General features: G+C 44.1%; 1 protein-coding gene across 1 annotated transcript; it reads left to right on the top strand.

The window, feature by feature from the left end:
• The first annotated feature begins 23,376 nt into the window (after window positions 1–23,376).
• Window positions 23,377–125,354, top strand: LOC147893432 (uncharacterized). The gene is made up of 10 exons (XM_087386203.1): window positions 23,377–23,543; window positions 23,759–23,789; window positions 24,644–24,792; window positions 24,903–24,994; window positions 56,417–56,424; window positions 56,608–56,679; window positions 56,774–56,941; window positions 97,001–97,096; window positions 112,841–112,963; window positions 125,050–125,354. The coding sequence occupies exons 1-10, from the start codon at window positions 23,524–23,526 to the stop codon at window positions 125,251–125,253; spliced, it is 963 nt and encodes a 320-aa protein (XP_087242329.1). The 5' UTR covers window positions 23,377–23,523; the 3' UTR covers window positions 125,254–125,354.
• Window positions 125,355–144,179: the final 18,825 nt, after the last annotated feature.

The following is a 144,179-nucleotide window of genomic DNA, read 5'->3' as shown; positions in this document are numbered from 1 at the left end:
GTCCTACTTGCAAGCTACACACCTGCAAACCCCTGCTTGTAGGCTACTCATTTGCAAACCCTTCTGACCAACTAGGGTTTCTCTAGCAGGCTAATCATCTGCAAACCCCAATCAATCAATTAATGTTACAGCTTAATAGAAATGGTGACATCAACCTGGCTTCTAATTAGTTCACTGCAACTGCAAGGCTTCAAGGTAGCTCTTGAGGATGTTTGGACAATCTCAGAAGAATGCTTCATCCATCCATTTTGCATCCATCTTTGAATAGTTATTGAACATATGCAAGTAACGGCAACTCACGTCACCACTACCAAGTTCCCATTACTTCTGAAAAAGGGTATGTTCTGGCTGCAACACCTCCTCCTGCTCAACCACTTCGGGGTGGATCTTCTTGAAGAGGCTCATCAAAAGGGGTGCCCACATATGGCTTAAGCAAGCTCACATGAACAGCTTTATGGATTCTCCACTGATCGGGAAGTGACAATCGAAAACAAACTTCATTGACACATTCAATGCTTTGGAAGGAAACATATTCTGGGAAAGACTTACAAGAAGGTAAAACAGAGTTTCAATATGGAAGCAAGACTTGATGCTATTGATAGGAATCACACTTGGGATCTGGTCCCTTGTCCACCTCATTGCTCTGTTATTGGTGTCAAGAGGATCTTCAAAACCAAGTAAGCTGCAGATGGGTCCATCGAGAAACATAAGGCTCCCTTAGTCGCTAAAGGTTACGCCGGCATCGACTATGATGATACTTTCACACCCACTGCTCAGATGAGCATGATCCGCACTGTTCTTGCCCTTGCTGCCCATCACCAGTGGCCCATCTTCCAGATGGACGTGAAGTCAACATTCCTCAGCGGCCACCTTGAGGAAGAAGTATATGTAGATCAGCCCCCTTGCTTTGTTGATCCTTGCTCCCCCAATATGGTCTGCAGATTGCAAAAGGCCCTCTATGTGTCTCAAGCAAGCTCTTCGGGCCTGGAATCAACGTATAGATACCTTCTTCCTTTGTACTGATTTCACCCGCTCGATCGCTAATCCAAACCTCTATTTCTTTCGTGATTCAAGGCTGATTGGTTCAAACTTAAACTAGCGGATGGCACAACTGTACTCTCATTGGTGTCATAAGAGACTTACGAACCGAGGCCTTCGGCCTTTCCTTCCACATCTCTCTAGCAATCATGGATTTCAATAAGCATAAAGTTAGATGTTTATAGTATATGCACATAGACATACACACGCATGATTTGTCAGAAGGTGAAGAATGACACCACGATTGATTCATCCTTTACCTATTTCCACATAGACCTTTGGAGAGCATTGCCTTGGACTTTACCTTTGATGTTCCTAGGTCGAGAACAGGCAATGATGGCATCTGGGACTATTGTATCTAGATTCAGCAAGCATGCCCATTTCATTCCTGTATAAAGAAGATTACAGTAGAGCATATGGTTAGATCATTCATGGTGAACATCTTTAAGTACCCTGGGATGCCGACGTCTATTGTTAGTGACCGTGATCCACAGACGACAAGTTTGTTCTGGAGAGGCTTGTTTGAAAACATGGGAACTACGTTGAAGTTTTCATCTTCTTTCATCCTCAAACGAATGTACAGTCGGAGAATGCTAACTCATCGGTATTGGATCTTCTAAAGTGTTATGTGTCAGATCACAAGGACAAGTGGGAGCAGTACCTTCCTTTGGTAGAGTTTACTTACAACAACACTGTTCACTCCTCATCTGACAAGGCACCTTTTAAGATTGTGGAAGGAGGGAAGAAGGTACCACTATTCTGTACACAAAGGACAAGATCTTTGAGGCCGATAAGTATGCGGAAAATATGGAAGAGTCCTATAAGAAGGTCATGCAAGCGTTTCAAAAAACTCAAGAGAAACATAAGAAAGCAACTGATAAGCACAGGCGCCCATTAGAGTTTTAATCGGGTGACTGGGTGTTGCTTCGTTTTGAGAAGGCAAGGCTCAAAAAGATGAAGGGAAAAGAGCGCTTATACCCTCAGTTGAGCATGAGATACTATGAGCCTTTTCAAGTATTGGAAAAGATCACGCTTATACCCTAAGTTGAGCATGAGATACTATGAGCCTTTTCAAGTATTGGAAAAGATCAGTACATCGTCTGGAAGCGTGGTATTGGGCAGGGAAGCAAGCAAGAGTTCTGGGCAGGGAAGAAAGAAAGCAATGAGCATAAGCAAACATAAGCAAAACCCTGAGATTGCGAGACGAGCAAGGAGACAGAAAGCTTTAGGCTGGAATGGAGTGAGTAGCAAACGGAGTATTAAGAAAGAAGCAGGTGTCGAGGTGAGCTGTTTGTGGTTTCATTTAAACCTTTCGTTAAGTGCCACGGGCCACATTCATCCAAAATCTCACGAACGATTGGTCGGAATCATGGTAGCCAACATGCAAATGCATGTGCATTCTGGAGCATGCTGCAAACGTTGGAAGGAGCAAACCAGCAAGCCTGGGTCAGGAAGTTACGCAGTACATTCCACTTAACCTCTGAAACTAGGGTTGCCCCTCGCATGCCAGTAAACTGGCAAACCCCTATCATGACAAAGAAAACGATGAGCTCCTACCTGCACTTGGCTTCCTCCTCCGCACATGAAGCACGAACTCGGGCGGCAGAGACTGCCCAGCATCAGGAGATGGAATCTCCATCCATCCACCCTTCGTCAGGACGTCCACGGCATCTTGCGTTGTCTTCAGCCAATGTGCTAAATCCCGATCCTCAGTGATCTCCACCAGCACTCCCTTGAAAGCCACTTTGTACTTCAACTCCTCCGTTTCCACAGAGACCTCTTCCGCGGGATGAACATACACTGTGCGCGACGGCTGACCGAAGACTTCCATGACCGCTGAAACATCGTAGGAGATTAGAGGAAATATTCAAGTGGATTGGCTGCTCTCAATATTGGCCAAATTCTCTTTAGAATCCATGCTCAAAATTGTTCCACTGCCCTTCATAAAATGCTAATCCGTTATTCTTTCTATCCTAAAGCGGAATCGACTCTGTTCTAGTTCAATGCCCGGATGGTTCTAAACGTCGGGCACGAAGTTGAAAATTTTGCACCCGAATAGAGTTCTATCAAAGCTGCAAATCTCTATTGCTCGGAGAACAATTTGGGGAGGGAGCAACCTGCACATGTAAAGAAACCAAGCATAGAGATATACAAGACAAAGAGAAGAAGCCGCGAAGACAAGAGCATCGGATTTGGAAGTCACACAGAGAAGAACCAGAATAGCCACGTCATATTAAGGTTTTTGAAACCTTTTGGGGAAAAACTATCATTTCAATAGGCCTCCATGAGAGGAGGAACAAAGAGAGAGAAAAGAAGGAGAGAGAGAGCGCAAGAGAGAGGAGGGGGCTAAAAATGTGGGATCAAACAAAACTGGGAACTACCAAGTATCCGCGATTGGACGCCCACTTGGCTCTGATCCCGCAAAAAAATGAGCTTCTTCAAAAGCCCATCGGCTTTACTTAGGCTACCACATATGACAGGCCAAAAAGGCATGCCATCAATGCTTTAAGGCCCCCCCTCTCTTCCCTGAGGTTTTAAAGCTCTTTCTCTCCAAGGTTTCAAGGATTCCCTCTTTCTCTCCAAGGTTCCCTACCCATAACTTTTCCAGCATTTAGCCTCATCGGATTTTGGAGATTATGATTGAAGAAAGCGTAATTACAAGCAGCATTAAAGGAGTGGGATAAAAGTTTGAGAGCGCTCAGGACCCCCTCAAAGAAGGAAATGCACATAGCTTAGTAGGCTCCCAGAGAGTGAGCTCCCCAACAAATCATTACAGTAGTAGCAATTTGACATATATGGAAAATTAGTAAAATAGCTTAGTTTTCGATGGGCTTGGCCCTCATGTAGTGTGGTTCACTTGCATCGGCTTGCTTCTTTCAAATGATTCTTGGCATAAACTCTATTTTTTGCAAATCACTTCAAGCAGAAAAGATGTAGTGGTTACATTGATATCTCGAATGGGGTAGGAGCAAATCTATGGAGTTGAGGATATTGGACCCAAATGATACTTTATAGCAGGGAGAGCTTTCTCATCACAAAAGCTTATGCATAAGATCTCCCTTAATGATAAATTGCCCTTGAAGAGACGATTTCGAAGATAAATCCAAAGCCTTGAGCAAATACCAGGGAAGTGGCATCGTATTTTTTTCTCGATAAAGCCTTTTGCTTTATATTGCTTCCTATGTCTTTGATTGGTTTGTCCCTTGTGTGGAATGTTGGTATGTAATTGTATGTTTGCATATTTGGGAGTCTCCATTGGGGTTGTCTGTTCGCATTACTCTATGCTTTGTGCTTTTCTAGTTTCATGGCTAGGTGTGGGTTTATTGATGATGCTAATTGTTGTCTATTTTGCTATGAGTTAGGCAATGCCATGGTAGTTTAAAAATTAGATATGAATTAGTGTTGATGTACACTCAAGGTTTTACCTTCAGCCCCTTTACCCCCCCATTTTTTGTCCCGCTCCCTTTGCTTTCCTCCTCCCTCTTTTCCATTCCCCCCCCCTCTCTTTTCCATCCCTCTCCCCCTCTTTTCCATTCCCCCTTAGTTTCCATCGACCTCCCCCTTTTTCGTCTCTCTTCCCTCCCTCCTCTCTATCTTCTATTCCCTCTCATCCCCATTTTGTTCTCCCTCTCCCACTTTTCATTCCCTATCTCCCACTTTTTCATTCCTTCCCCTTTCCTCCCTCTCATTTTAGCCACCTCCCCCACTTTTCATGCCCAATGCATGGCTTGTATCCAATGAATGCCGCATAAGGTGTCATACCCTGAATTATTTTGGTTGGAACCTAATTAACGAAGTAGTTTCCAATGGCAATTTCTTCTACCCAATATTGATTCGGAAGATGCTTCTTAATGAGCATTTCTCTAGCATTGTTAAAGTCCCATTCTTTCTTTCAGCTATTGCATTCTACTGAGGAGTATTTGCACATGTGAATTGTCTTTGAATGCCATTACTCCTACAAAAGTTCATGAATGCTGAAGACATGTATTCACCTCCTCCATCTAATCTCATGACTTTGATCTTTTTGCCTGTCTGGTTCTCTACCATGGCTTTTAATTCTTGAAATCTAGAAAGACTTCAGATTTCTAGTTCTCTACCATGGCTTTTAATTCTTGAAATCTAGAAAAGACTTCAGATTTCTCCTTCAAAAAATAGACCTAACAATATCTTCTATAGTCATCAATGAAAGTAAAGTAGTACAATGAACCATTGATGCTGCAGGTCTATGCATAACCCATACATATTCCAAAGCAACATGCTTCACAAAATTTTCCTAGAAACTGTAGTTTTGGAATGCCAAGTGCCATATTTTGATTTCTCAATTGCATAAAGCTTTTGAAATTGACATGTCCATATCTCTTGTGCCATACTGCAGAAAGTGGCATTGGCTACTGTTGAGCTAACATGGCACGCAAGTCTAGTACTGACGATAGCATTCTAACAAGCACCCTTCCTTGACTGGTTTTCCCACTAGCTGATATCCTTTGGATTTATCCCTGATTGTGCATTCATCCCCATCAAAGATGGCTCAATAGTTGTGTTCTGTCGTTTGTCCAATTGACAAAAGGTTCTTGCTAAGCTTTGGAACATAGAGTACAACTTTCACCAATTCTTTTGTACCAATGAAATTGTTCATAGGGACAATGCCTACTAGATTTGGTGTGTTATTTGCAGTGTAGATGACATTTTTTGGACCTTTTAATGGTTTCATCTCTATAAACTATTCCTAATTCTTTGTCATGTGAGATGACACACCACTATCTATGTACTAAGGATCTTGATCAGCATGATCGACTCGATAACTACATTCTCCTTTGGTTTCATAGTCAATGTCAATGTACACTGTGTCAGTCTTTTGCATATCCTCACTTGTTGCGAGATACATTGTCTGAGATTTATTTCCTAGCTCGTTGGATGGAGCCATTGGTTGAGGTCCATTGGCTGTGAGGCCATTTGGAGCTTAGTTTCTCATGAGTTGGCTACCAACTCATTGTCACTATATTGGAGTCATGTGGGCATACTTATGTCATGGAAGCAAGTTGCTTTGAAGGCTGATGAAAGAGTTGCTGAAAAGAATCACTGGTGCTGCTAGTTAATTCTCTCTCTAACCAAAAATATTTGGTTGCATAGCATACGCCCATATACATGAAGATCATTGCAGAAAGTTGGATGTCAAGTTAGGTAAATGCATCATGGTTGGCTACATTGAAGAGAGCAAAGCTGTATGGTCCCATCAACCAAAAGATCATAATCTCCAAAGATGTAAATTTTCATGAAGAATTAGAATGGAAAACATCACCTACCGAAAAAGGTTGATCATGAAGAGCAAGAATTGACAGAGAATCCTCCAAAAGAGCAGCAGCTAGACGGTCTACCAGAGAAAGGAAACCACTAGCAAGGTTGACATATGCTTAGAAAGGCAAAGAAATTTAGATTGAAACCACCAATTATGCTCTTATGACTACCATCATGGCCACAGATGAGCCATTGTACTTTGAACGTGCAATTGACAAGCCAGAATAGCAAACCGCTATGAATGAAGAAATGGAAGCTTTGTATAAAAACACCACTTGGGATTTATGCGACCTTCCTAGGAAAGAACGCCATGGCAAACAAATGGGTTTACAAAGTGAAGTACAATCTAGATGGAAGCATTAAAAGATACAAAGCCAAACTAGTTGCAAAAGGTTTTACATAGCAATATGGTCAGGATTATGATGAGACTTATGCTCCAATAGTAAAGATGGATTCCATGAGATTTTTGATATCACTAGTGACACTCAGCAGATAGAATGTATACTAGCTAGATGTCAAAAATGATGTTCTCAATGGTTACCTAGATGAGGAAGTCTACATGCAGGAACCACCAGGGTATGTTGAACCATAGAAAGAGCATTAGGTTTTCCATCTCAAGAAAAGTCTCCATGGCTTAAAGCAAGCACCCAGAAGTTGGTATAGTAGAATCGACAAGTATTTTGCTAATCTGGAATACATAAAGTTCAATGCAGATTATACTCTCTATTACAAATCTCAAGGGGAAGACATTACTATTGCAATTTTGTATGTAAATGACTTGATTGTGGCAAGAAATAATGAGAGCTTCATCAGCAAGCTAAAACAAAACTTATCTCTGTAGAGTTCAACATGAAAGATCTTTGACTTATGCACTATTGTCTTGGAATTAAGTTATGGAGAGACTCAAAAAGCACCTTCATGAGCCAACAAAAATATGTGGATAGTCTTCTAAAGAATTTCATATGACGTATTGCAAGATTGCAGCCACTTCCATGGAGCAAAGTTTAAAACTCACAAAAAAACTAGAAAACCGTAGATCAATGACAAGTACTATCCACCATAACTCATTGGATCTCTTTTATATCTGACTATCACAATGCCAGATATTTGTTATGTAGTAAGCTCACTTGCATAGTTTATGAAAAATCCAAAATAGTCTCACTGGAATGCAGCCAAGAGATTCTTAAGGTACATCAGAGGTACAAGACAATTTGGAATAGAATACAAAGGAAGTCATCCAAGGTTGCATGGATATTATGACAGTGACTATGCAGGAGATCCACACAACGATATGCATTTTTTCTTAGTAAAGGTGCTATATCATGGTTGTCAAAGAAGCGGCCAAGCAGAATATAGGGCACTCACAACAGGTGCATGTGAGGCTATGTGGCTCAAAAGTCTATTGTTAAAAATAGATTACTTTGATGAGGTCACGGATGGTGGGCCTAGGATGTATTTACTATTATTCATAATAAATAGAATATTTTTTTGTATGAGAGCCTTAATTGTTGGAATTGATATGAATTTTGCTGCCACACTTGATGAGATTGGATGACCATTGAAGCTCGAATGTGAACCTTGGGATCTTGGCTTAGGTATAGGGAGTGGATGGTGAAGCTTTAGTAAAGACCTCCAAGGGTAATAATCTCTAAAGGGAGTCTTAGTAGTAGTGAAAGAATGGTGTAAGGGAACAAGGAAATGTGGTCACTCAGGAACCATAGATAGGCTAGTGCTTTTCTATTAAGCCACAATTAATGAATGGCATAAAGTCCTCTTTACAATGTGGTTTGCATGCCCTCTAATAGGGGATGGATATCTTTTTCCTTCGCAAATGAGGGACTCCATGGGATAGTGAAAAGAGGAATCAAAAACATAAAACTGTGATTGGATAAAACAAAAGAGTGATGGTGAAATAAATAGACTACATGGGCAAGTAAAAAGGAAGAGTTTTGATTGATGGATGTAAAAAGTGAATCAAAAGGTAAACAATTACATGGATTTGCAAAAAGGAGATTGCATGAGCAATGGAGGCATATACAAAACAAGCAAGGCTGCATTGAATCGACAAGGAGCAAGTGCGAATAAATTGTAACTCGTGTGTATTCATATGTTTTTTCTGCCATAGAGAGTAGATGGCATTGCTTACTGGTAGTAGCCAACCCTTGTGATTGTTGCTATATGATCCAAAAGAAGTTCACTAGATAGGGGTCGTTGAGATATGATTGGTTAGTTACGTGCCACATACTTGTGGCGATGGTGTTGTTGACAAACAACCACATCCAACTGAATTAAAGAGGAGACATGCAAGGTCTTAGAGGAGACATGCAAGGTTGTGTGTGATATGAAAGGTGTTTCAGTGAGGTGATAACATAGGAGAAGGATTGGCTCTACTCATGGGTCACGAGGGAGAATTGTTGTAACAATTGCAATAGGCTATAGTCCAAAGGTAGGTTGGAGAAGAGAGAATCAAACTAGAGGAAACACATAATAATATAGATTAGCAAAAGTATAGGAGACATGCAAGGTTTGAGAGACACATATTAAATAGGTGTGACCTCTTGTGTATACACACATGATTCTATTGCAGATGGCTCACAACTCCACTTGTTGGCTACAAAGGAATATTGGTGTTGGTTGTGTGTGATATGAAAGGTGTTTCAGCGAGGTGATAACATAGGAGAAGGATCGGCTCTACTCACGGGTCACAAGGGAGAATTGTTGCAACAATTGCAATAGGCTATAGTCCAAAGGTAGCTTGGAGAAGAGAGAATCAGAGTAGAGGTAACACATAATAATATAGATCGGCAAAAGTGTTACATCATTATTCCCTTTGTAGTGTGTGTTATGGCTGCCTATATAAACCACAAACTAGGATTTGTTAGTATTTTGAAGAGGCATCTCTAGTGAGGAACTTGTGATCCTACAAGAGCATATATTTGAAGAGTAAATGTAATTAGTGTGGTGTGGAAAATAGATACTTGGTGAAGAAATTGCCTCCATTTCGATTTTTGCTGGTGGGGGCAGTTCTTTTTGCCATAGTAAAGGAGAGTACTGCTATAGTTTTTAGAGTGTTGATAGATCTAAGATGAGGTGCCAGTGATTGAACATTGCAATATACATAAAGCTAGCTCATGGTAGTAGTATAAATGATAGTGGTACGGAAGGAGGACTTTTCAACAGCGGAGGTGGTTTCTAACTATCTTCAATCCTTCTAATCTTTGAAGATAGTCGCAAGGGCAAGTAAGGATTTGTTGCAAAGTCCAAGAGTCCATCTGAGCTCCTTCACATCTAGTCGATCCAATTGGTAGCATTGTTATACTTCAAGACAAATGGGAGTATGTTGATGGGTCTACACCTAAACCATCTGACAGTCCATCAACAACTCCCATCATTATTGCAACACAAGTAGAAGGTTCTACACCTACACCAACAGTGTCCACATCTATATAGATCTTGCCACTCAGGATGATTTGAACCATACGGGATTCATAGTCTCTCTGGCTATTGCTGCTACGAGTTGATTGTTGTAATCGTTGATCTTGAGTACGTAAGGTTGACCAGTTTCATTGCTATTGTGGAAACTCTGGTTGACCTAGTTTCTTAGTGTGAGAATCTTGGATGTGTTCTTAGACTCATAAAGAGCTACAAACATATCTCATGCTTCTTTGGATGTCTTCATTGTGTTGAGCTATCCAAGCATACCATCTTGCACATTCTATTTGATCAAATGATATGCATATTTGTCTTTCTTGTCCCATTCTGCCTGTGCTGGAGCAATGGTAGGATCTATTGAAGATGTGGACACCATTGGCATGGGTGTAGAACCTTTTGTGGTTGTGGCAATGGTGGGAGTTGTTGCTAGAACATCAATTGGTTTAGGTGTAGACCCATCGACATACTCGCATTTGTCTTCAAGTAAAAGAATGGTCTCCATTCGATATCTTGAAGTACAAGAATCGTCTCCATTCAACATTTTCATGTGCCGTAATTTGAGTTATCCAATGTAGCATATGCCTCCAAATTGAGGTTGCTAATGGTAGACATGGTGCAAGAAATGTGCTTACAGTGCTGTGAAAGTCACTATGTGAATCGAGTGCAAAACACTGTCTGTATAAAGTAAAATTTGAACTGTGAGTGAAGAGAAAATTGCAAAATATTTTGATCTGTGACAAGGCTTGTGGCAAATGATGCCAAGAATAGTTGTCTTCAAGTACAAGAATGGTCTCCATTCGGTATCCTGAAGTACAAGAATCATCTCCATTCTCAGTATTTCCATGTGCCGTAATTTGAGTCATCCAACTTAGCATATGCCTCCAAATTGAGGTTGCTAATGGTAGACATGGTGCAAGAAATGTACTTGCATTGCTGTGAAAGTCACTATCTGAATTAAGTGCAAAACGTTGTCTGTATAAAGTGAAATTTGAACTGTCAGTGAAGATAAGTTGCAAAATATTCCGATCTATGACAAGGCTTGTGGAAAATGATGCTGGGAATAGCTAAGAGGCTTTACAAGGATCAAATGATGTGCAAAAATGCAAGAAAAATAATTGATTGGTCTTTACAATGTTGTTATGTGAGTGCAAAATGAAAAGATGTGAAATCCAAGTAGGAACTATTTGAAAATTTTTGGGCATGGCTTCGATTGGCTACTTTGCAGGTCTCTCCTCTATGGATGATCTACTCTACTCTGACCTAGATCTAGACCAACCATCGAGGGATGAAAAGCAATAAATAATTCCTTTTTTTTTGTTCTTTTTAGGTGTTGGGTCAGATGCGTCGATGTAAAGCCTGAAACATGTGCAAGAAGTGGATTTAATGCTGAGGCTAAAAAGTGTGTTATACATGTGCCAAAATGTACACATAATGTAACGAGCATATAGAGCACAAGAAATCAAGCAATTTTCCTTTTTGGAGAACCCTCAAATTCTTCTAGGATCAAGAGATATGGCTTGATCTAGGTGGAGGGGCAAAAAAGGAGAAATGATAATGTGGCAGCCTGTGAATACATGCAAAAATTGTGCCTAGCAAGGGGTGTGCCAATGGTGCACTGTGTGCATGGTGGCATCTATGTGCACATGCAGCATGCAGACTGCTCATGTAGAGGGTGACGCGCCTAGCAGGATGCTATTGCAAGTGGCAGTGCTAAGGTGGTTTGTTGACATGGCATGGGTGAGATGGTAGGTGATGTGGTAGTCGAGTGAGGCAGCACTATTGAGGAGCAACTCGGACGGGGAGCTCAGTAGCTCTCGACCGCTATGGCCTTCTTTCCTAGTGGAAGGTTGCATTTTTCCCAAGTATTATTCTTATACAAAGCATACAATTCTTCATTCATAGTAGCAGTTTGCCATTATGGCTTTTCTACTGCATCTTCGAAGTACACTGGCTCTTCTGTAGCCATGATGGTAGTCATAAGAGCAGAGTTGGTTGTTTCAACCTGAATTACTTTGCCTTTCTAAGCATATGTCAATCTGGCTACTACTGGAGGTCTGCTTTCCCTAGTAGACTATCTGAGCTGTTGTGGATCTGCTTGGGGTGTTTCTGGCAATTCTTGCTCTTCTTCATCAACCTTTTCTAAAGATGACTGAGTAATCGGTGAGTCTATCTCCTGTGTGTTTGAGGTTTTTCATTTTGATTCCTCATCAAAGATTACATCTCTAGAGATAATGACCTTGCGGTTGATGGGATCATACAACTTGTATGCTTTGCTTTCTTCACTATAGCCAACCATGATGCATTTACATAACTTCGCATCCAATTTCGCATATTCTATACAACCACCTTCCATATTTTGTTAAAAAGTATGGATGTTCTGTAATATGGTCCACACAAGGAATGGAAAAGTCTTATTACACAGTAAGAAATGCTTTTTTCTGACATACACAGCATTTTGCAGAAGCACATAAGGCAAATAATCTCAAAGAAGTATTTCACTGGTTTTTTAGAGGTATACTTCAAAGGTTGTAAATCTAGAAAAAAGTTTCATTGTTAAAAGTTAAACTTGCCTTTAATATGGCACAAAAGAAAACAAGAAGGCAGATCCTTGATAATTCAACAGCTACACAGAAACACGCAGAGTGGAGGCAGTCAAAGGTCTATATCCCAAACAACCACCGTGCTGGTTTTATTAAATTGTTTTTGTAAATCCCAAATGGTAAAACCCATGCTTTTTTTTAGTATATCCCAACAACAACAACGTTGGTTTTCCATAGTGAATCCACACATCCTACAAATCCATTCATCTTGTAATAATAGAAGCAAACCACCGTGCTGGTGGTTGTTAATATCCTAGTGCAAAATAACCACCGTGCTAGTGATAACTTATCCTGCAACTGTGGTATCCCTACACTACTGCCATGCTATCCTAAAATTTGTTGCACAGTGCTATACTAAAACAATGCCCTTTAGACTATTTATCATTTCATTAACCATCAGATTTCATCCCATGCTTGCTTTTAGTATATCCCAACAACCACCAAGCTAGTTTCCCATAACGAATCCATTCATTTTGTAATAATAGAAGTAAGCCACCGCGCTGGTGGATCCTAGTGCAACCAACCACCGCGCTAGCGATAACTTATCCTGCACTACTACCCTGCTATCCCTTGAGTCAGATTTCAACCACCGGGCTACTTAAAACATTTAAGTACTAACATGGAAGCAGGTCGATACAAAATCGGGTATTACGAGCACCATGAGAATATCGACAAGTTCAAGAAATGTCTGCAAGATTTTTAGTATTTCAAAACACGACGACATTTTGCTTTTTCAAGGAAATTCTAGACTCCCAACTATCTTATCAACCTCTCTATCATATAAAAAACCATCCTTGCTATTGGTGCATAAGTCTTATCATAATCTTACCCATGTTCTTGTAAAAATCACTCACCAACAAGTTTGGATCTGTCTTTTTCAGTGATGCCATTTGGATTGTTTCTAATTTTGGAAAACCACTTGTTTGCAATTGACTCATTTCTTGGTGGCAAGTCACATAAATCTCTGGTGTTTTTTTTGTATAAAGCATCCAATTCTTCATTCATAGTAGTTTTCCATTCTTGTTTTTTAACTACATCCTCAAAGTGCACTGGCTCTTCTATATCCATGATGGTAGTCATAAGAACAAAACCGGTGCTTTCAACTTCAATTGCTTTGCCTTTCTAAGCATATGTCAACTTTGACGGTGGTCTCCATCCTCTTGTAGACCATCTAAGTTGTTGCTCTTCTAGGGAATCTTCTAGCAATCCTTGCTCTTCTTCATCAACCTTCTTTAGATGTGACTTAGTAGTGGATAAGACTATTTCTTGTGTATTTGATGACTTCCATTGTGATTCTTCATCAAATACTACATCTTTGGAGATAATCAAACAACTTGTATGATTTTTTGTCAACAACCATAACACATTTACATGATTTTACATCTAATTTTTATGCAATGTGACCGTCATGTATGTGGGCATATGCTATGCTATGCTAATGAATGCCTCATAAGGTGTCATACAATCAAAAGTTGATCAAATGATTACTTAGCAATGTGGATTGCTTCTACCTAGTACTGATTTGGAAGATGCTTCTCATTGAGCATTGCTCTAGCATTTTCTGCTAAAGTCCTATTCTTATTTTCAACTACGGCATTCTATTCGAGAGTATTTGCACATATGAATTGTCTTCAGATTCCATTACTCTTGAAAATTTTCATGAATTAGGAAAGGGAGACATAAATTCACCTCCTCAATCTGATAAGAGAACTTTAATCTCCCTATATCTGCATCTCTACCATGAATTTGAGCTCTTGAAATCTAGGAAAAACTTTAGGTTTCTCCTAAAGGAGAAATACCCAAAAATATTTGCTATGTTCATTGATATAAGTAAAGTAGCATAGTGAACCATTAATGATATGGGTTTTTGCATAACCCCAAACATGTTTTTGAAACAAATCAAGAGTATCTCTTGCTCTAGAGGTGCTTCTTCCAAACTAGCTCTTGATTGTTTATTGAAGCAACATGCTTCACAAACTTTTCCAAGAAAAGAGTTTCAAATGCCAATTGCCATACTTTTATTTCTCAATTGCATCAAACTTGTGAGATCTTGATTGTTTATTGAAGCAACATGCTTCACAAACTTTTTCAAGAAAATAGAGTTTCAAAATGCCAACTGCCATACTTTTATTTTGCAATTGCATCAAACTTTTGAACTTGACATGACATATTTTTTGTGCCATATTGCAGAAAGTGGCATTGACTGATGTTCAACTAACATGGCATGCAAGTAAATGATTTGCTTTAGAATCACTATCATTCTTTTTCAATCCTTCAATCATAAGATAAAGTGTCAGGTTGATGGCATATTGACTATAATGATTTCCTCCTCCACAACAATTTCTAAATAAAGATGTTGGAGTGAACATCATGGTCGAATTGTTTCATGCAGTAATCTCTTTCAAAATGTCCAAAATGATGATAATAGTTGCATTGTGTGTTTGATATGTTACTAGATGCCTTTCCTCTTCCCCTATTTTAATGATTTCCTCTTAGATGTTGATGCTAATGATTGCCAAGATTATTTTTTTGATGTTGGTATTGCTTTACTAATGTTGATGTTCTACCTCTATCTCTATTTGAAGCTACAAATGCTTATTAGATTGTCCTTTCCTTGCTTGAATGTACTAGGTCTCAAATTCCTTAACAAGTAACATTGATTGTATTTCTTTAATTGATGGAATAAGAAATAACTAGACCAAAACACTTCATCAATGCAACCTTTATTGGCATAGGGTTTCCCATGCATAACATCTAATGATCAAGATCCTTGCTCCACATCTTAGAACATTTGAAATCTATGAAAGGTTCTAGCCTTGATTTTGATCATCAATTTAATTTATTCTAGGTTGTTTCATGTTTTTATAATCATCGAGCATCAATTCCCAAACCTTTGTAGCTAGGTCTTGTACATATGCCATTTCATTCACTATATGGACAATAGATGTACTTGAATATCCATAATGCTTGTTTGAAATGCCTTCTCAATCAAGCTATTGTATTCAACGGTTTGAATTCTCATTGGCTCAATTGACGACTTTGAAATCTCTTTTGACTATATCAACCTACAATATCCTCAAGATATTCAAAAATGCAATTATATATGTGGAAGAAATCAGATGCTTTTCAATGGTGGATCATGATTTTGGGATGTGCAATTCACAAAAGAGCATAACTTGTTGATGGCACTCCTAACCTCCTATGTTAAGAAACCCTAAATTGCTATTGGAAGTACATATTGCTTTGCAAAGGCAATGTATTAATATGTGTGCAATGGATATAAATAGATGTACTTATGCATCAAAATATGAAACACGCCAAATAGATTATAATTACCTATAACATCTTGTGCTACTCATGTGACTTTAAACCACTTAGTCTATTGTCAATTGAGAATACATGTACCCCGTTCAAGTTTTCATGCTTGCAATCAAAATTTTGACATATCTATCTTTTATTGGAGTAAAAATCTATGGTGACTTTGGCATTACATTTCCATTCACCCACATGCTCCTCTTTATTCCATTGACCATCAAGTCCTCTAATTACTTCCAACTATCTTATTCTCCTATCATATGATTCCATAGACTTTTGCAAACATTTTTGAGTTTGTGCATCAAATATAAAAGATAATTGACTTTTAAATGTTTCCAATAAGGAAGGGTGTAAAAATTAGGAATCCTTTCCATGCCATGCAGAGTTGTTGATGTCTTAAGATCTAACGATTCCACCAATCGATCCCTATCTTCATCATTGGAGGTGCTTTTGTCATATCATACTCACCAAATGAAGCATGGATGTGGTACGGATGATCCATAGGAAAAAAAGTTTGATAGTTTACATAGACCACTTTTCCAAGATGCACAAAGTGGCGATGACTCTCCAAACTATCTCCACACAATGGAAAACATAATATCCTTGCACTTTTATACCTGTAAAATCATGGGCAAGCATCATATCCTTGCATTTTTAGACCTACAAAATCATGTAACTTGGGATAATCATGCATGGTTCACAATAAAATCCTCTGTAACATTAGATCTCTTTCATTGATGGGTCATGAGATATCATATACCTGAACACTATGCCACAAAATTTGAAGCTCATTCACCCATGGTGCAAGATACATGTCCATGTGATTTACCTTATGATTGAAAGTATGAGTATTAGCATAAGATCTCCCTTCTTTATAATAAGCCACAGAAGTGTTCTAGATTGTGCATATCAAGAACACATTTGGCTATCCTACTACATGTTTGAGCTCATAAAGATGAAGAGCTAAAGCTAGAAGGTGACCGGACACAATGCAACACCTTTCCAACTCAAAGCCCAACACATCGACTCGGGGCAACAAATCACCTACACAAAGCCAAAAAAGACAACCAATGAAGAGCTCAATGTGAAGAAATAATAAACTGCAGATGTGACGAGCAATTAAGTACTCAGGTGACATACAAACATGAATGTTACAAAAGAAAAAAATGCGGACGTGGCAAGCAATTAGGCTACTACAACAATAAAATGTAATCTTCAACAATAGAGGAGGAGCTGATAATTGAGTACGATTCAACCCGCCCCTAAAGAACGACAAAGAATCACAAGAAGATTGCACCAACTGAACTTGTGGAGCCAAGAAGGAAGTCTGAAGTCAAAAAGACCGTGTAATAATCCAACAATGCTCTGACAATCATTTTCGACAGTAGTTGTGCATGACAAAAGACGTAAAGCTAGTAAAAGAAGCAAGATTGAAGCTTGAGAATGTTGCCACAACATACCCAATGCACAATGGACAAGTTGAAAGAGTTGCAAAGGTGCTAATGAGTACCTTGGGCCAATACCTCAACAAAGAAGCAAAAAATAAGGCGGAACAATGTCCGACTCGACAGTAATTAAAGCCAACAGTAAAGAAGCTATAAAGAAGATCAAGATAGCAACATCACCAAATATTGGTGGACAAAGTCGACAATAACACTCGCAAATCTTCTACTTCTACAATCCGACTATGCTATGCAACTAGCATCGGCATCTATGCTGCAAACTCAAGTCAAGAACATTCCAACACACTCAATCTATTTCATGGAGGCACTCCTAGTGAATGTTGGAAGAAATTGAGAACCCACCTTCACCAAAGCAAGTTGGCTCACTATACTTCACAAGAAATAGAGCAAGATCTAAAGTTGAAAGCCAGACAGATCTAGATGCTGATAGAATCTTCAAGGATTCTGACTACATACCAAGTGGAGAAAGTTCATCAACAAATTCGGTTCATAGCTCGAAAATCCAAGAACCATCAAATGAGCTCGGAGTGTTGAGTGCTTCAACACCTACTGAAACTTTCCTATGAACTACACTTAGCACATAATTTAGCTGCAAGCTTATACATTACTACTCAAAGACAATTGAACTTCAATCCCTTGCCACCCCAACCAAAAAGGAGAGCACCTGTTCCACCACCTGTCAAAATGTAGAACCCATTAGTCAAAGTAGCGAATTTGATGGGAAGAAAGGACAAGACCCAGATAGCCATGTCGGTAGTTCAAGACCCGTTAGATTGCTAGCAGATTTGGGACTCTACCTGATACAGTGAAGAAAGAACAATTTGCACCTTCCTTTGAGCATAAGGTAATGAGTTGGTTTATGCAATTTTGCCTTGCCCATTTTGCAGATTATGATGCCTTGAAAAATGAGCTGCAAAAGGTACCCTCCCTCTAAGGTAGTGTGATGTCTTTCTATTCCCTTTAATTTATAGAATTCAATGAATGAATTTTGTTGACAATGAATTCAATGGATTCAATTGACAATAGAGCACAATTGCTCTGCTTATCTTCTCTGATCTTATGGGTTGAAGTGCTTATGACACATAAGCATGAATTTAAGGCATCCAATAAAATGTTTCTAGAAAATTCTAAACATGAAGAAAACAAGATTGTTCTTTTGCAAGTTGATTTCATCAAATATTATTACTGATTCCTAACATGTAAAGGCAAGATATTCTTAAAGCTTTCATAATAAAACCTTTATATATGGAACCATGTAAAAATGTTGCAATTAAAAACAACATGTAAGTGAAAATCGGTTATCATAATGGATCATATCAATCCTTTTGTACTTCATTTGTAAAATGTTAGGTTGGATCATTTCAAAATGATGCTAATCCAACAATCAAACATCCACCCGCAATGATTATGGGTTCAATGAGCATTAGTGATCTTGACATACAATTCATTATTAAATGTTGAAAACAACTCAAAATGTTTTCAAGAAAATGTTATCCTTGCACTAAGAGGACAACATCAATGAAGCTACCATGTCTAATAAAAGTTGCCTTGTTGATAGCATATGAACCATTAGTGATAGTTTATACTCAATAAATTTATCAATACCTTGATACTTTGTGGATGTATTTTTGTTGACAACATTACTTTGTTATGCCTTTACACAACTAAAATACATCTTTAAGGTTATGCAATGGCGTAAAGACTTCACCGTATTTTCTTATTTTGCATCCGTATTTGCTATTTATTCCTATGATTCCTTAAAGTATTATTGTTTGTACCCCTATGATTTATTGTCACATTTGTATTTGCTATCTACTCCTCTTATTCCTTGAAGTCTTATTGTTTGTCCTTATGATTTATTTGGAGTAAGTGAAAATGTGACCTCTATTTGGAACTGGCTTCAATGCATTAAGGAAGGCAGTTTTGACTGTTTGAAAAGAGTGAAATGCAAAGAAGTAAATTCATTTTGTGTGGTCTTGTTAGAGTCTATGTGTCAATAATCCAACAATGAGAAACCTTGCATAGAAAGGCTATCTCATTGCATACACCTAAAAAAGGATTTAAATCTATTTTCAAAGTATGATTTTGAAGAGGGAAATTTCCACTAAATTTTAGGGGATTGAGAAACTGACTATGAGCTATCATCAATGGTTGATCTACTATCAACGAGGCAGTCTACTTTTTATGTGTATAATTGAGAATCTTAGACATCACAACCTCATCAATTGATGTTGTCCAATTCATCATTTCTTGGTGAAAGGATAGCCATTTCTTTGAAATATTTTGAGGGATTTCGAACATGTGATAATGAATCAATATCACTAATGTTCAATTGAATTTATAATGATTGACAGTGGAAGTTTGATTCTTGAACTATCCTCATTTTGAAGTGATCCATTACAACAGGTAACAATTGAGAACAAAAGGATTTGCATGAGCAATGATGATAACCCATTTGGACTCGCACATTGTTTTTTAATTGATATAGCTTTACATGATTCCATATATATGATTTTACCAAGAAATCCTGTACAATGTCCTACCTTGAACCTTTGGGAAACACTGCTAGTATTTGATAAAGTTCACCTCCCAAAATAACTCTTGTTTCCAAAACCTAATTCATTTTTAGAACATTCACAATGTTTGATCCCTATTGGTTCACATTTCTCTTATTCATATTAAAGAAAATTCAATAGTTTAGAAGCTAAATGAGAAATCAAAATAAAACTTTAGTATAACATAGAAAACTTGAACATGGAATGTTTAAATTATTAGATATATAGGTGATACATATAAATAAAATATAAATAATGTTATATATATATATATATATATTGATAAATGTGTTTAGAAATGGAGATAAGTGGATACATAGAGAGATATAAAGACAAATAAATGTAAATGGAAACATATATATATATATATATATATATATAGAACATCTTCATAAGTGTAGTGTTCATGATGGAGTTTGCATTAAAACTACAATGGTTATGACCATTGGACAAATACTAGCATTTTATTACATTATAGTTAATATGTGCCATTTTTTGCATAAGGCAATATGTACCTTTGAAGTGGTGCAATGAGGTTGCATATATTTAAAGTTGGGGTAGATGTGATGTAAATAAGGGTATGATAGGGATTGTGGGGAGCGGCCAAAGAGGATGCTAACCCTTCCCATCCTCCCATCCTTAGGCAATAGGATATGTGGGATGCCTCTCTTTAATGTATTTCTTACCCCTTTGCATTTATAGCTTCTACAAGATGATTTAGTATTATGGTATCCAAAGATTATGATTTCTAGACCATGCAATCCACTTGAGTTCTCTAGGTGGGAGTGTTGGCCTCACAAGGATTACAATTTTCTTGTCATTAAAAGTCCTATTTATTGATCAATGACCTAGGTTTTGGCACATGGTTTTAGAGAGCCTCATGTGGAATGATTCAAGCAATATGCAAGGCAGCATTATGATGAGAGACTACTATGTAAGGCTAATCTTTATTAGTTCAACTATCCTATGGTTCCATGTGATATACATCACTTTATTGTGACACATTTTCCATAGGGTAACCATATAGAGTGGACTAAGAATCCCCTCATGGGCTACTTTTCCAAAGGATAAGCATACAGAGTGGTGGACTAAGAAGTTTTCCATAGGGTAAGCATATAGAGTAGACTAAGAAGTACCTCATGGGCTACTTTTCAGCATAAACTAGATGCCACACACAAATAGTAGTATCTGCAATGTCCCACCACCATTGGAATTCATTCAACCATTCAAAACCTTTAGTACTCATGTCATATCACACATTAAGCAACAAAGTTTTTATAGATAAGTGTTTAGTCGAGATAAAACTTTACATGGACGAGGGTCAACACATCTTTCATGCATTGATACCCTTGGAGAGAATCTCATTCTTATTAACAAGTACTTTTAAAGTATTTTAAAATCTTATGCATTAATATAGCTATTGATAAAATAGTGGATATAGCATCGACATAACCATGGATATAAGTGTTGATTTGCCTAGAAGGTGCTGTTGATAAAACCATTGAAACACTTTTTGGAAAAAATTCAATGCTTATATTGACATTGGGGTCTGCTTGTGATGCTTATATCAATAGTCATTTTTCTTAATAGGTAACCTACCTATCGAGATGCCACACAATTTTTTATTCTCTTCTCTTCTTTGGGCAAACTACCTTCTCTTTGTCCTACCCTCCCTCTATCCACCTCCAATAGCTTGTCCCTCTTCTTTGCACTTTGAAGACAAGAGCTAGATGTGCACACTCAAGCTTGGATGACTCCACTCCAAAGACCACAAGAGGTAAGACTCCATTTCTTATTTTGTGTGAAGATTTTTCTCTAGTTTCCTTCCTTTCCTTCTCTTCCCTCTCCTTTCCTTCCTACTCACTTGTCCTTTCCCTCTTTTCCTTTCCTTCTCTTTACTTTTCTCTTATTTATATTGAATGGTTTCCCTCTTCCATCCTTCCTTCTCTTCCCTCTTCTCTTCTTTCGCCTTTCCTCCTCCTGTCAACCTCTTTCTCTCCTCTTTCTCTCTTCTTTCTTGCCTCTCCCCTCTTTCTCTCTTCTTTCTTCCCTCTTCCCTCTTTCCTCCTTCCTATCCTGTTCTCTTTCTTCCTTTTTCTCTCCTCTTTTCTTCTTCTATTTTTAACCTGTTGTTCCCTACCAAATGCTTTTCTCCTCTCTTTCTCTCTTACATCTCTCTTTCTCTCTTTCTCTCCCTTTCCCTCTTTGTTTTCTCCTTCTCTCTTTCTCTCCCCTTTCCTCTTTTTCTTTCTTTTACTCATTCTGTCCTTTTGTCTTTCTTTCCCCTACGTTTTTTGTCCTTTTATATCTCTCTTATGTTGCAATTAGAGGAAAAGAAGAAAACGGTTGCATGGCGAGTTTCCGATGTGAGCACCTCACCTTTGACTTGAGGTGGATGCTAATTGCTTGAAACATGGGAAGGAATTGATTCGGAAGGCTACAAAAGAGTTACAACTAGTCAAATCTACTCGTTGCCATAAGAATGGCTGGAAGAAGGCAGAGGATGAAGTGACGAAATCCTTGACCCAGTGTGCTCCGACCTCCCGCGTCGTATCGACTAGGTGCCAAACTTTTATAGGCAAAAGTGAAATTTATTTGTAAAAGCAAACTTGATCTACGAGGAAGCTTATGGTAATAAGATTGGTATTAGGTTATACATTGTCTCTTGGTTAATGTTAACTGTAACTTCTTGCACTTATTGGATTCAATATTTCTATTTTTGGTGTACTATTTGCATAAAAAAATGAGTTCAAAAGCTTATCCACACCTTTGCATTTGACGTGACCATTTTTGGGAATACTTAGGTGCCTCTTCTGTCCTATGTGGATAGCCAAGTATGAACATTGGAAAATAAACAAAACTTGACACCAATTAGAAGAGCACATGGAACTCATAAAGCAGTCTAGAATGCACAAATCAAAGGTCAAAATTGGTGTCGTTGTACGCATGACTAGCTTTAAAATATGAGCAAAATGATGCTCTTGGACTCGCCCTTGACTCAGCCAATAGTTTGCATGGCTCTTGAAATAGTTTTGCTTTTGGTGTATTGCATGAAGAGAGAGAGACGTACGAGTATAACACCCTCTATCGCAAACCTCAATATTATGAGGGGGAAAATACACCCGCCAATGTGGTTTCGTTAGCACTTGCATGCTAGGGGCAAGCTATAGAGATTTCACGTCGTGCAAAGCGGTAAGCCCATCTTTCATGATAGAAGCTCATCTCTCTCTCTCTATTTGACCCGGTGGTTGCTGGGTTGTTCTGGCAGTCGCTCGCATGCAACAACCATTCATCTCTTCTCTATCTCTTCTCTTCTCTGTCTCTTCTCTATCTCTATCTATCTCTATCTCTATATCTCTAATAGAGAAGGGTGCCATGTGGTGAGCAATGGCACCATCTTCCTTGCAAGTTGAGGCCCTCCACGTGGCATGCCCCCCCTCAGATTTCAAAATCACCAGCCTAAATTCTGGCGCATTTAATGCCAGTGCAAAGCATGGGTACAGAACTAGTCTTGCTAATCCCCTGGGTTTCTGGCACGTGTGGATCTTTTCCGTGACCCCATTCAGAATCCACGTGGCAAGAGACTCTTGGGCCCGTGGGCACGTGAGCGCTCATTTTTGTTGAAAGCCACTTGGCACCTTAGCCAAGTCAGCCAGCCGCGTGGACTAAGACCCCTTTCCACTGAAGACCAAACGTGCACGTAATAATTTTTGCCCGTGGAGACGACAAGTTACGGTGTCCTCTTCCCTCGCACAACGACAAGATTAACGCAAGAGCTAGAACCTGGCCTCGTTTCTGTGAATTTCAAACATTCGATCCTCAGTCATGGTGCAAATCACCGAGTTGTATCCTTTCCTCAACGATTTTATAGCTTTTCTCTTTGCCTCAATCGCACGAGATTTCCACCGCTGCTGCCCGATTTTGAGACGCTTTCGCTCTCTTCTGCATTGGCAAATCTTTTCTTTAATTTTTTAAATTTGGGTTTTGTCCTCCCTGGGAAATGCAAACGGCTTCAATCGCTCAACCTACCTTTAAATCCTTGACTTTACGCTTGTCGCAGTCGGGTGATGATGCCATTGTCCCTAGAAGAGGTACGTATATGAGCACAGTACTTTGAGGACCATAGAAGCGCCTGCATGAAAAAACTGAACTTGGAAATGTAAACAAGTTACCAAACCAATAATAGTAAGTTCGGCGGTGATCTGTGTTAGCTATCGCCAAGCCACGTACGAAAAGAGGGAAGAGATAGAAGTTTGAGGTCTATGCATACAATCCGTTCCCGCCTGTCCTCAAAGAAAGGAATAAAGTGAGAAGGCCTGAAGGGGAACTGCTGCTGCCAATAATCCAAAGTAAGATTTTATTTTGGGGTGGGGACGGGTCTGCCTGTTACAGGCAGACATGCAGTTATTGCAATTGCATGCTTCCCAATTTAAATGACAATACGGGGTCCATGTGGTTATAGCTGACATGGCTGGCAGTATGGGCGCTGCCTTGGATAACCGGGGTCCTTTTTCTAGTCGTTCAGGCCTTGTTTTCTACGATGCAATAGTATTCACCTGATAATACTTGCGGCCTACAGTGTCCTAGAGTGGTGTCTAAGAATTTTAGAATAATATGTTATGGACTGATGCATTGCATTTGATGTGTGCTTTCCTGGATGTATGATGATGGGCTATATGTTTTGTATGCTTGGTGGATCTCTTATGCGGCTTATAAAATGGATTTTTCCGTAGTGACTTCTGAGAAGAGAATTTTCTCTGTCTTTAAAATTTAGCGACTGTGTTTACGTGTTAAGAAGGCTTTTCTTTACATATGGGGATATCCTTGGAAGTCCAGGCTATGTGTGCTTTGAGAAACTAACTTGTGTGCAGACAACTCACTTGTTCTTCTTCAAGCTCTGATTATGTACATTCTGTTGTCCTCATGCTTGTGAACGAAACAACAGTATAGAGTTGCACAGATGTACATGGTGACCAAAATGCAGCAAGAAAATACATCTCATGACGAGGGAGTGGAGGTACTATCGAACAAGCCCTTCAAAGACGAGGAATTGGGTGAAGGCCAATATACGTTAAAAGTTTATCATTTGCGAAGGTATCATATTCCAGCGTCATTCTTTTCATAATTTACTCGGAACTGCAGTTCTATCTTAAATATCTCCACGTTTCTTCAAAATTTTCTTATTGGCAGTTTACTTTTTGCAGCAAATTTCCTTCCTGGCTAACTGCCATAGCACCTGCAAGCTCCCTCCAAATTGAGGAAGAAGCTTGGAATGCTTATCCCAAATGTAAAACAGGTTTCTTCTTAACTTGACCTTTTGTGACGTCCTTCTGTTTGGTGCAACAAACTAAGAAGTCACTTTCAAAAGCTTCTACAAACGAGATAATGTATCTGTGGCGTCCATGGTTGATTTACAAAGCATACCTTTTGCAAATCCCACAAGGTGGTCCTTGTAGGATACAATTCTTTGTCAACAGGTTACACGTTGTATGACGACATCAAGAGAGAGATTGTGGTCAGCAGGGATGTGATATTCGAGGAGTAGGTTTAGGTTTCCACGGGTGAGGAGCCATAGATTCTTGGAGAGCCTGGTGATCATGACGGCCGAGCTATTGTTCTTGACCCTAGCCCCCACAACAGGAGAAGGCTCAGGGTTCTCGTAATGTTCCTAAGTGGTTGATAGAGACACTTCGAGATTCTGGAGTGGCGGTTGAAAGGCAAACTCAAAGTCCAAAGCTGGGGACTAATAGCAAGTAGGAGCCACAAGACATAGCCAGGTGTCATGTTGGCTCTCTAGTGAGCTGCGAAAATGTCTTGTATCTTGGTCTATCTGGTCGTCTCACGCTGTGGTGGGGGGCATGGTTTCTGAGATCTCTGTATCCGATGGGCATATCAATAGTGACGCCTCTCGTCAGGCAGTCTCCTTCGAAAAGAGCTGTGATGGGCTGGACCTCCATTGTGTGTGCTCTGGTCCGTCGCTGCATCGTGTGTGGCTCGTGCATCTTTGGCTGCAACCCTCTTGGCTGCAACCCTCCTCGTCGTCGTCTCATCTCACTGGTCCATACTGTTCTCATGTTGTCGATCTCCTCCTCCTCTAATTCTACATTCCTAGGAGTGGACTCGAATGTGTAGAAATCTGTGACATGTCGCTGAGTGCAATCCACCCCTATCTCCTGCTGAGCAGCCCTCTTATGCTCTGTGATTTGACGCAGAAGGATCTCTCTATGACGCCTTATCTCTATCAAATAGAGGCCAATGCAGGCCTCGTCTTGGTAGTGAATCAATTGGGAGAGAGGCCCGAAGCCATGACCCTCTTGGAAGAGACAATGATAGCGCCGTCGGATCTCATAGTAAACCGGGCACTCCTAGAGTGCAAATCCACTACTCCCTAGATACTACCTGCAGCTTTCCGTATCTCAATCCTCAGCTGATGGGATAATAACCGCATCTGTCCAATGGCAATCCTAAGGGCATGTGAAACTCGCCTGTCCTCCATATATTGGGCTCTGATGATCACTCCATCCTCCGACACTCTTAGGAAATGGCTGCCATAGAAGGGAGTCTTGGTAGGGAACTCTTGGGCCCCTCCCCAAGTCCGTGATGTAGAAAGCTGGAGCGGGTCTAGTTGATCTCATCCCACGGAACCATGGAGGGAACGAGAGCGCGCACGAGAGAGAGAGAGAGAGAGAGAGAGAGAGAGAGAGAGAGAGAGAGAGAGAGAGAGAGAGGCCCCACATGCCTATAGTACAAAAAGCAATATGTCAAAATGACTTACAACATCTAGATAGACTAGAGTGCACATGGCATCTCATCTCGAGGTTATTATAGCACACATCTCAAATCAGGTTCTATCATAATTTATAAAATGGCCTCCATTACATCAGTTTAAGACTGAGGGTCTTTGGGTTTAGATTTGAAAGTCTCTAATTAATGCCAATCCATCCCGGTAGACTGCCCATTTTCCAGCTTTGCGTCCATCCTTCACTTTAGTGAGTTTAATATTCCTTTGTTTTGAGCTGAGTTAGAGTTAGCTCCTCAAATATCCATACCCTTTTACCCTTCAGCTCATTTGTCTGTTGGATAATCTTGTGAGAGAGAGAGAGAGAGAGAGAGATGTCCACGGGAGGCCTCACACGCCTATAGTACAAAAAGCAATATGTCAAAATGACTTACAACATCTGGATAGACTAGAGTGCACATGGCATCTCATCTCGAGGTTATTATAGCACACATCTCAAATCAGGTTCTATCATAATATTATAAAATGGCCTTCATTACATCAGTTTAAGATTGAGGGTCTTTGGGTTTAGATTTGAAAGTCTCTGATTAATGCCAATCCATCCTGGTAGACTGCCCATTTTCCAGCTTTGCGTGCATCCTTCACTTTAGTGAGTTTGTTTTGAGCTGAGTTGGAGTTAGCTCCTCAAATATCCATACCCTTGTACCCTTCAGCTTATTTGTCTGTCGGATAATCTTGTGTGTGTGTGTGTGTGTGAGAGAGAGAGAGAGAGATGTATTAATGTCTGCAAGAGGCCTTGCGGGCCTATGGGACAAAATGCACAAAAAGAGACTCATACAAGCTTCAATGGGCTGGAGCAAAGGGCGTGCTAGGGCCCTTGCTGAGTAGTAATCTATGCTGATCTACTGAGCTCAAGAGCTCAAGCAAAATCAAAATTAAATATGAACACACATAATTATAGCGTGTCCCTTAGAGTGTCGGATATTACTTACTTCATCATCACCCTCATCATCATTGTGCCATTCAATATCGGTCATGGCTGCTTTGACATGTGTGTTAGTCTCACTGAAAGAGCCTCTCTTTGTACCTGTCTTGAGGGAGCCCCCCTATTCTAATCTTTAGTGCATTCTCACGTCTGGCTTTGCGTTCCTTGATCTCTTCTTGAATATCAGCTTTACTTGCTTTTGTATCAACTTCCACGGTCACTTCCTTCGTAATTGTTTGTACTTTATATGACCTAGATCTTTAACTGTAGAGACTAGTTGAGGGGTAGGGGGAGAGGCCTTACAAGACCGCATAACCTGATCGATTACTGCCCACTTCCCGCTTCCCAGGTCCTTCAAGGGGCTGAAGTCTAGCATCATCTCTCTTATCTGTTGCTGTAGATAAAACATCTGCTCATGGTGCCCAAAAATGGGTTGATTCAGACCTCATAGAGGGATTTTTGCCCATAATGGGTCGATTCTGCATACGGAGAGGGGGTCATGGCTGCCACTGTAGCATATTGAGTCTTCTTGGTTGAGATTGCTAGGGTTGAGGGCGATTTCAAAGAAGAAGAAGAAGAAAGAGGCTTGGTCATTCCATGCTGACCATATCTATAGATACGCCTAACTGAGAATAACCCTCTGGTTGGGCTAGGGATTCAGCTGAGCTAGGGGTTACGAAAGGGAAAAGACCCCCCCTCTCCCCCCTTTGCTGCGACCTTAGAGCTATTGCTTGGAAGTGAGGCGAGTTGAACGCAAGTGTGGCCTAAGGGCCTGGGGCGGGGGGGGGGGAGAGAGAGAGAGAGAGATCTTGGGGATATCATAGCCAAAGAGTGTGTTGATGTGATGTATTGGGGTGTAGTACTAGGAGATCTAGTACTAGTCCTTGTGTGAGTCATGTGTGAGTGCCAGGTGTCACTATGGGACTCCCATATGCATTTGGTGCAAGTGTGTGAGTGTGTAGCCTATATAAGGCTTGTACTTCACTTGTCTCATTTAGTAGTGATGGTGATGAATGAATGAAAGCCTTCATGGATTCTAGATTTGTCTACCATTTCTTCACTCCCTAGCCTCTCTCTCTCGCTCCCTCACACCATGTTTCTAACATGTTATCAGAGCAGGTTAACCCTGCCATAGCTGCCTTGCCACATCATGATCTTCCTAACCCTAATTCGTCTCTGGCTGCCTTGTCCTTGCTCCTACCCGATTAGGGTTTCTGCACAGCCACCTCAGTTCGGCCTCCGTTTCCAGCCTGCCTACTACCTCCACAGCTCGCCTTCATTGCTGCCCTCATTTCGCCTCTCTTTTGCAGCTTCTTGCGCCCCTTTCTGCTTGCCTAACCTCTCAACAGCTTACCTTCATAGGCGCCTCAGATCGGGTCTCTTGGAGCAGCATCTAGGCTCTTGATAGCCTCTTAGAGCTGAAGTCGGTGCAGTTTCTCCTTCTTTGCCTGCTGGTCAGCACGCCTTCCAAGAGATGCCTGCACGTGTGGAAATTCGAGTAATTTTGGAGCTGTTTCAACTTTCATCCCCATTTTTAGGGTTTGCAGGCTGTTGCAGCAGAAGCCGACTTCAGTGAATGTTTATTGCAGATTTTCGTCACTTTTGGAGGCGTTTTCGACCAGTTTTGGAGCTGCTCTTGCATTTGCGAATTGTTTTGGAGTTGCTGCTCCGGAACCACCTTCAATAGAGTCATTTTCGGGGCTGCTCCTAGCCTCTAACTCATCTAGAATACCCGATTCTTGGATTGATGACCTGCTGGTGCATTTTGGTACACCTATACCTCTACTACAGCATCTCGGTATAGCTTGGAGCTGGTTTGCTGAAGCGCTTCACAAATTTCGAGCTATATCATTGCATTTGGCGCCCCTCCAACTAGCTTCTTGAGGATTTTGGACCTACTTCAGCACCTTGAGCACTCATCTTGCCCACAAGTGCTCTTTTATTGGTTAATTCTTGCACTTCAGGGTATGTACTTGCTGCTATTTGATTCAGGTTCACTCAGTTCTCTATTTTGAGGAGTATTCTTGCTGCATTTCCATTAGGGTTTGCATTTTGGAACCTCCAAGGTCATCGACCAGCAACTGGACACGTTTATTCATGTTGGAGATATCATAGCCAAAGAGTGGTGATGTGATGCGTTAGTGTGTAGTACTAGGTGATCTAGTACTAGTTCATGTGTGAGTCGTGTGAGTGCCACGTGTCATTATGGGACTTATCCTATATGCATTAGGTGCTAGTGTGTGAGTGAGTAGCCTATATGAGGCTTGTACTTCTCATGATTATGAATAAGATAGCCTTTCATTATGTTTTCATGAATGTATCATTTCCTCACACCCTAACCTTTTCTCCATCTCTCTCCACCATGTTTCTAACATGGTATCAGAGCAGGTTCACCTTGCCATAGCTGCCACGTCATCCTAGAACTAACCCTAATCCTAAACTCTAATTCTGCTCAAACCTTTCTTCCTGCAGCCACCTCAGCCCTGCACATTTCCGCCTCAGATTTAGCCTCGTTTCTGTCTCCTTTCAGCTGCTTTCTATCCTTTTAGGGTTTCTGCAAAGCTGCCATCTTTGTTGCCCATCCTGCCTCTGTTTTGCAGCCCGTTTGCCCTCCTTTCTGCACGCATAGCCTCTCCATTGCCTCCCCTTCATAGCTGCCTCTGTTCAGCTCTGTTAGGGGCAGCACGTGTGGAAATTTGAGCCATTTTAGAGCACCTTCATCCCCGTTTTTAGGGTTTCCAGGCCGCTACAGCAGAGCAGCGCATCCATGTGCATTGGTTGCAGATTTTCAACCTATTTGGAGGCATTTTCGACTAGTTTTGGAGCTCCTGCTTGCATTTTCCAGGTGTTCTAGGGTTGCTGTTGTAGAAGCGCTTACAACAGAAGCATTTTTGAGCAGTTCCTTGGCCTCCAGCACATCTAAATCAGCCGTTTTTTGCATCAGAGACCTGCTACAGCATTCAGAGCTGTTCTAGGGAGCCGCCTTTCACATTGTTGACCTGTTTTTGCACTTTAGAGTGTCCTAGTGAGCTGTTTTTAGGGTTATGGACCTGTTGCAGCACCTTGGGCAGATATCACGCCCACAAGTGCTCACATCGTGGTTTATTTCTGCTTTTCAGGGCATATACCTGCTGCTTTCTGATTTGGGTTCACATTTGGAGCACACTAGGCCTCTATTTCTATCCTCTTGCATACGTGGAGCCTCTAAGGTCATCGACTAGCTGCTGGCCACGCTTATTCAAGCCTTTCTTCAACTACCTTGCATTTGTGAAGGCTGCTGATCCATTTCAAAGCCCTAGACCAGCCTCTTCATTTGCTAGTTATCCATTTCAGCCTGCTGGTTTTGTTACCTCAGTTTGATACTATGGAGCCTTGTCCTCGTGGTCAAGACTCATCAGCAGTGAGCACCACTCTCAGCTAGGGATGAGCAGAATGACAAAGCAATGGCGTATATTAATGTGAAGCTGGCTAACAAACTACTTCATCACTTGACCTCACTAGGAGAACCTGGACAAGCTCAAGAATATTTATGCTACATCTATTGGACCTGAGTAGGAAGCTTCATCTACTGTGTTGCGCGATCTATTCCTCTCTGAGGAGGAAGATGATGCTTAGTTCTATGTGTGTTTGTGTTGAGTCAAATTTAGGTTCTCAGCCTTGAGTTGTCCCTCTAAATTGAATGTATTTGGAGTCAATAAGAGGTACTCTGCCCTAGGTTGTCCCCCAAAAATGAATGTATTGTCTTTCACTTTGGTTTGATGGGATTGACCACCCAATTCAGAGCAAGGGGGGGGTGATGAGTGATGGTTTGCCCGTGCCGGTCGCAAGCTGACTAAGAAGTCGCTATCACACGGGAGGTGTTGGATAGTTGGACTTGCTCTTTGTGTATTGCGGTGGAGGGGGGATTGGCCTACTCTTGCGTGTTGGGTCTCACACTCTTTGCTCTAAAGGGGGGTGTTGGAGATATCATAGCGAAAGAGTGTGGTGATGTATGCGTTAGTGTGTAGTACTAGGTGATCTAGTACTAGTTCATGTGTGTGCGTCATGTGTGAGTGCCGCGTGTCATTATGGGACTTATCCCTTATGCATTAGGTGCTAGTGTGTGAGTGAGTAGCCTATATAAGGCTTGTACTTCTCATGATTATGAATAAGATAGCCTTTCATTATGTTTTCATTCATGTATCATTTTCTCACACCCTAATCTTTTCTCCGTCTCTCTCCATCATGTTTCTAATAATTCACGCCTTTCTCAAGCTTTCAGAGCCCTAGACAAGCTCCTTTATTGGCTGGTTATCTATTTCAGCTTGCTGCCTTTGCTATCTCAGTTTGACACTATGGAGCTTCGTCCTCGTGGTGAAGACTCATCAACACCACTTTCAGCTAGGGATGAGCAGCATGACAAAGCACTGGTGTGAGGTTGGTCAACAAATTGCTTCATCAACTTGACCTTACTACTTCAACCAAGGAGAATCTGGATAGGCTAAAGAAGATTTATGCTACATCTACTGGACTTGAGCAGGAAGCTTCATCTTCTATGCTGCATGATCTATTCCTCTCTTAGGTGGTAGATGATGCTTAGCTCTATGTGGTTTTGTGTTTAGTCAATAAAGGTTCTCAGCCTTGAGTGGTTTGATGGTATTGACCACCCAGTACAGAGTAAGGGGAGGTGACAAGTGATGGTTTACCCTTGCCGGTCGCAAGTTGACTGAGAAGTCACTATCACACGGGAGGTGTTGGATAGTTGGACTTGCTCTTTGCAGTATTGCGGTGGAGGGGGGATTGGTCTACTCTTTGCGTGTTGGGTCTCACACTCTTTTCTCTAAAGGGGGGTGTTGGAGATATCATAGTCAAAGAGTGTGTTAATGTGATGTATTGGTGTGTAATACTAGGAGATCTAGTACTAGTCCTTGTGTGAGTCATGTGTGAGTGCCACGTGTCACTATGGGACTCATCCCATATGCACTTGGTGCAAGTGTGTGAGTGTGTAGCCTATATAAGGCTTATACTTCACTTGTCTCATTTAGTAGTGATGGTGATGAATGAATGAAGGCCTTCATGGATTCTACATTTGTCTACCATTTCTTCACTCCCTAGCCTGTCTCTCTCTCTCTCCCTCACATTATGTTTTTAACGAGAGAGAGAGAGAGAGAGAGAGAGAGAGAGAGAGAGGGGGAGAGAGAGAGAGAGAGAGAGAGAGAGAGAGAGAGAGATGTATCAATGTCGGCGAGAGGCCTCGCAGGCCTATGAGACAAAGTACACGCCAAAAAGGTATCTCATACAAGCCACCGAGGGCTGAAGCAAAGGGTTCACTAAGACCCTTGCTGAAAGCTAAAAAGCTAAAGTGCTAAAACTAATGAATCAAGTGTCGAAATGAGAGAGAGAGAGAGAGAGAGAGAGAGAGAGAGAGATGTGTTAACATCTTCAGGAGGCCTCGCAGGCCAATGAGAGACAAAGTACATTATCAGAGTGACATATGCTCATACAAGACGCTATGGGATGAGGCAAAGGGCTCACTAAGACCCTTTGCTGAGTAAGTCAAAAATACAAAACGCAAACTCAAAGTCCAAAAATAGGGACTAATAGCTAGATTCAATCTCAGAGTCGGAGTCAGAAGACATAGCCAGGTGCCATGGTGGCTCTCCTGTGAGCTGCGAAAATATCTCGTATTTATGTCTGTTTAGTCGTCTCACACTATGGCAAGGGGTGTGGTCTTTGTGATCTTTGTATCCGGTGGGCCATATCGATATTGATGCCTCTAGTCGGATGGCCTCCACTGAGTAGAGCTTCTCTCTTTGATGTGTGCATAGGCTTGACATCTTAGGAGCACGTGCTGTTCCTTTTCCACCTCGCCTATGGAGGAAATTTTGTAGATTCTTTTCTTTCTTGGGATCCTGGGTCTTGTCCACCTGCCCCTCTCCACCTTTGGGTCATGTGAGCTGGTCCTTATTTTGTAGATTAAATGCCCTTTGAACAATGATATATGTTCCCTGAGATATTTTTGCATTTCATAACTCTCCATTGGATTAATTTTCTGTTTGGAATACTGCATTTTTTACCTCCGAGTCTTGCCATAGTTTCTGTAGCTTTTTCTGCGTTATTGAATTTCTGATTTCACATGCACCTTCTGGTATATCAGCAGCCCTTATGCCCCATAATTCCACCCATTTCGTTCCTTCTCTGTGCCATCTAGTGGTCTTTGTAGCTTCCATTGCTTTGTGTGGTATCCTACTTGCATCCATCTTCTCAAGCTTATTGAGATAGATCATGTATTGGCATTAATGCTTCCCCTTTGAGAGTATCATACCAGTCTCAGCGAGTAGAATGGGGTAGGGTGTCTGTACCTTGATCTCAAAGAGTATCATAACAGTCTCAGCTTGAACGGGGCTGAATGTACATTGATCCCTGGTTGTCCTATGAGAAATCATTTATGTAGTGTTTCTATTCTTCTCCAATAAGTTCCAGAGCGCGGGTGCCCATGCTGGGCATCCGTAGAGGATCACTTTTTGCACAAGCACGGAAAATAAAAACTTTCTCATTTCCCAGCTCCATAGGTGTGCCTTCTTGCACTTATTTTGGAGGCTGCATATAGCTTTTAGTCCTCCCAAAGTTCTTTTTTCTATGCATGCATTTCACTTGTAGTTATCTTCAAATTCCAACCCAAATATTTGTATGTGGTGACAATGTCCAAAGGCTTGTTGTTATCTAACCCTAGGTAGTGACTATGTCCAAAGGCTCCCCTTCAAAAGTGAAGTCCATCTATTTATTTGGAGTCCTGATCACCATTACTTTTGTCTTGGCTATGTTGACTGCCTAAGTGTGCTTGCATGTCCTCCTTGTTTTTTGTGAAGAAGCCTATGTCATCCACGTAGATGAGCAATAGTAGGGCATACCTCACAACCTGGACTCCTTCTCTGCTATGTATTCTGATCTAGTCTTCCAATTCAATGAAAAGACCAAAAAGAGTAGGCAAGAGGGGACAACCTTGTTTGACTCCTATGTCGCTACTTATGGCGACCTTTCCTCTGGAGTAGGATCCATCTACTAGTGGTTGTGCTAACTCGGCTAATACTCTCTCTGAGTTATTGAGGGACTAGGAGCCTTTCTATTCTTTCCCGTAGCTTCTTACGTGGAACCATATCGAAGGTTTTTTTGAAGTCTACAAAGTAGCAGTAGATCGCTGCTTTCTTAATCTTGGCTCCCTTTGATGCTTCTCTAATGGTGACTAAATGATCCACTGTTGAGTGCTTGGGACGAAACCCCGCTTAGGATGGTGCCCAAATTCCTTGTGCCTCCGCCCACCTGCTGATATTATGTTCAGTGGTAGTTCCAGACAACTTGGCCATTTAGGCTGCTCACCATGATCGAAAGAGAGACAAAGACATCAAGCGTGTTTCTAGGTGAAACTCCTTTCGAAATCAAGAAATGTCTCTCGTTAAAACTCTTGAAATTGGTCAAGTTAAGTATAACTTGAAAAATAGGAAAAATCATCCAAGAAGGTCCAAATGTAACCTTTCCCTCGTAAAATACAGCAAGGATACTCCCATTTACTCTCCCTCTCTCCCTCTCTCAACAGAGACACTAGGGCCTAGGACAACAGTCGAGCTGGACCCCCCCGAAGGATTTTATTACTTGAGAGAAGATGGAGTACATAGTTCAGCGTAGAGCTGTTCATACATAATTCAAACGTGAATGAATATACATGAGCTCTTAGGCTCTCTTTCTTGGCAACAAGCCACTTGTCAAACTCTACATTACTTTCCTAATTACATGCCACTAAGGGCAACTCTGGAGTCTTTGAAGCACTTGGTCACGCGAACCGCCTCCTAGACTCTTGTTAGGCTCCCATAGCGCTTAGGAAAATAACTCTTCCTAGTACCTGCAAGAATTAATTAAAGCGTACCACCATGGCACCCATTAATTGTTAGCGCTTGCATGCAAACAATACACTGTGGACTAATTCTAGTCACGGTGGGCGTCCCCACTGAACACATGTGCACACATAACAAATATAAAAATATATTTATTTTTTGGTTGACCAAGTCAACGCTCTTGATCATAATTAAGGGGCTTTGACCAAGGGTCGAGGCGCCTTAATTATAGTCAAGTCTCTCCAACCGAAGTTGGCACAACTCTCCAACCGATGTTGGCACATCTTGGTTAACCGTAGTTAACCCTCTTGGCGCATGCCAAGTCTCGTTGACCGAAGTCAACACTCTCTGACCGTAGTCATCTCTGTGGTTCTCTGGTTAACCGTAGTTAACCCTCTTGGTAATATACCAAGTCTCCCCGACCGAAGTCAGGTTTACTTGACCAGAGTCAAGTATCTTTGACCGTAGTCAATTCTTTGACCATTAAAAGAACTCTTTGACCATAATTAACACATATGAAAACTATTTAACTATGATCAGATAAATGGTCAACTGTACTTTGACTTAGGATATTTACATTGTGGTGACATCCCCTTGGCTTCTATTCAGTTGACCTCAATTGAAAAGCTTCCTTGTAAACATCCAAAAGCTGTGGATGTTCGGATAACATGTCTTCATCCATCCACTTGGCATCTAATGCCGTATAATTCTTGAATTTTATAAGATATCTGTAAAATTCTTTGCCTTGGGGGCCTTTGCATATGGTATGGTACATAATCTGCTCTGGTTGAAGGACCTTCTCCAGCTCATCCACTTCTGGTGGATCTTCTGATACTGGCTCTGTAGACTTTGGCCCCTGGAATTTCTTTAGAAGACTCACATGGAAGGCATTGTGAATCCTCCAATGCTCTGGCAATGCTAACCTGTATGCAACCTCATTTATTCTTTCTGTAACCCTGAAAGGGCCATAGTACCTGGGAGATAACTTTGCATACACTTTCTGTTTGCCTTTAAACTTACGGAGCCTAGCTTTCTCGAACTTCAAAAGTACCCAATCCCCTTCCTTGAGATCTAGCTGTCTCCTATGCTTATCTGTAGCTCTTTTATGCTTATCTGCCTTTATGGTTTTGCGAACCAGAATGAAATGAGCTTGCTTGCTGAATCTATCAATGATAGTCCAAATCCCATCATTCCTTGACTTTGATCTTGGCAAATAAAAAATGAAGTCCATTGTATTACTTTCCCATGGTGCCTGAGGCACGGGAAGAGGCATAAGTAGGCCAGGTGCCTTCCGTCTATCATACTTCACTTTCTAACACGTAAGGCATTCAGTAACAAACTGATGTATATCTTTCCGCATTCTTGGCCAAAAGAAATACCTCTCTAAGTGCTAGAGTTGTTGCTGTAATTCCTCTATGTCCAGCATAGGGAGGTGCATGGCATTCCTCCAAAATCTTTTTCCTCATCTCCTGGGTGATGCATAGGCAGTCATCTTTCATTAGATACCCAGCTTTCAGGGAATAGTGACTGGTGGACTGCCCCTCTTGCATTTGCTGTAAAATCTCGCCAAAATCTGCATCATTAGCATATTGCTCCCTCATGCCTTCCAGGTCCTGATGATAAGCAATAGTCACATTGTTGACCTGGGGTCTTCGGGACAAGGCATCTGCCACTTTGTTCCGAATTCCTGGGGTATGGACAATCTGAAAATGATACATGGACAGCATATTTGCCCATTCATATGCTTCTCGGAAAGTTTTGTTTGAGTTAGAAAATATCTCAGACTTTGGTGATCTATTTTAACAGTAAAATCTGCACCGAAAAGATAATGCTTCCATGTATGGATGGCATGGATTACAGCCAATAACTCTTTCTCATAGATTCCCAGATATCTCTATGCATCCCGGAGTCTCCTACTCTCATAGGCCACTACATGACCATTCTGATGCAATGCAGCCCCAACACATTCCCCACAAGCATCACAATCCACATCAAATGGCTGATACAAATCTGGAATGATTAAGATTGGCTCTGTAGTCAGCCTCTCCTTGAGTGTGGTGAAGGCTGTCTTTTGAGAAATTCCCCATCTGAAAGTTGCATTTTTCTTAGTAAGATCGTGGAGTGGAGCGGCTATATCCGCAAAATGCCTGATAAATCTTCTGTAGTAAGAACATAGGCCTAGGAAACTTCGAACTTCATGGATAGTTTTCAGCTCTGGCCATTCGTGAATGGCACGAATCTTTGCCGGATCCATCCGTATCCCATCTTTGGATTTTATATGCCCCAAGTAATGGATTTCTTCTAGGAAGAAATCACTTTCTTGCTGTTTGCATAGAGCTGATGATTTCTCAGCTCTTGAAACACTATAGCAAGATGTTCCTTATGCTCTTCTTCGGACTTAGAAAAGACAATTATGTCATCGAAGAAGGTACCAGTGAACTGTTTGTAGGGTCGGAAGATACGATCCATCATCCTATTGAAAGTAGCTGGGGCATTTGTCAATCCAAAAGGCATCACCAGATATTCATACAACCCAAAAGTAGTGCGGAACGCTGTCTTGTGCACATCTTGAGGCTGTATCCTCACTTGGTGATAGCCACTCTTTAAGTCTATCCTGCTGAAAACTGAAGCTCCATTTAATTGATCCAGCACATCATCAATGCGCAGAATATGGAATCTATTCTTGATGGTCATTTTGTTCAGTGCGCGGTAATCAATGCACATACGGAATGAACCATCTTTCTTTTGTACTAGCAGTACAGGGGAACAAAAAGGAGAAGAACTGGGTTGAATCAACCCCTTGGACAACAGGTCCCCTGCACCTGAGTCATAATCTCCTCTCGCTGAGTTGCACTAACTCTGTATGGGGGTCTATTGGGTGGCTCGCTGCCATGAATGAGTTCTTTGCCATGATCCTCGGGTCTCTCAGGGGGTAGCTTTCCTGGCAAAGTGTCAAAAAAGCAATCTTGAAAATTTTCAAGAAACTAAAATTTATTCTGATTTGCCTCACTTATTTCAGCATGCATTTCCACATCTCTCTCTTTTACAAAAATCATGTAAGTTGAAACTATAGACTTTATTTCTTTTCCAACAGAACTATTTGATACAATGGGAATAGTGTTGAAAATGGGGAGAGGGTGAGAGACACATGATTGGAGACAAGAGCTGAGGCACGAACTGATGTTGATAGATAGATAGATGATATCTCATAGCAAGTACATTGCCTCTTTTCTAGGCTGGGCAGGCCTTATCTTCCCACACTGATACCTCATAGATGAGGTCACACACAAGAGAATCTAGATCCTATAATCTAGGGGAGGAATCACACCTACCACATGAGGTGGCACAAGTGGCTTCAAGACTCTTCACACTCACACAACTGTAGGACACTCCTAGGACTCTAGGACCACACACACTAGGACTCCGATTCCAACAAACCCCTCTTCGGAGCTAGGGTGAGAAACTATGACATCATCCAGACTGTGCATCCTAGGCAATCTCAGAGGCTAACAGCTGAGTATATTTCAGACGTTAAACCAAGCACTCTCATGGCTTAGGTGTCAACGTGATCAGAGACTCAAATCTGAGCATGGATGCATGACCAACTCATAGGTCTAGGGAGTACACCAACATCCTGGAACTCGGCCAGGCCTGATAAAGGAAAGACATAACAACCCCCCTGTCTCCTAACTGGGTACATGGAAATAAGTGGAGCCTTTTATAGGACAAGGCACACAAAAATGACAAATTATTACATCATTTTAGGGGGACTACCCAAGGCAGAGTACCTAACACACATGACTCTAGAAAGCCCACTCTTCATCTATCACCTCATGGAGGGATAGACCAGAAATAGCAGCAGTGTAGGCTTGTTCCTCAGGTCCAGAAGGTGTAGCTTCATCGTCTTCGTCCTCGCTCTGCTCCGCAACCATATTGGCATGTTCTTTGGCTTGTACCTTTGCCATTTTCTTGAAGCAACGAGCCTCTAGATGGCCAAGTTTCTGACAATAATTACATTTAAGAGGTTTTCCTTTCTTCGTGGGCTTATTCTTGAGAAAGAATGCTTTGCCAGATTCGAAGGAAGATTCTGCTTTCTCTGTAAGCCTACGGTCCTCATCAATGAGATGAGCTACCATATCCTTAAAGCTCATATTGCGGCTGACTCTTAGGATAGCAAGGATCTGATTGTACTTGGAAATGTCTTCAATACTTGAGAGAAGTACAGCAACTTGATCATCATCTTCAACAATGGCTCGGATGGCATATAATTGTTGGAGAATTGATCCAAGATTGCTCAAGTGTTCATTGATGGTTTCAGTTTCCTTCATCTTGAGCTTGAAGAGTTTTTGTTTGAGAAATACTTTGGAATTATTGATCTTATTTCCAAACAAATTCTCTAACTTTTCCCAAATGTCATTTGCTGTCTTATCAAAATCCACATGGTGGATAAGGTTGTCAGTTAAAGCTAGGCCAATGATAGCCATTGCTTTATCATTTTGGTTCTCCCACCAACTGATTCTAGCATCATCACCTTGGGGTTTTGGCTCCTTGCCATTGGTGATATTCCATATGCCTTCTCGCATAAGAAGAAGCCGGAGTTTTGTCTGCCAAGTTGGGAAATTGCTCCCTGAAAATTTCTTGATGAACGAGGAGTTTTTTATTGTATCCATTGGTGGGAAGGTCTTAGCTGTTATTACCGCCAGTGTCTAAATCCCTTACAATGTTTACTTAGATTTCAAAAAAGGCCCAAATTTTACATGGTAGAAGCTTCAATTATGCCAAAGGAAGACACAGGACAGAAAAGCCCTAAATTTTTGGGTTAGGGTTGCTGCAAAATTAGGGTTTGCAGAAAATTGGGGCTTTTCTAAATTTCTGACAGAAGAGTTCTCGTTCAACGGTTGGGAACCCTCACATCATGAAAACACCCAAAAAATTCGAGAAGTTGAGCATAAATTGTAAAGGGGCAAAAATTAGGGTTTCAGGCAGGAAATCGGTCACGAACAGGGCCTGTGGCAGTCAAAATGACGACTGAATTGCTGCAGCATCTGATCCATTCCGACTGAGGGAATTACAAAAGGGGAGCTGCAACGTGGGCAGAGAGGTGCAGCATAGAGTTGCGTTGACGTGCGAGTCGATGGCCACGGCCCTCAGATCGTCAGTCGCTAGTACATGCGAGACGCCGCCAAATCATTGACGGATTTTGACACCTTCATAGGAGCTGTCACAGGTCTAGCTTCGTGGGTAGTAGGAGAAGTTGCGTGGGCAACTAGAAGTAGCGTGGGCAACTAGAAGTAGCGTGGGTGTACGTGCACTCAACAGGCTCGAGCAGGTAGAAGATCCGCAGGATGGCGCACAAGCGCGCGTGGGTTCGGACCCCGCAACCAGCACCAGGGAAAATAGCGGAGAGGCGGCAACAGCAATGGGCAAGGCGTGAGCAAATTGTGAGGGAGGCCGACTGATTCAATCTGTTGCTGGTCGGCAGCTTCTCCAGATCTGGTGGTGCATGCAGCGTAAGTAGAGGCAGCAGAAGAGTGGCGCAAGTGTGGCAGCGAAGGATGGGCAGGACGCTTCCTCCATGACGAGTGCTTCCCCTTTGCTTTCGCTCCCCTTCACACGCAGCTATGGAAGGTAGGTGTGCAACTCCTCGTTGATGAAGCTCATCACCTCAAGGAGAGGCTAAGGAGAAGAGGAAATCACGAGTAGCTACAAGAGGAGCTCAGGAGGAGAGGAATGCCACCAGGCAGGAGCTTCAAGGTGGCTCTGATACCAACTGTTGAAAATGGGGAGAGGGTGAGAGACACATGATTGGAGACAAGAGCTGAGGCACGAACTGATGTTGATATATAGATAGATGATATCTCACAACAAGTACGTTGCCTCTTTTATAGGCTGGGCAGGCCTTATCTTCCCACACTGATACCTCATAGATGAGGTCACACACAAGAGAATCTAGATCCTATAATCTAGGGGAGGAATCACACCTACCACATGAGGTGGCACAAGTGGCCTCAAGATTCTTCACACTCACACAACTGTAGGACACTCCTAGGACTCTAGGACCACACACACTAGGACTCCGATTCCAACAAATAGTTCCCCTCTATTCCCAGCAACCACACTATATACTTTGCCCCTATGTACTAACTCCAGCACTCTTTCAGGAAGAGTCAACTGCACTGCCTTGCGATGAAACCAAGGCATACCCAAGACTACATCATGATGTTTGAGTGGAGAAATGAAGAAGTCTTTCTGATCCACATAACTTTGTACATGAAGACGGAGCTTCCCTATCAAGGGAGTGACTGGCACAGGGTTCCCATAGAACATCTGATTGGCATCCAAAGCCGTGCCTAACTCCTCCATCTTTATTTCTAGTCTCAGGGCTAGGTCCTCTGATATGAAATTATCAGTAGCCAGTGGATCAAATAAAATCAGCGCTTGCTGGTCTCTGACTTTGCTCCATGATAGCAGCAATTCTTGTTCTTCTGGGTTTGAAACATGACCCAATATGTCAGGGATTCTTCCTGCCATTGGCTTTTGCGGTCCCCGTGGCTTCTCTGCCTCTTTTCCCTTCGAAGTTGAAGGCTTTTCTGGGCATTGGGCAGCCACATGCCCCGCTTTGCCACACTTAAAGCATTTCCCATCTCTGCAAAACTCAGCTATCTGTTCAGGAGTGAATGGGGATTGCCTTTATATGTCTTTGAAAACTGAGTACCCCTCGGTTTCTGAGGCTGAAACCCTTTCTTGAAAAATCAGTTTTCTTTCTTTCAGCACGTCCTGCGTGCAAGGATAGTACCGTGGATGGATCTTGTAACGCCACAAGATTATCTACTGAAGCTGAATGCATAAGGTCTTGAATGTTCTTTGCGCCCAAAACATTCACTACTGCCTGAATTCTTGGACTGAGACCTGCTCTGATACCAATGTAACCTTTCCCTCGTAAAATACAGCAAGGATACTCCCATTTACTCTCCCTCTCTCCCTCTCTCAACAGAGACACTAGGGCCCAGGACAACAGTTGGGCTAGCCCCCCCCGAAGGATTTTATTACTTGAGAGAAGATGGAGTACATAGTTCAGCGTAGAGCTGTTCATACATAATTCAAACGTGAATGAATATACATGAGCTCTCAGGCTCTCTTTCTTGGCAACAAGCCACTTGTCAAACTCTACATTACTTTCCTAATTACATGCCACTAAGGGCAACTCTGGAGTCTTCGAAGCACTTGATCAGGCGAACCGCCTCCTAGACTCTTGTTAGGCTCTCGTAGCGCTTAGGAAAATAACTCTTCCTAGTACCTGCAACAATTAATTAAAGCGCACTACCATGGCACCCATTAATTGTTAGCGCTTGCATGCAAACAATACACTGTGGACTAATTCTAGTCACGGTGGGTGTCCCCACTGAACACATGTACACACATAACAAATATAAAAATATATTTATTTTCTGGTTGACCGAAGTCAACGCTCTTGATCATAATTAAGGGGCTTTGACCAAGGGTCGAGGCGCTATAGTCAAGTCTCTCCAACCGAAGTTGGCACAACTCTCCAACCGAAGTTGGCACATCTTGATTAACCGTAGTTAACCCTCTTGGCGCATGCTAAGTCTCGTTGATCGAAGTCAACACTCGCTGACCGCAGTCAACTCTATGGTTCTTTGGTTAACCGTAGTTAATCCTCTTGGTAATATACCAAGTCTCCCCGACCGAAGTCGGGTTTACTTGACCAGAGTCAAGTATCTATGACTATAGTCAATTTTCTGACCATTAAAAGAACTCTTTGACCATAATTAACACATGTGAAAACTCTTTAACTATGATCAGGTAAATGGTCAACTGTACTTTGACTTAGGATATTTACATTGTGGTGACACAAAAGGTAAGTAAAGTTACTCCTCATTTCTTGCGAAAGATGATTATAGATAACCCTAGACACTAAAATTGGTGTGGAACCCTTGTCCAAAATCTTTGGACCCACTTGGTAAATGCATGCCAATATACTTCAGCCATTTTGACTATAGATAACCTTGACACTATTGTTGTCATTGAATCCTTGCTCCAAAATTTTGGGACCCATGTGGTAAATGCTAATGAACACACATTAAACAAACTTATCGGGTCAAAAAAGGGCTCTTGCCTTGGCCCTTGATTTGAGGCTAGAGCAGGCTACATCGATGAAATGTTTCTTTGAGACCGGCTGCAATTATTATTGGGCTACCTAGTGGAAATCTCATTAACAAGAAAAGCATCCATATGACTTCCAAAAGTTGGAGACCAAGAGAAGCATGCAATGGAACTTGGTTTCTAAGTGTTTGGAAGGTTAGGAGCAATCGACAATTGGCTACAAGGCCAGGTCAATGTCATTGTTGTGAAGTGTCCATGTAAATTTCATAATAAGATTGTAATCACGTCAAACACTGTAGATTTACTACCGTGATTGTTGTGGGTCTTAGCGATAGGAAAATGTGCTTTAGTATGGACGAAAAACATTGGGAAAGCATCTAGAGATTATTTGTTCATCTTCTTGTTTATGTACCTAACTACTTAATCGTAGCAAAGGTGGATAGATGATCAATTGTGCAGATATGTATGTGTGAGGGCATATGTTTATACTATGTTCCACACTAGGGCACTGCTGACACCAGTGGGGATTTTAAATTGCCGTGTTTGTTTGTGTTTTTGGAAGATGAGTTTGGGCATGTGCTTGGACTCATCTAGATGTATATTAATATATCCACACCTTCAACCATTGGGGTCCATTTGCAAACCTCCATGGAAGATAAACAAGATCACTTGGAGTCTTCTCCTCTCTTGAATCAGCTTAAGAAATGATGTGATGAGGCTAGGTTTAGGGTTCCATTGCACCCTGGGCCAATGGACTCTCCCCCTAGTGCCATAGTCATCAAGATGGATCTATAATGCTGTCCCATGATTTTGGATCAACGACCTTATTATCTTACCCATACTCCAGGCATAAGGACATCTAGAATAGCTATCGCTAGAAAACCGAAAAGTTGACTGCTAGTCCCAAAGAAAAACTGATGTTTGGATAATCCTCATGGAGAAGATAACGAGGAGTGGGATGCCTATAGGCAAGAACTGGTCCCTTAATCCACATTTACCCTTTGCATGTGTGCATTGCATCAAGGATGCCTGGTTAATAACTATGTGAATGCTGCCAGAATGCATATCAAGGGAACTTAGATCACTATGACGTGCATAAACAAAGCACTATTGTATGCTGATATAAAGAATACCGATGAAAGGGGAGAGAAGGATAACACGACATGTTATTGGGTTGTAACACCCCCTCAACCTCATTCAAACACTATCTGCACACACAATGCTCTCACCACTACCATGTCCAAGCTTACTGGCGCACGAATTTTATAGCAATCCAGGCCCCAAAAAGCCTGAATGGCCAATGTGCCGTCCTTTCCTCCCATGCCTCCACTCTCCTCTTGATCTGTTCCTCATGGAAGCACAAGGGTAGAGTGCCAAGTTGCTGGGAGAAGTTAGGGTAGTGAAGGGATGCTTATGGCGAGGGCTAATGAGGGGGAGGGATTTAAGTTAAGTGTCTCTAGGAGGGAAGGTGGAGAGGGAGGGGGGTAGAGGGTGAGGATGCAGTTGAAGAGGGGCAGTTGGTTACTTTGGGATGAGAAGAGGTGACGGTCAGGTCAGGATGATGCAAAAGGAGAATTCTTCGCTTGAGTGGCTTGTAAACCCAAGGGGCTGCATCGTTTCTCGGAGGAAGAGATTGTGGAGCAGCTTTAAGTTAATGTGGAGGGACGTTAGAAGCAGGTTGAACATGTTGTTAGACATTTGATGTGGTTGTTGATTTGCTCTTTGATAGGGTAAAGGAGGATTTTGTTTAGCTGGCTGTAGGAGTTCTGCTTTTTTTTGGAGTGATTACGCCCTTTGAAGATGCTTGCTGTGAGTCTTATTGCTTGAAATTGTTCTTCTTGTTGGCTTTTGGTCTATTGAATCAGTTCGGGAATCATGTTTTGACCCTTCAGATTGAGATCTCCAACCTCTGCTCGTCATTTTTAAGTTTTGAGACAAGTTGAAGGAGTCTTCGTTCTTCTTGGGCTGGTAGCCCCCCAAATACACACCGTTTTTTGTGCCTTATAACTGTGCAAAACTATGTAAGCTTGCTCTTTTGTGGCTTTATAAGTGAATGGCAATCAAATGAGCCAAGTATCGTATTTCCCTGTCTGATATTGAGATTTTAGTCCTTCAACAGCTCAAGATAATGCAGTGGTAGGATTGGCTGCTTCATATTGTGGTGAGAATCATCCCATCTGAATATCACAATATCTTATTTTCTGGTGAGAACACGAGTGTGACCATTCTATGATTTAATGCAGCGAGTAGTTGTCTCTTTGGCCAGATACATGGCAGCTAACAAACATTTTTTACAATTGTTCTTTTACACCAGCTGGAAATAACTTTCAACGTGACACTTGCATCATGTGGGTATTGAGATAGGCTGTATCTTGCCATCATACCTCATGAAGGTCATCCTTTTAGGCGTACTTAATGAATTGCATGTGACTGACCTTTATCCGTCTTGACAATGGGAAAAGGTTTGTGTCTAATTGAGAAGCTTCTCCTTTTCTCCCATCAGATGATATTGTATATGCATTTGTAAACTGGATGAGTTGGTGATGGCCATGCGCAAGTCCTGTTAATACGCACACATGAATCATAAGCTGTGTAAAAGAACTAAATAGTAATGGAATAAAATGTATTACCAAAAAGACAAATAAATTAACATTGGGATTTTACTCCGCATGAATGCACAAGAGCGAAGTGGCATATTTGTGAGCAATGAGAGTGGTGTAGGGCTGCTTATATAGGCTTCCAGGCCCTCAGATACATTACTTGATTGAGTCAATGTAGGCATGATCGATAACTTGGACAATCTCGGGCTGACATGTGGCATCTAAATTGGTCTTTGGCAGGTAGTGGGCTCATAGGATATTGCATTAAAATTCTCCTGCATCAGGTGTCAGATTGATGTGTCCAAACAGTTTGGGGGTTGTCTTGAGCCCTCGGTTAAGGCAACCTACAAAGCACGAATACATAAAAAAGAATGCTAACTAATGAAAAGACTAAACGAAGATAAGGCTCACATGAAGATATGTCCCCCCCAAAGCAAAGGTTCCCTTCAAATAGAAGTATGGCCATTTCCCCAAGGCCTCTCCACAACTCATCATGTGGGATAACTCCTGCTATGCCACATGGCACTCTCCCACATGCATTGAGGATCTTGATTGGATAAATCCAGTTATCTTCATATAGGCTACAAGTTGAGACAGGGCGCATCCAATGTGAGATATAGATGTGGACTTTATGTGATACCCAGGAGACCGAGACAGAGGATCATTTTGCATTCAGATGCCCTCTGTACTATGGCATCCGTGGGCGGCATGATTGTCTTTCCAGCAATGGGTTTGGCCCACTCAGAGACTTTCTAGCACACCCTGATCAGAGATGCGTGGCTGTTTTCCCCTTGAGGCCCAGAGACATAGAGATCAGCTGGTACAAGAATAGAGGAGAGCATAGGAGGGACTGTCAAAGCCCCGCCAGATGACAATCAGGGACAATAGGTGGACTAGACGTAGCAGAGAGCCAGAGTGCACGACCCAACAGACTGGACCTTGGGTGGACACTCGTGACTCACATGAGTACTGCAAGTATCTCCTTTCTACTCATTGACAGGCCACAGGAGTGACGGTGGCACTTGTTAGACGCTACAGAGGAAGGAGGGACTGGGACAGTCTAGACAAGCTGATTAGCAGGAATGATTCATTATTGATTTGCTTCCTCAATGACACTACTCCTCACCAGATCCAGAGCCATTGTCAGACGTGTCTGGTCGATGTTCAGCTGACTGGTGGACTCAGTCCACAGACAACATACATAGGTCCAATCATCCAGATGGATAGCTGATTTGGCGGTTGACAGCAGTGTCATCTCATCATTTCCCTTTACGTTTTGGGTTCTCTCCCATTGATATTCAAGGTATTCATTTATTGTCTTGCTTTAGACACCAACCTTAGGATATGGCTGCGTGTTTTTAGTGGTGCCATCCATAACTTTCATTGTTTTTTTTCCCCCAGTCTCATAGACCCTTCGATTTTTCGTAAATGTTAATTAACTTTCTTCTTTTCCTTCTTTCTTTCTTTTTTTCTCCTCCTCAATCCTTATCCTCTCCTTACAAAGCATCAATGAAAAAAAAGAATGCGAACTAATGAAAAGACTCAACTAAGTTCCCCCAAAGCAAATGTCCCCTTCAAATGCTACAAGTGTGGCCACTTCCTGAAGCCCTCCCCACAACCCATCATATGTGGGATAACTCCTCCTATGCCACATGGCAGTCTCCTCCTCAATCCCTATTTAGGCCTCTCCTACTCCATTTTGCTCTGCAAGGCCTACAACATTTTCCCCCAACACTAAATCATTCGCCATCGCTGGTGAATGCAAAACAATATGATGAGGTAAGATGCCTCTGTATATGGCATAAATATATGAAATGTTGGGACATGCCCCTAAGCTAACATCATGAAAAATAAATATCTCCAACAGAAGCAGCATGATAGAGCTTCATAAGTTCTCCTACCATTCCAACAAAACTACTCATGATCAATTGTAACATCTTATATACATATAATCCTTTTGCACCAAGTAGATTATTGTTAGTATGAATGCTTGGAAGCCGAGAGACCATCTTGTTTCCTCGTTACGTAGAACCAAAAGTCTAAGGCTGCAAGTTCACATGCCAAAAGATTGATAGTGCTTACTAGTCTCTATATGAGCGATAGTCTACTAATGACTATGGCAAGTGGCAAGAAATCCACCATCTTTCCATCCAACTCCATTCTTCAAGGAGTATTGCCAACTTTGACGACTTGTCCGTTGTCATGGTGCGCCTTTGTCAAGCCTGCATATTGTCTAGGAAGGCATCCCTTCTTTCCTCCATGCCATAACACAGTATTGTAAAAAGAAACTAGTGCCAAGAGAGATCATGACATCAGAATTTGTCAACGATCTACCTCTCCTCAGCACAGGAGATTGGATAGGGGTCTGTAACCGGCCCCGAAGAGGCAGTAAAATAGCGACCTCTGATCTCATACAAAGGGCATTGGAAAGCAAAGTGCTCCTCTAACTCAATCTCTTGGCGGTTGCATAGGGTATAGATGCAACCCTCTCTAGGTATACCCTCTGCTTGTCCACTCTCAATGCAAAGTCGGTGCGATGAGACGTGGAACTGCCCGATAGATATCCTCAGGGAGTGGGAGAGGTAGATCCATGTGTACCCTGGTGGATCAATGAAACCCTATGCTGAAATCCGTAGGCAATGGTCTCTATGAAAACTGAGCTTCACAGGGAGCTCGTGGGGTGCCAGCTAGGTCCTGAATGTCTGTAAAATTTATTCTCAGATGACCTGCTTCACCTCGTGATATGTGAGTGGGATGGAGGGGCCTCAACGCTGTATTGGAAAGGAGTTAACCTATCTATGTGGAGCTTCAGGCTCGCAAACTGTTTGCCCGTATGTGCAGATTAACACCTCTGGTCACCCTCTGCCGCTAGTGCTATGGAGGAGGATAAAGCCAGCAAAGGAGGCCTACGTCGCCCTGTGGTGGAAGACCCATACTGTCTAATGTGGTAGAGATATGTGATAACCTGAAACTTTGCATCAAGTGATGCTCCGAACTCAGCCGGGGCTATCAAATGTGGGACTTAAAGCTTATTGCGAATCATCCGTCAGAGCATGAGAACCTGAAGCGTCTCAACTTGAGCCCAATCTGTCTCTGATAGGTCTGGCCCCCAACAAGGGCTGCCATACATACCTATTTGTTGGACCAAAGAATCAAAGAGAAGAGCCTTGGTCCGAGGGTCCTAAAAGTAAGAGTGAAAGCACTACCACTTGAGTCTGGGTAGTGCGGCATACCCCCTGCTCAATCAGGCGTGTAATGCTGGTCGTATCATGAAGATCGGCCCGGAGAAAAGGACCCCCAAGTATGTGTAGGATGCCACCTGCACTGGCAACCCATCCAAGGTGAAATGCTCTCTATGCATGGCTGCCCGGGACGAGTTGAAGATCATGACCTTTGTTTTACCAAGGTTGACCTTCAAGTCATGTGTGATGTGTCTCACAAAAGGTATGAAGTGCATCCGATCGTCGCTGGAGACCCTTTACTGAGGAAGAGAGTAAGACCACGTCATCTGTGTACAGGAGAATCTGGAGCAAGGTTCTTCGTAGAGAGCAACCAGCCCCTCCTAGGGTCCCAATAATCAAGCTCATCTATGTAGAGGGCGAACAAGGTTGACACCCGAGACTCTCTCATAAAGCGCCATGATTGCCCAGGTGATCTCCTATTTATATCCCAGCGCCTATGGACGTCTGATGAGTCGGTCTCTTGGCACTCCTTGTGGAAATCCACAAAGGAGCAATAGACTCTCCATCTCCGTGCCCTAGCCTCCTCGACGACCCCCCTAAGTGTAACTATCATCCATGGTCCCATGATCTATCTGGAAGCCTACCTATCCCACAGCTTTGTGTCCCTGACGCTTTGTGACCAGGTACTGATGCATAGATCTTGGACACGACATGTCCAATCATAATGCTCTTGTAGTTTTCTGGGCTCATGGCATCTCTTGCCTTGTGAATGGGGGTGATGGTGTTAAGGGTCCAAGTGTGTGGGAAGCATGTGCAAACCGCTTCATTGAAGAGCTTCGCTAAGATCGAGGCCAAGATATTTATTTCATGTGCAAGGATATAGTACGTAGGCCCTCATGATCTTCTGCTCGGTTGTTGCGAAGCTTTTGGGCTGCTTGTTTGACACCACTGAATGCATGAAGTGGGGCATGCTACATGTGAGAGATCGGGTGCTGGCTCGTTAGGAACATCATATAGTGTCAGTGCATAGGAGTGCCAAGTTTTTGTGCCAGTGAGAGGGGACGGGGCTCGCCACTCAAGGAAAACTCCACCGGAAGTCTTTAGAGTTGTTACTAAACAAAATGTTTATTAACTCCTCCTCGTTCCGGTGAACGAAAACCTACTTCTTCCGATGAACCAGACGATGGTACTTATGTATCGTCTTTGCCTCACTCGGAAGATGATGCTTAGTTTCAAGTTAGAGTTGTTGGCGTAAAGCGTTACACTCGTCATCATATCAACTATTGTAGGGTACCGAGCTGAGAGGTGGGGAGGTGTGGATCGAGTGGTGTGTGAGAAAGTGTGTAGGGTGGCCTCATGGAGAGAGCATGTGATCAGGGCGGATCGATCCTCTAAGAGCGGTATGTGGTCAATGTCTCTAAGTAAATCTGAGAGGTGTGCGGAGTACTTGGGTCTTAATTTGTGATCAAAGTGCATGCCATGGTAAGTAATGTATGTGAGTGGTGTTGTACTGTGTGATGTAGGCAGTGTGGATATACTAAAAAATAGATACGTGTGATCTTCTTTAGGGGGTGGTGGTGAGACAGAAAAGTTATTAATATGTGAAGTGAAGGCAAGAGATCATATGAGACAGTCAACTATGTTGGAGCCCCCCCAATGTGGGAAACAAGTGAACTTGCTTGAGGAGGCCCAATGATCTAGGTCATTATAGATGAAAGATCATGTATCCTAGCAATGTCTAGCAGTGCATGTTCAGAGGATGTGACTGGTGCCCTTTTGTTTGCGGAGACTCAAGACATCCGAGCCTCGTCTATATTAACATCTGCTATAGATTGAATCATTAGGAAAATCTAGAAGTGATACCTAGCATGTACCTGTCCTTGCGTTGAATGCCCCAATAAGGAGAACTTTCTCACGGCGCGAAAAATTCACGATGTCCTGGTAAAGGGCTGCGCACGGTGAGGTCTCAGCCTCCTCACGTAGGTCCCTGGCAAAATGTGAGGTCTCGGGAGGGAAGTAGTAGATTGTGACGAAGAGGTCCTCTAGGGGAGGCCATCATATCTGAACCCATAGGAACCTGGCATGTGTATCTCGTCTCTCGATGGAGATCATCTTGGTAAGGGATGATCGATATAGTATTGACACTCCCCCTGGTCCTCGGACTCCTCTTGTCTCCCTGGTCTCATCCTGGTATGCTGCCTCCCATGTGTATCCACTGACTATCGGCAAAGGGCACTTTGGATGGATGGAGAAAGAAAGAAAGAAAGTCTATTAACGTCCACGGGAGACCAAGAGGTCTATGGGACAGCATGAAAGCCATCTAGTACATCAGCTTAGGGAGGGCGCAGGGCAGCTCCCAAGGAGTGCAAAAGCAGCTCCATTTATTTAGAGAGTACCTATATTGTAGCCGAGAGAGAGAGAGAGAGAGAGAGAGAGAGAGAGTCATATTAACGTCCGCGGGAGACCTCACGGGTCTCCCGTGACTTACAAAGTACAAAATGTCAAAAAGACTTACAACATCTGGACAAGCCAAAGAGTCGAGGAGTGCACATGGCATCTCAGCTCGATTATTATATCACACCGATACATACTAAGACTATAAACAATAGAAGTGGCCTTCATAACATCAGTTTAAGACTGAGAGTCTTTAGGTTTAGATTTGAAATCTTTAATTAATGTTGTTCCATCTCGATATACAGCCCATTTTCGAGCTTTACGTGCATCCTTGATTTTGGTGAGCTCGACACTCCTCTGCTTGAGCTGAGTTAAGGTGAGTTCCTTGGAGATCCAAATCATTGTGCCCTTCAACTTGTTTGTTTGTCAAAGAATCTTATTTCTTCCTGCTCTCTCCTTGAAAAACACTTGTACTTGCATTCGTGTTTGGGAGAGAGCTAATATCATTATGATCCCACACTACTTGTGGTATTTCCTTCTCGAGACATGCAATCCTCTCGTCTGCTATGTAATCCTCTTCTTCATTGAAAAAGCCAAGGCAATCCTTGGGCAACCCTCCAATGCGTAGTATCTTCTTATTATGTGCTATATCCTGCTGCTCTTTTACTTCTGTGTATAGATATGCTTTGTTAAGTTTGCTGTCCGCAACAATGGCCATCTCTTCCTTGGCTGAACTAACCTGAGTGTTGATCATTTCCTTGACCTTGGAGACAAGAGTTGGTGCTAGTGGAAATGTGCTGAACTTCTCCATAGCTTCTGCAATAATTTCTTGCTTGCCTTTGTTCTCCATATCGTTCACCTTCCTGCTAGGAGCTGCAACTAGCAGCCTGAGCTCTCTGATTTCATTCTCCAAGTGGTAAATGTGCTCCTAAGGGTCTGAGCCAATCTTTTTCCTGTAGGTCAAAGCATAGATATTCTGTATTCTTTGTCTTTGAAGACCTCATAGACATTATCTTTTTTACTACATATCCAATCAAAATATGTTTTAGATAAGTAATTGCTATTCTTTCAAAATACCATTCTTTCGCATGAGAAGCATTCATTTGTTGGTGTGTCCTTTATACCTGACAAATATTTGGTAACATGTTTTGAACAATATTGAAACATAGAGATGTAAATAGACTCATTTACATTATCATCAATAGTGATGGAACGACCGCGTTTTATTTTTTTATGTCGGGCTAAACGTGATTTTTCACTAATTTCAGTGCTTTCCTGGAGCACTCGATTAGTGTCATTATTTTGTGCAAAAGTCTTTCTTAATTGGGTAACTTTTCTTCTGACGGAAGAAAAGTGTTCATCATTTCCTTGATTGAACTTTTCTTATCTTCTAACCAAATTCTTTTAAAGCTTTCTTCCATTTCAATACTCCAAAATTTCCTTTTATCAAAGTGTTGCTGCAATGTCAGAGTAAGAGGGCTTGCTGACGGGGGTCGTGGCAAAAATCTTCATCTTCGGGTAATCCATGGTGACCTTGCAGATTCTCCAAACCCTTCACTGATGCTAACCCCCCCTGCTGAGCCAAGGGCTCAGCTCAGCCAGGGGTGTTGTTCCTGTTGGGCTGTACGGAGGCGGTACGGGACCTATTGTACGGGTGAGGTACGGTACGACGACTTGCTGTACGGCAACCTACGAGCTGTATGGCCGATGGAGGGGGCTGTACGGGCGACGACATGCGAGCTGTACGGCCGGCGGGAGGGAGCTGTACGGGACCCTATAGGATCTATGGGATTGAGTGGTCACATCCAGTGATAGACAATTCTCACAAATGTTTCTATGTTGTGAGTATTTGCTGAGCTATTTTGTGTGCTAACCCGTGAACTTTGCTACGGTGCTCCAAGATTTTTTTAATGTAGCTTCCAAGTCTGTGGGCTGGATGTTCCAATAGACTCTTAAGATTATTGCTTCTTATCTCCATGTCTCTCCCTGATGTGTGCATATGCTTGGCATTCCAAGAAGCACGTGCTGCCCTGTGAAGGATAGATTTTGCATTATCTTTCCTCTCTTGGAATTCTGGGCCGCATCCATTTGCCTCTTTGCACTTCTAGCTCATGTGAGCTGGTCCTTAGTTTGCAGATTAAATGCCTTTCAAATTTTGAGATGTCTTCCCCAAGATATTTCTGCATTGCATAGCTGTCCATCCAGAAGAGAGAGAGAGAGAGAGAGAGAGAGAGAGAGAGGGAGAGAGAGAGAGAGAGAGGAAGAAGAAGGGTTAATAAGAAGCGGTGCGTACGATTAAGGCGAGGGTTCCATTGAAGGCGTGTCCACACCAATTGTCTGCTCACCAGCCCGAACGACAGTGCTTGTGCTTTTGCCAATGCCAAGCTTCATCCTCTACCTAGGACACAACTCAGTTAGCCACCATGGACAAAGCTCATGTGCTACCTCCGTCGTTTCGTAAGAAGGGGCGGAACACAAGTGTGAAAGCCAATGCTGATACACTTGTCTGCAATTTGTGGGAGTATCACAGAGGGAGGGAGGAATTGGATGAAAGGATGGGAAAGCTGCAATGAGGCAAAGAGGCGAAAGAGAGAGGTGAGAGGGGGCAATAGTGGCAAGATGGAGAGATCTGTTAATGTCTACGGCAGACCAATAGGTCTATGGGCAGCCAAAAACCAGTTCATACATCCGTAGCTGGGTCTGCTTGCTCATGCACTGTAGCTGAACACAGGGCGGGCAGCACAAACCCTCCCTCCCATTGCTCCATTGTCCGGCATCGCCGCCCACCCTGCCACTCCAACAGCATTGCCACAAGAGGGGGGGGGGAGGATGCTCCTGCCCCCACAGCCCTGCAATAAACCGAAGCACTACAATGAGCCTAACCCACATCCCCTCTGCATCAGCCGTAGCAAGGGGGGGGCTGCTCCTGCCCACCCTGCTCAGCATCAGAAAACAGGGTAGCCAAACGACCATTGCTAGCCTTTACCAAGGAAGCATAGAGAGCATGAAGTAGAGATGAAAGGGAGAGGAGAGAAAGGAGAACCAGCACTAGGAGAGGAGGATAAGGTAGGGATACAAGGATGTGGTGGAGAGGGAGAGGAGGAGGATAAGGTCAACCAGCAGAAGGGAGAGGGAAGTCAAAGAGGATAAGGGGATTTGGGGAGGGCACGTAAGAACTCCTCCCACCCCCCCCAATAAGTGATACCTGGCGTGTACTTGTCCTTGTGTTGAAGTCCCCAATAAGGAGAACTTCCCATGGCTTGAAAAATCCATGATGCCCGGGTAAAGGGCTGTGCACTGTGAGGTCTCAGCCTCCTCATGTAGGTCCCTGGGAAAATCAAGTCTCAGGAGGGAAGTAGCAGACTGCGACGAAGAGCCCCCCCCCACTACAGGATCACCAAACTATCTTGAGCCCCAGAGTAAGGCAACCTATAAAACACGAGTAATAAAAAAGAATGCTAACTAATGAAAAGACTTGACTAAAATAAGGCTCACATGAAGATGATATTCCCCAAAGCAAAGGTCCCCTTCAAATACAAGTATGACCACTTCCCCAAGGCTCTCTCCACAACCCATCATATGTGGGATAACTCCTCCTATGCCACATGATGCACTCTCCTTCTCAATTGCCATTTAGGCCTCTCCTACTCCACTTGCCACTAGGTGAGAGTGCGAGCTACACTTTGACATGAATGGGATCCTAACAGCCTTCACGAATCACCAAGCTGTCTTAGAGCCAAAAGAATGCTCCAATATGCTATCAACATGAACTAGATTATTGGCCTCTTTCATCAAAATAATAAACGGAGGGCTTAGAATATGGGCTGTCATGTATGTCTAGTCTACAATGCAATATACAATAAGTAGATAAGTGGCATGTCCACATTCGTTTAGGCATGTGATGTGACAGCATTGTAGAGATATCCTAATTCACTTTTGCATTTGTCGTATGCCCTTAGCTCATTATTACTCTAACCATTCTCTCTTTCCATAGTATTCTTCCTCTAAGAGATGATCTTCAAATCTATCCTCTGCTGTGAGTGCTTTGGATTTAGATTTTATAGAATGCTTTCCCTGTATCCTCCGCTCTTGGATAAACACCCTTATATATTATTGAATCTATGGTTAGATTTGGAAATATTATAATTATCTATCAATGAGAAGATGAGAACAAGCCATATTTGTTGTAAGCTTTCAGACGTAGAAGACAATTAAAATACAGGATTTCATTTTCGAATACAACTGCATAGTCATCTCATAGACAACATGCAAGTAACGTATTATAAATAAAAGCTTTCAAAATGCACGTGCCATGGACCAAGGTCAACAAATCAGGGTCTTTTGTAGATCATTAGAAAACAGCAAACCTCAGTCATTCTATACAAGTTACAGTTTGATTATCTATTTAGGCAAGCAACTTTAATACGTCTTTCAACATAACATATGCCGAAAACATTTGGTAGAACATAGGAGTAGCAGAAATCTGGAAGGATTATGTTGATGCCACATGTTCTCTTTTGTGGTGGATGTTTTACTTTTAGGAGGTCCCTAAAAAGAGTTTGATAACATGTTTTATTTAGACTGCAAAAACAAAATATTTTTGTCTTTCTGACAGCCTTCTTCAAAGTGAATAACTTTGTCCATAGATGTTTGATGGGGAGAAGACTATGTGAATGAGCTGAATTCAACGCTGTGGAAAAATTGGAGCCAAGCCTTCTACTTTAAAGTTACAATTCAGTTGATTCTTTGCAAACCATATGGATACCCTACTAATGCTTGTTTTGAAATGCTTTGATGACCTTTCACCGGATTGTTCGTTCTTCAAGTTCTCAAGGTATTACCATCATGTTGTCCTTTGCAGTCTTTTATGTATGGATTACATGGTTGCAAGCCATAAATTTTGTGATGATGCTTTTTTTCGTGTTTAGATTCCCTCATTTATAGGTGTGTGTAAAGGGGTGCTGTAACACTTTTTAAAATCTGTTCTGAACTTTGAACTGAAATGCTGTATGTTTAGTGTATGTATTTTACCAGGTTCAAGCTTACAATTGAGACCATTCATGTAGCTGATAATGGAAATTCTCCAAATGTAGGTACAGTTTGCAACAGAAGTACAGTTCTTTTCAAAGCCATTTTGAGAGCATAGATTGTTATATTTAAGAGCTCCAAATTCTTTTAACTAGGTACATAATTTGGATGCTGAATCTCTAGCCATTCGCAAAGTGGAAATGCTGGACATATCCTCAACTGTACGGGATTACTGGAGCTACATGCTTGGTGGATCTCTTGTTGACCTCACTACATTTCAATCAAAGAAGACAAAACGTGGGCCATTAGTCCCCGGGTGGCAGGTGAATCTTGGAGTCTGAAATTTTTGTTTTCTTTTTTCATCTTGCAGTAACATATGGCTCACACTTCTCTTTGTAAACATTCAACCATGAAAACTAAATGTCAATGCCATATTCACCATGGAACATTTGTGTAGACAGTGTGCTGAGCTGCTTGAGGGACTAAAAGAGAAGGCTAGCATGTGTGCACATTAGGTTGAGAACAAGAAAGTTTTTTAGGGAATTTGAACCTGGTTTTGTAGTCTGCTAATAAGAATATACACCATGAGATGGATTAAAGTACAGGTAAGTGTCACAGGATGATGGGAAATGAGTGAGAGGGTTTTTCCTTTCCAAAAACTTTCTCTACTGCAAACGGAAAAGAAACTCTCATGTTACTAGATTCTTATGTTCTGAATTATTCGAGTGCTGGCTAACAAAAGCTACAGTGTGGTTTTCTTGCCAAAAAAAACAAGCTACTGTGTTGACAATTGTTAGAGTAATCTGAGATATATTTTTCAAAGAAAAGGTTGTGAATTGCCTAGATATCTGCAAGAAAGTGGAAAAGAGATGGGAATGCTTTTGCAGAGTGATGTAAGACACCGTCAAATTTAAATTGTAATATGCATGCAACAGCTCGGACCCATCTGAAGATTCTATCATTTACTGTATACTCAGACATGGATGAAGCATGGGAGCGAAGTGAAGATGTCCGCAGGTAGTATTGCAATGTGAGGGTCTGCAGATTGGCAGGGAAAGTTTGCAGCTAGATGAAGATGTCCATACTTGTGATAGCTATCCAGGCGCTGAGAAATCAAATTCATCGTTTAAGACATTTGCCTTTATAGTTTCCTTTGAGATTCATTGAGAGCTCTTAAGAGGCCAAGTACAATCAAAGTACATTTGAAGTCCATATGATCTATTTCAGAAACTTCTCAAAGGTGCTATTTGGCTCGAAGAATTAATTTGTGAGCCTTGGCGTGTTGGGCAATCTGGAAGAGATGTAATCAGAAGGTGCTAGTGTGACTGTCAGCATGGGCTGCATCATCATGAACTAAGCCAAATGTACCAGACTAGAAATTTTTCATCTTCAATGCTTTTATATGAAGGAAAATCTTCACTTCGCTGTTCTGGAACTTATGTCACACTTGTCTTGCATTAGATGGTTTGTAGTTTTCATTCCCAATCCTCTCTCTGCATTTGAAATGCTCATACTCGTGCATCTGCTTACCCTGTAGTTATGCCATCCAAAAGCTGAATATTCTTGAGAGCATTTTCAAGAAGGTATGCCATTCCTAAGTACTGTCTTCTGCTTCCATGGTTTTGGATTTGCCTTACCTTTAGATGCAAAAACCTAACTTAAATTGTACTCTCTACAATATATAAAGGTTCTTGGTGACTAATAGGTAATGCTCAACTAGACGAAATCAGTACTTGTTGAAGGTGTATAAACATTTTGGAAACCTATTTTGTAAGGTTTTATACATCGATATGACTATCATTAGTTGTACATCTTTGTTTTCTTCTTCTCTCAAAGTATTCTCTATCTCTCTTTGCTTCTAGATGCACCGTTAGGGAGTGTTATTCAATAGATGAGGGCTGCCAGGAGGATTCGTCATCAGGAAGGTCTCTCCATTTGATGTCGTATTCCACATAGGATATTCCTGAGTACATGGTCCCTGAAACCAATAGTTCTCTCTGGAACGTATTGAATCTGACTTTCCTCATCCATGGTAGGTAACTCCTCAAATGCTTGTTTTAAAGGACCCAAAAACATCCTCAAGAGTGAGACATGGAGTACATCATGGATTTTGGAAGATGGGGGTAGTTCCAACTGATAGGTCACTTCACCAACTCTCCTTAGAACTTTGTATGGGCCATAATATCTATGAGCAAGCTTAGTATTACTGTTTCCCTTCAGAGAAGCATATCTGGTCTCGTGGCTTGAGAACACTTAATCCCCCTGCTCAAAGTAGAGTTCTCTTCAATGCTGATCTGCATATAGTCTCATATAGGCTTGGGCCTTAATCATATTATCCTTGTATTGCTGTAGTAAAGCAGTCATGTGGGCCAGATCATCCTTTGCTTGTTGGGTGGCCATTGCACTATCAACTGTGGAAGGCACATGAACTTTGTAGCCATACATAGCTCAAATGGGCTCATCCCAATGGAGGTATGTTTAGTAATAAGCCTCTTGTCCAACGTTGTTTTGAGTGTCAAAATAGAAATGTTTGAGGTATTCTTCTAGCCATCTATTTACTCTTTCTGTTTGGCCATCAGTTTGAGGATGATCAACAATACTAGAGGTGAGAAGTGTGCCCATAGACTTAAACAACTCCTGCCAAAAATGCCCCATGAATTTGGCATCATGGTCACTCATAATGGCGGCAATCCATATAATTTGAAGACATTTTTAATATATTGGGAAACAGTCATGGAGGCTGAATATTGAGTTTTGGTGGGTATGAAGTGTGCAGCCTTTACAACACAACATAAATGCTGTTTGGCCTCTAGGAGTCACAGGTAGACCCGTGATAAAGTCCATGGATGTGTGTGTCCATTTACCTAATGGAATAGGTAGAGTTTGGAGTAGACCAGCTGGGCTGGGGTTTAATTCTCTGTTGTGCTGGCATGGCTTATGGCACTGCTCATTTGTACACGTCCTTCCAAACACTGTTCCAATAAAAACTCTGATTCACTCTTTCATAGGTCTTGAATAATCCTGTGTGACTAGCCGATGGTGATGCATGCTGCTCCTGCAGCACCAGCAGCTCATACACTGAGTTTTCAGTAAGGAAAATCCTGTCATGGAACAAAATCAGCCCGTTATGTAGCTTGTGATGTGGATGATCAAGGCAGTTGGGGTCCTGAAATAAAGTTGCAGCTGCTGGATCTGGTAGGTATTTCTCTTGAATTCCATGGATCCAATCCTTGTATATTTCTACAATAGAGGATAAAGTACATGCCCACATCCTAGAGAGTGAATCAACCACTATATTCTCCTTCCCCACCTTGTACTCAATGTCAAAATCAATGGAAAGCCACCTTCTCTGTTTGGGAGATAAGTTGGACTGAGATAAGACATATCTGAGAGTTCTATGATCAGTCTTTACCTTAAAATGACTCCCATATATGTAGTGATAGTGCAATATGACTAGCATTTCCTGGTCATAAATGTTGTAGGGCAGCTCCTTGTCATCAAGCTTCTGGCTCTCATAGGCTATGACACCATGGCTTTGTTTTAGCACGTGCCCAAGGCCTCTATCACTAACATCATCTTGAATGATTTATGGTTGAGAGAAATCTGGGTACACAAGGATGGGAGTTGAAGTCAAAGCATCCTTCAGGTCTTGAAACCTTTCTCTGCAGTGGCTATCCAGAAAAAAGCCTCCTTCTGGAGCTGTTCAGTAAGGGGTGCTACTATTTTTGCAAAGTGCTTGATGAACCTCCTATAAAAAGAGGCAAGCCCGATGAATCCCTGTAACTGAGTGGTATTTTGAGGACATGGCCATTCTTTCACACACTTGACCTTGTTGGGGTCCACTCTTATTCCCTTGCTGCTGACTATATGACCAAGATAGTCTACTTCATTAGCCATGAAGGTACACTTGCTAGCCTTGGCAATACTTCAAGGACTTGCTTTACATGCATTAAATGTTCCTCCTTAGACTTGCTGTATAGGAGTATATCATCAAAGAAAACTAGGACAGATTTGTAGAGATGGGGCTGTAGGCTCTTGTTCATGAGTGCTTGGAAAGTTGCTGGAGCATTAATGTGGCCAAATGCCATCACTTTGAACTGATATAGACCACGTTCAGTTTTGAAGGCTGTTTTTGGCTCATCCACCTCCTTCATTCTTATTTGATGGTAGCCTGATCTTAGGTATATCTTTGTAATGTACTTGGCTCCTCTCAGCTCATCCAGTAAGTCATCAATTCTAGGGCTAGAAAAGCGGTTCTTCACAGTCATTTATTCAGGTCCCTTTTCATTGCACATCCTATATGAACCATTCTTCTTCTTAACCAAGAGAACAGGGGAAGCAAAAGGAGATTGACTGTGTGTGATGAAATCTCTGTCCAAAAACTCCTCCACTTGTCTTGCCACCTCGTCCCTTTCAGCCCGTGATAGCCTGTAGGGTGCTTTATTTACTGGTTTTGACACTGGCTCAAGGTGATTTGCGTGGTTTACATATCTCTTAGGTGGTAAATGGTGAAAACTGCTCGTTCCAAAAGCTTGTTGATTGTGTGGCGTTGGGTTCGCAAACTCCATAGCTCATTCAAGCCCACCTAGGAGAAAAAGGAGCACACATACATGGCAGGAGGTGGAGATTATATAGCTTGTTGCATGGAGAGTAAGGCCCCCATGGTAGGGAGAAGCCTTTCACTACCTGTGTTTGCGTAGAGTGTGACCGCTCGCCTGGGTTGGCTCGCCTAAACTGTGGCCGCTCGCCTAAAAATTTTACCCGATAGGAATAATCTCACCAGTTGGACAGCTTTGGAGTTGATGAAGTTAGGGGTACTTCCACTATCAACCAAAATGTTACCATTAATAATCCCCTTCAATCTAAGAGTTGCGCACCTCTAGAGCCCATGATAGCTTCTGAAGATGCTGTATGGAACAGATCGAGAGTCCCAAAACACTTCATTATCCTCTACACAAGAGCACCTTCTGAATCTCTGCCAACATCCACATATTCATTAACAATCTCAACATGCCACTGTTGGCATATTCTTGGGTAACTATTAACCGAAATGTGGACAGATCTACCATTAATAATCCCCTTCAATCTAAGAGTTTGGGCACCTCTAGAGCCCATGATAACTTCTGAAGAGATGCTGTACAGAACAGATTGAGTGTCCCAAAACAATTCATTCATCCTCTACACGAGTTATTTTTTGAATCTCTGCCAACATCCACATATTCATCAACAATTTCCACTTTTGGCGTATTCGTGGGCAATGGGACTGGTGGGCTCCACTGATCATGGAGCTCTCTTATGTAGAGCCACCTGGGTCAAATAGAGAGGTAGTCTCCTTTTTAGATCCTTGAATGACCTCATCATCATCTTTGACATCATTCTCACAATCATGAATTTCTGAATCTGGTACTAAATTATTAGAAGGTAGATCATCATCAATCGAGAGAGAGAGAGAGAGAGAGAGAGAGAGAGAGAGAGAGAGTTTTATTTTGCAAGCGACGATCATGGTGGTTTTGAAATAATAACAACCATTGTGTTGGTTGAAACCACTGTGCTGGTTGCAACTTGCAGACACCATGCTAGTTGTATCTATTGCACAGGTTTTCAATGTACCCAATGCCTTTTCTTGCTCAGCTTGTCGTAACGCATCCACGTTCAAGTGACAATACTTGAATGCCACATGACACCTAGAGGGGTTCCAATAATGGAAGAGGGAGCCGTCAACTGGTACAGGCCATTCTCCACTACATGGCCGGTTGATTTATCCCTAATGGCCACAAAATCTTCATCGAATTCTACACAGGTGCCAAGCTTAGACACCTCATGAACAGAGCAAATGAAAGCTCAAGGATGGAACAAATAATATCTGGGAGGATTGCTTCCCCCCTCTGCCATCCGGGATTATCTCAAGCCTCCCCTCTCCACAAACTTAAATTGTGGAACTGTCAATGCATACATCGCTTGCCTTGTTCTTGATTACTTGGAATCCTACCGGGGATGGAGAAATGTGCCAAGAGCCACCACTATCAAGAATCGACTCCCTGGAATTCGCCAACCTTCAGGGCTACCCCCTTTCTTGCGGAAGAAGTCAAAGAATCCAAAATTTGCAGATGTACAGAGGCTGGAGTGTTGTTGCAGCCAAGGAACTAGTACCCTTTCCATGTGATCTCTGAGGTCACTTCCTCCAATAGTGACCTTTTTGGCCACAATTGTTGAAAGTATGTTTTACCTTCAATGCTTCCTTCTTTGCATCAGACTTCTTTTCAGAGGAAGAGTCCCACTTTCCTTTACCTTTGCTCCGTCCTTGTCTCTGCGGGGCAGCCAACGCCTGCACATTTCCTCCTTGTGGAGGGCTGTGAAAACGTTCCTCCTGATCAAGCGCCATTGGCACGAGCTCTTCCCATGCGAGAGTGGTCAACCTCCCACTAGTGATAAGAGAAGAACAAAAAGTGGAATACTGGGCAGAAAGATGGGATAATAACTGATGCCCATGTCCTTGGCGAAATATCCTTTCCCGGCCTGAAGGAGCTCTTGCTGTAGTGCTTGAAGCTTGTTAATGTGTTCCCTCATCGTAGCAGACTTGGTGTGATTCAACACTCATCCGCATCTCAAGAGATACCCTCTTCATTGGGGAAACACTATTGTAGAGTGACACCGAACGCTCCCATATGCCTTTCACCTGCATCATATGCTTGATGTGATTGATGACATGAGGAGTGCAATTCAAGAAAATAAAAGAACATACACATGCCTTTACCCTTTCCCAGAGCCAAGCCAAAGTCTCGGCATCCCTCTGCTCTAGAATGGAAAGGTTTTCATCAAGTGAATCTAGCTTTGAAACTCCCATGAGGACGGAGTCTGCCAAGTCGTAGGACTACATAATTGACTCTATCATCACTCTTCAAGCCATAGTTGTCATCCAATTGCTGGTCCACAGGAAAGGTGGGTAAGATGGGGATCTTGACCTGCTTCTCAGCCATCTCGTGTAGGCCTGCCCTCTCAGCAGCGTGGGTGGAAAAGAAGAAGAGGACTGGGAGAGAAGAGAGAAGGAGGCTCAAAGAAGAAGAAAAGGATGGGTGAGAGGAAGGGGCTGCTCCATTGCTTCTGCCTTCAACTCCATTGATCTAAACACTTGGTGTCCCTGCCTCTTGTTCCTTCTCACAAATTCACCTTCAGCGCCCTTGCTTTCTTTGTCTCTGATAGCTCCTGAGTTCTCGAACAGTCCATGTCACCAATTGGTATTTCTCCCAACAAATAAAGAAGAGTTTTTATGAGATTGATTATGGTCAAAGAAAACTGACTTTGGTTCACTAGAATAAGTTTTACTTAGATCCATGAGAGATTCAAGATCAGACCCTATTGGAAGTATGTTCTTAATATGGCCCTATGAGAGTTGAAGCCATAGGTGGAAATTACTATTTTGCGACTTTCATTGATGACTACACATACTTGAGCATCCATTTATACAAAATCTTCGTGCTGAGTTTCTGTCGGCACTCCGGAGGTGAAGGGCAAACTCAGCCATGACGAAGGCTAGCACTAAAGGAGAAGGCTAATCAAAAAGTAGTCCAAATCTCTTCATTCAAGCTACAACTGCTTGTGAAGTCTAAACGTTTTCATTTTAGTCTCTCCCAAATGAGCATCTAAATCTAAATCTAGCTGATAGGGCAACACACCATTTAAGATAGAAAGAATTATCGCAATACCAGCAGGCCGCAACTTGGACGAAAACTTCACAAGGTGAAATTTGCATGTCCGCTAATACGGCAGAAGCATATACCTAGATGAATCCAGGAACATTCCCAAACTCATCCTCTAAAAACACAATATAGTGCAGTTTCAATCTCACGATAGTCACTCATAAGATTGAAAACCATAAACTCCATCACGCATAGTAGGGACTAGCTACTATGACATTGAATAGATGCCCAACCAAGGCATTGAAAACCATCACATCTTATGAGGCTTGGACAGGCCCTAAGCCCACGTTTTCTCACATGAGGATTTTGGTTGCTTGGCATATGCACATGTGTCCTCACAGACACGGACAAAGTGCTGACAAAGCTATCAAATGCATTTTTATTGGGTACAGCTCAGAAAGCAAGGGCTACAAGCTCTACCAGCCCCGCACAGGCAAACTTTTTGTTGGTAGAGATGTTTTTTATGAGTCATCATCCATGCCTTTGCTGAATTGTCAAAAATAGCCCACCGTTGAAGAATTAGATATTTTTGACAACCTGATGCCTTCGTTTCAATCAAATCCCCATGATGATGCTACATCTGAGGTTCTTGCTCCCCCTGATAGTGATTGGGCTGGCTGTTCCAACACCCGTGTGTCACATAGTGGTAATTGTTTCATGCTTAGTACTTCATGCATCTCTTGGTTTTGCAAGAAGCAGACAACAGTTGGTACTTCTAGCTGTGAGGCTAAGTGTTGGAAAGCTGAAAGGAAAGGAAAGAGTGGACACAAACTCAGAATACTTGCATTACTTGGTTGTAGAATGAAGAAGAGTGAGGTCCTCAAGTAGGCACCTCATACATGCTCACTGACATCACTGATGACTTTAGAGCTCCACAATCATCTCCTCAATCTGCTCCTAGATTCTCTCAATCATCCTATGTGGCTCTCCACCACCTAACTGTGCTTGTGGGCACCTAACTGTGCCTCTAGCACTCACACATAGAAACATAAGGTGTGCCTGAGGCATACACCTTGAGATATCCCAACAAACCCCCCCTCAAGGAAATGCCTCAGGCTATGTCAAGGATACATCTAGTCTCATAGTTTCTCATGCCATCTCATGCTGGTCAAGGATAAATCTATGGCTAGGTTCTCATGCTAGCAAGGGTTCCCTTGGGTGTAAGGTAAACAAAAGGGATACAAAAAGACCTTCCAATGGTTATCTCCCCTGCATGTACATGCACACAATGTCTGCAGGAGATACCATGGAACAAAACATACACATGGCCTACATCATAAGGTGACCAGAGGTGTTTACAAAACACAATAGTTTATTTTCATTCATTTTGGAGGGCTATCCAGGCTGAGTACCTTGACATAAAAAGAGAGATCTGGAGCATACATAGAGATGTGTTTAAAATGCATAATCTTCATGGGATGCCTCATCTTGTGGAGGCAAAATATCCATGTCAAGGCAAGGTCTTACCACATGGGCAGTGTCTAATGCCTTATAAGATGGTACTATGATAGAACAAGTGGATCTGAAAATCATATCCTTCAAGAGAACAATTATCTTGTCGTCTCCATAGTTGTGTAGAGAAGCATATCTTAGGTATCTGACCTTCATCTTTTTCTTGTACTTGGAGTCAAATAAAAGTCATGAGAGGGTAGATCTCTGTATTTGCTTCCTTTTTGGCAACCATTGTTTTGGCAATCTTCAACAAGGAAGTCAGGTTGGCATTTTCATCCTTTGTAGCATAACAAGACATTGCTTTATGTTTTGGCTTTTCACATATTTTGCATAAGCAAGCCATGAGAGGCTCTAACCCAAGTATTGGGTAGTGTCTTCTCTCTTACAGGGCTTAGAATAACAACTGAAATGCTTCAAAATATAAGCATTTAATGTATCAAAGTCTTGTGACCAAATTTCAAACAATGATGCTTTCACTTACATGCTTCATAGAAGTGGCTAAAATGAATACTTTCCAATCAAAACCAGGTCTAGCAATTCAAAACAAAACTGAAGCCACACTTGTACTGAAGTTATTGAAAACTTCAAAAGACCAGAAATGCTAGAGTAGCATTTTATGTAGCATCATTTTCAAAAGCTTGTCAAAACTGTCAAAACTAGAGAGCTGAACTTGGAGGGCTTATAGCTCACTCTTCAAAGCAAAAGAAAGGGGGCTTTCTGAGGCAAAAGAAAGCTGGTACACCACAGTAGATCCTCTGGGAAGAAGAGGCGAAAAAACGCGTCAGGTCGCCTTCTCTTCCTTCAACAAAGTCGACTGGTTTTTCTCTGTTTTCTCCTTCAATATGCAGCCATTGCTGCTCAGATTTCAGCACAAGGTAGCCCAAGGTATGGAGAAGCTTGCCCTGAAAGGAATTAGAGAAAGAAGGAGCAGGCTCAGAGAAAACGCAGCAAGAAAAAACGACGAAAATCGTACAATGGCGACCAGCAGAGGTGGAAATACGTCAATTCCTTGCAGCCAGAAATTCGCCCCAACAAGATGGATCTCCAGCTGGAAGGGCGTGGGAAATGGCTGAGAACCGGAGGAGAACAGGCTTAAGCAAATTTTGGGAAGAAGAGGGAGAGATGGTGAAGAAGAAGAAGAGGAAGAAGATGATGATGTGGCAGAAATGGGCTCAAGGAGGATCAAATGGCTCTGATACCATGTTGGAAAGCTGAAAGGAAAGGAAAGAGTGGACACAAACTCAGAATACTTGCATTACTTGGTTGTAGAATGAAGAAGAGTGAGGTCCTTAAGTAGGCACCTCATACATGCTCACTGACATCACTGATGACTTTAGAGCTCCACAATCATCTCCTCAATCTGCTCCTAGATTCTCTCAATCATCCTATGTGGCTCTCCACCACCTAACTGTGCTTGTGGGCACCTAACTGTGCCTCTAGCACTCACACATAGAAACATAAGGTGTGCCTGAGGCATACACCTTGAGATATCCCAACACTAAGTACAGTGCAGCTTTTATAGCTACAGTGGAGAGTGTTTGGCTCCGGAGGTTACTTGCAGATCTTCACGTATGTCAAACAGCTCCTGCCATCATCTTCACTGACAGTCAGAGTGCTTTGGCTGTTGCACGGAATCCAGTTTTCAATGCCCGCACAAAGCATATTGAGGTTCATTATCGCTATGTCAGAGAGAGATGGTCAACAGGTGATATTCAGCTGTCTTATGTTCCCACTGAAGACAACTTGGCAGATCTCTTTACAAAAGCTCTTCCTTGACCTAAGTTTGAAGCTTTTCGGCAAGCTTTGAACTCAGTGTGTTTTGTAACTTGATCTGTTATGCTATGTACAATCATAGGTTGGTATATCCATACAGGATGAGCATGTGCAACCATGACATTAGTTCTTCAGGTATTTAGATGTCCATGATACTTCAGCCCATACCATGGAGGGGCATTTGTAGGCCATCCCATGGGCTATCCATTGGTGCCTTCTGTTCCTTGGTATGTGCCTTGCAGGCCTAGATATAGGCAGTTAGGGCACTTATGACATGAGCCACTTGGTACACTAGGTACTACTAGGACACCTTGTCTTAGGGTTTCATTATATTGTGTGTACTTAGTACTTTTCATTTATTGCTGCAATTCATTACAGCCGTACAGTTTCAACTCATTAGATTTCATCCTCTCCATTTCTATTGCTTCCATTTGCCTTTCAACGGAGATTGCTTCTTGCTCCCAAGCTCCCCCTCTGCCACCGCTCACATTCCCCCCAGCTCCTTGCTTCTCCCCGCTATCCCCCCCTCGGCCTCTGCTCTTCCCTCCCGCGTATGTCATCTCCCCCCCCCCCCCCGGCCGTTCTCGCATCTTTTGCCCCCCGTCTGTCCCTTCTTCCCTTGGCAGCTGCTTCCCAGCCCGTTTCGCCGTCTCCCCCCTTGTTGGATTGCATGTTGGTGTCAGAAGACCCGCATGGAGTACAGGGTCTACAGGTGGGGCTGCTCAGCCTCCGTGCTGCTCGTGTGGACCTAGGGGGCACCTGCCCCCCCCCCCCCCCCCCCCGACTTGCTTGCTCTCCTTCCAGGACTTTGGGAAAGCCCTCGCAGCTGGGCCATCTCAGCCCATGGACTGAGGCCTTGCAAAGCTCGGTTTGAGGCTGTGGAACAGCTTGAGAAGCTGCCCTCCCAAGCTTGTTTCAAATGCCTATTAGTGGAGTTTCTTGATTAGCTAGTGAGTCGTTTCAGGCTGCTAGGAGCTTGCTCACAGAGCCCTTTCCAGCTCAGCCTTGTTCCAGCTTTGAGTTCCAGCCTCTCTTTTTCAGCTTGTCAAGCGCTTGGGCAGCCCTTTGCCTCAGCTCTTGCCTGGTTTCTTTTGGAGTTCTTTCCTTTCTTCCCCTTTTTCCTCCCCTCCTCTTCCTTCACACAGCTTCAGGTTAATTGTTTACGCTTTGGGGAAAAGGAACCTTGGTTGTGACATTTGTTTGGCCAGAAGGGCTCAATGGCACCACCTTTGACTCCCCCAGCAGTTAAGGTTTTACTCTCTTCTCAGGACAAACAACAAATTCAGAAAGCAGTTCAGTCCCTCATGGACAAGGCAGTAGTGGGTCGGATAGTAGGGCTCACACCTTCCAGGAGTCAGATCAGATTGGTTGTTGGCAAGTTTGGCGTTAGAGGGGGACCATATTAAGGATGTCACCATTTATAGACGAGGAGTCTTTCTTCTCCAGCTTCACTCACCCAACACCACCCTGGCACTGGTAGAGTAGAGCCCTATCTACCTTGGCCTGTACCTTGTTTACCTTTTTCCTTGGTACCACGGCTTTAGAGTAGAGGACATGGAGTCGACTCATAACGTGCCTCGCTTTCCAGTGACGCTTCGCTTCCCAGGGCTCCCCAAGGAGTACAGGCCCATTCTTCCTCTATTGGCAGAGCATTTGGCACAGTGATGGAGTCCCCCACAAAGTCAGCCGCTATGGTGGTGGCAAATGAGGGAGTCCCCAGACTCAGGCTGGTGGTACAAGACCCTGAGTCTCTTGCAGAGTGGATCCTCCTTGAGACCCTTTAGGGGGATGAGCTCTGCTAGAGGATTGAAGTGTCGCGTCTACCAGGTCAGTGCCTTCGATGTAGAGAGCGGAGACAATTGGCTAGGGATTGTCCTCGAGGTCAGAGACACCCCCCCCCCCCTCAGCAAGATCACGAGCGGGAGCCGCAGGCAGATAGGTTGAGCCTCCCTCGCAGACATCAGAAATTGCAATAGTCGCAGACCCCCCCGCGGGCCAAACAGAGACAGCAGTGGGAGCCCCAAGAGACCAGGACCCAGCAGCCCATCAAGCTGCGGCAGCAGGAGTCCCTAACTCCTTTGGTGACACCTTCAAAGGGAGATTGGACAAAGGTGGTTAAGAAAAGCCCAGCAAGTAGGCCGGAAAATGTCACAGACAGCGAGCTCGACGCAAAGAGAGCAACAGCGAGAGCGAGAGCATCCATGGAGGAACAGCCAAGGGACCCCCCTCCAGGTCATCCACCCCCCCGAGGGGCTGAGGCCCAGGCTTGTCCAATAGATCCCACTAATGCGGAGGTCCAGCACCCGCACCCACACACGCGCCAACAATAGACTCCCGACATTTTGATGATCGAGGCTCCGACAGAGCGCCTGGCCACGGTAGCAGAGGAGGCCCAGATTTTTGGATCACCGGGACAAACGAGGATCCAGCCTTGCCTCTGTCCCCTCCCCTTCCTCCCCCCCCACAGACCTCTCCCCGACCTCCTCCCTCGCCTTTCCCCCTCCGACTTCCCCCGCCACCCCAACCTCCTACCCCTCTTGCTTTGGTCACCCTCGCCACATGCCCTTCCCCTCCCGCCTCTCCTTCCTCCGCCCTAGGAGGATCATCAGTTCCTACCTCCTCCCATCCCCACCCAAGCCCGTCCAGCACCCCTTGCCTTCTGGCAAGGACAAGGGTGCATCCTCCTTGGCCTCCTCTTCGTCACAGCAAACGGTATCCCCCGATTCTCAGTCCTCAGCTTGCAAGCGGGCTCCCAAGGGTGGAGACTCATCCTCCCAGTCATCCTCAATTTCTCAGCTTTAATCAGGGCACCCTTGGCCGAGAGATTTCTGGAGACTGGGGCCCTAGAACTACCTCTACATACTAGATTCCTATCCCTTGCCACTGGAGCTTACACTACCCTCGCCTTTCCCCCTCCGACCTCCCCCGCCACCCCAGCCTCCCGCCCCTCTTGCTTTGGTCACCCTTGCCACACGCCCTCCCCCTCCCGCCTCTCCTTCCTTCGCCCTAGGAGGATCATCAGTTCCTACCTCCTCCCATCCCCACCCAAGCCTGTCCAGGACCCCTTGCCTTCTGGCAAGGACAAGGGTGCATCCTCCTTGGCCTCCTCTTCATCACAGCAAACGGTATCCCCCTCTTCTCAGCCCTCAGCTTGCAAGCTGGCTCCCGAGGGTGGAGACTCATCCTCCCAGTCATCCTCAGTTTCTCAGCTTTAGTCAGGGCGCCCTCAGCCGAGAGATTTTTGGAGACTGGGGCCCTAGAACTACCTCTACATACTAGATTCCTATCCCTTGCCACTGGAGCTTACGCTACTGATCCTGCAACCCCGGAATGGGGTTTCGATCAACGTGGTGTGCTCCCGCACGCACCTGGTTTGGGGCTTCCAGCTCGCTTCCCACAAGGGATGAGAAGTGGACTCCAGAGATTGTTGACGCCATGCTGAGTGACCAATTATCGCACATGATGGACGAGTGGATGGGTCCGCAGGGCTTGGACTTATGGTTCGACCATGGAGCTGCAGTATGTTGGAGATATCATAGCCAAAGAGTGTGGCAATGTGATGGGTTAGTGTGTAGTACTAGGAGTTCTAGTACTAGTTCATGTGTGTGAGTCATGTGTGAGTGCCACGTGTCACTCTGGGAGTTATCCCATGTACACTTGGTACAGCACTTAGCCTATATAAGGCTTGTACTTCACTTATCATGTTATACTTGATGAATGTCACTCTGGGAGTTATCCCATGTACACTTGGTACAGCACTTAGCCTATATAAGGCTTGTACTTCACTTATCATGTCATACTTGATGAATGAATGAAAGCCTCCATGTCTTCTTTGAGTATCATTTCCACACACCCTAACTCTCTCTCTCTCTCTCTCTCTCTCTCTCTCTCTCTCTCTCTCTCCACCATGTTTCTAACATGGTATCAAAGCGGGCTCACCCTGCCATAGCTGCCACGTCATCCTAGACCTAACCCTGATCCGAAACCCTTGAGGCCTGCTCGAGCAGCTGTTTCTATTTGCAAGCTGTTTTAGGGTGGTTGTTGCCGAGCCGCCTCTTTCATACTCATTTTCGGGGCTGCTCCTTGCCTCTCCTTCATACCGGGGCTGCTCTAGGCCATTGCTTTGCATTTTGGAGCATTTCTTTGGCTTCCCTTTTGCATCTCGGGTTTGCTGTTCGCTTTCATCAAGCTCCTTGCCATCATGACTTCATTATCCTCCAACTCATTGCTCATGGAGAAATTCAAAGGGGAAGGTTTTCCCACTTGGCAAACCAAGATGCAGCTGATTCTTATGCGTAAAAGGTGTTTGGGATATTGTTGAGGATGACAAGGTTGAGTTATTTGATCAGCAACACCAAAGGATTTGGAAGCAGCAGAATGCTAAGGCCATTGCCCTCATTGGTCTTTGCTTGGCCGACACTCTTATTCATCATGTGGACTTCCAAGTCAACAACTAAGGAGATTTGGGATCGCCTCGAGACATTGTTTGGTAATAAAATCACCAACTCTAAAGCCTTTCTTAAGCTCAATTTTAATGATTTGAAAATGGGAGAGAGTGATGAGTTGAGTGATCATCTAGCACGGTTTCAATCTCTTGTTCAACAACTCTCAAGTTTGAAAAGCGCGCCAAATGATGAAGATTAGATGGTTGTCCTTATGAAGAGTATGCATGGAATCTCTCGCTTGGAGCAAACTCTTGAAGTCCTTCACCTTGCCACTACCATGTTTGATGATATGGTGGCACTCCTCATTGAGAAGGACCATCGCAATAAGGAAGCCTCTCTTGCTGGCAATGAAGGAGGTAGGGGCTGAATTGGTGAAGGCCACAGATGGCAAGAAAGGGGAAAGAGGAGAGGGGAGAGGAAAGAGGAGAGAGAGGGAGATAGGAAGAAAAAGGGGTAGAGGGAGAGGAAGAGAGAGAAAGGGAGTGAGGGCAAGAGAGAGAGAGAGAGAGAGAGAGAGACGTCCACGGGAGGCCGGGCCTATGGGACAAAGTACACAAAAAAACGAACATACAAGCCTTAGTGGGCTAAAGCAAAGGGTATGCTAGGACCCTTGCTGAGTACTAATCTATGTTAACAGAATCATAATCATAGAAAAAGTCAACTACAACTGCATAGTGGGCCATATCAATCAATCTATTCAGGTGTTGAGACGAAACCGAAGCCTGGTACAGTGATGGCTCTCTGGTGGGCTGCGAAAATGTCTCGTATCTGTGTCTGTCGAGCTGTATCGCGCTGTGGGGGGGGACGCGGTCTCCTCGCTCTCTGGACTCTCTGGGCTATGTCTAGAGTGACTCCTCGTCTCTGTCGGTCTCAACTTCTTATGGAGGGTGAGAAGGTCAAGTATCAGATCCTTTATGGCTGACTATGGTCAAAGAAAACTGACTTTGGTTCACTAGAATAAGTTTTACTTAGATCCATGACACATTCAAGATCAGACCCTATTCGAGGTATGTTCTTATGGAAGGTGAGAAGGTCAAGTTCAGATCCTTTATGGCAGAGTTCCATGTGGTCATTATTGAATAGGTATTTCAGTTCTAAGTTATATTACCTCAGTTCTGGATTATACTATTCCAAGCATATTATGGAACCAGTCCCTTTTATTTGGTCTAGATAATGGACTCACAGCATGGATATCCTTTATGGATATTGAGAAATACACAGTTGGACCTTATATGATCCGTGGTTTTACTCAAGTGCAAAAACTAGTCTCTCAAAATCCAAAGCCCCAAGTTAATATGATTCAAGCATAGGTTGAAGAGTTCTCATACAGGAGAGAATAAGTACGTTGAAGATTTGACGACAAGACCCACTTGCGGGTAGTATGTTCTAAGTATCCCAGTTGAAGTCATGAATATGATTTCATTCCATTATGACACAGCTACATGTTTTCAGCCATCTCATTCCAGAGGATTTCATCTAGATATATGAAATTCAGTTTTGTTGTTGTCGAGCATGACATGCTCAAGTACCAGCTCTCTATAGCAGTATTGAACATGGTCATCATTGACCAAGTCAGGACTCTTATCATTCCACAATCTCCTTATTGGGAATTGTATATTGAATAAACAGAGTTCATATGAGGGTGCATGATATATTCAAGAAGCATTTTTAGTGTGTGAGACAAGATTCTATTTGGTCACTATTAGCCCAGTATTTCCTTTAGGATTCTATTATATAATAGTTTCTATAGGGATTTGTTTTATACAAGAACTCTTATGGTTTCTCATGGATTATTATGGCCAAAGCGAATAATTTTACAGTTTATCTGTCAGTTATATTATGACGATAAGCGAGCGTACAACAGAAACCAAGTATCTAAAACTACTGTCAATCACGGGTGCAGGCACAATATCATTCCACCCAGCCAAAATCTCTATGGTAGCAAGCTCATCCCGATATCAATCACACGTGAAAGCTCCTGCTTGCTAATCCACAAAGCCCCAATTCCCTAGATGGATCTAGTTTGCAGTCCACAATACCAGGGTGATAACTTAGCACACTCTTATGCAGTCAAAGACTTAGAGTGCGAAGGAACTCTGAGAAAAACTTTTTCTCCTTCCTTAAATTCTCCAACGCCTTAGCTCTATCCATAGCTTGGCGGATGTTAGCTCTCGCAAGTGCTAGCATCTCCCGCATCTGAACCACAAAGTTCGTGGCACTAGGCACTTTCTGAGGTACTCCAACTGTAGTTGGATTTGCTGGTGTATAACCATAGTTCAGCTCAAACGGACTGAACCCTGTAGAGGAATGTTTTCTATCATTGTAGGCAAATTCTAACAGTGGCAACCACTTGTCCCACATATGTTGCCTCAATAAACATATGCTCTAAGCATATCCTCTAAAATTTGGTTGACTATTTCCGTCTAACCATCTGATCCCCACTACTTATTCCCAACTCAGTCCTTAGTGTCTCAAACACTGCAGTCCAAAAATTACTGGTAAATTTAACATCCCTGTCTGACACTATGGATTTGGGTAATCCATGCAGACGAAATATATGTTTAATAAACAAATCCGCCACTTGCAAGGCACTAACAGACTCTCTAGTTGGAATGAAGTGAGCCATTTTGGTAAGACGATTAACTACCACAAGGATAGAATCATATCCACCTTGTGTCGTAGGTAGACCTACAATAAAGTCCATGGAAATACTCTCCCCACCTACCTAGTGGTATAATATCCAAGGGCTGTAAAAGTCCGGGTGGTTTCACCCGCTTTGCCTTACTTGACACGAAAAACAACGTGTCACATATTCATGAATATGATTTTTCATTTTTGGGCAAAAGAAATCTCACTTCACGAGATCATATGTTTTCTCGACTCCTAGATGTCCCGCACATGGGCTATCATGGCATTGTTGAATGACTCTCTACCTGAGATCATTCTGATTAGGTACTACTACCTTGCCATTTCTTTTCAGCATACCATCTCTTATGGTATATCTTGCATAAGTTTGGACTTTTCTGGATGCCAGGTCACCCTTTTCCTCGGGTTTAAATACATGAGCCTTAGGCCAAAAGCTCTGGAGGAACCCGTCCATCTTTTGAGTTTCTCTAATCTCGGTCATTAGAGCACTCTCTAATACTGTGAAACTCATATTATGCATAATGCATGACAACGCATCAGCAACTTTATTATCTTTCCCTCTTTGATACTGAATCGTCAAGTTAAACTCCTGCATGAGTTCTGCTCACCTAGCTTGGCGGCCTCTCAAGTCAGGTTGTTTACAAAAATGTTTTAGAGTATCATGATTAACATCAACATAAAACTCTAATCCATATTAATAATGTCTCCATGTTTTCAAAGCATGGACAAGAGCATACAATTCTAATTCATGAGTTGGCCAATTTCGTTGAGAGGGAGAAAGCTTCTTGCTTTCAAAGGCTACTGGCCTTTCCTCTTGGAGGAGAACTGCTTCTACCGCAATGCCACTTGCATCGGTTTCGATGAAAAATGGTTTTTGGGGATCAACTATTTTTAACATTGGTCCTGAGACCACATCTTGTTTTATGGAGGATCCACTTAGTTACAGCATACACAGTAATTTGACAAATAAATATGCACCACAGATTAAATCACAGGGGAGCTAGAGCGCTCGTACTCAGAAACAAGGACACCGATTGGCCCCAAACGTTGGCGCCCCTTGCGGTATTTATTTAACATTCGTTTGAAGCCAAGCGGCTGATTACAAAAGGTCTCTGGGAAGCTGCACCACAGGCAAACCAACGCCCGCAGACTCCCCGTCTAGCCCACCCTGTGATTCCCTGCTCAACTCCAAACGGTCAACGGCATCTAATTACTAGATAACCCTCTGTCCTCAGCCAACCAAAACATGCAACAGAGACCCCAAAAGCATCCAATGTCTATGCCACACCTGCAATTGCATAACCAAGTGCCCAACCAGCCAGACATGGCTGAAAAACTGCAAGACAAAGCCCTCAATAGTCAAACTTTGGTGCAATCAATGGACCGCACTCCCCAAACAGGTTGCCTCAATCTATAGCCTCTCTGGCCACTGCCCAACAGCATAAATCAACCTTCCTTCGTGAGGAAAGGAACTCTGGCCACTGCCCAACAGCATAAATCAACCTTCCTTCACGAGGAAAGGAACCCAAACACAATAACTAGCCAGCAACCAATTAGGGAATGGCAAAAGCAGGCAAAACCAAGCCTTCTTCTATCCAGTATCTATAGAAGATAGGTCACCGAGGCTAGAAAAACACTAGATCCTACAGAGAAAAGCTGATTCTGCTCTGGCACAGCCCCAAAGCAGCTTAGGACAGTTAAGTGTGCATGAATTTTAGCATACCATGCCCGAGGTGCCTGCTTTAAACCATAAAGGGCTTTTCTCAGCCGGCATACCTTGTTTTTAGAGCCAACAACCTTAAAGCCAGGAGGTTGTGTCACATAAACTTCTTCCTGTAGATCTCCATGAAGAAAGGCAGTCTTGATGTCAAGCTGGTGCACTTGCCAATGGCGATGGGCTGCAATGGCAATGACACATTTAATAGTAGTAATCCTGGAAGTGGGAGCAAAGGTCTCTTCAAAGTCATGCCTTGTTGTTGGGCATACCCTTTTGCAACAAGATGGGCTTTGTGTCGATCTATGCTGCCATCAGATTTCCTTTTTAATTTGTAGACCCACCGGGTACCAATGGCATGCTTGCCGGGAGGGAGATCTACTAATTTCCATGTGTCATTTTTGACAATAGATTGTAGCTCAGCTCTCATTGCATCCATCCACTCTTTGCTGTCAAAAGCATCTTTATGGCACAAAGGCTCTTCATTGCAAGCTGTAGCAAGGAGTGCAAACTCAAGAAAGTGACCATGCATCTGTCTATTCCCTGATCTTGTCCGGGCAGGAAGAGGTTGATCTTGTTTGCTGTCCCTCGTGTCAAGAAGCCATCTGGGAACTTGCCTTTGCTGTCTATTGACAGCTCTTTCTTCAATCACTGCATCATGAGTAGTGGGACCATTTTGTGCTAGAAGAGAAACCTGCAAATCAGCATGGGATGCTGGCTGATCATTGCTTGTTGGAGGGCCTGCAGGAGGCTCATGTTGCTGGTGAAAGTCCCCCTTTGAGGGAAGCAGAGGTAACCAAGAGTCAAAGGCATCAAACATGTCAACTTCTGGCTTAGCTTTGCAGTCCACAAGAGGAGAAGCCAAATGTTCAGCAAAGATTACATCTCTCCTGACAATAATCTTCCCAATATTTGGTTGGTATAACTGGTACCCTCTGCTCTCCTGGATGTAATCAATAAATATGCATTTGATTGCCTTATCATCAAGCTTATGTCTCAGCTGAGATGGTACATGAACATATGCAAGAGACCCAAAAACTCTCATGTGTGAAAGTGAAGGCTTCTTGCCTTTCCATGCTTCATAAGGTGTAACAGTCCTCAATGCCCTTGTAGGTGATCTATTCAGCACATAGTTGGCACACATCACTGCATCAAGCCAAAATTTATTAGGCAAGGACTTGGCCTTAAGCATGCATCTGGCCATCTCCATGGTGGACCTGTTCTTCCTTTCAGGAACAGGATTATGCTGAGGAGTGTAAGGAGTAGTGCATGAGTGAACAATGCCCCGTGAAGACAAAAATGCATCAAACTTCTTTGACATATACTCTTCCCCTCCTATCTGTGTTGAGGGTGACAAGCTTGCATCCTGATTCATTCTCAACCATATTCAGCCACCTCTGAAAGCATGAGAACACTTCAGATTTGGCTTTTAAAGCATCTTGTGAAGTCATCAATTAGAGTCATGAAATATTTGTACCCTCTAATGGCATTTGCCACAAACATCACTGTGCACTAGCTGCAATTTCTTTTGTGAGAATTTTGGACAATTCTTTTGAAAAGAAAACCGATGCATCTTACCCAAAAGACAACCCTCACACACATGTTTGGAAACTATGTGAGTTTGAGGTACATCATTTGCTATGCCCTGTGAATGTAACTTGGCAAAACAACCCTCACACACATGTTTGGAAACTGTGTGAGTTTGAGGTACATCATTTGCCATGCCCTGTGAATGTAATTTGGCAAGAGCTCTATAATTGAGATGACCCATTCTCTTATGCCAAAGATGAGTTTCAGCAAGCTGTGAATCTGAAATAGCAAATGCTTCAATAGAAAGTGCAGCTGAGTGATGATCAAGGTGATAAAGCCCCTTTTGCAAAGTGCCAGTTGAACTATGGCATTGTCATCACGAAGATCATATACTAGGCATCTGTATCCATAAAAAATCACTCTGAAACCTGAAGTGGCAATTGCTGAAATTGAAATCAAGTTGACTTCAATTCGAGGCACAAAAAGAACATTTGTCAAAGTGACAGGATGGCTTGAAATGGATGTGAGCTGCACATCTCCAATTCCTTTTACAGCATAGGAAGCATTATTAGCACATGTGACAGTCCCCCCTCGAGGTGCATTAGCTAAGGAATGAAACAACTGTCTGCAAGATGTGACGTGTTTGGAATCACCACTATCAAAATACCAAGACTGAGCATCATTAGCAGTAAAGAATGCATCAACTTTGGAGGGATCAAAGGAGGACAGCCCATGCCCAATCATCCTGGAATGAAACATTGACAAGAAGTTTGCCCACCTCATGTGCTTCTCGGACAGTTTAGATTGGGTCAGAAAGTAGCGCAGAGACTGATGATCCATTTGTACTGTAAAATCAGCTCCCAATAGATAATGTTTCCAAGTGGATAAAGCATGAAGTACAGCCAGCATCTTCTTCTCATAAATCTGTAAATGTAACTCAGCTGGCTGTAAAATGCGACTCTCCTAAACTACAGGATGCCCATCCTAACAGCTCCAATACCATTTTTACCACAAGCATTCGCATGCACATGAGAAGACTTCCTCAAGTCAGGAAAAATCAGCACTGGATCTGTTGTAAGCTTGCGCTTCAGCTCCTCAAAAGAGTCATTCTCCGCAGCGAACACAATCGCGAGATGCTTCCGATGCTCCTCCTCATCTTTCGAAAAAACAATCATGTCATCAAAGAATGTACCCACGAAGGCTCTGTGGTCTTGAAAGATCCTGTCCATCATACGATTGAAGGTGGTAGGAGCATTAGCGAGTCTGAAAGGCATAACCAAAAACTCATACAACCCAAAAGAAGTCTTGAACGTCGTCTTATGCACATCTTCTGGACGTATGCGAACTTGATGATACCCACTCTTCAAATCAATGCGGCTGAAAACAGCTCCCCCCTTCAACCTATCCAGAATATCATCTATCCTGGGTATAGGGAAGCGATTCTTAATGGTGATCTTATTTAAGGTGCGGTAATCAATATACATACGCCAAGAACCGTCCTTCTTCTGAACCAACAGAATTGGAGAGCAATAAGGTGATGAACTTGGCTGAATCAGGCCCTTCTTCAAAAGTTCATTTACCTGGTTCATGATCTCCTCCTGCTGCGCCGCACTAACTTTGTAAGGTGGTTTATTGGGTGGACTATTGCCATGTATGATGTCAATCCCATGCTCCCCTGGCCTTTCTGGTGGAAGCTCACTAGGCAACTCAATAGAAAAGCAATCTGAAAATTCAGTTAGAAAAACAGCCCTTTGCTTTTTCAAATATGCTCTTCATTTACAAGGGGTATCTCTCTAGCAAAAACCATGTACGCAGAAATATGACTTTTCATTAGAGAATTAATGGCAGAAGCCGTTACAACTGAGACAGATTCCCCTTTTAATTTTGCGTCAATTACATGGGTCTTCCCCTTATGCAAAACTGTAATTTTTCTCTTCTTGGCTTCTATCACCGTATCCTAGCGATGCATCCATGGCATACCTTTCTCTTCATGAGATGGTCTAGTAGACATACTATGAACCATTTTTCTGAGCTCGGATTGCCCTACATTTGCTTGCAATTGTTGAGCTAAAATATGTTGCAAGGCATCCTCCAATAATGCAATTCTACTAGACAATGTATGGCCTGCTGGGCGCGACACCTGCGGGGTCGACCGGACTCATGATTCTACGGGGTCCACCCTAGAAGCTTCTTCTTCAACTTCCATTTAAATCGATTGGGGGTTTTTAAAAATTCACCCACTATCCAAATGATACAAACTCGAAATTTGTATTCACAATTGTATATAACAACTTTGTACAACCCCGCTATACAAGCATATCTCTAAATACTTACAACTAAAACAAATACGCTTTCCCTATGCTAGGGAAATATCTGCAATCTTTAGCAACGGGAGATAACCAAACCCACAATAAAATTTCAAAACTCAAACAACTCCAAGGCATAAAGAAATAGAAAGCTTCCTGGTCCAAACTTTTGTGTTCAGGCCCCTGATTGCCTCAATTCGACACCACGCCACTTCGATATATCCAAATCCACTAAAAAACGCCTCCAAACTGATTTTCCGTCAAGTTTTGTCAATATATGGATGGGAAAAAATGGGATTCCGTCAAGGATCGACGGAAATTCCCTAATCAATTATGTTTTTTTCTCTCTTGGGGCAATCCGTATTACAATCACCTGCATTTACTCACAACCTATTGTCAACCTCTCCTCTAGAGTTTTGCATGTGAGAAGGCTCTTTTTTTTTTTTCAAAGAAAGGAACCTTCTATTAATGCTTGAAAGATTTCATACAAGACAACAGCCCCGAAGGCGCTGAGTATGAAAAAACCGGAAAAGGCTAAAAGAAAAACCGGCTTGTTCCAGAGAAGCCCAGCTCATTGCCTAGGGGATCTCTGGAACTGGGGTAACAGCCAAGTGGGGGGACTATACAGCCAAGGAATCCCTCACGGAGTGAAGGTGTAGAAAACACCTGCAGGCCAAGCCTTGCAGAAACGAGCACGCCTCTCAATAGTTGCCCTGGAGCCTGGAGTCCCGTGCTCCTAGGTGGACCATTAAGTGTAAATAATATCCTGCCAGATGGCAACCAAGGTAGCCGAGGGTGGAACCGGGTGCTTTCCCATCACAAGTGACACATCCCAGCACTCCTGAAACCCCTGATCTGCAAAATAACCACACACAACATCAGAACTGAGCAGGCTGCTCACCACCCAACCGTGACATCTATGGGATGTGATCCCGAATCAGAAGATGTCCCCTCCGAGCCACGAGCTGAGCTACTGGCACGAACTCCCAATCAGATCCCAACCAGCCTGGTGTCCCATACCACCAGGTGGCGCTGTGAAGCCCTGGATCTGCCACTGGGCCTTGGGCTACGCTAAGATGCAGGCGCGCGTCCGCGACACAATCCAGGATCAGACCTAGCACCTGGGAACAAGACTTGCTCCCAACTGCACACTGAGAACTGAACCCCCTGGGCCTCTTTTATAGACTCGGGCCCCGGCGCCAAAAATAGCGAAGACCTATAAATAGTTCGTACCCTTGCCACTCAACCCGAGAATCAAGCCTGCCTAGCTCTAAGCCTCCCCAGGCTAACCTGAGCTAGTTCTGTGTACCTAGTACACGTCAGATACCGATCCGTGCACATGACATACTCCCCCTCCTCTAAGAACTCACTCCTGAGTTCGGTAAGAAATCGGGAAATGTTCTTTGGAGGTTTTGTAATGTCTCCCATGTTGCATCCTCCTCAACACGATCCTTCCACTTAATCTTGTATTCCGTGATAGTACGATTTCAAATCTGTCTTTCACGGAATTCAAGAATAGATTCAGGTTCGTGAGGAATAAAAGTTAAATCTGTAACTTCTATAATCTCATGAGGAGAAACAATTTGATCATCTGCACCCAATACTTCTTTCAGTCTACTGACATGAAAGACTGGATGTACTTTAACATCAGGAGGCAATTCTAGTCGATATGCAACTGGTCCAATTCTTTTAATGACCTTGAATGGGCCACAATATCTGGGGGATAATTTCGGAACCAAACCAGTACTTAGGCTCTTGGATTCCTTAGGAATTCTCAAATATACCATCGTGCCTTCAGAGAACTCTCTAGGTGAACGATGTCTATTAGCATAAAATCTGTCCCGATCTTGGGCACTTCTAATAGACTCCTTGGCAAACTGCAACATTTCCTACATGTCTTGCAAGAAGTTCTTAGCAGCATCATTTTGAATCCCTTTTAATCCAACCATAACTGGTGACTTAGGTTGAAACCCATACATAAGCATAAAAGGACTATAACCTGTACTAGAATGCTTGGCACTGTTGTAAGCAAATTCAATCATGGGTAGATAATCTTCCCACGAAGACTGTCTCTTTGATACATATGCCCGAAGCATGTCTTCAACCAACTGGTTGACCTTCTCTGTACTGCCATCGGATTGTGCATGATCCGAGGAACTCATACTTAGAGTAGTTTCCAACTTCTCAAATACAAGTGTCCAGAAGTTACTTGTAAACTTTGAGTCCCTGTCACTGACTATGTCAGATGGCAAACCATACAACTTGAACAAGTGGTCCACAAACTCGTGAGCCAACTGAACAGCTGAAATAGTTGTTCTTGTAGGTAAGAATCTAGCCATTTTTGTCAAACGGTCGACTATGATTCAAATAGAGTCATGACCCTTGCGCGTACGAGGCAAACCAGTAATAAAATCCATGGAAATACTTTCCCATTTATTACCTGGAATCTGTAATGGCTGTAATAAGCCCGCGCTTCTAAGGCGTTCAGCCTTAGTAACTTGACAAACTCGGCAACCTACCACAGAGTTCTCTACAAATGCACGCATCTTAGGCCAATAAAAGGTATGCTTCACAAGAGACAGAGTCCTATGTATACCTGGATGTCCTGCACTAGGAGCATCATGACACTCCCAGAGAATCTTGGATTTAAGGTCCAGAACATCAGGCACACAAATCTTTTCATTCCGGAACAGCAAGCCGTTCCTAATCATCCACTGACCTCCCGCCGCCTGTATCCTAGGTGGCACAATCCCTGAGTCCTGGTCAACCATGGAGCTCCCATCCTGGACTCTCTGCCAATAAGAACTGAAATGACTATCAGTTGCGTATAGCCCTCTCAAGGATTGAAATAGGTCTGAGGATATTTCCGTAAATGATAAAGCATTTACAAACTTAACTCGACTTAAGGCATCCGCCACACTATTCAACGAACCCTTACGATAACGTATTTCGAAATCAAAATCCTGCATTAACTCTGCCCATCTAGCTTTCCTTCCTCTCAATTCTGATCCATCACACACATACTTAATTGACTGGTGATCAGTCAATACAAGGAACTTTGAACCATACAAGTAGTGTCTCCAAACCTTGAGAGCATACACTACCGCATAAAGTTCCTTCTCAAGTGTGGGCCAACGATACTGAGTGTCGTCTAGCTTCTTACTCTCAAAAGCTACAGGTCTTCCCTCTTGGAATAGAGCTGCCCCAATCGCATAATCACTCGCATCGGCCTCTAAAACATAAGGCCGGGTAGGATCGGGTAATGCAAGAACGGGTGCTTCCTTGATAGATAACTTCAAGGTTTCAAAAGCCTTGTTCATTGCATCATTCCAAGGGATCGGTTGAGTAGACCTGCGTCCACGACCTTTCAATATGTTGGTCAAGGGTACCGTGATTTGTGAATAATCACGGACTAACTTCCGAAGAAATACCGTAAATCCTAGGAAAGAGCGAAGTTGTTTCACAGTCTGAGGTATAGGCCAATCTAAAACCTTCTGGATACGATCCAGATCAATGCTAATACCTTCAGAAGAAATCTTGTGTCCTAAGTAAATGATCTCCTTCATAAAGAAGTCACATTTACTCATCTTGGCATAAAGCTTATGCTGTCTTAGAACAAGTAAGACAACCCGAAGGTGTCCTATATGATCCTCAAGCGTTTTACTATATACCAAGATATCATCTAAGAACACGACAACAAATTTGCCCAGATAATCTCTGAACAAATCGTTCATCATCTGCTGAAAAGTAGCAGGAGCATTGGTCAAACCAAAAGGTAATACGAGGAACTCGTAATGACCATACCTAGTCCGGAATGCGGTCCTATCTATGTGTTTAGCATAGATACGGATTTGATGATAACCCGTACGCAAATCAATCTTAGTGAAATACTTCGCTCCGGCCAAACGGTCTATCAAATCATCAGAACGAGGTAAAGGATAGCGGTTCTTAATTGTAACTTTATTTAGTCGTTTATAATCGATACACATCCTCCAGGAAGAATCCTTCTTCTTTCTTAAGAGGACAGGTGCACCCCAAGGAGATTTACTTGGGCGGATATAGCCCATATTCAGGTAATCCTGAAGCTGGATAGCTAACTCATCCTCCTCTACCTGGCTCATCCTATACGGTGGTACACTGATAGGTTGAGCCCCTGGGACTAAGTCGATGCGATGATCTACTGCCCTTTCTGGAGGTAACCGTACCGGCAGTTGAGCTGGGAATACGTCCTTAAAATTATCTAACAACGTTCTCAATTCTCGGTGTTCAAACACACTTAATTCATTTTTGTTAATTACCGAAACAACAAATGAAGAAAGTGGAATCAAAACACACTGATAGACATCATAATGAGAAGTGTTCAATATATTCCGAAGCTGCATCGCAGATACAATAGGCCCCTGAGAAGGGATAATCTTATCACACTGAATACAAAATTGGGTGCCTTTGTCTACAAAAGAAAGCGTATGCTCCGTCCATCCAATCTGGATATTGTGGGTTTTAAACCACTCTATCCCAATCAGCAAGTCTACATGCTCTAAATGCATAACATAACAAGTGAGAGCTCCCGTGTAGGCTTGAATCCGGATGGGAAGCGCTTCAACCTTGCGATCCCAAAACTGCTTCCCGGTTGGAAGCTGCACCTCGTAGGTGTGGTCGCTAGGTACTGTGGACAGCCCCATCTTCTGCACAAATTTGTAATTAACAAAATTGTGAGAGCTGCCCGGATCAAAGAGAATGTGAACCTGTTGGTCCCTAACTTCTCCATAAACTCGGAAAAGATCATGGGAACCAAACAACGAAGTATTAAAGGTACAATTGCAAGAAAGGGGGCAGGTAATGACATTTACTGAAATACCTGTCATCGTAACCTGGTTGGCTCCCTTGGTTGTGGTACGCGGACCTGCCTGGAGCTTCGGTCCTAGCACCAATTTCTGGTTCTTCCACTTAGGACACTCATTCTTCGTGTGGCCCCGCTCCTCGCAATAAAAACACCGGCCCTCTTTCTTGAGCCTGAGAGTGCGAAGGAAACGGGCCTTACCATTCTTCGCAGGAGTTAAGCTTTTCCTGGAGGCGTTGTCCGTAGACTTCGTCTCCCCAATACCAGTCGCATGCTGAAAGAACTTGCGTTTGTTCTTTCCGCTGGTCTCGGTAACTGTGGTTGCCTTGGTTCTGGCCATGGTATCATCATATATGCGCGCATATGTCATGGCCTCCTGCAATGTTATGCACTTGTTATTCTTAATCTGTAACTTATAGGAGTCTGGCAAACCATCCACGAAAAAACCTAACAAGGTTACAGGATCCATTTTGGTGGCCCTGGTTTGCAGATCCCTAAATCTCTGAAGATAAACTTCAAAAGTTAAATTCAATTTTGACATATCGAGGGCTTTGAGCTTGCCGACGATATCATAGTCATCTTCCTTCTTCAGGAACTCCTTCCTGAAGATACCCTCAAATTCTGTCCAAGTGTCAGGCTTAGGCTGAAGTTCTTTCCACCAAAGCAAGGCTTTACCTGACATAAACCCTGCTGCTAGCTGAATCTTTTTCTCGTCTGGATAGGGGTGAAATTGGAAGTGTACTTGCCACTTGTGCAACCAAGTGTCAACCACCTCCTTTGTTCTTGATTTCTGGTCACCTGGAAAGGGATCCGGAGTGATATTCGGGCCTAGCACGGAAGCCATGGCATCCACATGCGTGAGTGCCTGAACCGTGCTAGCCAGAAGAGTCAAAGTAGCTTGTATCCCTTGGAGTTGCTGTGTCAACCCCGATTGATTAGCGTTGACCTGCTCAAATTTACCATCCAGAGCAGTCGTGAACTCACTGAAGGCTTTCTTAGTGATCAGGTCGTCATAGAGTCCCTGATCATCCTCTCCCACTGGAGTGTAATCTAATTCCTGCTCTCCCATAGTGAACTCGGGATTCGGAGCATCAGACATGGCTGAATACTGATTCGATTACAAACGGAGAGAAATAAATAACTGAAACGGAGCACGGAGGGAGATGGAGCAGAAGAAAACCGTCCCAGATAAATCTGACAGAAAAGATGCTGAAATCTGGAAGACCACGAGCCCTTGTGCCTCCCCGAATCTGCAACCGGATGCGCAGTCAACAATAGAGGCTGTACGGACTGCTGACGTGGCCTGTACGGCTGCTGACGCAGTCCGTACGGTGGCTGCAGAAGCTGGCGCAGTCGCTGTACGGAGCAGCAGCAGGTACAGGAGCAGGCGAAACAGTCCGTACAGGCTGTACGGCTGTCGCTGTAACTGTACGGACTGGTACGGAAACTTTGGGAGCTGTGCAGGGCTGACGCAGGCAAGGGCAGATGCAGGGGAGCTGAACGAAACAGGGCGCTGGCTGTACGGATGAGGCTGGCTGGGCACGGAACTCGAGGTGAGATCTCGAGACTCAAGGCTGCTTGTGGGTAGCCTAGCACCCAGCCCCCACCTATATAGGGTGCAGGGCTGCCTTATTTGGAAGCTAGGCTTCCAAAAAAGGCTGAGCCCCTCCAGCTTTGGAGGGGTGCTTTTGCGAAAAAAGCACCTGAGCCCCTCCAACTTTGGAGGGGTGCTTTTGCGAAAAAAGCACCTGAGCCCCTCCAACTTTGGAGGGGTGCTTTTTTCGCAAGAAAGCACCTTCCTCCTGCGCAGGCTGCACGCAGCCCTAGGCGCAGGCTGTTCGCAGCCTGTTGCACAGGCTGTAGACAGCCTATTGCGCTGGCTGTGGACAGCCTATTGCACAGGCTGTCCTGCCGCTACTGCCTCGCCTACTGCGCCCCTTCCTACACCCCGCATCCCTTCATCCCCTTGTAGACTTTTTTTCTGCACAACGTTCCTTCTTTTCTGCTCTCTTCTCCTCCCTCTAAACTTCTCTCCGTAGCCTTCAGAGATTTCGATTCTATTTCACTCCTCTTCTTCTTCCTTTCCCAGATATTTCTTCACCCCTTCTACCCCAGGTAGACAGCAAAAACGCAGCAGGTAATCTCGAATTTTAGGGCATACCTGGAAGAGAAATCCGTCAAATTTCTCGCATCAGAAGTTCCTACCTCAGGAGTTGGCTCTGATACCAACTGACACATCCCAGCACTCCTGAAACCCCTGATCTGCAAAATAACCACACACAACATTAGAACTGAGCAGGCTGCTCACCACCCAACCGTGACATCTACGGGATGTGATCCGGAATCAGAAGATGTCCCCTCCGAGCCACGAGCTGAGCTACTGGCACGAACTCCCAATCAGATCCCAACCAGCCTGGTGTCCCATACCACCAGGTGGCGCTGTGAAGCCCTGGATCTGCCACTGGGCCTTGGGCTACGCTAAGATGCAGGCGCGCGTCCGCGACACAATCCAGGATCAGACCTAGCACCTGGGAACGAGACTTGCTCCCAACTGCACACTGAGAACTGAACCCCCTGGGCCTCTTTTATAGACTCGGGCCTCGGCGCCAAAAATAGCGAAGACCTATAAATAGTTCGTACCCTTGCCACTCAACCCGAGAATCAAGCCTGCCTAGCTCTAAGCCTCCCCAGGCTAACCTGAGCTAGTTCTGTGTACCTAGTACACGTCAGATACCGATCCGTGCACATGACAACAAGACTGCACCGAGCCACCCAAATGTTCCAAGCCGTGATGCTGGCTACCACCTCCCAAACACTATCCTCCCTAGGAGGAGGAGCTAGGGTGTCAGGGGGGACTGCCTCGTGGAGTGCAATTATTTGAATGCTCTGACCCTGTATCCGGTAGGTTGGGGAGATCTCATCAATCTGAAACGCGTGTCCTCCCTCTGTCAACCAAGCCACCCTCCCCCAGGTGTAATCTCTGTGTATACTCTGCATGCGTGTCATGATCTTGAGGGCTCTCATCCAGATCCTCGTTGTGCTACGACAGCTCCATAGGCAATGCGGGATAGTCTCCAAGACACCATCTGAGGAGAAGTGGCACTACCCCTCCACTCGCATCTGCTCCAACCATGGGCCGATGGGCAAGCCTCCGTGGGCTGCCAGCCAGAAGAAGTATGAAATCTTCCTCGGTCGCAAGCTGGACCACAACCGCGTCCAAAACCTGGAGCGAACCTCCCGAGGCACTCTCTGGGTCACCCAGTGTCTTTCCCTCGAGGGAGTCCACCTCGACGAGTCCATCTGAAGTCTCCTGCCAATCCGTGTGGTGTAGGAGAAGAAAGGCACCTCATCTATCGTCTCAGCTAGGTCGCCCCTAGAGGGCCAGAACCACTCCCCCGGGTCCCACTGGACCTCCCTCAAGGGTCTAGCCTCCCATAGCCAAAGGTGCCATCGAGAGGCATCTTGCTCTGAGATACTGGGATCAATGTGCCACTCCTTTCCCAAGCGTCCTACCACTCTGATCATCTGCCAGTGTATCCCATCAAGACTCCCATCCATCTTAGGGTCACTTCCAGTGAGGGGCTGAAGCAGGCCTCTAGGTCCTACACGGAAGAAGCCGAGGTGCATGTTGCCGTGCTGCATTAAAATCCTCAAAGGAACACCAGTACGGGAAAACTGCCCCTACCATCTGCTGTCTCTCCAAATGTGAAGTCCTTCCCACCAGGAACTCAGGAATGGCTAAGTCGATCCCGCCCATCCGCTTCCCTGCCCCTCTCAGATGCGCTATGACGTCAAGCCTCGGCTCTGCCTCCATAGGTAGTCTGCTCCAGCGACCAAAAGACCTTGCTGGACCACTGTCCCACTGTGCCCAGCCAATGTGAGTCCGCTGCCCAAGCATACGTCCCTCCTGATCTCTGACATCTGGGTGCCACATAAGGGGCTGGCGCTCAAACTCCTCTCTGCATCTGGCGGAGCACGGATGAGGCCCTCTGCAAGTCTTTGCCAAACCCTGTGGAGGCTCCTCATCAGGGGGGAGCCCTTCCCCGTAAGGGGGGACTCTGAGAAGATCCATCTATGTGAAGGCTGCCACTGTCCCCCACCAGTGCATGGGGTGTTCCTCAGAAGCCCTCTCTGTAAGAGGAGCTTCCAAGGCTCGGCACCTGGGGTGAGGCCACGAACCACCAACTTGGCATCTCCGGATCAATGATACCCAAGCCTCCCAGTGCCTGCGGCATGATCACCGTCTGCCAAGCTACTCGGGCCCTAGTGTTCCTCATGCCGTCTGAACCTGCCCAGAGGAAGTTCTGTACCAACCGTCGGAGCTGCCCAATGCATCCTTTGTGAAAGCACCAACAGGAGGCAATATACCAGGTAGTGGCAAGAAGGCTCTGGTTTGCCACTAAGGCGCGACCTGCGAGGGAGAGTTTGGTAGAGCTCCAATAGAGAAGCTTGCACCGAACACTCTCAAGGACCGAGGCAATCTGCTGCTTTGCTGTGATGTCAATACCCACCTGGCATACGAGGTATCTCGCTGTCTGGCCCTGCGGTATCCATCTGAAACCAAAGTCACTCCCCCACTCACGGATCTCTCCTGTGTCTCCTCAAAGCCTGTGAAGAAGCCTATGGATTTCGTCCAGTTGATCCGTGCCTCCGAGGCCTCACAATAGATAGCCAAGGCGCCTTTGACTCTCTCTAGACTCATTGTGGTGCCCTCAACATACAAGGCCGTGTCATCTGTAAACTCGAGTCAAGGAGCTCCTCCTGTCTGATTGGGAGCCTCAACCCTGTGAGACCCGACACCTGTGATCTCAAGTAGTAGCCCAGAGCCTCCACTACAAACAAGAAGAGGAAGGGAGCTAGTGGGCAGCCTTGGCGGATCGAGGGAGAGAGAGGAAAGGCCTCACCTGTGTGTCCTCCGATAATCATCTGACTAGAGCTCCGTGCGTATAGCGCTGAAACTCCTCTGACCCATCGGTCTAAGAAACCCAATCTCCTCATAGTGCCCTCGAGGAAAGAGCACTCCACCCTATGTAGGCCTTCTCGAAGTCCAAGAGAAGGATGGCCAATGGCTGTGACTCCTCCTTGGACCAATCCACTGCCTCCCAGAACGTGAAGATGTTGTCTAGGATGCTGTGCTCCTCAACAAACCCAATCTGTGTGTCATGGATAATGTCGGTAAGATGAGGCCGTAACCGCAAACTCAAGACCTTGGCGAGGATCTTGTATGCAGTATCAAGCTAAGTGATTGGCCTCCATTGTCGGATATCTGACCTATCTCCCCCTTTCGGGATCAAACAAATCCACCCCCTGCGCAAGACTGAGGGAGAAGGCCTATGTCGAAAATCTCTTGACAAGCTAAACAGAAAGGGGTAAAGATAATCTCCCAGAAGTTCCGGAAGAAGGCCGGAGTCAAGCCATCCTCCCCCGGGCATATCTGGGTCAAGAGAGCCTTGAGGGCTTCCCAGAGCTCCTCATCTGTGAAAGGCACCTCAAGTCTGCTGCATAGGTCCCGCGAGACTACTGTCGGAACGTGATCCCAAGCAAGATCTCGGGCCACAAGACCGGTTGGGGTCATCCTCTTTGTCTGAAAGAGCTGGCTATAAAAGCTGGTGGTCATGTCAAGAATCTCCTGCGGATGCCCTGCGTCCTGGAGACGTTGTAGCTGTGTGCCGGTCGATTGGGGCCCAGTGGTATGAAAGAACTGCTTCGTCATCCCATCCCCTTGCTGTACCCATCGAGCCCAGGAGGAATAATAGGAGAACTCAGCCCGCCGCAGCTCCGTGTCTTGAAGCTTGAGACGAGCGCTCTCAATCTATCACTAAGCCACTGAGACACTGGGTCCTGCTCTTTGAGCCTCTTGATGGAGGCGAGGTCTCTCCTCAGAGCCCGCTCGCACTCATGGAGGGTCCTCCTCCGCCTTAGGGCGTGAGCCTGGAGCTCCACACTGCTCCTCTGAATCGCATCGGCAACCCACGCCGCCTAGCCTTCACTCGGTGCCATCTCTAAGTGCTCCCAAATCTTTGCCATAACTTGCTGAATCTCCTCATCCTGCAAGAGGTCCTTTGGGATGCGGACCCCCTTCTGGGGGAGACCTTGGCGGGGCTGATCCAAGTGAAGTACCGCTAGAGAGTGGTCAAACATCGTGGTACCTTCCAGAATCCCGGAAGCGCCGCCTTTGTGTAACGCCCAGTCCCCAACATAGAAGCGATCTAATCTCTCGAGCAATCCATCGTGTCTCCTCTGTCCAAAGGAGAAGAGAAGGCTGCGAGGAGTCCTGCTGAACTCTGGCTCTCTCCATGGGTCTCTGCCACTGATCATGAAAATGAACTGCTTCCAGGTGCTACGCTCTACTGTTGGCATCTCAGAGAACGAGGCGCCGCCCTGCTTGTCTTCCTCAAACTCCAGGTTGTTGAAGTCCCCTCCAACAATCCAGGAGTCAACATCCAAAAGAAACTCTGACAGCCTTCTCCAAAAGGCCGGGCGATGTTGTCTACACGCTGGGGCATACACGTTCAGGATTCCAATCCTGGACTCTCCCGTCCGAACTCCCATCCAAACTACCTGTCCTAGAATGAGCTCGTCCTGATCGTAGACCTTTGGAGCCAGGGTCTATGAGATTGAGATGCAGACCCCTCCGCTCCATCCTACTGCGGGAGACCACTCCTCTGGACCTCTCCTTGGAAGAAGGTGATGGCGTCATTTGATGTCTGCTGCTGAAAACATGTGCTCTTGAATCATGAGGATGTCCACTGCTCGCCCTACCACTGCCCTCTGCAACTTCTGCCGGAGCATTAGGTACTGCGGCTGGCTATGAACACGGTCGTGGAGCCCGTGTATGTTCCAACTCACTATGGTCCAGCTCATCGAGGACAGGGGAGTCGGGAACAAGGCTCTCCTGTGGGTGGGTGCCTGTCCTAGAAAGACTGACTTGTGTGACTTTGCCGGGGGTTTGGAGGACGAGTAGTCAGTGTCTGTGCGGCGTCGTGCTAGGGTGGATACCGGCTCAATACCGATCTTCAGTGCCCACTTCATCATGAAGGAGGCTTCCACCCTGAATAAATCTGCACACGTCTGGAAGGGCCAGAAGTGTGCCTGGTCCACCTTTGCCTCCATCGGCAATTTGATAACTTCCGTCGCTAAACCACACACCGGCTCCTTGTGCGTGAAGCTCAGTTGAAAGTTCACCTTTGCGCCATGGGCGTACCAAAGATCTAGTCCTCGTGGTCCCATCCACTCGTCCATCATGAGCATAAGCTGATTACCCAAAATAGCATCAAACACCTCCGGGGACCACTTCTCCAACCCTGTGGAGGCAAACGGACATCTCCAAACGGGGTGTGTCTGAGATCCCATTGCACTGATCAAACCCCCCTTGCGGGGCTGAAGGACCATGAGCGTGATCTCCAATGGTAGAGGGTATGAGTTTGGAATCTCCAGGTAGTTCCAGGGTCCTAACCTCCAGAAGTCCCGCGGTACGGGACGCCTAGGCTGGAGGTTGGGAGCTGCTGGCCGGGAGGACGAGAGCCTCGTCTCTCAGGATCCCTCTCTGAACGAACCTGCTGCTGCGATGAGGAGGCAGAAGGGGGCATTGTTGTTCTCTTGCCTAATGGCAAGGCTGTCGAAGCGGAAGAAGCTGCTACTGAAGCGGAGAGGGGAGCGGCGGGGGAGGGAGAGGTGAGGGCGGGGGACAGAGGGCGGGTAGTGAGAGTGACCATCGGAGGGGGGGTTGAGGGGGCGGGGGGAACCTTGGAGGGGGAGGGGGAAGTGAAGAGGAGGAGGGGGAGGGGGGGGGGAGGGGGAGGAGGAGGGAAAACGGCGACCTCAGGCCCGCCCTGTTGGCTTTGGATCAGCTCCTCCACGGCCCTCATCGGGCTCGCAACTGCGGCTTTCGCCATTGCCGCATCTAAAGCTCCTGAGGCTCTCTACTGCTGCAAGGGTGGGTGCGGAGGCTGGACTTCCAAAGCTGGAGGATCGGCTAGATGGGCAGAGGCTCTTGCTTTTGGGAGGGGCTCCTGCTGTTTCTCTTGCGAGGCCTCTCGGTCAACCCTGTCCCTCTCCTTGCGGTTGGCCCTCTGTCTGCGGCGTTTGCAGGCCTGCTTGCTTGTTTTCTTTTTTTTTAAAACCTGTGTCTAGTTCCCTTCCGAGGGGGTAACCCATGGGGTCTGAGACTCCTGCTGCTCCTGCCTGAGAGGGCGCTGAACTCGGGCCTGCTGACTCTGCCTACTCTGTGGAGGAGGGTGAGGAGGCGCGAGGTGGCCCATCTGTCTGCATCGAAGGCACTGGCCTGGTAACCCGGAGACCTCCACCCTCTGGCGAAGTGTGCCCCCTTCCAGGGTCTCGAGAAAGATCGCCTCTGGGAGGGACTCCGGGCTCTCCACCACCAGTCTGATCCTAGGGACTCCATCATTTGCTAGAACAGAGGCGGTCGTCTCTAGCGGGGACTCTAGCACCATGCCAAATGCCCAACCAATGGAAGGGAGGATGGTTCGATACTCCTTGGGGAGCCCTGGGAAACGGAGTGTAACTGGAAACCGTGGAATATGGCGTGTCGTATCCATGTCCTCCACTGTGAACCCATGATACCAAGGAAAGAGGTAAACAAGGTGCGGGCCAAGGAGTATGGGGCTCTGCTCCACAAGTGTCGAGGCGGTGTCAGGGGCGCACCTGTCTTCGTGTAGGTGTGAGGCCCACAATTTTGCCCACAAGTGCCTTGTCCTGGAGGGACTGAACTGCCTGCACTACCTGTTGCTTGTCAGCTGGGGAAAGAAGAACCTTGACGGCTGTGGGAGTCGAGAGTGTTGCCATAGAGCCCCTCTGGCCAAACCAAAGGTCGCCACCAAGATTTTCTTTTCCCGTAACAAACACGAATGCTCCTGCTGCAGGGAGGTAAATGAAAAAGGAAAGGAAAGAACGACGAGGCGGAAAGGCGGAGGAGAGAGAATGGGAGAGCGGCAGGGAAAGTAGAGGGGAGGAGAGGAAGGAGGGAGAGAAGGAGGAATGAAGAGAAGGGAGGAGGGCGGGAGAGGCGGGAGAAGAGGAGGAGGGGGGAGGCGGAGTGGCAAGGGGGGTGCACTGACGGGAGGAGGGCAGAAGGATGGGAGGAAGTGCGGGGCGGCAAGGAGGGGGAGTGGGAGGCAAGGAGCAGAAGGAGGGGTGGAGTGGGGGAGAAGGCAGGGCGAGGGGTGGAGCAGGGGCGACGGCACGGGGGCGAAGCAAGGGGCAGCGCAGAGGCGAGGGAGAAGGCAGGGCAGGGGAGCAGCAAGGGGAGGAGGAGGGGGCGGAGCGGGGGTGGAGCAAGGGGCGGCGGCGCGGGGGCGAGGGAGAAGGCAGGGCGGGAGAGAAGGCAGGGCGGGGGAGCAGCGAGGGGAGGAGGCGTGGGGTAGGGGCAAGGCGGGGGCGGAGGTGGAGCGGGGAGGGTAGGGTAGAGCGGAGAGGGGTGAGGCGGAGCGAGGGCGAGGCAGGGAGGAGGGGCAGCGAAGAGGAGGCGGCGGCGGGCGGAGCAGCCAAGAACTGCGGGCAGCCTACAGGTCGCCGCGGGCGGCAGGGGGGAGCTCACCGAGCAGCTCTTCCATAGCCTGCGAGAAGGCTCTTATGCTCACTTCCCTTCCAAAGTCTTACTCCACGTCAACTTGCAGTGTAGAACTTCCAAGCGTCAATAACGCAGCATGCAGCTCCAGTGCCCTCCACCAGCCCACGACCAACATCAATTATTTTTTTTCTATGCCTGTTCATGATTTCGTCGTCTGGCCATGCCATCAATCTCCCACTCCGCTGTCAATTCTCAAACCTGCAAGCGTTGTGGGCTAAAACGCCCACCTACAACCAGAGTTTGCTAGATTGCGAGCATTAAATGGAAACCCTTGACTAAATTGCTGAGTGCATTGGTGGAGATCCGATGCGCTACTGCCTGCACCAAAGGACCTGCGTCATTGCATGAGTGACCACACTAGTCCGTACCTTCAAGCCACACAAAAAGGTAATGCAGCTAATGAGCCAGAGTCCGTTTCTCCCAGCTTGCCGACTTTTGACCAAGAGCGGCGCATGTGCCTCAGGAGTCAGTAGCATCTGAACCAACTGCTGTGTTCAGCTCATTGACGCTCATTGCTCCTCCTTCCACGCGGCTTCTCTCCTCATTCCTAGAACCTCAGCTCACCATGAGCTCTGATACCAATTATGACAATCAGCGAGCGTACAACAGAAACCAAGTATCTAAAACTACTGTCAATCACGGGTGCAGGCACAGTATCATTCCACCCAGCCAAAATCTCGGCCCTAGCTTTTTGCTAGGCCTAGTCTATAAAAGAAAGGCCCCTTCAAGATTGTACTCAAACTTATGCTCTTTCATGAGCCAGTTGTACAAAGATTATTCTATTGCAATAAAGACCTTGGGGGGCTCCAGCCCTTATTTCTGGGCCCTAGTGTGGTGTCTTGTATTCTTTCTCTCTCCCAGACCCCTCTTTCTATTGCTGCGATTCACTTCTACTCCTCCTAGGCTGAGTTGCGATTCATTCCAGCATCATATCTTCAACTCTCTAACGCGTACAAGTGCCTGGAAAGTGTACAGAAGCAACGATCCAGTTCCCAGCCCTTCTGGAAGATCATCTACTTGCTGCGATTAGGGTTTCCAGCCCTACGTGGTGCCCGGAGATGCTGCAAATTGACTCCAAAGCACCCAAACCTGCTGCAAATTGATTCCAAGGAGCCTAGCACTGCTGCAATTTGGTCTAAGGGTGCCCAGGATCCTCTACAAGCCATTCCAGGAAGTAGAGCCATATTGTGATTTGTTCTAGAAGCTGTTTTGTGTGTTGCAAACTGCTCAAAAGTGTCATAATACCAGTGATTTTATTGCTAAAGTATTTTCAAGTATCTTAAGGTTTGGTTACAGTCCACCCCGTTTTGCAGCATGCTCCAATCATCGTGCACAGCAAACTGAGAAAACAGCAAACTCGCAAAGTAGGGAAAAATGCGATGGAGGGAGAGACATGTCGATACCTGAGCTCATTGAAGCTGAGAAAACCCATTGGTACAAGATGATGAAAGAGAGCAGGGGTGGGGCCTATATATATAGGGACTCAACCCTGCAGATGGCTTGCAGACTGACCTGTGTGGACCCACAGGTCGGCCGAACCCGACCCAAATGGATAGGGTCTGGTCGAGTTAACCCCACCAGTATGATCGGCTAACCTGACCAGGTTGGGGACTTGATTGGCCCCCAACCCAGCCCCATGCTGGCCGGCTCCTGGGGCGGCCTGATTGCAGGTGAGATGGATCCCTTAGGTACCCAGGCCAGAGCTCCTGCGCGGTACCTTGGCAAGGCAGCTGCTCTAGTGCGGGACCACCCCCCTCCTGTCCTACACTGATCTACCCTCTTGCTGAGCGAGCACACCCACAAAGAAGCCCTCCCGCATACTGTACAGACAGGCATATCAAACTCTAACAGCTAGATGCATTTTGACATCTTCAGTTTGTTGTTATTATCATCCTGACTTCACTGGAAACCCTTCACATTTTGAGAAGCTATTTATATAAGTACAAACTAGCTTTTGATTTGTCTTCATCCTGGTTGACATGCTACTGGTCTGCATTATCTGCTGTTTTTGGTTCCTAGTATTCTTTCCTACTTTGCTATTCGAATTGGTGAGTAACGGAAGTTAACACACTTGTTTTTGAGAAAAAGATGAAGGTTTGGATTGGAATTAAATGACAAGCTATTGACGATCTCGATAAAATTAAGAAGAGGCAACAACTTGGTGAGCGCTTAAGTTGCTCATGGACTATCAAGAGCTTATTTGTGGAATTCTTATGCCAAGTATATCGCTATGACTAGACCATGTTATACCTTTAGTATTGTAAAGGTGGCATATTCTGACTTACAGGAGGAATTTCATGGGTTGGTTCTCTCTGTTTAACGATCTTCTCCAAGAATTTAGGAATCCTCTTGATTTTTTGATGTTATTTTCAACCTGGCCCTTTGTGCAGGAGACATGTAATCCAGTTATGACTGCTTATAAGCTAGTAACAGTGGATGCTCCTTATTGGGGTTTTGGATATCGAATGGAGCAAGCTATTTTAGGGGTAATTTATTTATCAGTGCTAGAATACTTTCATCATGTGGCACTATATGGGAATTGTTTGTTTTTTAGTAAATAAGATCGCTTGAGTGAGATATACTGCACATGATTGGCTGGTGTATTTCTGAGATATACTGCACATGATTGGCTGGTGTATTTCTGATCTAGATTACAGATATTTGTCAGTTTATCTCATGCCTTCAGAAGTAAAGGACATCTTTTTTGCAGGAAAAAATTATTGACAAAACCCCATTATAAAGTACTTTTGTTGTATTTAGCTCTGGTTTTCTCCTCCTTTCTGTATGTTGCATCCATAATTGATCTTGGGTTGCTTTATTTGGCAAATGATTGGTATTGTCTATTAATGAGGTCTTTCATTAGCAACTACATGACTATATAAGTGTAGCACAAAGAAAATCCGTAGACGATCTAGCATCGCTCATTTCAGAAAGGATCTCTCCTAAAAGTAAACAAGGAGGTTTACTAGACCCATGATGTGTCCCACAGATGCACAGGTACAATCAGAAATGCACACAAAAACTGAATTGCTGCAATGGAATGCCAATCATTGGCTACAAGATGCATAATGAACATGCAGCAACTAACTGCAAAAGAAAATGAATCCACATACATAGCACAAGCTAAGAGGGGGTGAGGAAGAGTGAGGGAGAAGCCACCCTTTAATGTCTCATGAAGGTCAGAGTCAAACCTCCCAAGTCACACTGATCAGGATGCATTAATACACATGCATGGATGCAATACTCAAACCCTGATTTGCTGTGCTAGAGTGTGTGAGGTGCCTGTGTGACGCATGGCAAAGCCACCTAGTTTAGGCCAATGACATGGTGCAGTGTGGCACCCATCCTGTCCATTCATGGTGGATGCATGTGGGGACCTCACGTGGCCCTTTTAAAAATTTCTACTACCTACCAATAACATAATGTCATAGGTCGTTTGCTAGGACACTAACTACCATTCAATTGAACCTTAAATAATCCTAACCCATAATCACCCCAAGGGAGAAACAATGAACTAATCCATAGTTCATCACTCACATTTCCAACGCTTCCCCTTGATGAACAATGAATTTCGCTTTATGCCCATTACGTTGGAAAACTTCTCTTGCTTAACCTTGCAAGAGGCTTGGTTAGGATATCTGCCACCTGATCCTTTGTTGGACAATACACTAAATCTATTGATTGCTCCCCCTTGATGAGCAATGAATTTTACTTTAATACCGATTAGGTTGGAAAACGTCTCTTGCTTAACCTTGCAAGAGGTGCGGTTGGGATATCTGCCACCTGATCCTTTGTTGAACAATAGACTAAATCTATTTTATTGCTCAGAAGTTTCTCATGTACGAACTGATGTAGGACTTCTATGTGCTTAATCTGATATCTTAGAACTTTGGTTATGTGTATATAAAAGAGTTAGTCCTCTTGCTCAAGTCCGATATCTTTAAGGATTCTCCTTAATCATTTCACTTTGCAAGTTGCGTTTGTTGTTCCTCTGTATTCAGATTCTATAAAGGATAGAGCAATAATGCTTTGCTTCTTGCTGCTTCCGTACATCCGCCTTGATTCAATGCCTAACCAATTGGTAGAAGAAGATCTAGTGTCATCTAGAGATCCAACCCAAATCTGAAGTGTTATTTAGTGGTTGAGACAGCTAAACACTTGTTTCGATCAGGAAGATCCTCCCAAGAGAGTCAAACTGAAATATTCCAATATGCTATTAGAGGAAATATGGTGTCACGGTATGGGGACAAGAGTTGGAACCATAAAGTTGGGTTGAATTGAAGGTGCAATTGCAGGGATATATGTGTGTGTGTGCGCATGCGTGCACGCAGAGCCTTTACTGGAGCTGGGTCTTTCTCACGTACAGCCTTGAAAGGCATATTTCTTGCATCGCTTGGGGGCTTCTACATTGGCCAATATTGTAGATGATCGAGGTTGCACTCTTTCCTTTCCACAGGCCAGGAGACAGTATTGTTTGAGGTTATATCACAGATTTGTTTGTCGCATTATTACTACCTTGTTGTGACCTTTTCAGCCTTTCCCTTGCCTGTTTCCACTTTCCCCTTATTGGATTGGAGGTTTTATCGCAAGCTTCCAGGTTACTCTTCCTTTTCATTTGCGGATCTTTCTGCCAAGAAGGCCTATCACTTGTTGCTTCCATGGCCTTGGATCCAGAACCATGGAAATTGCTTTTGGCATCTGAATAAGTCTCTCTCTTGGTGGAAGGCTTCTCTTTAGAGCATCATGAGCAGTAAGCTACCTCTTAAGCAGCCGGTTTTCCTATGGCATTGTTTGGCTGGGGCTTTACCAGTGGGATCTTTCTTGGCAGCTATGCTCATCGCTTCTTCGGCTTGCCCCACTTGTTCTCATCTACGGGAGACGGTCTTGCCCCACTTGTTCTCATCTACGGGAGACGGTCTTACATCTGCTTTGGACCTGTCCTCTACCTTGTGATTTTCTTTCAAGATTGATGACAAGACTTCGAGCTCGTTTTCCTAGGATTTTGTTTGGCAAGCAGTTTTGGTTGTTTGGTAGACATGCTGCTATGTCAGACTAGGTCACTTCTTCGTGGTGTTGCTATTGGGCTCTCTGGTTGTTGTATCGTGCTCGTACCATTTGACTTTATGAGCACTTTTTAGTGATGGGTTTCCCTATTTTGGCTCTTCTTTGTATCGGTCTCTTCAGGATGCTCATTCCCTTGGAGACCTTCTTTAGGCCCAGTTTGAAGTCTTTTATCATTGTTTCTAGTTCTGAGTAGTAGCTATGAATGTACATTTCTTAGAATGAAATCTCTCTTAAAAAAAGGAAAAAGTGTGTGTGTGTGTATGCATATGTACACACATACACACATACATACATACATACATACATACATACATACATGCATATATGTATGTATGTATGTATGTCTATGTATACGTATGCGTACATGTACACACTTTTTTTTTCTTGTATAAGAGAGATTTCATTCATGTACACACTTTTTTTTGTGTGAAACCAGTGACTATAAAATTAACATAAAATCAATGTACATGACATTAGACTCCAAAAGAGAGCCTAATGGAAGCACTCAAAAGTAGTGAGAAAACACTTCAAGGCTAGTAGCATCCAAATCCCTCACAGCATAACTATCATATAAAGATTGCTCGAGGGACATTCTGAAGAAAGCATATGCCTGAGGGAACTGTTGTCCCATCCTAAAATGCCATCTCTGTGTCCAAATAGTCCATAGTACCAAAAAACGAGCCCAGTGAAAGAAAAGGAGGAATGGAGACATCTGAGATGAGAAGCATCCAAACATCCAGAAGAGTTTCCCGAATCTGATAGAGGGAAACCGAAGCCGCAGCAAATGAGAGACATGAGTGATCAATATCCGAGAGTGCGGGCAAGACCATAACAGATGGGGAACTGTCTCATGATGATGAGAGCAACGGGGGCAGGAAGAGGAAGCAATACGACGTGCTTCCAATTTCACCCCAATGGAAAAAGCTCCCACTATACATCTCCAAAAGAAAGGCCTCTGTTTCAATGGCAATTTAGCTTTCCAAATTTTCTTGAGTTTTGATTGCCACCAAGATAAAGGCCTATTCAAATTCCAAAGAGTGTTGGCATGCTTATCAATCCATGGTGGTGGAAGAAGAAATTTATAGACCATCGAAGATGTCAAATTATGCATTGAAAGTGAACTGGTAGCAGGAGACAAGGAAGTTAGATTCTAGTCCAGTAATATGTCCAGTACAAACAACGAAGGAACAGGAACAAAAGGCTGCAACATAGATGTAAGTAGCCTCCAAATGGGCCTATGATGTAGACCCAAGGGGAATGTCCTGCAAGTTTGTGGAAATGAAAGCACATAACCATGTTGATCCACCACATCTCCGACAAATCTTATGCCCAATTTCATAAGATTATATGCTTTAATAGGTGCCTGTAAAGCAAGTGGCGAATCAAACACCTTGCTCCAATGGATACTTTCCAAACGAAGAGAATTACCATGATGGGAGGAAGCACCCGACCATTTAGCATAAGAGAGAATTCTCTTCCAATCATGAATAAAAGCAGTACATACACACACACACACACACATACACACACACACACTTTTTTTTTTTTGGTGAAAACTTTTGATGTTCTATATTACATAAAAGCTACCTCAAAATGAGGAGCTCAAAAGTACATCAACAGAAGATCTCTGTATATAGCAAATATACATCATACTCTATGTAATGAGTCTGTAAACAATCAAAGAAAGATTGATGCAGAGAACGTCTGAATTTACACCTTCTCTAACAGAGCACCCTATGGTTTCTTCTTTGTGTCTAGGGTTCTCCTTCAAAACTAGGGGGAATAGTAATACATTTTATGTCACCTATTTGTCCATAAGTTTGCAAACTCCAATTATATACAAGGGGATCAACAACCTTTCAAACATCTTTTTCCACTATTAGGAGCTTGAGGTAATGACACTCGCTAAACATTACTCAAGCACTTTGTAGACTTCATCGATATTAGGGGATCACCTGCCTTTCAAACCTCTCACTCCAATATCTAGAGCTTTGCCCAAGAGACTCCAAGGTCTTTAGAAACCCAGTATAGCTGCTTATGCTTGGGCATTGTTAAAGGATTTGCTCAGGTAGAACAATCTCATCCTCATCGACAAACTCAGGTTGCTCTTCATCCATAACAGTGGATAGTATAGATTCCCCATAATGCTTAAGAAGGCTGACATGGAAAGCATGTTGGAACACTGAAAGGAAAGAGTAGAGTTGACACAAAATCAGAGTACTTGCTTATAGAATGAAGAAGAAAGAGGTCCTTAAGTAGGCACCTCATACAAGGTCACTGACATCACTGATGACTTCAGAGCTGCACAATCATCTCCTCAATCTGCTCCTAGATTCACTCAATCATCCTATGTGGCTTTTCCACCACCTAACTGTGCTTGTGGGCACCTAACTGTGCCTCTAGCACTCACACATAGAAACATAAGGTGTGCCTGAGGCATACACCTTGAGATATCCCAACAAACCCCCCCTCAAGGAAATGCCTCAGGCTATGTCATGGATACATCTAGTCTCATAGTTTCTCATGCCATCTCATGGTGGTCAAGGATAAATCTATGGCTAGGTTCTCATGCTAGCAAGGGTTCCCTTGGGTGTAAGGTAAACAGAAAGGGATACAAACAGACCTTCCAATGGTTATCTCCCCTACATGTACATGCACACAATGTCTGTAGGAGGTACCATGGAACAAAACATACACATGGCCTACATCATAAGGTGACCAGAGGTTTTTACAAAACACACAACACACAACAGTTTATTTTCATTCATTTTGGAGGACTATCGAGGCTGAGTATCTTGACATAAAAAGAGAGATCTGGAGCATACATAGAGATGAGTTAAAATGCATAATCTTCAAAGGATGCCTCATCTTGTGGAGGCTCATTCACTGTAAGTAGATTTGCATTTTCTGTCTTTGCTTTGTCTCTGCAAAACTTCTCACTATGGTTGTTTTTGCCACAGTGCTTGCATGGATTAACTTTGAAGCAGTCCTTTGAAAGGTGATTTGTCTTTCCACAGTGATTGCAAGGAGAATACTTGCCCTTCTCTGGAATTTCATAACATAAGCAGTGTCATTGCCTTTCCTTAACTCCATATGTCTTTCTTCTTCTTGGAGAGCTGAGATAATGCCTTCAAGGTTTGGATTGGGAAGATTCTTCAAAGTGCTTACAATGTGATCAAAACTTTCAGGCATACTCTTAAGTAGTACTGCCATAGCATCATCAGGGGTGATAGGAGAGTTGATAGAAGCTAACTGAGTCATAAGACTCCGCATATAGTTGACATGAGCAGCTAAAGTAGTATCACTTGCCATCTTTAATTCAAAGAAAGAGATTTTAAGTGATAGTTTAGATATGTGAGAGCTTGCACCAAAAATCAAATCTAGCTTCTGCCATGCTTCCGATGGAGACTCCAAGTCAGATATATGATGTATGTAATCATCACCCAAAGCTAAAGCAATTATACCATATGCTTTTTCTTCTCTTGCTGGATCCCTTGCTGGTCGTGTCGGAGCTGAAGATTCTCCAGCATTTGAGGCCGTAGAAGAAGCAGTAGGAGTAGGTTTGACAAGTCCCCATAAGTTCTCCCGCATCAATGCAAATTTTACCTTCATTTGCCATGTATGGAAACCCTTTCCATTGAACTTCTCAAGATTATATAAAGTAGCCATGAGAGGGTCTAACCCAGATATTGGGCAGTGTCTATCTCTCTTACAAGGCAAAAAGAACTGAAATACTTCCAAAGTATAGGCACTTGATGTAGCAAATAGTAGTGACTAGTTTTCAAACAATGATGCTACTTTTTGCATGCTTCATAGAAGTGAATGAAATAAACACTTTCCAATCACAACCAGGTCTAGCAAGTCAAAACAAAACTGAAGCAACACTTGTAGTGAAGTTATTGAAAACTTCAAAAGACCAGAAATGCTAGAGTAGCATTTTATGTAGCATCATTTTCAAAAGTATGTCAAAACTGTCAAAACTAGAGAGCTGAACTTGGAGGGCTCATATCACACTCTTCAAAGCAAAAGAAAGGGGGCTTTCTGAGGCAAAAGAAAGCTGGTATACCACAGTAGATCCTCTGGGAAGAAGAGGCGAAAATATGCGTCAGGTCGCCTTCACCTTCTTGAACAAAGTCGACTGGTTTTTCTCTGTTTTCTCCTTCAATATGCAGCCATTGCTGCTCAGATTTCAGCACAAGGTAGCTCTAGGTATGGAGAAGCTTGCCCTGGAAGGAATTAGGAAAAGACAGAGTAGGCGCAGAGAACTTGCAGCAGAGAACTTCGACGATTTTCCTGCAATGGCGACGAGCAGCGCGTTTTATTCTTTAATTCCTTCCAGCCCGAAACTCGCCCCAACAAGAGGGATCTCCAGCAGAAAGGGCGTGGGAAATGGGTGAGAATCAGAGGAGAACAAGCTCAAGCAAATTTTTGGAAGAAGAGGGAGAGATGGTAAGAAGAAGAGGAAGAAGATGATGATGTGGCAAAAATGGGCTCAAGGGGGATCAAATGGCTCTGATACCATGTTGGAACACTAAAAAGAAAGAGTAGAGTTGACACAAAATCAGAGTACTTGCTTATAGAATGAAGAAGAAAGAGGTCCTTAAGTAGGCACCTCATACAAGGTCACTGACATCACTGATGACTTCAGAGCTCCACAATCATCTCCTCAATCTGCTCCTAGATTCACTCAATCATCCTATGTGGCTTTTCCACCACCTAACTGTGCTTGTGGGCACCTAACTGTGCCTCTAGCACTCACACATAGAAACATAAGGTGTGCCTGAGGCATACACCTTGAGATATCCCAACAAAGCATTGTGGATCTTCCAATGGGGTGGAAGATGTAATCGAAAAGATACGTAATTTATTTTATGAGAAATTTGAAATGGACCATAGTAACCCAAGGCAAGCTTGACATGGATTACCCGATCGCCAACCTTAGATTTCAGCCTTGCTTTGTTTGTATCGTAATAGCCCTCTTAAATTCAACTGTGCGCCATTGCTTATTTGTGGGCCACACATAATCGTACACTGACTTTTGGTCCTCAATAAACTGATCTGCTGCGCAGCAAAGGAAAGGTAAGGGTCTTCCATACACTACCTCAGCTGGAGCTTTACCTATAGAAGAACGAATAGTATCGTTGTAGGCGAAATCCACCAGGGAGATAGCACGCCCACAACTAGTTGATTCTTATGTTTGTTGAATAGCTGATCGATAAAACTTGTGTGGCTGTGGAATTCACTTGCTGATTTTGACCTGCCCATGGTTGAATGTGCCACTTTAGTGAAATGATGACTTGCCTTCATTTGATGTTGCTACTTTGATTATCAAAATATATTGAATTATCAGTGGAGTGGCATAAGCTACTGAACGTGATGCTCTTTGTCACAAATTTTCTTGAATCGAGCTGATGGTCCTTGTTAATGAAAAGCCCATGGTCCTGAATTGCCTTGATGTAGAATTTTTTGAGTTGATGATTGTCCAGTGGTACCAATTTGTTATTTTGAATGTGTGCGGTTTGAGCAATACTTTGTAAAATTTCCCAAGAGCTTTAGAATTACTGTAGAAATGTTGCCTAAACATTTGGCGAATATTGCAAACCTGATTTGTATGGATCAAGTTATGATGATTTTTGCTGCATAAAGTGCTTGAGATTGGTGGTTGGTTTGAGACTTGAAATGGTGTCCAAGAACATGTCAATTTTGTTAGAAAAAAATTCTTCAAATTGGGTCTTTCAATGTGAAGGCTAGACTCTGACCGGCTTCTATTTATATCTGGTTTGATTGAGTTATGACCTGTCAAACTTACAGTGAAAGTATGACAAAAATGAGCTCTTTTGGACTTCAGAACATAAAGATGATGTGAATGGGCGCTAGACTTTATAGAATATCGAATTAAGACTTCATTAATTTCACTGACCTTGGATTAAAGTTATGATGTGGCAATGTGGATAAGGTGATGACCTGCCATATGGCCTGGGTTGCTCATGTGGCAAGATAAGGCACGTGTTCAAGATTCGAGGGAGTCCCTAGCTGCGACATGCTTACTTGATGGGTTGCCACCTGTCTTTGGACAAGATGCCTTATCCTCCTCCTTACCTGCCATGTGGCATAATATTATATGTCCCACTTGGCCCTCTTTTCTTTACAGAGAAGGTTTGCAGAGGCCTTTCGTCGTGAGGTTGATGAGACAACAGTGGGTTATAGGGTTGATGAGACAACAGTGGGTTATAGGGGCCAAAATGTTGAGGGTTGGATTCCTCTCATCTGTTGGGCTAACTGCAGGTACAGTTGGCGTCACAATAAACAGACTCTCTACTCCTTCTTCATTGTGCTGCAGGTTGTGGAAGTTGCCTATAAGTTAAAAATCTAGGACTCTAGACTCTGAAGTGCAATTACATGCTTCAGGATATGGGAGGACATCACATATGCAACCTAAGGAATGCATAAAGGGTGTTCATGCAGGTTCAATGATTTAGATTGAAGAACCCAAAATAGCTGAATCTTGAAAGAGACCGCGGTACATATTCAAGAGTGGTTGTAGACCACTGCGAAGCTTCAACAAATACTCCACTCTGTACAGTAAAATTGTTGAAGTGGCTGAAAATTTGAAATCTTTTGAATTTTTGATGTGGAATAAAAGGTAAAATCTAGTAGGGGTTTGGTCTGTGAGCATGCAATCACTTGAAGGTAAATATACATTTGTAGAAAAGCTTGTATTCCAAATTCATAAGATAAGCATCAGGCATTCAAGAAGCCATATAAGAATGTTGGAGAAAAACATGTGTTGGCTATAAGGACATCCTTGCTCTATGGAGCTCACTCACTACATTTTATGAGTTACCCAAAATTGCATGCTTTAGGCACGATGTTATGAGCAAGGAAGTTCATGACATGCCAAAGCGCTTTTGGTTCTATCCTTATAACACCTTGCAGTCCCTTGTTTTGGAATCCATTCCTTGACTTGAAAATTATCAACCACTCTTCTGGCAAGCCATCTGTGCAACGAGTGCCAAACAATGATGATATTTTTTTTTTCCGCAAAAAGTAGTGCTAGTTATATTGCTTGAAAACGAGAGTACAAGAAGACCTAAAGGCCAGCGGGCTGTAATCACAAAACGGATACAGCCCGTGGTAACAAAATATAAAAAATTACAAGCCTCTCAGGGCATAATCATCTGAGTGTGGACAAACAGCCACGGTGGGGGCGAGTAATGCCACTGAAGACTCTGAGCAGAGTGCTGGAAGAAAAGCTCTTGATGGTCCCAGTCGCGAAGGAAGCGCCGTCTCTTCTCCTTCCCTGCCCGTGAGTCCCCCTGAATCTGATCCCATTGACCCTTGAGCGTGTGAATGATCGTGCTTCAGATGTCTACTAGGGTCTGGGTAGCACAAGAAGCCTGATCACCTAGGGTCTGCGCGCATCTGGAAGTCCAGATATGCCAGCCTACAATACTCCCTATGATCTCCCAAACTGGGTGCCGAGTCATCGCTCCTGCATCTGGTGTCTCTGTCAGATGCCAGGGGAAGCTTTCCATGTATGCCCAGGTGGCCTGCGTGATGAAGAAAACTGAATCCTGCCGAGAGAACTCGTAAGCCAAGTGGTGTCCCACCTCGGTGCTGCACCAGCAAATGGCTCCCCAAGTGACCAGTCCTAGCTCGGGTGCAGCCCTCGCTAAGATCCCCATGACTCCCTTCCACACTGTCTGAGCATGCGAACAGCTCCAAAGGCAGTGCTTCAGCGATTCCTCCTCCTGAAAACACATCTGGCAGTGCCCCTCCTGCCCCATCTGCCTCAGCCATCTCCCCACTGGTAGCCCCTTATGGACCACCATCCAAAGAAAGTAAGAGATCTTCCTCGGCCGCCAGCTTGCCCAAAGAGTCTTCTAGAATGTACGAAGAAAGACCAGAGATATCCCTTGGGCATACCAGCTATGTGCCTGGGTAGGTAGCTTGCGCTGGAGAGCCCCAAGAGCACGCCTACCGGTGCGCGCGCTATATGAGAAGAAGGGGGTAGGGTTCTGTGAGGTCTCCAGTGGTGGCCAGCGCCACTCCCCTTGGTCCCACTCCAACTCTGTCAAGGAGCGGCCCTCCCAAATCCATAGTCTCCAGTCTTGGTCCTGCACAACCAAGGGGTCCATATGCCACGCTTTCCCTTGCAGCCCTATGATGCGAAGGCGCTGCTAGGGAAGCTGGGGGTCGATCACAATCTCTCTGCTCTGGAGACGGCTACCATCGGCGACGGAGAAGAAATGAATCGAGGAGTCCGAGAAAAGGCCTGCAACCACCAAAGGAATGCCACGGGGTGTGAACTGCCCTAGCCACCTCTCATCTCCTGGGAGGAGTTGTTTGGTGATCCTGGGAATCCTCCAACCTGCAGGAATGGCAACATCGATCTCCGCTCGTCGAGCCTGGATCCCACGTGCCGTACCTACTGCTGCTGCCAGCTCGTGTGGGCCCAACTGGCTATAGACGTCCCTCCAAACCCGGAGCGAGCGCGCAGGCCCACGCGCCCAGAGCGCCCATGGGATATGGGATCTCTCTCCAAGCTGGCAAACTGTATCATCTGTCACCTGGCTGCTCCAAATCAGGGGCTTTCTGTCTATCTCCTCTCGGCAGCTGGGGGGAACCTGGGAGAGGTTGTGCCGCAGCTTCCTCCAGACCGAGAAGAGGCTGCGGAGGAAGGGGGAGCGGGGTTGAGTCAGCGGGGCTGAAGTGAAAATCCACCGGATAGAAGGCTGCCAATCACCCCCTCTCTGGGGGATACATGCGCTGAGACCATGCTGAAGCAAGAGCTTCCACGTCTGCCCTCTTGGGGTCAGGCCGCGGATGACTAACTTGCCAAGTAATGCCTGACTCTGAAGTTCTGCATCTATGATGCCAAGACCGCCCTCTGTTTGGGGGAGAATGACTGTCTGCCAGGCGACCCGGGCCCTGGTGGTGCCGGAACCGTCTGAGCCAGACCACATAAAGTTTCGCACCAGTCTCCTCAGCTGGGCTACGCACGATCTCGAGAAGTACCAGTAGAATGCCACATACCAAGCGGTGGCTAGAAGGACCTGATTGACCACAAGGGCCCTGCCTGCCAGAGATAGCCGAGCCGTGCTCTAGAAGGCTAGCTTCTGTCGTATGGAAGCTAGGACCGGTAGGAACTGTTGAGCCAGCGTGGTATCCAGCCCTACCTGGAATCCCAGGTAACGTGTCGTCTGTCCTCTAGGGATCCAGCGAAACCCCAGGAAAATACCCCACTGTGAGCTGGCTCCTGGATCCGTAAGAAAACCAACTGACTTATGCTAGTTGATTTTCGCCCCAGCGGCTAGGCAGAAAACCTCTAGAGATAGTCTCACTCGCTCCAGTGACTCAATATCATCCTGCACATACAGGGCCGTGTCGTCTGCATACTCGGAGTCCAGAAGTTCTGCATCGTCCCTGATTGGGAGGCGCATCCCTCGAAGACCAGTGGTACGGGCTCGTAGGAAGTGAGTCATGGCCTCCGCAAAAAGGAGGAAGAGGTAGGGTGCAAGCGGGCAGCCCTGACGTACCGAGCGCTCGAGGGTGAATCTCTCCCCCATCCTACCACTGATGATAACCCGGCTGGAGGCCGATCTGTAGAGGCTAGCAATACCTCTAATCCACTCGTCCGGAAAACCGAACCGAGAAAGCGTGCCCTCCAAGAAGGACCAGTCTACCTTGTCATACGCCTTCTCAAAGTCAAGAAGGAGATGGCTAGGTGCTAGCCACTATGCTGGGCCCACTCCGTCGCCTCTGAGAACGTGAAGAAGATGTCCAAAATGCTGCGATCTTGGACAAAACCAGTCTGGGTGTCGTGGATCAAGTCATGTAGCAGGGGTCGGATGGGGCTACTGATCATCTTGGCGAGGATTTTATAGGCAGTCGGAAGGAGGGTGATAGGGCGCCATTGTCTGATCTCCTGACGGTCCCCCCCTTTGGGGATGAGGCAAATCAAGCCTGTCGCAAGGCTCTCTGGCATCTGTCCACTGGAAAAGATATGCTGGAAGGCTGCGAGCAGGGGCTAGTGGATCTGCTCCCAAAAGGTGGTGAAGAAAGCTCTAGAGAGCCCATCCTCACCTGGGCATTTTTGCCCATCAATCCCTGCAACGGCGGGCACGAGGGTCTGGGGGCTCCTGCGGGAATAGGGATCTATAGAAATTTGTCGCCAAGTCCCTGACCTCATGTGGATCTGTCCTGACACTACCATCTTGCGCCCTAAGAGATCGGAGCTGTTCCCCTGCTGACCTCTGGCCATGAGTCCTGGAGAAATTTCTGCACATCCTGTCGCCTTTCCTAGCCCAAAAGGACTTACGAGAACTCTGAGCGAATCTGGGTGATCTCCTCTAACATGGCTCGGGCTCTAACCTCCTGTCGTCTGAGCTCCTCGGAGCCTGGGGAAGACTGCTGCATCCGCTGTATTGAGCCAAGGTCTCGTCTGAGGCCCCTCTCCTTCGCCCACCACTGCTGCCTGACCAGAGTCGCCTCCTGTTGACATATGAGGCTAGACTCGGCGGGAACCTGAGCTACCTGAGCTGCCATATCCCCCATGGGGTCCCAATCCTGCTCCCACAGGTCCACTATCCTGCTGCGAACTGCTGCTCTGGAGTAGATGGAGTTTGGGATCCGGCACGATGGGGGAGGTAAGGAATGAGAGGCTGAGTCCAGGACTAGGATGACTGGGGCATGGTCAGAGAGGGTTGTCCCTGGAACCACCCCTGACTCTCCACCTCTTCCTATCACCCAATCACTGACATAGAAACGGTCCAACCTCTCCAAAAGTCTGCCTCCCTCCCTCCTGTAACCCCAAGAGAAGTCCAAGCTCCCTGTCCATCTGCAAAAGGAAGGCTCTCTCCAACTGTCCCGACCTCCCACAGCGAACAAGAAAGAGTCCCATTCCGCCTGCTCCGCCTGAGCTATACCAAGGAACTCTGGGCCCCGTCCCTGCTGATCCTCTAGAGCCTCAAGGTTATTGAAATCCCCTCCTACAATCCAAGAATCCATCTCTGGCAATAAGTCTGTCAGAAAGCTCTAGAAAGCGGCTCTCCGTCTAAGGTCGGTCGGGGCATAGATATTGAGGATGCCGATGCGGGATCCCTCAATATTCAAGCCCACCCAAAGCGCTCGGTCTTGGAATCAAGGTGCCAAAACCACACACATGCTGAACTAGAGAAGCGTCGATGGAGGTACAGACACCTCCGCTCCTCCCCTGCTCGCCAATCGAAGGTTCCCAGTAGGCGTGGGAGCGCCCTGTGGGGACCTTCCCACACTTACTAGAGAAGCCGAAAGCTTGTGTTCCTGTAGTAGGAGCACATCTACCCTTCCCACCAAAGCTGGCTGGAGCTCCTGTCTGAGCACCATCTTCCTGGGGCCGCGGGTTCCTGATGAGTGGAACCCGTTGACGTTCCAAGAGATAATGCGTATACTCATGAAGAGGAGAGGTGGGCCACAAACAACTGTCTGCTTGCGGTTGATGTCGAGGTGGTCGGAGGATGTCCGGTGTGCAGACGAAGGCGCTTCTGTGAAGGTTTCGAAGGTGAGGCTGGATCATCGGACCCATCCTCTAAAACCTTCAGTAGAGGGGAAAGGCCCTTCGTCCCATGGTGGTAAGCTCTCTCTAACCAACTCGAAGCCTCCGCCAGGGAAATACTGTAGAAGCCTGCTACCTCTGAGGTCCTCCAAGGGCGGAGCCCTTCCGCGTAGATCCACTCCAGAGGCGGTCGAATGATGACCAAAAGGCGGAACCGTTTGGCGCTGTGGCGCCATCTCAGACGAACGTCACCCTCCTTCCACTGCTACTGAAGAAGCTCCGCTACTCTGCTATCAATCCAGTCCTGTACCTGCTCCTGGGACTGATCCCGAATCGTCTCCAAAACATTTTCATTCATCCATTGCTCATTCCCGTCACTAGTGATAGTGAAGGAATAGCTAGGACCATCATGGGGGGCGAGGACGGACACCTTACCCTCCGCCCCCTTTCGGAGGAAGAAGATGCTGATGTCTAGGCATGCGGGGAAGGAGCCAATACCAGCTGCATCCAAGTAATCCCAAGGTCCTGCTCGGTAGAACTCCAAAGGTAGAGCTCTAGGAGCTGCCCTTGGGTGGGGGGATGAAGATGAGGAGTCAGAACCAGAAAGCGGGGTGCTGGTCGTCGGAAGAACTGGGGTGGTGCTGGCGGTCTGCGGGGGAAGGCCTCTCCCCTCCACCGGGCCAGGGGGGTAGGCGCGGCGGAGGTCTGTGCTAGCTTTGGGGCCGTAGAAGGAGGGGGGGTCCCCGCGGGATCATGCTCGAGGGAGAGGGGAGGGCTGAAACCAAAGGTGCCGGGGGGCGTCCCGGAGGGGGGGGAGGTAAGGGAACCGAGGAGAAGGGGGGAGGTGCCAACGCGGTGTAGAGGTGGGGAAGGGGGAGGAAGAGGAAGGGAGGCGGGGGTGTGGCAGCGCAGCGCGAGGAGGAGGAGAAGGAAGGAGGGAGGGTGGCGCGGCGGCAGCGCGGCGAGAGGCGGAGGAAGGTAAGGGGGGAGGGGGCCGCGCGGCGCGAGGGAGGTAGACGGGAGCGGGGGGGGGCTGGGAGCATTCGCAGGAGCTCGACGAAGTTACAATGATGATATAAACTTCTTGATTCCGCAATTAGAATTTAATCAATAGAAAAGGTAACAGAACTAATTTTCATGAAAGTTTGCATGTGGTGTGACTAATTCGAATGGAGAGGTCCTATCGTGTTGCATTGATGTTCTTTTTGTTCATTACTCATATCATCACTGTGTGCACCTCTAAAATGGTGCTGTTCAAGAATTACTTCACAATGATAATCAACTAATGCCTTCTTGCGTTGTAGACCTGGTGTGGTGTGAAGTTTGCATGTGTTGTGACTAATTCGAATGGAGAGGTCCTATCGTGTTGCATTGATGTTCTTTTTGTTCATTACTCATATCATCACTGTGTGCACCTCTAAAATGGTGCTGTTCAAGAATTACTTCACAATGATAATCAACTAATGCCTTCTTGCGTTGTAGACCTGGTGATTCCCTGGCAATTCAAGTTGAAAGTGTGGTCTTTTATGGTGGCTTTTGATTGTTTATTGTTTATATGCTGAGTCTTCTCTCAAGGAATCTTACTAGCATAGTATGATCCCAGCAGCAGATGCTTTCATTTTTCTTGCAGGCAGAGAGAGCACTTTTCATTGAGAGTCACAAATGCTGCTTTTTCTGGATAGATGAATGGTGTGGACTTTCGGCAGATGATGTCAGACAGTTGGAAGTGGAAAGTGATGCAATTCTCAACAAGGTATGTACGCATAACACAAAACTGATTGTGTGCATTTGACAATTTATATTGCAAAAAGGTTTAGATTGTCTTATAGTTGAACAATTACTAGTAACTCTCTCTGTACACATCTATGAATTACCAAATCATACAAAGGCAAGCTAGACTGACACTTCAAATAGAGTTAGACATGAATTGTAACCATCTACTTACAAGATACAAGCAACATATGTGCTCCCGGTTGCTGTTGACAATCATGCTATCTTCTAAGGATCCTGAAATTCCCCCATAAAAGCAATGCAGATGAAAGCAAGTGTGAATTTTTCTAAATGGAAGGTGACGACTTCCATGAGGCCTGCAACATGTGAAACTGCTTTGAATCAGTCATGCCAGCTCTGTAGCAGGTTCCTAATATTTTTTTGCAACTGCAAGGCAAGCCTGAGGGTTTGCCTCATCAGTTCTGAATCCCAATATCAAGCAGTTCATGGAAAATATTAGATCATTTTCATTATGTAGATTAATTGCAGTCAGAACACTTGATTCGATGGCTAAAATGAAAGCAAAAAAAAGGCAAACCAAGGAGGCCTGCAACTGGTTGTTGACACAAATGTGCGGAGTTAAACGGTGGAACAAAAATAGCAGACTCATTCAAGTGAACATATCTCTGGCATACTTTCTTGAATAAGTGAAAGCCAGAACCATCCATCAGATATATGCTCTTGATTTTCGAGATCTTTCTCTCAGAAAGCATCAGAACTGAAAGAACCATCAAAGCTCCACTTGAAAGAGGCTTCATTAGGTAAAACTGTGCTTCTCCATCTCCTAGAGTCTCAAAACATGTTTCTTCAAGGAGACGAAGAATCTGTTTGCCTTTTCCAAGGAAGGAGAAAAACCTTCAATGGATTATAGACGATGAAGTCCTACGCAGGCCCATAAGTGAAGGATCACTCATATTTGCTGCCATCTGTAGGAAAAAGGAAGACATGTTGATGGGCCTATTTTTGGAGCCGGAGAAATCAGTGTAAATATCACACATAGAAGCACCAGTAGGTAGGTGAGATTAGCACTACTAGGCAGAAATCTAGGTGAGGGTGGGTCCTATGGTTACCTTAGAGACATCTTTAGCAAAAACTAAAAAAGCACAAGTTGCATGGATGCATGCTAGCTAAAAATAGATATGAGCTCTTTTTTTGCATGTAGAGCTGATATTGAAGTGAATTGTAGAGCCCAAAGATGTGGACGTCTTGTTTTGAATGAGCGAGCTGATTTGGGAGACCAAAGGGCTGTTTTTGGAGGAGATCCTATCACAAGAGGGCCGTGGGAGCTGCTTTATAGATGCAGTCTTCACGAATAGGCAAGCGGTGTAGAGACTATATCTGGAGCTACACATAGAATTTCGATGTGCTTTTTGAGGAAAGTTGTAGAGCAGATTGAGAGCTACAATTTTCATTTTTATAGCGCATCAATCCGACTTTTGTATCAAAAGGTCGAGAAATATTGCGCCAATTTCTGGCTCCAGTTTCGTGTTGTTAGGGGCTTGTGTACACACGTGGGAAGAGAGTTCGAGCTATGTTGCGGTGTAAGGTTTTTTGTTCTTGTGCTGAGTTTGGTGTTGAGATTCCGAAGTTTGTTGGAAGGAGCGTCTTGGTGCTACCAAGAGCTTTCCGTAGATTGTTCAAGCTGCTGTCTTGCAAGTTTGTTGCTGGGGTTCAAGCCAGAGATTTCATGTGCTAAGGAGGTGTTTGAAAGTTTTGTGAAGAGTTGAGAAAACGAGTTGTGGAGAAGCAATGGCAAATTGATTTGCAGGATTGACAGGTGTACCGCAGACACGTTTAGAGGTTCTGTGGCCCGTGGGTGCTAGTTGTTCAGTTGAGTAGGAGAGAGCTTTGTATCTGATCCTGTGGGGATGTCCTACAAGTTTTGTGGTTTTCTATTGGTGGTGGTGTGTGATTTGATGAGTAGATTGCCTTCTTGCTTCAAAGTTCTCGGATCTTGTGGCATATGCTCAAGTTCTATATGAAATGTGACGTATCTTCGATGCTATAAAGGTAGTTTCCTTGTTGTTCCACCGGTCCTATCACGTTTTTGGTGCCTCCATGGAGGATCGGAACTCTGGACCTTCAATTTACAAGACCAGTGGTTCTAGTTGCTGTCGTAAGGTAGACTTGACTGTCACAGTGATAAGATCAAGGATGCAACATCCCATGAAAACAAAGTGACAAGGAGAATTGCACAAATCCAAATAAGGATGTACAGAAGGCCTAAAAATGGACATACAGATGCATGAAATGAAAGCGAGTCTAGGCAGAAACATGGCATCATATTTGCCTTTTTTTCATGACAGGCCAACTGAAGATGCAAATAAGTTTGTGGATTCCAGTTCAGTGTTGAGGCCTTCTCCATCCTGCTCACATTATCATGAGGTGAACCAGATCATCCGAGAGGATCTTTTACCGTTACACACATTCAGGATCTGGTTGGCACCCTGCGAGCTTTGTGTGAAGCTCAGTTTTTATAGAGACCATTGCCTGCAAATTTCAGCAGAGAGTTTCATTGATCCACCAGGTTACACATGGATCCACCTTCCCACTTCCTGAGGATATCTATCGGGAAGTTCCCCATCTCATCGCACTGACTTCATATTGAAGTGGACAAGCATAGGGTATATCCAGAGAGGGTCGCATGCGATCATCAGGAGATTGAGTCGGAGGAGCATCTCGCTTTCAAATGCTAGGTGTATTATGAGATCAGAAGTCGCTATCACTGCCTCTTCAGGGATGGTTTGGACCTTTATCCAGCCTTTTGTCTTACCCAGATCAAAGGTTCTTGGCAGCTTTCATCCACGAGATCGTCAACATAGGGAGCATTTGCTCAGATCATAGAGGCGTGACTAGGACACACAGCCAGAGTCCACTCAAAGCACTATCATTGAGTTTTTCCAAGCCAGATAGCACTGACTAGCAATGTTCAGGGAGACGGCGGGCTCGAGGGTCAGAGGGGGAGGGATGTCAAACTTGCCAGCAAGTTGAGACATAGATCAGACTAGGGGACCTTTCCTCCATGCTCTCACTAGATCGGAGACACGGCCGATTGGTGTGATAGTTGCAGCTCGTCACAGGGCCATTGCTAGTAGACCACAATAGACTACTTGTATTGACAGCCATCAGCACCTCAATCATAGGTTTTATGCTCCCACAGTAGCCTCACACATCGCTGACCTCCTCCTAGGCTTGACTTCTCCAAAGCCTCCCCTAGATGGTCATCACAGTGCCACCAGCCCTCACCCTCTCCATGAGCTCAGAAAATTCTCTCTCTTTATGTATCGGCATTGCTATGATCATGGTTCTTTTTTAGTCTCATGGATCCTTTGGTCTTTCGAAGACCTTAATTAATTTTCATTATTTTTTTCTTTCTTTCTGATCCCTCTTTCTTTTCTTTTGAAAAGGTGGATCCTGCATATGCATAAGAACTGCAACCGATGTTGAATGCATGCAGCATAAGATCTTGGATCTTTGTATTAGGCATAATATTTTTAAAGGCTGGTACCTTGGGTGGTTATCCTGCCCGATACTTTCAAAGTTGAACTTTGTTTGAAATTTCTTGGATGGAGTGACCTGCAAATATGCATCCCGAAACTTCTGGTTGTAGGCCTCGATAGATTCTCCTTCATCCATATGTGGGCCCTCCCATGCAATATGCACCTCATCCTCAAACTGCTTTGGAAGAAATTGCTGTTAGAATACTTTCTTAAATATCTTTCATGTTTTAGACGCAAAAACCAACTAAACTGTGCACTCCACCAGGCACTAGCCGTGCTTGTGAGATGTAGATTCACCATTCTTAGCTTGGATGCCGCTTGATTTTTTTTTGTATTAAAGGTCACGCCAAATTGGCATGTGACTTGTATAGCTTTCTCTGTTTGCCCATATGCTCCATCATATGCAACAAAGCGGACAGACTTGTCTCCTTCCTTGAACTCCTTGACCTTGGGCGCTTCATCTTCTTCCTTGATGCCCCCTCTGCATGAAGAGTCAGACGAAGGGGATAAGGATGAGGTCGAACTTGTAGTTAAAGAAGGGGAACTGGGACTGGGGGACTTTCTAAGCGCTTTTTGCTCCAAAGACTTGAGAATCTTCGTTCCCCTATGTCAGGACCCATGGTGTTTTTGGGGGGATTCTTTTGAAGAGGACAGTGATGGACTAGGCGGGTGCGTCTGACTCACTTTCTTTGGAGAAGTGTTTGAGACATCTTGAGATACTTTCTCCATGATCATCTTCAAAGAGATGCTGAAATCGAGGATCCTTTTTCAAGAATTCAAACTCCTGGATCTTAGCCTTTAACACCTCTTCATCAAGGTCGTCATTTGCACTTCAGATCTTCTCTTGCTGGCTTGCTGACCACTTTGTTCCGTAGAATCAGCCCTAAAAGTATAATGTTCAGAACCTTACTGTACAGCAAAGGATGAGCCAAAACAAGTCTTGGGCAGAAGTAATTCGTAGTTATGCTAATCTGAATTGTTGGGTCTCTGGTAGGGAATCAATCAACACTGATCACGGTTTTGGACAGCTCCAAAACCCACAGATAGAAACCATCAATTCCGCCTCAAGTCAGAGGGGCCTGGTGATGGAGTATATGTTGGCCAATGTACAGGATAGCTGGCTTTGAACATAAATCGATTCTCTTCACCACAAAATCACCAGGGATTTGGGACTGCCAATAGGTCAAAATCTATCAGAGTAAATCGTCAAGGATTTAAAGTTGTCAACAGCTTGAAACCTGTCTAATTTTGCTTTGTCTTTCCTGGCTGATTACTGTTAGAAATGATTACTACAAAGGGTATCCCGTAGCGGAAGCCTGATAGAGCATCCCCAGGAAGTCCACATGGAGGTTTTTCACTACGGAACAAAACTTTCTTTACTTTTGTGTACTTCACAACCCTGAGTGTGTGTGCAAGCCTGTGAATAGATAGAGATCGAAGAGAGATATAGCACCAACAAAAGTATATTTCCGTCCACAAATGGATACAGTAAACAAGAGGGCCTGAGTCCCACCAAACTGTGGTCCTTAGTCCTTACCAAAAGTTGTACCACTATCACCTTAGCTCTTCTAGATCCCTGAGCCCGCGTGCTCCTCTTAGCCTATGTAGACTCTTCGTCCAACGATCCCTCCACCTGATTGCCTGGGTAGTCAGCCTAGGTAGGCAGCTCTCCAAGCTCTTTGTCTGCAGCTACTGGTTCCCTCCTTCACTGTCACAGGGATGTGATTAGTGATGTAAAGTACTTTGTAACTCAACCCACGCTTAACCCGGTTCTGGGCTGCATGCTGCCCATAAAGCTGCTTGGTATTCTGGGCCCTTCTGTGGGCAGTCCCACCATTGCCTGAAAAACTGATCCCCCTCTGAAGTGTCTTGGATGCATCATGGGCTGAGGGAGGACTTGCTGTCCCTGATTGACTGAATGAAAGTTATTTGCATTACCCGCTACAGGGGTGACTGTTGGCATCTCTGATGGCTGTCCACTGAAAGATACATGCTTGTGAGTCTTCTTATGCTTCTTCTGTTTCTTCTGAGCTGTCTTTTTGCTTCCAGGGGGAGTAACAATAGTAGGAGGATCTTGCATAATCTCCGTGAAAGCCTGTTGCAATTGTGGCAGAGCTCCCGCTACACTTTGCATTCGCAGCTGAAAAAGGGCATTGGGATCAAGCTCCTCTGCCTCATCTACCTCATCCTGTGAGTCCTTAGTGGCATGCTCAGGAGAAACACGCTGTGCCCGCATGCTCAGGAGAAACACGCTGTGCCTCACTGTCCTGCTCCTCATCACCCCCACTAATACTATGCTTCTTCTCAAAACTCTCTGATGCTTTGTCTTCCTCTTGCCCCTCCTACTCGTAGATTGTCAACGACCTCTCACGGTGTGACGTGCTTGCTGAAATTAATGGCTATAGCAAAAATTGCAACGAAGGTGTCCTTCACCCACACTACCAGGGCTCACCTCTATAGGAAGATGGTGACTATCCCGGCAACAGAACCACTATAACCGACCTTCAACAAACTAAAGGGCAGTAATCTTCGTCTACTCGATCATAAACTTGATAAAGAGCCACAATGCAAGCTTCAGTCACTTCAATCACTTAACAACACTTAGAAATAAATTTCAACAACAAAAATGGTGAGGCTAGAATGCCCCTGCTCAGTGAAAACAACACACAACACGCCCACTAGCCCCTAATGCCTTGGCACCCCTTTCGGTATTTATTTAATGCTTCTGAATTGGAAATGCTTTACACCAGGTTCACCCCTGCACTGTTCCTCTCTGCAAATCCTCTCTCTATCTTCTAGGCATCAAAACCAAGTGCACCACTAGAATCTCAGTAGCAAGGCAATCTTAGGCATCCACTTCTGACCTGTCCCAACTGAGAGGCATTCAAGCATCCAAACTACTAACAAACCGTGCTTAAAGCAGCCTCAAGGCTATCACATGCATCCACATTGTCCTTAAGTCTTTCCCCAGGAACACCCTTGCCTCTGGGTGCTTGCTAGGACCTGAGAGAGACTAGAAAGGACTGCAAAACACCACACATGCATTGCAAAATGCTTCAAAGCAAGAAAAACAAAAAAATAGAAGTCCAAATCCAAATACCCGTTGTCCGTGTCAGAGGAGCAAGATCAGTCCTCGTGCCTATCCCCTGACCAGGCTCCCAGCAGGGTGCAGGTGACTTCCAGCTTTAGGGAGATGAGAGAGATGAAGAAAGAGAGCGGAAGGAGGCAAGAAATGGGCTGAATAGGACATCGGCCTACAGATCTGCCCCAAAGCCTCGACCTCGGGATTTGTGCCTAGAAATCCGTGTCCTAATAGTCAGTACAACAGCCTTGGGGACTGTGCCTCAAATCCGTACAGTCCGTACGGGCCTCGAAATCTGCGTGCCAGTAGCCAAGCTACCTCGAAAAGCGTGCAAGATCTTCAGAGTAGCAGAAAAAGCAGGGAAGAAGCTGGGCTTGACATTGAAATCTGTCCAAAATGCTTCTGCTAGGCTTGGAATGCTCCAAGGGGGTGAGGGGAGAGAGATAATAGGTGGGAGAAGGGCATGCACCTACATGCATGACACTTGGCCCTTCATTAAAGCTCTAACTCACCTGACCAAGGACAACGTTGGTTGTCCTTGGATCCTTTCGAGGAGGAGACCCCACTTTTGCATGGGGTCTCCTCTCTGAAGGACCCATCACGGGACCTAGCGTCTGGCACACATACGCGACCTCGCTCTATGACGTCCCGATACAGGCACAACTGGATTTTTCTTCCTGACCTAAACTTACCACATCCACTATGTTCACTGCACAAAATGTGCAGGTTGCACTACGCCGGTTCCACAATCGGAAAGCTTTGGACCACGAGGGATTGAGGACGGAGACTAGAGTACTTTGTACAATCTTAGCAAAAATGTTTAACCATGCGGTATGCCATGGCTTCCTACTTGCTTAGAGCACCACCACTATTGTACCAATACACAAAACAAGGGGCCCCATGGACACAGGGACAATCGCACACTCATGATAGGCCACACACTGGACTTGCCCCTAAGACCTAGTGGTGCATCTAGATTTTGCGCCTAGGGACTTCAATTTCCAGCAACCTATGATGGGTGGAATGCCCTCTGCAAATGTCACTATGATGTACTCAACATGGGGATGCAACCTGGGATGCAGACAGGATTGTCAGGGATGATGGGCAATACTTGGAATATGCCACAGATGCAGGGAGTGGGGCCCGGAATGTTTAACCCCACCATGGGTACGGGTGGAATGGCTCAAAATGTGGGAGCAATGATGACTCCGCCCTTTTTACAGCCCCCTGTTTATGATAATCTCACCCTTGAAGGCAAGTTGAAAGATTACAAGGAGGGAGGGGCATCTGTAAAGTTTGAAACCTTCAATGGGATGCAGGATAGATTGAAGGCTTTGACATTTGTGCAATAGTTCGATGCCGCCTACTCAGGTGGACACTTTACAGAGTCTTCCAAAGTTCGAAAGGCAGCCACCTTTTTGAAGGGCAATGTGCTCCAATGGTGGACCAACTTACTTCTGCAGGGCAAAGCACCTACCACATGGGTTGAATTTAAATAGGTGTTCTCTACCGCATGGTTAACTACCACGTTCAAGGTAGATATCATGACCACCTGGTACAAGTTAGATGCAACGAATTGCAGAAATTTGGAAGACTACATAAGAAGTTTTGGGAAGCTCTGTTTTGCCAGTGAATTCTTACAGACATGTACCGCTGTCCAAGCAAATTGAAAGGTATTGCTGTGGGTTGCCAAAGGAGATTCGGGACTATCGCACAAAGACAAGGGTCTCCAATATGTCCCAGTTGATTGAGAACGCCACTACCGCTTATGCACTCATGCAAGGGAAAGTTTTTGCGTTCAGAGGTAGTCAACAGGAGACATTGAAGTCAAAGGGCAGCAAGACGGAATATCCTAAGAAGTTCAGACTCGCAGCCCATGAAGGCAAAGTTTGTTGTAGGACGAAGACAAGTGCCGTCTCGCACCCGTATGTCAGATGAGAAAAAACAAATTCTTTATGATGCCAACAATTATCATATTTGCAAGGAGGAGGGCCACAGGGCTTTTGGGTGCCCACATAAGAAGAGGAAGTTCCCTCCTACTGAGCAGGGTGAGCATAAGGAGGAGGAGAAGAGGACTGATCAAAAGAATAAGAAGCCCAAGCCCACTGCTGGTCCTTTGCCAGACTTGATCGGGGCTGTTCAGAATGCAGATACGACAGAGTTATGTCGGGCATGGGGCAAGATAAGAGACCAAACAGCTCTGATGTTTTTTGATCCGGGAGCCAAGGCCAACTTTATCTCTCTAGAGCTGGTTGGAAAGTTGGGAATACGGGCAGAAGAGATGGGTCCTTTGTGTGATGCGGATATGGCTTGCCTAGGGTTCAGCCAATCAGTTACTCCAGTGATAGGCAAGCTGAGGATGCATATTCAGAGCTACGTGGACATGGAAGAGTTCTATATTATGCCGTTGAATGGTTGTGATGTGTTACTGGGAATACCCAGGCGCTTTCGTGTTGGGGCTGTTTTGGATACGAAGAATTAAACAATCACAATCACTCACCATGGCAAAACCCATGTTCTTGATGCTAAGCTAAAGGGAGAATGTCACAAGGGCGTGATTTCTGGCGCATGCATGTTGGCCTGCGTGTGGGCAGGACCCTGGGAAAACAAGGGGCGAGGTCAAGGGTTACTCGATGTGCTAGAACCCCTAGCATTTGTGCCTTGGGGGCAAATGAAAGGTCTAGGGCCAAGAGGGGCCCAAAGAACCTTAGGCTTTTAAGTTGGTCATTGGTTGGCTTTTAAAAAGGTCCCACGTTGAATAGTGTGGCGGATGCCTTAAGTCGAGTTAAGTTTGTAAATGCTCTGTCATTTACGGAAATATCCTCAGACCTATTTCAATCCTTGAGAGGGCTATACGCAACTGATAGTCATTTCAGTTCTTATTGGCAGAGAGTCCAGGATGGGAGCTCCATGGTTGACCAGGACTCAGGGATTGTGCCACCTATGGTACAGGCGGCGGGAGGTCAGTGGATGATTAGGAACGGCTTGCTGTTCCGGAATGAAAAGATTTGTGTGCCTGATGTTCTGGACCTTAAATCCAAGATTCTCTGGGAGTGTCATGATGCTCCTAGTGCTGGACATCCGGGTATACATAGGACTTTGTCTCTTGTGAAGCATACCTTTTATTGGCCTAAGATGCGTGCATTCATTGAGAACTATGTAGTAGGTTGCCGGGTTTGTCAGGTTACTAAGGCAGAACGCCTTAGAAGCGCGGGCTTATTACAGCCATTACAGATTCCAGGTAATAAATGGGAAAGTATTTCCATGGATTTTATTACTGGTTTGCCTCGAACGCGCAAGGGTCATGACTCCATTTGGGTCATAGTCGACCGATTGACAAAAATGGCTAGATTCTTACCTACTAGAACAACTATTTCAGCTGTTCAGTTGGCTCACGAGTTTGTGGACCACTTGTTTAAGCTGTATGGTTTGCCATCTGGCATAGTCAGTGATAGGGACTCAAAGTTTACAAGTAACTTCTGGACACTTGTATTTGAGAAGTTGGAAACTACTCTAAGTATGAGTTCCTCGGATCATGCACAATGTGATGGCAGTACAGAGAAGGTCAACCAGTTGGTTGAAGACATGCTTCGGGCATATCTATCTAAGAGACAATCTTCATGGGAAGATTATCTACCTATGATTGAATTTGCTTACAACAGTGCAAAGCATTCTAGTACTGGTTACAGTCCTTTTATGCTTATGTACGGGTTTCAACCTAAGTCACCAGTTATGGTTGGGTTAAAAGGAATTCAAAATGATGCTGCTAAGAACTTCTTGCTAGATATGCAAGAAATGTTGCAGTTTGCCAAGGAGTCTATTAGAAGTGCCCAAGATCGGGACAGATTTTATGCTAATAGACATTTTGAAGAGAAAGGAAATCCAGAAAGTAAGATGCCTGCCTGGATCAAAGACTGGTCGATCAAAAGATGACTGCGTGAAGAACGGTGTGTATGACTGCATGCCGAGCATATCAAAGCTGAACATGTCATGTGTCATCGTGGACTGTGCAACTACTCTGTAGAAGAAGCATCTAGATATGAAGCTAGTCATTATAGCTATCTGGTAGGTTATGACATATAAAGTGTCACCAATTCAAAAGAATTGACAGCAGAAAGATTTGAGAAGATTCACATTTCAAGCATTATGAATCCTTCAAAGATCCGGTAGCTTCAAACACAGCTACATCACTGATCTACAAAAGCATCCATCTCTTGTCACAAAGCTGGCCAAAGAAAGTCTGCACTGCTTTCACTAAAGCATCAGTTACATCGATGCCCTGCATGCTGGGCCCAAACTGCTTGTAACACCACAGACGACCATGCATCTGAAAGAATCCATCTCTGAAAGTATAATACAAATGCTGCTGTCCATTAGACAACTGATCCTCGAACCTTGCAGACTCCTCATCCTCTACATACTAGTCCTTCAATGCATCCAATTCAGGACTCAACGCATATGCTTCTCAAACAACCTAGTTTGAGCAAGGAAAACATCTCAAGGTCTGATGATCTGTCTGCACAGTGAAATCAGCCCTTAGCAAGTAATTCTCCCCCACAGTGAGAGCAAGAGCCATAGCCAGCAACTCTTTCTCATATACTTGCAAATTTCTTTCAACATCCTGCAACATACTAGAGGACTTGAAGCAAAGGAACAGCTGGCTATATTTAGCAAAGGACGCTTTCCATAAAGCGAGATGCTCTTCTATATAAGAGTGGCCGAGGCTTTTGTGTTGGCCATTCAATGTACACACCCCTCTGGATGGTTTGGTCTGAATCTTTTTGTAGACTCCTACCTTCTACATGGCGGATCACAAGATATTACGCCGATGGCTTCTTGGGAATGGGTTCTGGTGGTATGGGGTGCCAAAGCTATGGGCATAGGCTTGTGGGAGTCTGATGTGTAGCCACGTGCTTGGGGCTGGCTGGGATGAGTCACATGCTGACCTCTATTATGTTATGCTGATTGCGTTTGGTGTCTGGACTGTGTTTAAGATTAGATCCTAGAGGGGATGTGATAATAAGAGTAGCTTTGCTTACTAAGCTATTTTTATTTAATTTCAATGCACTCGTTTCCGCTGCTGCCCCCCCCCCCCCCCTCTCCCCCTTCAGTGCACTCATTTCCCCCCCTTTTGAACCCCAACCGCCACCCCTTTCTCCCTCATCATTCTTTTGTGCATTTACAGAAAATCTAATTTGATACATGCACATGCACATGCACCAACACACACTGTTTGGTGACACACACCCACACACCCACACACACACACACACAATGTTAGACTTGTATCCTTTGGAGACCCTTCCACAGAACTATATTGAGAGAGCAAGTATGTGGCCATTCCATTCCTTCGTCCAGGATCTTTTTTGGAATTTAAATTACGGGTTATATGAAGCTTGTTTCTGATGCTGTTCTAGGAAAAAAGTTGACAGCTTAAAGTCACTATCAGTATCTCAGTGCTGACTTTTTTCTTGTCACTTTTTTCAGGTTTTACATCAGAGCTCTAACACACCAGGAATCGGTCAAGCTGACAGTTCCAATTTTAGAGAGGGTCCTGACAGTGTATGTGAAATTGACAATGATGATAGTAATGTGGCACAATCAAGTGAGAAAGAACTTGTTACAGAACAAGCCAAAAGTGCACATTCTTTAAGTGGAGGCTCAACAAATGCTGTTGTAGTCAGTATCTAATGTCTTGAAAGGAAGTATTGATAAAAGGGCTTTTATCATTTACCCTTGTAGTTCTTTTGGAAAACCAGTGAGAAATAAAGTTGTGTACATTATTTATTCTATCCTCTTTGTATCAAGCTCCGTGGACACACTCTTAAAGATGGAGTCAGCTGTACATTTTTTTGCATAGAAAATAGTTACTTTCAGCTAACAATGATGAAACATGTCCAGATTAGGTACCCCAGATTGAATTCAGGGGTATTAATTAATTTGTGTAGCGTGGGGGGAGGGAGAGGTATGAAAAAATTAAGCTAATTATTGGCCGCGTGATACGTAAGGTAATTCAGTGCAGAAGATTCGAGACAATTGGGGAGCTTCTTGGAGAAGTTTCTGCAGCCTGCTATAAAGCAGGGCAGGCTGAAGAGAGGAGGGTAGAGGAGGAGGAGGGCCTTTGAAAGGCTCTCGAGCAGGAGGGCATGTGGAAGCCTCTCTATGCCTCAAAGGGGAGAGAGGGTGAGGGAGAGGGGAGGGCTGAGTGGAAGGAGGTGGGAGAGGGAGAGGGGAGGGCTGAGGGTGGGATGATCAATGCGATAGGAGAAGGGAAGCCTGCGGAGTAGGATTCTGAGGTTAATTGCGATTCTTAGTGAATTAATCGACGCATATTCTTAGGTTAATTGGGAGCCGGGGAGGGAGGGAAGGCAATACAGAAATTAATTAATAGGAATCGGGAGCAGAAGTGAATAGGTAAATAGGATTGTTTCAGTTTCTTGTGATAAAACATGTCAAGAAAAAGGTTGTGTGATGCTGCTAATTAAATGGATGTTGGCTTTTCATAATAATAATTGGCCCTAATGGGATGGTCAGATTCAATTTTCTTTGGCTGTTCTTTCTCAGACCAGGTTATTCTGTGCGCATCTCTCTTATGGAGAGAAAAAAGTAGTTGGGAAGAAGAGACTTCCATAGAGGCAAAAGTTAACTAGGCTACACCTCCATGTGCACGTCTCTCATATAGAGATAAAAAAGTAGCTGGGAAGAAGAGACTTCGGAAGAGGCAAAGGCTACACCCTCCACTTGCATGACCAAACACTGGTCATTTTGATGGGTCATGATTGAGGTCAGGTTTCTAGGATAGGCTTGTGATACATTAGGTATAGTTGCAGAAAGAAAGATTTATTGAAGGGTCTATAAGAGTGAAAAAACCAGATACAATGAGCTGAATGGGTGGGGCTAGCAGGCATCTGCACCCATGACAAAATATGGATGACATGCATGCGGTCATTGAAGCCTTGAATTGGCCTTCTAGCCAGGATTTCCTATCTCAAGTCTCACTAGCATTTGGACCACTCCAAGCCACGTGCAGGGAATTGAAGTTCTCTTTCTCTTGTGTGGGTGCCCAAGCTAAGGCTAAAGCCAATGAACCCAAAGACCAAGATTAAATACAAGCTAAAGTCATCCTTTATTTCTATGAATGGAGAAGCTGGACTACTGAATTTGATGTTCTTTGGCCACATTCTCAGTTCCACAATAGTTACTTGTGGGAGCACCATTTCCAAACCATCGAGTACCAATCATGCTAATTATTTGAAGCCTAAGTGAAAGAAAACTTGATCATGAAGACGGACTTATGGCTGAAGCCAAAGCAAAAACCAAAGCCAAACCCAAAGACAAGCCCAAAGTTGGGATGGAGGTCGAAGGTGACACAACTTGTATGTGCATGCATCCACCTACCCCATGACTAAGGTGACTAGAAGGCACATGCACTTGTACAAGGGCATGTGTACTCTAACAATTTATGACGGAACCACTCATCATGGTTAGGCTACTATACATGATTCAACTTTGATCCCCATCTCGTTGGCATGCACTTCATCTTCTCGTTGATCATTCCAATTTCCATTGTCCACTTTCAAATGTTCAGTATACAGTTCATTAGGCATTCTCACATTGAATCAAAATAACCTTGATTGAGTTGAACTCAAGGAATGATTGGAGGCATCACTCCATCGAGGGTAAGGACGAAATGTTGCCCTCCTCTGAATCATATTTGTATGGACAATTAGCTCTTTGAGTGTGCCAATCCTTGAAAGAATAGGTTTTGTCTTCCTCATCAAAGTTTAGAAAAATCTTAGAACAAGCGATGTGGGCACATTGGAAGTGTCGTGATGTATATTTTTTGTTGTTCTCATAAGCAATTGGTTTTGTTGATAGCTTGCTTGTTTGAGAGCTATGGACAACAAGACAAAAGAAAGGCACTTGGCTTTGGGTTCTTCAACAAGTTAACACTTTTTATGGAATGGACGCTCTAGGGTTATATATGTCCTAGTTCCCCCTTGAGTGCCAGATAGAAAGAGAGGAGAATAGCATGACAACCCGACCTATCTACATCTAAAAACCATTTACTTGTCTTGCTAACCGTTGTAAGATGAAGTGGCTGATGTGTGAAGTTGCAACTTGCAACCACTCAATACAAAGGCCCCCCAGCCCCAAGAAGAAGAAAAAATTAGTCAATACAAAGAAACAAGAAAAAGAGTGCTAGCCTATAAAGGACCCCCTTGATGATTTTTTAAATGAAAGTTTTGGGGATAATTCAAATAGAGAGGCCAAAAGTGAACCCTCCACTCAAGAGGATAGTAATGGGGGAAAAGATAAGGATGGGACACACCATATAAAGCAAAGAGCAAATTCATAGAAAAGATGACCTATGCCATCAACCTTTTCAAGCAGAAGGATCCTAATAGCCACACGTTGTTGGAGGAGGGTTAACAATACTAGGGACTACCATCATAATTGGAATGGGCAAGGCCATCAATTTATAGTGCGAGAGAAGGGGCAACTGTACTAGTTGGCAGGTTATGTGGCATGATGTGTGAGATGGCAAATGATGTGTACATTAAGAGGTGTCACCACATATGAGGTGGAAAATGACACTTAATCATGTGTCCTTTTGTCTGGGTGGCAGTATGAGATGGCAAGGGAAGGTGGCGTCCATGTTGATTGTGGATGATGATTTGGCAAGTCAATGAGCTAACCATTGTTGATGTGGCATTATGATATGGAAAGAGGGCTATCTATTGACGCTTTGGCATCTCACATATCTGTTTGTGTCAGCCTAGAAGGTCCTTCTACCTGGACAAGTTGGGCCCAACCTTTAGCTTGCCACTAGAATTGTTATTCCTCTAGCCTTGGCATTTCTAGCCTAATACCAAACCTATGGAGCCTTGGTACTTTGCTAATGAGGCCCTTTTTCTCTCTATAGAGTATTTTTCACGTGGGGAGGTCAAATTTTACCCTTTCCTTACTCAAACTTTACCAAATTGTTTTTCATAGCTTTATCACATCAAGGACTATTATCCTTGTGGATTTGGATATACTTAGAGTTTTTTATAAATACTATTTTCAATTTAGCTAGCCAACCCTCTTACAACTTGAGGTAGAAATCAAAAGTAGATCTCACAAGATCTAGCCACTAGATTACATGTTTAATACTTGGGTGACATAACCTTATGTGTCCATGAACACCCTATATATTCAAATGTGTATATATTATATTTGAGTACCTTCAATTACGGGGACAAAAAATGCATATTTTTCTAATATTTTATGGCATCTGATAGATAGTGAGGGAGATATTATTGATTTAATGCCACAGTGTCTACGTATTTAAATCTAGGACACGCCTCGTACACCCATCCTATAAACAGGGAAACAAGGACTTATATATCTATGATCTTTGTATTTTTGCATGCATAAATAGATGTATGATGTTTCATTAGAAGACTACAATATGACATCCCCAAAATAGGTGAGATTAGCCCTTTACTATCCAAAAATGCATGTTTTTCCATTTAAATAGTTGGGCAAGTAATTTAGGTAGGGCACCCGTGCTGGCAACCACCCATGGCTTAGTCGAGGCTCAAAATGAGAGACACAATAGTATCATGAACGTGTTGATGCACAAATGAGGCCCTATGGATCTTCCCTCCATGTTTGCTAGACTAGGGACACAATCAATGTGTGTGAGTGTGTGTGTGTGCACGCACGCACGCACGCGCATGCAAGCTCCGTGCAAGCGTGCATGTGTGAGCAGGTGTGCGTGCATGTGGATGTGAGTGCATGCGTAGACACATGCACATTTGAAAGATCCCTTAATTGGCTCCGTTATGGTTGTAATTTTTATATGTTATGAGTTTGGAATTGAGATAACACATTATAGATAGAAGAGGCATTGAAACCTTACACCCCTTAATAGAAGTCGTCATTTGGGATGTTTTAGTTTTTGGATTGGTTAGCTGACTATTAATTTTCCTTAGTGGTTTATGTGAAGCATCTGGCTGCAAGTGCACTTCATTCATGAAGTAGCCTTGAGATTCACATTGCGGAACCTAAAGGGTGAGATGTTCTTGACATCACATGAGTAAAATTCACCGCACCATCATTTGGTAATCGTTCGATTTCTTTACATGGATCTTGTGGGTCTCTTATTTGAGCATATATGTCATAATGGGTGCTTCTTATATACTCCTTAAATATGACATTGTTTCAAAACATATTCATATCTCCTTCTATATCAAATTGCATTCATGCTATTTAAAAGTACATTTTCCATCATACATAAGATTGGGCCTTCCTTCTCTAACATGAAGGTATGTCTCTGCTTATGATCGCTTGGCCTATCAAAAGCCTCACGATCTCTCTTCAAGTATTTGAGCTTCTATTGAACATGCATCTATATGATCGTATGTCTGCTTTTGTATGAAGTCGTGCTCCTTATATATGATGCTTGCTTCTTCTTATACATGATGCTACATTTCTAAGAACTAGCAATTTGGTAAGATGCTATGTCTTTTTAGTATGAAAGAACTTTTGTGTAAGAACTAGTGCTTCTATGAGATGCTAGGTCTCCTTGATAAAAAAGAACTTGCACTCTACGATGCATGATTCTTCTATAAGAACTAGCGATTCCATAGGATTCTTTGTATCTTTTGATAAGAATGAACTTGCGTGCTTTCTATGTGCCATTTTTGTCTCCTCTACATGAACGGTGTATGCATATGTTTTCTTCTAAATAAAGATACATTTCTTGGGAAAGGTGGGAATGTGGTCACATTCTTTCTCTCCTTCGAGGAGTAGCAACAAATCAAAGTTTTATTTCATGCACTTTATAATATTGACTACTCCAAGTCGTTGGCCTTGTCTTTAATTGATTATGTGTAGTCTACTATTTGGTCAAGCATAAATTCCTTTACTTTCAAAACTTTCCATCATCTTTAATGGCTTCCTTTGAGATTCTTTGGTGTTTTGGGTTCTTGCCTTGACTACTACATACGATTGACCTCGGACCATACTTTTTTGATGGATTATGGTTGGTGTGCTTGTAATATTGAAATTAATATTTAAAACTGTGTATTAGGGATTTTCAGTACTTGTATGTGTTACCTTGGATTATTCTTGCTTACACTTTACTTGGACATTCAACAATCCTAGGATGCATATTTTCCCTTATTGTTTAAGACATGATTTATCTGTAACTTAAACTGTGGATGGTGGCAAGTGGGAGCGTTGTTGGTTGAATAACTATTCAAGTTTGTCATTGGAATCTCATTCCTTATGTTCTAATTAGGAATATTCGTCATGATTCTTCATATTATAACATTTTGTAACTTGTCATGTGTATCTCATATATTCACACACACACACACACACACACACACACACACACACACACACTCTTCTCGTCCCCTTGCCTAGCGCACGTGGGAAGATAAAAAGCGGCTGGCTCCTATCAATTGTGATAGTGACCCAGTTGATTCAAATATACTGGAAATGTTGAAAGTCTTCTACCACGAAGTAAGAGCGAGGGTTGTAGGAAATTTCCCTTTGGAAATGTTATTTATGAGGATGTGTCTCTGTGGGAGCTAGTGGTTTGTCCAAAGGGAGACTGTGAGTGGCACAGGATTGAATGCATTCGCAGCACATGCAAGCATTGCAGTTTGAAGCTGAAGAAGAAGACATTCAATGTCTGTCCAAATGAAATGAGGGAAGACAACCACGTTGCTCTATGTTGAAGGATCTGATAAAAAGAGATGGCTACTGTCATATAAGAGCACCTAGCCAAGGGAGCTTGTAGGTCACGTGGTTCAATCCATCCCAAAATATGTGCTTCATAATTTCACGGCCAGTTGCTAGCAAGATAAGCAGTTCAAGATGTGCCTTGCCAATTTTCCCCGTGACACTATTATATCTATCATAGATTTTGCAGAAAAGTATTCTTTTCAAGAACAAGATGAGATACAAAGTGCTCACTGGTACAACAAGTAGACAATGATTCTTGTGCATATCACGTACATTCATTTGCTTGATTCTTCCAGCCTGATGCCAAACTGCTTGCTGACTCACAGGAGTCCAGGTCAATGCAACACACTTACCATTTCTACATTTCAGATGATAGGGAACATGACACCCTATTTGTGCAGCATGCTTTTCTATTGCATTGGGAATGGATGAAAAAGGAAAATCCCCATGCAAAAAATATAAAACAACATTGGGTGTAGTCAGATGGTGCTGCCTCTCAATTTAAATCAGCACGTGGATTCTACTTCGTCTCAAGGTTCAAATCCCTGACCCATCTAGACATGATGTGGAATTTCTTTGGGTCTAGCCATGGCAAGGGTGAACATGATGGATGCGGCGCTGTTATTAAGCAAGCTCTGTTTAAACACCAATTAACATGCCCTCAAGAAAAACTCAATGATGCCCATGATGTTGTAACATGGCTTACAACCAACCTCTCCACATGTGCACATTCAACATATAGTAAACAAAGCCTTAAGAATACTATAGTACACAAAGTGTTCCATGAAGTGAAAGTGGATGAGGTGTAAAGGAGGAGCCGGCACAATTGCGGGAAAATTAAAGGAGTTCGTGGTCTGCACATCATATGGGGCTTTTCAAACAACCAACTGATTAAAATGAGAAAACTTTCTTGTTTCTGTAGTGCGTGCATCATAGGGGATCATGAAGAATTTGAGAACATTGCAACTGCGAAGACATGGGAGCGAGTTTAAGATTTCCCTCTACGTTCAGATGGAGTGACAAACAATGGAGAGATAAATGACTCGCCACAGTTTGGGGAGAGTTTTGATGACCTCACTGACTATCTGGAAGCGGGGGATAACTTTGCAGTTGTCACAGATTCTAGGGAGAACGAGGAAGATGACCCATACTTTTTGTTGTAGTGCACAAAACCTAAGTCTAAGGTCGAGGAAACATTTAAGGATAATTGGGGAACAACCTATGAGAAGTGGGATGTAGTAGTCGGAGCTTTTTGGTACAAAAAAACATCCAAGAGAGGCCGCAATTATGAACTCCTACATAAGAGCCCACAAACGTGTGTACTCTCATCTAGTAAGAGCTATGAAGTTCCAGATGCAACCTGTGCCATAATGAAACAAGGGCAAGAGTATCTTCTAATTGGATTTAGACACACATGAGCACATCTCGGGGTGTCTTGGAGCGGTGGATGAGGACGACTGAGATAGTACTAAGAAAATGTATGTAGTCTCATTGCAAGGAAACAATCTGTCCACTTGTCCTACAAAATGGAATTTGTATTGAGACTGCTTCTTTTTAGTATATCCCAAACAACCACTGTGCTGGTTTTATTAAATTCTTTTTGTAAATCCCAAACGGTAAAACCCATGCTTGTTTTTAGTATATCCCAACAACCACCATGCTGGTTTCCCATAATGAATCCACACAACCTACAAATCCATTCATCTTGTAATAATAGAAGTAAACCACCACACTGGTGGCTGTTCATATCCTAGTGTAAACCAACCACCGCATTGGCGATAACTTATCTTGCACTAATCCTGCACTACTACCGTGCTATCCCTACACTACTACCGTGCTATCCTAAAATTTATTGCACAGTGCTATACTAAAGCAATGCCCTTTAGACTGTTTATCATCTTGCTAACCGTTAGATTTCATCTCATGCTTACTTTTAGTATATCCCAACAACCACCACGCTGGTTTCCCGTAACGAATCCATTCATCTGTAATAATAAGAGCAAACCACCATGCTCGTGGATGTTCATATCCTAGTGCAACCAACCACCGTGCTAGCGATAACTTATCCTCTGCACTAATCCTGTACTACTATCATGCTATCCGTACACTACTGCCATGCTATCCTAAAATTTGTTACACAGTGCTAGTGCCCTTTAGACTGGTTATAGTTAGCCGTCAGATTTCAACCACTGGGCTACTTAAAACATTTAAGTACTAACATGGAAGCAGGCTGATATAAAATTAGGTATTATGAGCACCATGAGAAAATCCACAACTTCAAGAAATGCATGCAATATTTTTATTATTTTAAAACACAATGAAATTTTGATTTTTCAAGGAAATTCCAGACTCCCAACTATCTTATCAACCTCTCTATAGCAAGCATCTCCCAGCTCTTGAGGCCAGTATGCTGCACAATGGCAGACCTCTTTACACACTCGGATTACACATTGCTTGCTTGACTTTGCCGACTTATACGCCCATAGTAACTCCTCCTTTCACTGGGGGTCCTCTTCATCCTACTCTTTGTGCTCTATACATCTTCGTGCCTCTATCATGTCCTACCAAAAGAAACCTACATCATGAGCCTAACAAGTACCTTAAAGGAGTAGAAAAAACAATAGCCAAGGAAATTAATATTCACCGTTTGTGCCAACTCCAAGTAATACACCCACCACCAAAGCATGTCCTCCTTGCAGCTATTTTCCTCCTCCTTCTCCGGGTCTGTTTCTACAAGGATGCCATCCAACATTGTTTTTCAGATAGAACAAAAGCATTCCAAAGTCTTTTGGATATGCCATAGATTCGCAGTAAGTGGATCGGTGTACAGAGTTTTGGGGCTAGATTTCATAATGGACTCTTAGTTGTGTCTGCACTGTACTTAAATACTGTACTTAAATAGGGAGAGAGTTCATTGAGCCTGACCTTCTCATTCTTCAGTCTCATGTTAGTTGTCTAATCTAAATCTTTCGTCTCACATTAGGTGTCTAATCAAAATATTTCATCTCACATTAGTTCACTAATCAAATTCTTTTAGTCTCACATTAGTGATCTAAATGAAATCTTTTGTCTCACATTACTTGTCAAATCAAAATCTTTCGTCTCATTATTATCACCGTGCTAGCATGGATCAAAGGACACTATCTAGTCACATAGCTGAGAAAACATTGCCCAAGTAAAATCTGGAGAAGATTAACAATTCAATAGATATTACACACAGATTACATAGATTACAATCTCAATTACTGGGGCTGGTTCCTTCTTGCAAGGGCCCACCCTTCCCTTTATGTCGCTTCCTCTTTCCTTGATTTGAGCTTCTTGGTTGCAGGCTCGACCCTTCTTGCTCCTTTCCTGAAGGGGGCTAGTTCCTCCCTTTAGGCTCCTTTTCCTCGCAGTCAGGTTCGGTCTTGGACTTCTTCAATTTGAGCTCCTTGTCTTTAAGATCTCCCAAATGGCAAATTGAGCTATAGCATCTACTTTCTCATCGTAGATAGCTGTAGCAGGCAGGCACATTTGATTTGTCCATGACCTGGGCAATGGCAAGTGGCATTCTCTACATGGCGATTTTGTATACACAAACACTCCAAAGCAAAAAACCTGCATAGGGTGGTAGCATGTAGGCCATCGGATACATTAGTCACATGATGGGGTTATGGCCAACCATGCATTTTAGACCTTGCTGCATAGCAGGATAGGCATCCAATTTAACTATTGCGGTCGTCAATACCACAGTCTTGCTCTATACATGACGAAGTTGCTTCTTGATTCCTTCCTCCCTCATCCTAAGTCTACAGATATTCTCCTTTATCTCCTCCACTTTTTGCTCACTCTATGCAACAGCTTCATCTGAATCCCTCAGCATCTGTTGAAGCTGTATAAATCGCTGAAAAATATCTTCATGGGCGGTTTCTAAGACTTCCACTAGTTTGGAAATCTCTCAGGACAATGGATTGCTTTTCATAACTGTTGAAAGCCATGGCAAGCTCGTGCAAACATCTATCTTGCTCGTCTTGCAGGGTCTTGTAGCTTGCTCTTTAGACTTCCAATAGTGTTTTGAAAAAACAACCCTCATCGTGGCTACTGTAAATTGCTCCACCATGGTGGCTAGAACTTGCTCCACCGTGGTTGCTCTCTGCATCCTTCCTGGCCTAGGGAGTTGCCTCATTGTCTTCTCTACCCCGGCTGCTCTCTACCCCATCCTTCCTAGCCTTGAAGCTCTCTCGCAGTTCTTGCATCACCTTTATGGTTTCTGCATTTTCCCTTTTTAGCTCCTCCATCATCTGGTCTTTTTCAATGTTTAATGCGTTCTGCATGTTGCTACAGAGCCGTTTGTAAAGACCCTCCTTTTTGGCTCTTTGATCTTCAAGATCCTTTCACATCTTTTCGAGCTCCTTGTCTACCATGTCCCCATCATTTCTCACTTCTTCGAGCCTATCTCGGAGCTCCTTCATGCGCTTCTTTGCTTCTTCTCTTCTATGCCTTTCCATGTTGACCAATTTTGTAGCGGCCTCAGCTTGCTCTTGTGCCTCCTCTACCTTGGCTTTTGCACCTTCCTTGAGACTTTTCTCAAGTTGTGTTGCCTTTGCTGCATCGGTGGCTTTCTCTAATAGAAAAGTCACCTTTTGAGACATCTGCTTATCGTATTGCTCAAAAATCCCTTTGAGAGTAGATGCCATTAGGTGCATTTTTGCAACTCCAATAGACTGAGATGATAATTGGGATTTGCCATCCATGCAATTCTTTAGGTTGGTTAACACGCTTTTGGAGATCGACCTTGAGAAAGATACATCACGTCCTTTCAGTTGCTCTACTGCTGCTTGAACCTGCCAGAACTTGCAGGTTCCCCTCGTATCAGGAAAGAAGTGAATGGTCTTCTTCAGCACATCTTAGAGGTCTGTTGGCAAGCTTGAAATCTTGACTCCACCATCTTTACTAATTTGAACGTTGGGGTATACATCTAGAATATCCTGTCTCTTCCATTACTTCTCGAAAAGGTGTGCTTGCAAACTGCCTCTAGAAATTCCTAGAGCATTTTCAATCACGCTTTCATTGATGGTAATCTTTTGACCTTGACAGACTAGTTGCCCCCTCCACGTTCACCTCCTGTACCAACCTAGTGAAGTTTTGGAGAGCATCCAAATTGGGCTTTTGAAGAGCGAGAGAGAAGCCCCCATATGTCACGATTTCAAGATCAGGGGAGGAGGGGCTCTCGTACTGTGCTACAGAGGGGGAGGAAAGATTGTGTGAGGAGCTCGGGGACTTTGCAAGGTCCATTACGAGAGGGGATAGAAGTTGCAAGAAGAGTGCAAGGGAGATAGAAATGGTTGAGAGGGATAGAAGATGAAACAGTGAAGGAAATGGAATAGTCGAGACTTGAATTTGCAGTCCGATTGCAAGTGAGAAAGAAATGGTTGAGAGGGATAGAAGATGAAGCAATGAAGGAAATGGAATAGTGGAGGCTTGAGATTTCAAGGGAGAACAAAATGTTCGAGAGGGATAGAAGAGGAAATGGTTAAGGGAATGGAATAGCAGTTTGTAGCCCAACTACATTGTCAAGGTGAGAGCCACCGCGGTGGTTGGCCTGAATTTCGAATAATTCAAGGCAGCAGTATTGACTTGCATGGTAATGAATGATTAGAGGTGGTGGCATCTAAGATTCCCAGGCACGTTTGTGGTGGCGGCTAAGACCCACCGGGCTGGTAGTTAATTACCAACCACCGGGTTGGTAGTTGATTACCAACCACTGGGCTGGTAGTTAATTACTAAGCTTCCAGTTACCACCACTGAGCTTGCATACATGATTACTACGACTTTAGTAAATTATGGTAATGAGGGATTAGAGGTGATTAGGCTTCATGATTTACTTTTGTGGGAATTACTACCTGATGGTGGTGGCTATCATCAGCCATGTCTGTCATGGCTACGATTCCACCATGCCACCGCTCACCCACCACCGTGCTTTAGCATGCATGATCACTATGAGTGCAATAAAAATTACCAGTCACCGGGCTCGCATGCTCAGTAGAGAACTAGAGTGCATGGTAATGAGTGATTAGACATGGTAATGAGTGATTAGAGCTTCATGTTTTACCTTTGTGGGAAATACTGCTCGGTGGTGGTGGCTCTCATCAGCCATGTCTATCATGGCTAAGATTCCATTGGGCTGGCAGTTAATTACCAGCCACTGGAGTGGCACCACATGGCATCTTCTTCATAATTACCAGCTCATCTAGGGGATTCCACCGTAGTGGCTTGCAAACAATTAATATGGATGGAACCCCGGGCTCCAACCACTGTGGTGGCTCGAACTTTATAATATATATAAGATCTATGGCATTTGGCATTTTACTACGTTGCTCTAATCTGCCCATGCTCTGCTACTTTGCTCCACATGCTCTGCTACTTTGCTCCACACCCTCCTCTAGCTCTTTTTTGCCACTGCTCTACTTTGCTCCTTGCTCCCTCCTCCAACTCTCGTCATTGCATCTGCTCCCTTGCTCATCTGCTGCTCACCCACCCATCTTTAGCATGCCCCCCCCCCCCTCGATGCTCTATGATCCCAATAATATCTGCCTTCTCATATAGGGTGATTACATTGCGCTCACCTGGAGTAGAAATGCTAGCACTAGTGGAGACCCTTCGTTTCCACAGGCGATTCCCCATACATTTGAATGTCATCACCTTAGATGACATGCTCATAGAGGGCCTCTTTATGGCTATGCTGTATGGGTTCCCGCTAAATTTTTACCAAGGCCTCAATATTTTTAGAGCAGAGTACTCTTGACTTGTTGGGGTCGTAATCTGAGTCTTGGCAATGTGCATGGTCTTCGGCCTCTCCATCGCATCCTCCTTTGGCTCCCTATATTTTTTTAATGCAACAAACTAAACTAGTGAAAAATTGAGTTGTACAAATTCCCTCTTGCTCAAACGAGGCTCTCAGCAATGGCTAGATGTAATCTTTTGGGCTCTCAATGATCTTTTGGCTCACTAGGTGTAATATTTTGGTCTCTAAGTCATTTATGTAGTCTCTTTTTGTTCAATTTGAGGCTCTCAATATGCACTATTGTTAACTTTTATATTTGTATTTGAATGGTTATGGCTGCTACCTGTAATCTTTTGGCCTTTAAGGTTCTCAACAATTGTCGAGTTTTTGCTCGGTATAAGTTGATAATTTTTATATAACCTGTTATTGGACGTAGATGTACATTGTAATCTCTTTTGCTCAATTTTCACTCGATAAATAGTACTTTTTCCCTCATTTATATTTACTGCAACAAGAAATAAAATACTAGAAAAGGACTAAAATTTCCTTGGTTTATGACCAAAATAGTGCTAAAATAACTCCAACGACCCCACCATTGTGGTTGCATGGAGATACATCTAGAAAAATACAATTAAACTTTCTGAAAATGCAATTGACGATATGGCCCTTGAGGGGTCCCCTCTAGGGGCAAGGGCCATATCGACGTGCATTATACAATATCTAGGATGCCACTGGATAGAAATGGCATGTCGATATGGCCCTTGCCCCTAAAGGGGACCCCTCAAGGGCCATATCGTCAATTGCATTTTGCTTGGTTGCACAATGGAATACATTTTCCTTGGTACACAAATATATAACTCCAAGAACCAGTGTGATGGCTTTCATAGATCTCCTTATGTTTGCCAGTGTGCTAGTCGTCATAGACCTCCTCCTGTAATACGTAAAAATAGGTAACGGAGCTATGAAAGCCACCACACTAGTTCTTGGAGTTATATATTTGTGTACCAAGGAAATGTATTCCATTGTGCAACCAAGAAAAATGCAATTGACGATATGGCCCTTGAGGGGTCCCCTCTAGGGGCAAGGGCCATATTGATGTGCATTATACAATATCTAGGATGCACTGGATAGAAATGGCATGTCGATATATCCCTTGCCCCTAGAGGGGACCCCTCAAGGTCCATATCGTCAATTGCATTTTGCTTGGTTGCACAACGAAATACATTTTCCTTGGTACACAAATATATAACTCCAAGAACTAGTGCGGTGGCTTTCATAGATCTCCTTTTATTTACCAGTGCGTTGGTCATCATAGACCTCCTCCTGTAATACATAAAAATAGGTAACGGAGCTATAACTCCAAGAACCAGTGTGGTGGTCTCTTCAAGACAACCTTGAATTTTGGGTGATGACAGGTTGTTAGGCCAGAGACTACATTGAGGCGATGCTCAGAATGATAGATTGCATCTCATTATTATGCCATAAACTAGCGCAGTAGTCTCTCCAAGCCAACCTATGATTTGCATGAATTGCGGGCAAAGAAACGGCAAAAGGCTGCACGATGACAGGTGGTCAGGCTAGAGACAGCGCTATGGCGATGTTCAGAATGATAGATTGCATCTAATTATTATAGCAAGAACCAGCATGGTGGTCCCTCGAAGCCAACCTTCAATTTTAATGATTTACATGGGTATGTGCCCAGTGATAGGTGGCAAAGCTGCAGCAAAAGACTACGCGATGATAAGTGATTAGGCGGCATAGGCTAGAAATTGCGCTATGCGAAGCAGTGCAGAGATGCCATGTGTCGAGCTATGCAGTGTTTTGAACAAATAGATTGCATCTCATTATTACACCAGTGTGCCTTCATGACATCAAGAAAATTTCTGACGAGAGCGTGGGTCTGTGCAAAATTCAAATATTCACCCAAGAGTGCATTGTGTTGCGGCCCCAAAATGGCCTCGAAAATAGTTCCGCGATTGGCTAAACCCAAGCAAACATTGACCCTCTTGGACTGTGTCTAGGCTGTAGAATAACCCTTAAACTCTTGTAATACATTATCCTTGCACTTTTGATATGGATGGTTGGAACATGAAACCTTTCCAGGGATGTGACCTCGATGTGGACAAGATCAAAACTTGGATCAGTATGTATAACACTCATTGCATATAAGGAATCACTCCTTTAATTGACTTGACACTCATGGGCAGTAGTCCACAACCCACTCCCAAGTGAGGGGCAGTCTATTGCCCTCACTAGGGAATGTGTGTCGGACCTGTGGGTTTGTGGCTGGAGGGAACACACACACACACCCCTCCCCTCCCCGCCCCTTGATAGGGTGATAATGATGAGGGTCTTGGGATATTATCTCCCGACATGGGGAGTGTTAACAGTACCATGCAACGCTTTGTGGGAATTAACACAAGGGGTAAGGAAGTACAAGATGAATATTAATACAGCTATGGGAGGGACAGAATCACTCCCCTAGTCTCTCACATAGAAGGAACAATCACCCTTCATCCCAACAATGATCCAAAAAACCCCCAATAGGGACTAGGTAATCGGGGTTTCATGTTTTCATTAGAGGTGAAATATGAACCTTAGTTGTGGGATTAAGGAGGATGGATAAAAATTTCTATGGAGGCCTTATAAATGCATAGGTGCTAATTTTCCCCATTATGGTTTTGAAAATAGAAAATTGAACGAGTTACCTCATAATGTTAATACATACCCTTAGTGACTATGGTAATTTTTACGGTGAAGAGGACAAGCGAAGACACAGACATCTAAGGACATATAGTGGACACTTGGGTGTCTTTAAGATAATACGTGGTAAAATACACCAGGGCTATAGGGTTGCCCTCGGGATGATAGAGAAGACACATGAAAAGCCACATGCATTATGGTCCTTGTAGATTACTAACTTGGAGTGTACCATTAGTGGCCTAATAGACAACGTAGTGATAACATACGGTACTAGCTCGTATAATCAATGGGAAAGGCACACACATAGTTACTTTGGCACCAAAATTAACGAAGGGGAAGAGTTTGGTGCGCAATACCCTAGGAGAAAGGAATCTAGATCTTTGTGCCTTCGAGGAGTGGAAACACGATACCCCATAAGGCTTTGGATGCCTTGGGAGTAGCTCACACATTGAATGTGAGACTCTGGCTATAGGGATCCCTATACTTCTCTGCGCGATTTTTGGAGGAGTATACATGATATGGAATGCATTGGAATTTTGACCATGAAAAATGGATTAGCACCTGCTTGTGGAGGGTAAGACCCTTCATATGTTGATAGTATGTCTATATCACTTTTACTTGGGAAGAGCTGATGTTTTCCCTTGCACCAAGAATGAAGGATAATGTTTTGACATGGTGGTGATTTTTTCATAATAATGATTTGCCAATTGTGCATCCACAACTTGGAAGAGGTCGGTAATGTCACATAAGTTAAAGGATTAGGGGATTGAAAATAGGAGCACAGTTAGAGTAGTTATGAATAGGGCAAACACACACGAGTCACATTATTCAAAAATAGCAAAAGTTTGTGCTCTAATAGTGGGCTTGATTGATTTTGGATTGCAGCAACTTTCCTTTTGGCATCATGATTCGAGAGGTCTTGACTATGCTAAGCCTCTTCATGCCCCCTCCTTGGGATGCCAACCCGTACTTTCAATGTTCAACAAGAGGTCCATGAAGTTATCATAGCTTTGGACTCATAGGATCTAAGCAACCACCCCGACTCCATAAAGTTGTTACTTATGCAACTTTCCTTCAATGATTGGTGTTGTATATTGGTTTTGGGCAAGGGGAATATTGAGAAGACCCTCTCTCTCATTAAACACCTTCTTGAGTCGTTGGAGAAGTTAATGGATGAGGATAATACTGCCCTATTGGACTTTGCTGAGAAATCACTTGAAATAATGAGGAATTTGTTTGTGTACTCTAACCTTCCACCCCATGTTGGTCTGCTTTCTCTTGACAATTTGGGGTTGAATTGCTTCTCAATTCTAGACACAAACTCTGCTAAGGTGTTGCAACATACTTTTTGCAACTTGGAGGGTCTGTTTAATGAGGACCAGGATGCAATCTTTTCAGACCAGCTTATGACAACAATGACTCCCAAGAATAATTCATCTCACACCTACACAAACCCTTTCTTCCTTTCTCGAGTGTTGGAAGCAGAGTTATGGCTTGTGACAACAAGACTTGGGAGCTCCATGACATGAATCTTCTAGCTCCCTTTGCTCCAGATACCTAGTTATTCCTTGCTGATTTGGTGGATGTTGAGAAGATTGCAAAAGATGATGCAAGGAGGGATGCACATAATTTCTTGATCAACGTTGTACATAATTACCCACTAGTAAACTTCTTTCCCATGTCAGCCTTTGCCGCGGGTAGGTGCACTTCACCTGTGGGGGTCTTTGGATGTTGTAAGAGCAGGATATCCAAAATTGAGAGGAGAACACCTAAGTGCCTAAATGACATATTCAATGTTGGGCACCCCTAGTGTAGATCCTTTTTTGCAAACCGCCCCTTGAAAGCAACGTTCAATTTCTTTCTCCTTTTTATGAAGCCTAATAATATGGTTCAATTCTACAAAGCCTCACTTAGCTTCTATTACATGAGGGAGTTGGTCTTAATAGCAGTGAAGAACCCGTAGGCCTTCTTACTATTATAGCCATCTCCTGGTGTCATTTCTTATGGTGGGGAGTTTATGTTGTGGTCACTTGATGTGCAGCATTTGAGATTTTTTGGCCCTTTGAGAAAGGCAAGGTTTGTTGGTCTCATGGGATTGGCACGGGGTAGTATGTGTGCCACTCTATACCCCCTAAAAGGCCAAGCAGCAACAAACTTATTGAATTTCATAGATTTTGCATACGGTCTCACAATAATCCAACTATGAGGAGAGAAGATTGGTATCTGAAGCACTTGCTCGGCTATCTTGTATGAAGTTAGCCATGACTCCACAATCAAGCGTGATTCTCTTTGAATCGATGTGTTCTACGCGAAAATGTCATCCATATGACCATAATGCACTGTCTATACTTTTTGTATTGCAAAAGAGCATCATTAAAACAATGAGGATGCGTCTATTTTATAGCGTGTATTGCCACAAATAATTACTTAATTATGTCAAGAGGTAAGAAACTTATATGCATCATACATCCAGATGATAACTCTCGCTTGTGCTCGTTTATTGTCTCTCCATTGCATTTGGCTTTATGTAGAGCCAGTTGTAGCCAATCAAGTGACATGTGAGTGGGGAGAAGGGCAAGATCTTGTGGATGTGGTTGCGATCACCTATACATTACCTTGAATCTCCTCCTTGCATTTATTCTTTTTGCTTTGGCCGCTTCATATCTCTCAATCCACTTCTGCATCTCCGTGCTATTGAGGATACAAAACTTATTGAATTTCTCAATTGTCTCTTCGCTCATCTTTCTTTCAATCTCTTTTCCTTGGGGAACCTTGCCAACGATGCAATCATCATCCTTGTTATGCCAAGCCTACATCATATCGGGATCCATGGATGCAAGAAACTCCATGATATATACTAATGAATCTTGCACAAGCCATCCCTCTTCCATGCTTGCTTCCGGTCTTGCTCTTTGCCTTACAAATCCCTTCAAAGTTTTCATAAACTGCTCGAGAAAAAACATCCACTGACTATGAACGGTACCTGCAATGGCCACCTCATCAACTATGTGCACAAGAAGCAAGTGCACTCGAGTTATCATAATGCTCAAGGAAAAGCGCCTCTCATGCAAGCATACGGCTTCGATGGAGTCCACCCTAGCCTTCTCGATGCTCGATATGGAGATCTCTTTTTGAGATATCCACCTAGTATTTCACATGCCCATGTAAGATATATTCATAATCAATCTACAGATTATTCAACTTAAATTGAAGAAAATGCAATCAATGCGATTTGATAGTAAGCATACCTCACAATACCACTGATCTTGAATATAGCATTTCTAACATCTTCTTGTAAGCACCCTTTCACTGTAATTGGGTGGATGAAATATCCAAGCAACAAAGAAGTCATGTCAATAATATAATATAATCATAATTACACTAATGCATCACGATTACCAGTACACTA

The sequence above is a fragment of the Dipteris shenzhenensis genome, chromosome 15 (assembly GCF_047967505.1).
Source record: "Dipteris shenzhenensis isolate YYH24624 ecotype China chromosome 15, Dip_SZ_1.0, whole genome shotgun sequence".
Taxonomy (NCBI): Eukaryota; Viridiplantae; Streptophyta; class Polypodiopsida; order Gleicheniales; family Dipteridaceae; genus Dipteris; species Dipteris shenzhenensis.
Note: the sequence above shows the minus strand (reverse complement) of the source record. Positions and strands in the feature narration are given on the sequence as shown.

What these genes read in the sequence shown, in the direction of transcription:
- LOC147893432 (XM_087386203.1), top strand. Translation starts at nt 23,524, where the DNA reads ATGGTGCAAATCACCGAGTT. An exon ending in AAAGTTTATCATTTGCGAAG is followed by an intron (nt 24,793 to 24,902) that starts GTATCATATTCC and finishes TACTTTTTGCAG; the next exon opens with CAAATTTCCTTCCTGGCTAA. An exon ending in ATAATGGAAATTCTCCAAAT is followed by an intron (nt 56,680 to 56,773) that starts GTAGGTACAGTT and finishes TCTTTTAACTAG; the next exon opens with GTACATAATTTGGATGCTGA.